General features: G+C 48.2%; 4 protein-coding genes across 10 annotated transcripts in view; all 4 read right to left on the bottom strand.

Moving 5' to 3' along the window:
- Positions 1-2,219, bottom strand: part of atp6ap2 (ATPase H+ transporting accessory protein 2) — a 4,866-nt gene extending 2,647 nt beyond the window's left edge. The window contains exons 1-7 of the mRNA XM_077616924.1: positions 2,052-2,219; positions 1,197-1,327; positions 893-1,021; positions 714-809; positions 394-531; positions 258-311; positions 49-198 (exon numbers count right to left, since the gene is read on the bottom strand). Of these exons, the coding sequence (XP_077473050.1) occupies positions 49-198; positions 258-311; positions 394-531; positions 714-809; positions 893-1,021; positions 1,197-1,327; positions 2,052-2,127 (774 nt within the window). The 5' untranslated portion in view covers positions 2,128-2,219. The remainder of the gene's footprint in view (positions 1-48; positions 199-257; positions 312-393; positions 532-713; positions 810-892; positions 1,022-1,196; positions 1,328-2,051) is intronic.
- A 515-nt stretch (positions 2,220-2,734) lies between these two features.
- Positions 2,735-44,399, bottom strand: bcor (BCL6 corepressor). 4 transcript variants are annotated; one of them, XM_077616917.1, is made up of 15 exons: positions 43,960-44,399; positions 43,728-43,775; positions 28,368-28,449; positions 25,213-28,224; positions 22,688-22,744; positions 21,906-22,095; positions 19,890-20,144; positions 19,324-19,539; positions 16,870-17,183; positions 15,279-15,545; positions 8,710-8,876; positions 7,886-8,031; positions 5,476-5,553; positions 4,469-4,622; positions 2,735-3,813 (listed from the first exon to the last, which is right to left on the bottom strand). In XM_077616917.1, exons 3-15 carry the CDS (start codon positions 28,368-28,370, stop codon positions 3,432-3,434), a joined length of 5,241 nt encoding a protein of 1,746 aa, XP_077473043.1. In that variant the 5' UTR covers positions 28,371-28,449; positions 43,728-43,775; positions 43,960-44,399; the 3' UTR covers positions 2,735-3,431. The 4 variants fall into 4 exon arrangements, with proteins under 4 accessions (XP_077473043.1, XP_077473042.1, XP_077473044.1 ...); XM_077616916.1 differs by lacking the exon at positions 43,960-44,399 and having other exon boundaries at positions 43,728-43,788; XM_077616919.1 differs by lacking the exon at positions 43,960-44,399 and having other exon boundaries at positions 3,663-3,813; positions 4,486-4,622; positions 43,728-43,788.
- A 13,767-nt stretch (positions 44,400-58,166) lies between these two features.
- Positions 58,167-131,902, bottom strand: LOC144086803 (cyclic AMP receptor 4). 4 transcript variants are annotated; one of them, XM_077616928.1, is made up of 13 exons: positions 131,843-131,902; positions 128,318-128,370; positions 127,086-127,140; positions 124,404-124,460; positions 124,247-124,307; positions 118,581-118,668; positions 106,532-106,621; positions 105,979-106,017; positions 97,362-97,440; positions 90,722-90,769; positions 79,451-79,533; positions 65,559-65,706; positions 58,167-58,560 (listed from the first exon to the last, which is right to left on the bottom strand). In XM_077616928.1, the coding sequence occupies exons 4-13, from the start codon at positions 124,455-124,457 to the stop codon at positions 58,393-58,395; spliced, it is 858 nt and encodes a 285-aa protein (XP_077473054.1). In that variant the 5' UTR covers positions 124,458-124,460; positions 127,086-127,140; positions 128,318-128,370; positions 131,843-131,902; the 3' UTR covers positions 58,167-58,392. The 4 variants fall into 4 exon arrangements, with proteins under 4 accessions (XP_077473054.1, XP_077473051.1, XP_077473053.1 ...); XM_077616925.1 differs by lacking the exon at positions 131,843-131,902 and adding an exon at positions 131,261-131,420; XM_077616927.1 differs by lacking the exon at positions 131,843-131,902 and adding an exon at positions 131,085-131,222.
- Positions 131,903-135,635: 3,733 nt separating this feature from the next.
- Positions 135,636-137,371, bottom strand: LOC144087327 (mid1-interacting protein 1-B-like). Its single transcript, XM_077617764.1, has 2 exons — positions 137,245-137,371; positions 135,636-137,151 (listed from the first exon to the last, which is right to left on the bottom strand). The coding sequence occupies exon 2, from the start codon at positions 136,861-136,863 to the stop codon at positions 136,378-136,380; it is 486 nt and encodes a 161-aa protein (XP_077473890.1). The 5' UTR covers positions 136,864-137,151; positions 137,245-137,371; the 3' UTR covers positions 135,636-136,377.
- Between the last annotated feature and the right edge of the window lie 5,279 nt (positions 137,372-142,650).

Below are 142,650 nucleotides of genomic sequence, written 5' to 3'. Positions count from 1 at the left end.
CACACGTCATTCATGTAAAACAAATGACTACATTTCTACAAACTTTACCTTCTGAAGAACCGAGGAGAGCAGGGCGACGGCGTGGCGGTACTGAGGAGAATCCTGTCCGTAGACGCGGCTCAGCTCCTCCAGGCCAGACAACTCCAGCGAATAAAGGTCTGGAGAGTGGTCCTTGGCCAGGTGCCTGTGCCTCTGCAGCTGCAACGTCAAGTCACACGGTCAAGACGGGAACGTTAAGCGACCCTATGACGACTTACCAGAGCGGTGATGTCGTGCAGGACTTGGATCTCGGACAGGAACAGCAAATCAGCCTGCAGACATTATAGGATTGATTGGAGTTCCAAAGATGCACGTGGGTGCCCTCATTAAAGAGTGGCGCCGATGGAAACTGACCTCTGCGTTCCTGCTGAGGGAATTGAGAGGCAGAGTGGCGAGCACGGAGCCATCTTGAGTCAGGCGACCTCGGATCTGCTGTAAGGTCACCGGCAGGTCCTCGAACACGGCGTTGGCCTTGCCCAGCATGTACAGCCTCTAAAGGAATAAGCAAAACTCCCACGTGAACACCGAGTCCAAAATCACAAGTACATTAGATATTATAGTGCCGTGTTTCCAAACCATTTTAACTGCGGCACACTTTTTAAATCGCAAAAATATCAATATGTATTCAAGTATAACGCGCAGTTTTGTACAGTGTTCTCTAAATTTGTTCGTACCTCTTCGCTGGGCGCGAGCTGCAACACAACAGGCGTGTCCTCAGCAAACAGGGAGTGCACCGTCTCCGCCACGCTATCTAAAGTGAACGGCACCGGCTGCGGAGACGCAAGAAAAACCTCATAATGACCGAACAGAGGTCCATTTCTTTTTGTCCTCATCCATATCCAGTCCAACTCACATTCTCTAAGGGGTACGTGGCCACACTCTGAGGAAAAGTAAGGCTGTCAACTCCGCGGACCACCACCAAAACGTTAGCACGGGGACGCTGGAACAGGGGACCCGCTTGCAGGCCAGGCCAAAAAAGATCCTAAAGGCATTAAAGACAACATTATTGAATAAAATGCAACTGTATCATGGATAAAAATATGAAACCTGAAGCATGTCGAAAAAAATGGCAGATTTAAAATCAGTGTAGAAAATTCTTATCCAATCAGGTAAGAGGAAACAAAATAAAAAAGTTGGCTAGAGTAATAATACTAGACCTCTTGAACAGAGAAGCCCATGGTTAGGGCCACCAAGTCAGGGATCTTCTCGCCAGAGATGGGCCACTCTCCTTTCTGGAAGGATACAAAGTCTGGAGCCTGAAGAACAGTCAAAGTGTCCCCACGGACACCTACAAAATGAAGGGAGAGAATGCATTAGAAAAAACAAATAGATCCATATTTTATATGTTACATGTTGAAATAGCCTCTCCACACTGATCCAAGTGCTTAAACTTGACAATCATTGTCATCATCAAACTGACATGTATAAAACAGTCGGACATTTTAAGGAAGGAATGGCGTCTGTTGGTAACTAACATTTTAATAGTTGGAGACGTCAATTTTTCAATGAAAAACGAGTAAAGTTCATTTTCTTTAACATCGCAAGACAGTATTCGTGACATAAAAATGGCGAGGAACTTCCCTGTTCTACGTCCTGTCACGCGACTCCCAACCCTTACAGAAATAACTACCTTCCGTTCTTATCGTTAGTTTATTGTGGCTTATTAGAAGGGGGACGACGGCCATTTTAAATTAGACAAATATTTCAAATTTGAACTCCATGGTAGACATATACGCAGTACGGTAACGTTCATTACTAAACAACCCTTGTTAGCAGGCCGAACGAATAAAATGCACAACATATATATAGCTAAGATACTGACAAAGGAAACGATGCATGAATGACATCAATAAAAATTAAATGAATGAAAACATGAGATGCTAACTCGGTTAGCTGTCACCCGCTCACAGTGACGCCAGTTACACCACGACGGTTATTGTCGATACGAAAATAAGATGTACGCTCAAAATACAATTAAACGATAATATCACCTATTTATTGACAATTCTTACCGGTTGTGTAGATAAAGAGAAGGGCAAACACGACAGAGGAAAGCTCCTCCATCCTCGTCCGAGCAGTCGGCGACATTTTGGCTTCTCTTTGCCTTAGGATGAGATCACGTGATCAACGCGGTCACGCTGCATCACATGGTCACCGGAAGTCAAGGTCGCTGGGTGGTTAGATATCATGTATATGAGAGGAGAAATCTTAAGGCAGATTCGGAAGCTTAAACGCGACATATGAGTCCTTTCTGACATAAAATGGATTATTTTCGCCAGTAAAATAACTCAGGACGGATTCAGAAGACGTGGCTATGATTCGGCTTTGGTGTTTAATTAAAAAAAATCCACACAATCCTTATTCCCCTCCGGCTAGAGAGTGGAAAAAAATGTCTATTTTTGTCCGAGTAGCTAGCTAGGCTGAATGGGTTAGCATTGTTCCATCGAAAATGTGTTGCACAATATACAGTCCCCATATTGGACTTTATGGGGCGCTGTGGGTCCGTGCATGTTGTAAAAGCGAAAGGCAATTGGAAACAATACAAACGTCTTCCCAAAGATGGCAATGTCGGATTGCGGCGTCGCGGGCAATTTGGCTAAACGGTTTAATTTGACATTGACACCCAATTCATTTAGCTCCATTTAGTCCCACCAACGCCGAACTTAACCACATAATTAAAGGAGCGGCGCGCACGTTTCATCTTGCAGTTTATATATTTATTTTTTTTTAAGCAACTTCTTTTTGTAAAATATAAATACAAATTAGGAGATATTTTAATTACAAAGTTAAAACAAAAGAAAATGAACACCCCCCAAAAGTTTGATTTACTGCAGTAGCCTCACTGTTAGATATTTACACGAGCTCTTTGCCAAAAAGGTGAAGATAAGTATTACAATAAAACTTTAAGATACAATCAACGCTGCAGCTTTGCGTGTTAAATTACAGACGGGACAGGAAGCACAATTTGAACATGACAAAATGAAAGGCAAAAAAAAAATACAACCCCCCCCAAAAATTGTACATCATGTGCTCCCCCGTCAACTCAAATCGCACATTCAATTAGCACGCATGCACGTGTGCCGCGTTGACGCGCCGTCAGGTTTCCCGAAACAAAAAAAAGACCAAAAAAAATGTGCGTTGACACGCCGTCAGTTTTATCAGAAAGAAAACTATGTACACACACACGCACGCACGCACGCACGTATATGTACATACATATTTATTTATATTTATTTGTACATATATTAATTTATAAAAAATACGACCGTCAGTTAATGAGAGTCAAGTATATGGCGGCTAAGCTAACGCAGGCCGGGTCAGTCGACCGGCAGGTCCAAAAGTCTCCACGTAGAGTCCGTGGCGCCGTGCGGAAAAAGGAAAAGGAAGGAAGGTCAAGTCAGTGCTTGCTGTGGAGGAGGAAGATGAGGAGGAGGAGGAGGAGGAGGAGGAGGTCTGGCCTGGCCGATCGCCTTGATCCTGTCCTTGAGTTTGTCCCTGGCCTGTTCCCAGCGGTCGTCCAGGCACTCCAGCGTGGAGCCCAGCAAGGCGGCCAGTTCGCCGCTGTCCTCCACCAGGTCCAGAAGTTCCTTGCTGTCCGGCTGGAAGCCCTCCAGCTCCTCCGGGCAGGAGAAGAGTTGCGACAGCGAGGCCTGCCGGTAGAACTCGGCCTCCGACACGGTCACCACCTCCATGTGGGGGAAGGCCTGGCGGAAGCCGCGGGCCGACATGCATAGACGCCGCAGCACGTCGGACAGGAGCAGCCAGTTCCTAGGACTGACCAGAGAAAAGAGCGCGTTAGTCGGGGATGGCCCATCCCGGCTGGCCAGGGCCAGGGCCACGACGGAAGCTTCTGCGTTTTGAAAATATCAAACATTTACTCAAATGTCATTTTGACTTATTGACCTACACTTAAAAAATGCAAACATTCCAATTACTAACCAAAAAAAAGTCATTCAAGCAGGGTCTAAAATCTCAAAATAATCTTAGCTGTAGCTCTTTTAGGCTAGAAAAAGCTGACAAAAAGCATTTTAAGAACCCAAAAAATTAAAAATGAACAAAAAAAGACAAAATACACAGTCTGCCAGAACATGCATAAAAAATAGTCTACTCATTGTGTGTGTGGAATAATTAACACAAACAGAGTGACATCACGACCAATCCAAGTGCTGCGTATAATGATTGACAGGTCAATGGTTGGACGTCTGCATGAACAGTGGCTGAAAAGCTGACCATGCAGAAAGTCACGATTTTAGCATCGTTTTTTTTTGTTTGTTTCTTTTTTCTTTTTTTTCTTCCCATGGTTAAAACGTGCCACCTATTTGAATCATCAGGTCGCAACAAAGTCAAATTTGAATAGTGGCGCGCGTGCCGAATTTGGGGCGAAAAGTGCTGCATTATTCCCAACACTTGGGAATGGCGGGACGCTCACCCGTGCGAGACGGACACCTGGATGTTGTAGCACGGCAGCAGGGGCCGGTCGGAGAACTCAAACTCAAACACCTCCCTCTTGTCGTCCCCGTCGTCTTCGTCGGGTCCCGGCGGGTCGGCCAGGATGTCGTAGGCTCCGCCTTCCTCGGCAGATTCTGAAAGGCGCCACATCCAAGTCAGCCGGAGAACGTCATTTTCCCACAAAAAAAGGGACAACCAAAGAATGCCCTACCCAAGATGGCCGCCAGTTACAAATAAGCTAGTTTTTTATTTTTAGAATAAACACCTTGATTGCCCCTTCCAAGATGGCCGCCCTAAGCCTTTTGCTTGGGGTGATGATTATCTTTTCATTCGTCTAACGCAAGGGTGTCAGACTGGGCCGGACCATTTTAGATATAATATTTAGATATTTTGTTTATAAATGGATTAAAAGAAATGGATTAAAAGCCCTGAATATTCAGTTTTTGAAAGATCTAAAACAATGTTTACTTTAGCTTTTTTAAAATATATTTTTAGATTTTACAAACTGATTTTTGAACTAAAAACACAGAAAAAAATGGATTGAAAAATGACAATTATTGATGTAAAAGGGGGAAAAAAATCAGGAAATTTAATATACATCTATACTCTATTTTAATTTGATCCTAAAAGAGAAAGTCGGCACTCATGATTTACTTTCCCGGGCCACACAAAATGATGCGGCGGGCCAGATTTGGCCCCCGGGCCGCCACTTTCACAACATGTGGTCTAACGAGTTCATCACTAGAAATACATTTCCAATCCATTTGAAGCGGGAGGGCTGGCAGCTAATAAATGTTCCTTCACTGCCAACCCTCCCGCTTCAAATGGACTGGGCGTCTATTGCCGTCCACGGACTTTAGTAAGGCTAATGAAAAATTTTACACTACAAAACATATCGGAAATGGAAGGCTAAAAAGAAAGAAAAAAATGGTACAAAGTGAAAATGGCCTTTCACACGCAGGCAGGTTGGAAAAGATCAGTACTCACCACACACGGCGCTGCCGTAGAATTCCCAATAAAGGCCGGGGTCGCCGTCTGCGCTGCCCTGAAGGTCGGCGAAATAATCTATGGAGAGAAGAGAGGAGCATGTGACTCGCCAGCGGGGGCCCAGAGGGAGGGGTTGGGGAGAACCGGGGGGGGACGCGCAACCAGGCAAACAATTGCCCTTGGAGACAAGAGCGGCGAATGGATAAACGGCAGTAAAAGAGGAGCGCAGGAGAGCGAGAGGACGTGTTAGGGGAGCGCGGCGCGGGAGGGAGAAGAGGGCGGCTGGGGCGGGGGGCTAATGGTCAGGGGCCAGCAGCTTCACCACGGGGGAGGGAGCCACTGTCTCTGCTGGGTTAAAGCTGGCTCAGTTCAGAGCGGGGCTGCCGACGGCTGCCAGGAACAAGAGACACACGCACTTTTTGACGCACGCACACACACGGACAAACACGCGAGCGCACACACGCACGCGCGCACACACGCACGCACGCACGCACGCACGCACGCACGCACGCACGCACGCACGCACGCACGCACGCACGCACACACCCCGGACCGGCGAGAGCAAAGTGTGTTTTCAGCAGGCGTGCGCGCGCACATTCGGCGAATCAGAGCCGGGCTTTGTGCCAGCGCTGAGGCGTGGGGCGTCTGGCGTGTGTTTGGAGGGATTAACGGCCTCCAGATGAGTGGGACCAGGTGGAGGGAGGGAGGGAGGAAGGGGGGAGTGAGGGAGGGAGGGAGGGAGGGAGGAAGGAAGGCAAGAAGGGGGAGGAAGAAAAGAAGGGGGCGGCCATTGCTGGCCCTACCGCGTGGCATCGATTTACACGTCGGCGCTCTTATCAAAGTTCAACGCCGCCTCTTAGCCGCCGCCCCCGCGCGCGGCCGGCGGACGCCGACCCGAGCGAGCGAGCGTTTGACCCAAATTCGCAAAAGCCCCCCAAACGTTTAACCCGCAAACGCTCGGAACTTAACGCTAAACATATGTTCCGTTTTTCCGTCCTTCTGCGCCGGATCAAATGCGGCCCTCGAAAGCCAAAAGGCGGAGAAAAAAAAAAAAGAAGCACGCTTTTCCCCCGCCCGGCTCGCAGGCGAGCCTCTTAAAGCCCTCGGCTTTGGCGTTTTCTCTTCCGCCCCCACAGAGCGGGTTTTAATGAGTCCGAGCTGACGCGAGCCCGTTCTCCCCGTCTCGGGTTACTCGGGAACGGCAGTGGCGGCGACGGCGGCGGCGACGGCCCATGAGGCGTGCTACAAAAGCAAAGTCTTGGGGCCGGAGCCCGTTTTCCTCGCGTCCGCTGAACAAACACGGTCGGCGTTGCTAAGTAACCGGAGCCAGGAGGCAACGGCGTGCGGGCTCGCACTCCCCCGTCTAACAGGTGGTCGAGGGGCCCGCCGGGGGTGAGGGAGTGGGGGAGGGTTGGGTCGGCGCGGCCCGATCGGGAGCAACAGTTTTGCGTGGAGGTCGGTCGGGGCGCTGAAAGGGCCAGGGGGTGGGATGGGCCCGTTTGGGGACCGTTTGGGGCCCGTTTGGGGCCTGTTTGGGAACCGCTTCACCACTGAGAGTTGTGTTTTTTTTGGCTAAGGCAGAGGTGTCCAAACTATTGGCCTGCAGAAAAATATAATCATCACGGGGGATGAAGATATTGGCAAAATGCAATATCCTGATACCGCTGGGTTATTAACTCAATCCCTGTCATTTGGACATTTGAATTGGGAAGGCTGGCATTGAGTGAGCAGAAGAAAAAAAAACGTCATTGACGTCAATGGCAGCCAATGAGTTAACACGTAAGAATGAATTTATTTGAAAATTTTGATATAGCGAATGTTGCCCCGCCCGTAACAGAGCAATTTACTCAACTTTACGTAGATTGCCAACAAGTGGATTGACAGCGCCTCTGCTGGTTGTAGGCAAGTACTGCACGTCATTTACCTCCCTTGTTCTAGTTTTCCCTCGATTATCGCGAATTCACTTTTTTTGCGTTTTTTTCTGCTATTTATTATTTTTTTAAAGTTCATAAAAATGTGAAAATCTCCGCTGAAACTCGTAACGACTTTGCTATTTTTCAATTATCGCGGACATGTCTGGTCTACATTAACCGCAATATTGGATTACTGTAATCGATTATAGCCGCAGTTTAAGGGGGAATCTTTTTTTTCTTCTTCCAAATGATGGCTGCCAGACCTCCCAGTCAAAATGGATTGCCGTCAATAGAAAAAAAACTAGTTTCAATTGGAAATCTGATCTTTTTTGCTTGATTTGGATCTTCCCAGAGTGGAAGGAATTCTGCTCTTCTACTCTTTATTTTTACGAAAGCTGCCCCTGCAGAAATAAAGTTTGGACACCCCTGGACCCAAATCAACTTGGCGACACCGCATGAGTAGAAAAAAAGAGCCCGAAAAGCTTAAAGGAACTTACCGGTGAGGAAGCGCTCCATGATGTCGCTGTGGGTCATTTTCAGAAGACCTCGGCCAGAGTACGTGGCCAGCGTGGGGTCGGCCCCGTAGGACAGCAGAACCCGCACCACGTCCAGGTGGTCGTTCTCCACCGCGTCGTGAATGGGCCTGAAAAAATACATGGACCGTTATTTTAAGCATCCTCTGCGTGCATCTCGAGATTTAAAAAAAAAAGCAATCACGTTTTTTTTCGTCTAGCGGTGAAGTCAGAAACTAGCGTGTCGCTAAATCCGCATTGATGCGGACCTGACGTAGCCGACGGTCAAAATCAGATGAAAAATAGGGACAGTGTTTAATAAAAGCATGCTAGATGTTTTCTGTACTTTTTGGTTGAAAATAAACCACTTTCCATCTAGTAGAGCACCTTATTTTTCTCATTTTAATGGATTTTCCTTTTTGATGTCAATTTCAGTCAAATTCATCGGCAGCGTAGGAACTGAACTCGGTCGTAACTGGACGACTCCGAGCCTGAAAAAGCCAGCCAGCTAAAAAAAAAAAAACTAAAAAAAAACATCTGCTTTGGATGTTTTTCAGTCCGTTTATTTTGCCAGGAACAGAATCTGCTTCAAGTTCTAACCTGCGGAGCCCGCGTGTCGCAACGCCGCTCTCGCCAAAAAAGCCGATCAAACCCGTCGCGCTAAATGAGGCGTGAACGTGGCGCAAAAAAATGCTATAAAAAAAAAAAGCCAACTCCGGAAGGTGAAGAAAATAGCGCCGGTTCTATCCGGTCGGTTTGCATTCCACGTCTCGTCGTTCTACCGCGTCCAAACGGATCGCTCGACGTACCTGGTCCCGTCTTGTGCGCTGCAGTTGATGTCGGCGCCGTAGTCCAGCAGATGTTGGACGATGCCCAGCCAGCCGCGGGCGCAGGCCTCGTGCAGGGCGCAGTAGCCGGCGTAGTCTCGGTGATTCACTTCGCACACTCGGTTCTCCAGGCAGTAGAGCACCACCTCCTGCGGGGAGAGCCCACACCAGCGTTTGAGCGCGGCGTTGGAAAAACAACGGCGGCGGTCCAAAGACGGACGGCTTCCGGCGGATCGGGTTTCCCGCCGAGGCCAAATTAGGAGAAGGGGAAATGAGCGTGTTCCCGCGCCGGCCCCACATAAAACCCACGCGCAAAGGCGGCGGGCGTCACGCCGCAGCTGGCGGCGAAGGAGGCCGGGAGACCGAGCGTGACTCCACGCCGCCTCGCCTGCCAAATTCCGAGGGCGCGCGAGCGTGCGGCGAAATGGAAGCGGAACAAAGACGTTTGACGGAAGCGCTCGGGGGGCCGCAAATCTTTTCTCCGGTCTCGGAGCGGGAGGGCGGGCGGAAAAAATACCAAACGGGGCCGCCGCTAAGAGGAGGAGACGGCGAGGCGGCGAGGGAAGGAACCGGACCGTTTCCTCGCGATAACAACGTGTTCTCGGAGATATCCTAAACCAAGGGGGTCAGACTCGGTTTGGTTCGCGGACCGCCTTAACGTCAACTCGATTTCATGTGGGCCGGACCATTTTAGATATAATATTTAGATTTTTTTTTTTTTTTTATAAATGGATTAAAAGAACTCGATCAAAAGCCCTGAATATTCAGTTTTTTATAGATCTAAAACAATGTTTATTTTAGTTTTTTAAAATATATTTTTAGATTTTACAAAATGATTTTTGAACTAAAAACACAGAAAAAATGGATTAAAAAATGACAATTATTGATTTAAAAGGGGGAAAATCAGGAAATTTAATAAACATCTATACTCTTCATTTTAATTTGATCCTAAAACAGAAAGTCGGCACTCATCATTTACTTTCCCGGCCACACAAAATGATGTGGCGGGCCAGATTTGGCCCCCGGGCCTCCACTTTGACAGGCGTCCTAAACAAATGGCTACCCAGATTTTTTTGGGTGCTTTTTCCCCAAAAGGACCGTTTTAATCAGGTCGGCGTCGCGAAGGTAAACGCCGGCGCTTAGCGGCCGTCGTCCCTCTGACGGCCCGCCGCCGAGACCGACCTCCCTCCTTTCCGTGAACCTCGGGAATGACTGCAAACTTCCATTTCTATGCTAATTCTCGCCCTCCGGCTGCTCCGAGTGTTTATCTCGCTCGCTCCCCATTTTCGCGAAAGGGCGGCCGGAGGAGGAGGAGGAGGAGGAGAGGGGGGTGGGAAGAGGGGGGGGGGGCGAGGGAGGCAGGGAGGCGACGCCCCGACAGATGACAGATTAATGAGTCCGCGGATGAGATCCGCCGGGGCCTTCCGCCGGGCCGCGGCTGACAATAACGAGAGATGAAAGGGTGGGCTTGTCGCGCGCGGGTGGCGCTCCAAAATGCGCGCGCGGGCGATAAGAGCGATTTAGAGGACGATCCGGGTCGGGGGAGGGAGGGAGGGAGGGACGGGAGGAAGGGGGGGGGAGGCAGGATACCGGGAAAAGTGAACAAGTGTGTGCGAGAAAAGAGCGCCGGCGTAAAAAAAAAAAAAGCGTCAAATGGGGGGGCGACACGCCAACTGCTTTCCACCCGCTGCCAGAATTCTGTTTGCCTGCTGGAGAGAGATTCAGGACCCCCCCTCCCGCCTTTTTGGGGGGATTCCGCGCGAGTGCGCGAGGCCGAGCCACGAGCACGGACGGACGGCGTCGACGTGCCGCCGATGAGCGCGTGCGCGGCTCGCGGAGGAGGCGTCGCTGGCGCTAAACCTCCGGAGCCGTGTTTAATATCGCTGGGAGAGAGCGAGCGGCTTAGCGCCAGAGCCTCGGTCGGCCGGCTTCCCGCCAGCCCCGGCCGGCGGCGGCGGCGGCGGCGGCGCACACGCATCTCGGCAGAATAATGAGGCTGGCGCGCACGAGCACGCGGCGCTTCCCGCCGCCTCCCGCCGCCGCCACCGCTTTCCCTCCGTCCTCTAATCTCCCTCTCTAGAATGCTTCCCTGCGCTCGCCCGCAATCAATGCATCACTCAGACATTTAACCCCTTGCAGCGCGGCGCCGCTACGCGCCGCGCATACGAGCAGATGTCGGCGCGTGCGACGCTAGGTTAGCCGGCGCTAGGAGGGATGGGGGAGGGGGGGTGCGTGGCCCGGAAGATTGGATGTTTCCGCTAATAAATTCAAAAAGGGATAATCGCACCGCCTGGGAATGATGCGGAATCGTTTAAAAACAAAAAAAACAACAAAACAAAAAGATATGGCTTCTAATGGCGTTGGCTACCGTTGACGGCGAGACATGTCCAATTTCTTTGGACTGGGAAACATGAACATTTGGGTGTCGTTGAGCTGGCCTACATTGTTTTTTGGTGTTTTACATTGGTTAGCATGATAATTGATGGCATTGAAACTAATAAAGGGCAGAGGTCACGTATTTGGTCCCCTATGTCGGTTTTCGGGATAACTCAAGAAGGCATAAAGGGATCACGATCAAAATTGCGGGATATTTTGATGACACAAATTGGAAAAGGAAACTAAATTTGGAGGAAATTGGGTCAGAAAAGGAATTTCTCAATCGCCTTTTTGCTATTGAACTCAATTTGACGGGAAAATTGCAATGCTTTGAATTTGGCTGCTTAGGCAGGAAGGCTGCTTGAATTAAAAATGTTGCGCCAATAGCTGACTTTTAGACGGGACTTTGGCGCCCTCCAATTCCCGCTTTTGAGGTGGGCGTCGTCCCGTCGCGAGCGTGTGCCGGAAGGCCGGAGCAAAAATATGAAACAGCTCCTCGACGATTGGAGGTCAGGTTAGAGGCCGCAAACGGGCGCGAAAAGTCGGTCGGCCTTGTTATCTCCGCCGGCAAAAAAAAAAAGCCCAAATCAGTGCAATTCCCCAGTTTTCCTGATTATAAATGCGGCGGGTACTTAAAATGCAATTCAGCTTCGCTCGTACGCCGGCTCGAGGAGGGAAAATCAGACGTGATTTATGTGAGGAGAATAAATGACAGATTGCACCTTTATCCCGCCTTTCAATGGGCTGAAGCGAGGGGGCCGGTTGGCGTGGGGACGTGGGGAGGGGGGGCTTTGCCTGGTTGAAGAGAGGGATGAAGACATCCGCAGCATCTCAGCTCATTACCATTTCAAATGCTCCGCCAGCGAGGCGGACGGGGGGGGTGGGGGGGGCCGAGCGAGCGGGCTTTCATGTGCGCCGGCACGGAGCGCCAAACTAAACGAACATGAATATATGCGCCGTGTCGCCCGGGCATCGGCGACGTCGCCGAGCATTCTTAACCCTTTACGGGGCCGCTCGTCGTTTAAGAATTGGTCGCCCGGGCGTCCCATCCGTTTTAGGTGAAAGTCAATGGAAGGTCAATTGGCATCGATCTTAAAGTTTCATGTTTTTGCAAGTTATGTGTTGAACTCATATTGGTTGAGAAATGAGTAAAAAGCCCATGGCTAAATACGCAATATAAATACTACAATTGGATGTCAAATGGGGGCCTCAAAATAGTCCTCAGCGGGCTTTGAATTGGCCCCTCAGCCGTATGTTTGAAACCCTTGTGCTCAATGACTAGAATAGTGAAAAAACTCTAGCTAGTTTGTCATGAGTAGACGTTGAGGCCATCAGAACTGGGAAGGAAGGAGCCGTCCATCCTTCCCAGTTCAACGGGATGGGACGCCAAGCACAGCTATCAAAGGAGGCTAATGAGTTTAAACGGAATTTTAAAATGTATTTACCCCTCCCCCAAACAAGTCAGAAACGGTTAAATCTTGCATGCGCCTATTAGGAATTTGCATGTGCGCTGTGTGCAGGTGTGCGATAGCGCCATAGCGCCATGGCGCCCCCCCCCCCTTCCCCTCATTTATTTTTATAACATCAGTCATTCCGAGCGGCCTGTTGAGAAGAGCGCGGCGGCGTGACTGTACGTGCGCTTATTAGGTCATAACTGGCGTCGCTCGGCGTGTCACGCTCATCAGCAAAAGGCGCCGGCGTTGGCGCACGCGCACGCCGTCTCCCAGGCCCTCCTATCTCGCTGCCTGGGCGCGATAAGCCCGCAGCTCGCGGCGCTAAAACACCAGTCCGGGACGAGCGCCGTGCGTGCGTTGACATCCTCGTACGCCCGTCTGTGTGTGCCCATGTGTGTGTGTGCTGGACTCGCTGTGCATAAATTGGTGTGCGTGTGTGCGTGTGTGTGTGTGTGTACGGGAGCCCCAGGGGTCTGCCCCGGGCTTATCGCACGCAGGCAGTGAGAGACGCGCTTCCTGAGAGAAAGAAAGGGAGGGGAAGGCGGGGGTGTTGTTTGCGCAGCGGCCAGTGCCTTGTTTGTGTAGTCTCAGGTTTTCTCCTCCCCCCTCTCGGCACGCAGGAAGGGGGGGCGGGGGAGTGAGGGGGGGGTGAGTGGAAAGAAGAAGGGAAAAAAAAGAAGAAGAAGAAGCGGGAGGGGAATAAAACGTTTGAGAGAGACGCATAAATCACAGGGCCGAGCCAGCTTCTCTCCCGCACGGCTGACTGCTCCCGTTCGCCGAGCGAGAAGGAAAGGAAGGAAGGAAGGAAGGAAGGAAGGAAGGAAAGAAGAAGACGAGCCGCCGTCACCGCCGCCCAAGCCCAAGCCCAAACCTTCGCCGCCGCTAACCGCAGTCACCGCGGCACATTAGAGGGCCATTAGAAGGCGATTATCCTCCCGGCGCTTACCTCTCATTCACACTCTCCTCCGCCGCCTCCGCCGCCGCCACCGCCCGCCGCCCGCTCTGACGCACGCGCGCCTAATCATCATAAATGCGCGTCGGAGTCGGTGCGTGTCCATAAAGCGAGCGCTTAATGAGCGACGCGCACACCTACTTAGGGTCGGGCCACGACGCCTCTGCCGGTCGTTAAAGAGATTACACGCGCCGCCAGAGTGCGGCGCCGGCCGAGGAGGAGGCGGGCCGTCGTCGGGCCGCGCCGATCGATAAATCCATTTGGAAAATCTGTCCGGGGGACGGCGGGGGAGGAGAGGCCAAAGGGCCGGATGGATTTAATTAAAAGGATCCGTTCGCGTCCAGCGCCACCTAGCGAGAGAATTAGTTTGCGAGCGGACGATGGAAAAGTACGGACGGAGTTTGCTACGTTACGTCAAAAAAGTGGAAAAGGCTGCACGGTAGACAGAGTCGTTTGACTTAAAAGTTGACAAAAATTGTCACCGAAAATTGAAATTGATCTCTGCGAAAATGGGGTGCAGTACTTAGCTAGAACCAGCAGGGGCGCACTCATCGCCAATTCAAAGATCGGGTTTTAGCATGGATTTATTGATCTACTGCCGTCAATGGTAGTGAAACATGATCAAAAGAATCGCAAACCAAGCTCCATTTATAGCAAGACTCTGAAATTTGACATTGTTTTTTTTTGAACATCGAAGCTATTTTTTAGGTGACTAGCTACATCTAGTGTTAAAAGTAAGAATTGCGACAGGACGTAGACCTAATTTCAGCTTCTTGCGCCGCCCGCGCTCAACGAAATTGTCATCATTGGCAGCGGGCCGATAAAAACTTTGGATTAGATTTTTTTTGCCCGTCGGGGCCGTCGCGAAATCTGCCGGCGAAGCCGATCGAGGGCGCCTCGGCGCTAAACGGCGCCCGGCGCCGAGCTCTTAGGTGGGAAAAGCGGTCTATCTAAAAGCTTTGCGAGCGGCGGGAGATTCTTGTCTTGCGCTGTGCTGCGGGGCGACTGCCAGAAATCGGCGCCGTGGGGGAGAAAAGATGTCTGGATGCGCCAAAGAAAGAAAAAAAAATGAAAGGAAGAACGAAAGGAGAGCGAACGAACGAACGAACGAGCGAGCGAGCGAGGCGGGCATCTCCACGCTTCTCCGTGTGATGATTCCGCCGATGCCTTCCGCGTGTGTGTGTGTGTGCGTGTCACACTTCGCCACACGGAAAATTAATGAGATGTGAGAGCGGAGCGAGGCGAGAGGAGGGGAGGGTTGGGGGGAGGAGGGGGAGGGCGCGAGGGGCATGAGGCGGCGGCGGTGGGTGGTTTAGCGTGCGTGTGCGCTCGCGGGGTGCCAACGACAATCTGAGTCACAAAGAGAGGAAGAGAAAGAGCGCCGAGAGGAAAGAAGGGGGAGGGAGGGGGGAGCGAGGGGGGGAGAGAGGGGGGAGGCAACGAGCGGAAACCCGAGAGAGAAAACGGGACGAGGTTTAAGAAGAAAGCCTGCACGCCGCTGAAATAGATGGAAGATAAATAGAGGGATGACGACAGGAAGTGGCGAGGACCACGGACGGCGAGGAAAGCGACCATTTTCTAAATAGGCGTGGAGACGCCCGCGTAGCAGACGGACGGACGGAGGGACGGACGGGGGAGGGAACAAAGCGGCTCCACAAAATCTGCTCAATTCAAGCGGGGAGGAAGTCAAGACGGGAAACCCGCTGTAAAATGCGTAGCCCGGGGAAACACAAGCCCCGCCCCCCCAAAAAACGTAACCAGCTCCTCACCTCGTAGCCCAGACGCGCCGCTCGCTGGAGGAGCGTCTCGCCGGCGTTCTTGTTGACGATCAGCCGCCGCGCTTCGGGCGGGATGGGCCGCACGGCCGGGGCCTCGGGCGTCCCGTGCGCCCCGCCGACCTCCGGCGGGAGGCCGCCCGCGTGCGGCGGGGGCGGGCGCGGAGCGACGGCGGCGGGAGAGTGAGGCTCCGCCGGAGAGCGGGGGTAACCATCGGGAGAGGCGGACCGCTTCCTCTTGGCCTCTCGCCGCTCGCTCGCCTGCGTGGAGAGAGAGAGAAAGGAGCGGCGTTAACGGCGTGGAGGACGCACGCGTGCAAAACGGGCCGCGGCCGGGTTTTAACGCGCAACAGCTGTGTTGTTTTTATATCGGGAGGGCCAGCGAATGGGTCGCACGCGGCGGCGCCTCTGGCGGGCACGCCGCTTTTTCTCCAAGCGCTAAAGCGGAGCCGTCCAAACTTTTTTTTTTTTTAAAAAGCAGGCGAAACGGTTGAAAAAAAGAACAGACTTATTTTGAAGTGGCGACATTGACAAAAGGAGGCGCTCGATCCGTTTTGACCGGGAGATCCGGCAGGGCGCATTTCGCCTTACAGCGAATGTGGTCCAAATGGACGCGTGGGCGCGAGAAGACAATTATGCCTTATTATAGCGCCATTAGACGTGAACGCCAACTTTTTCTTCCTCCAGAAAATAAACCACGCATGAAAGGGCCCGACGTGAAATCCTTCCAGATGCTTTCGTTTTGATTTTAAAGGGAAAGCGGTTGGCCGACGTCCACGGAACGCCAGTCGAACGGGATTGGACGTCAATGGCGATGACATGGGCCTGGGCCAATGAGGGAACGGCTAAAAGAAAGAACATTATCTCAAAGTATGAGGACATTTCTATTTAGTGAAAAGTGAAACTATCCAGCAAATGGTGATGTTAGTTTGTGCAAAACAAAATGCTGAAATTCTACACTTTACGGTTTAAGGTTGTCAGTAAGTAGCTGAAGGCTAGCGCTAAAGCTAATTAGCGCAAGAGATTGTAGGCTGAACTCAAGCTTCTCGTGCGGCCCGCCTCCGCTCACGAACGGCAAGCGAAAGAGGCGTGCGTGCGTGCGTGCGAGCGAGCGATCGCGCGTGCGTGGCGCCTCTCGGTGGAATTCCGTGTCGAAGCAGCTGTCAGGCTGAGGAGGAGCAGGGGAAGAGCGCGGTGTGGGCGGAAAACAACTCGCCTTTTTTTTTCTTCTTTTCCCCCCGCAATTTTCCCCGCGCTGCTCTTTTTTCCCCTCCCCCCCGCGCTTTTGAAGTTCACGCGCTCGACCGCGGCTGCCACATTCCTCGCCGCGCGAGGGAGGGAGGCGACGACGCGAGCGGGCTCCCGGCGTTCCGAGCCGCCGTATAATTGCTCCGGGGTTTTGTTGTTATGTCAGGAATGCTCACCGACGCGCACGTCGACGCGCCGCAACGGGGCGGACGAGACGCGCTCCGCAATTAAGCGCCGAGACGAGCTCCCGACGGGAGGCAGCGCCGGCTTCCCGACGTCCTAAACGCCCCGTCTCCCTCCCCCCCCCCGCGGCGTCGGCGGCGGCGACGGCGCTCACCTCGTCGTCAACGTCGGCGTCGTCGGCGGCCATTTCCGTATCCGGCCCGGGGCTGTCGGGCTCGTCCTCTTTTCTCCTCTCGCGTTCCCGCGGGCCCGTGTGCTTGGTCTTGCACGGCCGCTTGCCCTTGGGCTTGTCCGCGTCGCTATGACGACGCAGCTTGAGGGGAGGGGCGCCCCCCGGCGAGGGATCCGCGCCCGGGGAGGGGGGACCGCGCCGAGGCTCCTTGGGGCCACGGTCACCTGAGAAGGGGCCCGCCGGATGCGCTCTGTCCTTCACTTGGACGCCGGGGTGAAGGGGAGGTGCGGCGACTCCTGTGGGAGAGCGAGAGGAGGGGGTGAGTGGGTGAGTGGGGGGTCGGGGTGGGGGGGTTTCAGTGCGAAGCCGTGGAAAGGCGGCAAGGCCATCTCTCACCCTCCTCTCTTGGTTTATTAATGAGCGCGGAGAGCTGTCTGCGAGCAGCGTACGCCTGCTCCATCAGGAAGAAAATATTGCCCCCCCCCCCCCTCCCACGCCACGTTACGACGCGGCCCCCCCGATCCCATAGAGACACACGCGCGCGCACTGCAGCAAGGATGATCTCGGACGTGCGCAAATACGCCGCTTACCTAGCCAGAAGAAGAAAAAAAAAGCGGCGGGTCCTGGAAAAGCACAAGGTCAAAACGCTATTTAAGAGCTTAATGGAAAACGCCGTTCCTCTGGAGGACGCTCGCCAAGCATTCCGCCCGCGCCAGACGAAGGGAACGCCGCTCGCTCGACGATTGGCTGGCGGTCAATGGCGATTGTGTGAGCTTGCTATTTTTTTGAGGGATAGACACGTTCTTTTTAAATTCTACGGCGAGTCTCGCCACGTCCTGATTGGACTCCTTGACAGTAAACTAAACAAGGGTGACGTGAGCGCGGCGCTTTGATGGGCGGGGCAAATCCCGCAACATTTGCTAGGAACAAATTGAGAGAGGTCTCGTAAAAAAAAAAGACAATTGAAAAAAAAAATTAAAACAGTATTCACTATGTGCCTATTGTGTTTCATTTGATCATAAAACATAAAAGTCGACCCACATAATTTACTTTCCCGGGCCAAATCTGGCCCCCGGGCCGCCACTTTGACACCAATATTCTTTAGGAGTTTTTTTGAGACGAGTTCTAAGACGTTCCTTCTTGAAAGAAAGAAAAAAAGCACTTTGCGACCCCCCTCGTCTTGTGTGTAACGTCACGTGAGCGTGAAGTTTAACGCCGCCCTTTTGTGGCCAAAGCAATTATCGCTAATGCATTTATTGATCGGATTGTGGGATTCGGTGTCACGGCGTGAAAGCGCACGCATTTACTACAATAACCTGCGAGTGGACCTAATGATCTCGGCGCGAAAGAGGCTTCCAAAAGCCACGCGCTGTGGGCATTTGGCTGTAAAAAAAGGGGTACTCCACCTCCCACGTCCGCCATTTAATCTCTAATGCTAGTGCTAATGCTAACGCTAATGCTTTATGGCTATTCTAAGTTCAGCCAAAAGAAAAGAAGCAATGTTTTCTCAATTCCTGACCACATCAAGGCTTTTAATTTATATATATATATATATATATATATATATATATATATATATATATATATATATATATATATATATATATATATATATGTATGTATATATGTATATATGTATATATATATATATATATATATATATATGTATATATATATGTATATATGTGTATATATATATATATATATATATATGTGTATATATATATATATATATATATATATATATATATATATATATATATATATTTGGCGGCCATTTTGACCGGGAGGGCTGGCAGCGATTGACGCGCTAACCGAGCGGAGTGGGAGAGAGAAAAAAAAATCGTTGCCGGGCTGTTGCCAAGGTGACGTTATCTGAAAAGGTGAAAGCGGGGAAGGAAAAAAAAAAAATAACGAAAAGAAATCGGCGGCCAATCAAGGTCTGCGCTTTCTGCGGGCAACAGAAAAGCCAAATGTATTCACTTTCTTTCATCTGCGCCACGCTCTTTTATTCACTACGGCGGTCTTCTCCGCTTCGGTCTGGGCGCGCGTGGTTTGAATACGCCCGAAAAGACGCGCTGGCTCGCCCTTTTTTTTTTTCCGTGACCGATCTCGAAGGGAAAAAAATAAAAAGATCAGACATTAGTCACACTACACCTGCCCACGCATCTCCGCCAGCCACTTCCCTCGTGCGCTTTTTCACGGCTGTCGCAGAGCGCCAACGGGTGGAAAAAAAAATACGAAACTTGATTCGCCAAGGGGGCGGGGGATACATTTGAAATTCTCGGATCGGCTGTCTCTCCCCCCCCGGCCGGCGGAAGGAAGTATCCTCTCCTCTCTACCTCATTTCCTGCGCCCGCTTCCCAAAAAAAGGCTCCTGGGAAATCCCCCGCGAGAAAGCCAAAGCCGAAGATAGATTTGCGTGGCGCCACTCACCGTTGAGCGGCCTTTCGCAGCCCCACTTCCTGTCGGCGTCGGGCCCGGGCGCCAGCGAGCGGGGCCACGCCGGCTCCTGCTTGATGTGGGGGCGCTCGGGGGAGACGCCGCCTTGGGCGGGCTTGCTGAGCCGCAGACCCTTCAGTTCGATGCGGACTTTCAGCTTGCGCACTTCCTCGTCGTCGTCCTCGTCGCCGCTGCTTTGCTCGTGCTCGTCTGGGAATAAAAAAATGGAGGGGAAGTTTAGCCCGAAGCCACGTTTGGGGAAAAAAATGGCATTAAAAAAATTGTTGACATTTTAAGTCATGTAAGAAATCGCTTCAGGTTGAGTTCTGTGTTTTCCGGGTTGTCCCTAAATGCACCGCGTGGCTGACTGGAGGGAGGGAGGAAGATGGCTTTTAGTCATCGTGTTTCCTGCTTTTGGTTGCAAATAAACCGGCAGAAACGCCATCTTATTCAAGTTTTGACGGACATTTCCGACTTAGAAATGCGGGTAGGGACAGAACTGGTAACTCGACGCCATTTTGTTTCATGGAGGTGAAAATGGAATTAAAAAGGCCGCTCACCCGCAGACATTCTGCCTCTTTTCTGCGGGTGGAACGTCCTCTCTTCTTCCTCCAGCTCAGAGTCCTGCTCCATCTTCAGGGCACGCAGGCGCTTCCCGCCGCCGCCGACGCCAAAGTCGGGCGCCAGGGCCTCCTCGGCGGACGGCGGCGGCGGCGCCGCCTCCGAGTCCGAGCGGCCCGACTCCCTCTGGGCCCCGCACCTCTGTAGCACCGTCACGCGGTTGTTGTTGGGGTACGCCAGCAGGACACCTGCGCCTGGACGGAGAACCAACGGCGAGTCAGCCAGGGACGCCCGCGAGAAACACTAGAGACGCTAGTTACGGAGCGGGCGGCTTTTATTTCGCTTTAAAGACGGGCCGTAAAAGTTTGATGGGGTAAAGACTTTTTGCTCCGACGTGGTGTCGGTCGGTCGGTCGGTCGGCGGCGCTTCCGCGGAGGCCAAACGGAAGAGCTGGGGCCCCCCGCCCGCTCTCCCCCTTTGCGCGTCCTCCCCGGCGGCATGACCGCGCCACGCCCTTCTCACATAGAGCGTGACTCCCCCCCCTCCCCCCTCGGCTCCCAGATTCCCTCTCCGTGCCATAATTAGGCTCACACGTCAGCCGCGGCCTCGCTCCAACACGCAGCTGGGCTCCTCGCCAAGCTAACTAACCGCCTCCCCCCTTCCGTCCCCCCCCCCTCTGTTGCGCTCCCCTATCCGCTTTCACCCCCTCCACACGCGGCTTTCACTCCCGCCCGCCCGCACAATCTCTCTCTCTCTCTCCCCCCTTTCCTCCCTTCCTCCCTCTCGATCGTATCCCCGCGCGCAGATAAGCACAAAAGGCTTCTTGAAAATAAAACTCCCCCCAACGCGTCCCCCCCCTCTGACTCGCCGGCGCTTGTGCAATAACGTCTGCGCCGACAGAGGAAGAGCGCGTCTTTTTTTAGCGTGACCCGGTCTCGCTCGCCACAGCGTTTGCGGCATGTGCACGCCAGCGCGCTTATTGTTTGGACGTGACTCCCAGAGTCCTCGTTTATAGCGCGACGATAAATCAGGGGCGTTGGAACGCCGACCCGCCGCCTGGCTTTTATTGGATCGCGGCAAAGCGTGAAAATACCCGCCGATACGCCGCACGCACAAGAAGCTGGAGTCGGGCCTATATGGGGCGTCAGCTTTAACGGTAAACGGAGCGACAAAACAAGAGAAAAAAGTTTAAAAGGAATACCCCAAAAAATCTGTTTTCATAAATTGAGCGCTAATGGAAACGCCTGGTCTGCAGTTTGTTTCGGTAGATACCGTATTTTTCGGACTATAAGCCAGAGAATACATTATGAGAGGGGGAAAAAATAGAAGTTGTATTGGAGTATATGTAAGTTATCATTAATCTGAGAGTAAGGAAGTTAAAATAAGCACCTGTTAATGTAAGAGTAACAGTTTTCTGAGTAACCATAGCCTATTTTTTTTTTTTTAAGTTGCCGTTCCAGCCATGTGCGACTTATAGTCCGGAAAATACCGTTTATAGTACAGTGCTACCTCCACATACGAGCAGCTCTACCTTCGAGATGCTTGAGATACGAGGAAAATTGAGCAAATAATTCGACTCTCTCTCCCCTGCGCGAAATCCGTCTAATTTTAGTTCTATTAAACACATTTTATCACTATTAAACCACTAGTTATGTGTTACTTTGTTAATAGATGACGAATTAGAAGAAATAATGCATGTTTTCCAATCCAATATCCTGTTTTTGGTGTTTTTTCAGAGGGCTGGAACAAATTAATTTGTTTATAGTTCATTTCAATGGGAAACGTTCGTTCGAGTTACGAGAATATTGACATACGAGCTCATTCCCGGAACGAATTAAGCTCGTATGTAGAGGTACCACTGTATATAAATATCCTTGAAATGCATACTTGTTTACCCATTTGCCCATCCAAAAACAAGTCGGCCATTTTTTCATGAAAGCGGCCCCCCCGGTGAAAAAGTCTGCACACCCCTAATGTATAAAGCATAAAATGTGCGTGCGTGTGCGCGCTCTCACCCTCTCTGTCTCCCTGCCGGGCGGCGTATTGGCCGTACTCCAACGCTCGCTCTCTGCGTTGGCCGTCCGCCAGCTCCCGTCCCGCTGTCGGGGCAGACGTGCAGACGTTGTTGCCGCCGCCGCCTCCTCCTCCTCCGCCGAGGCCCTCCTTCTCCTTCAGTTCCAGCTCCGAAAACCGCATCATGGCCCGCTGCGCACCCACACACACACAATCGACAAAGAAAAAAAAATGCAAAGAAATCCCATGAAAACCACTCGTGGTCCGACCGAGCCCGCGCGCAATTCTCCCAATTTAAGCCTCAAACTGGCCTCGACGGCGACAAAGGCACAAAAAAAGATAAATAAATAAATGTGCGTTAGGGGAAAAAAAAGTGATCGCGTTTTTGGGTGGAAAAAAAAAAACATCAAAGAAAACGCCAGGAAATTTAACCGACAAACAAGATGAAAAAACAGGAGGGAGATGGGGTGGGGGGTTTGGGGTCTTAGGGGGGGGCAAGCATCAAGAAAGACGGGTTAGACTACTGCAGCCGCTGTGAGTCCATGCGCGTTGGGCCTTAAAATCCCGGCATATTCTCCTTTTCCTGGAATACAAACACGGCTAGGAAACATACATCTAAGCCCCGAGGCGGACGGGAAGGGGGGGGGGGGGGGGGGAAGTGAGGCGGGGTGGGGAGGGGGTAAGGTAAGGGGTGCGAAAGAAAAAAAAGGAAAAGTGTGCAGCGATACAACAAGAAGACAGAGGCCGTCGGAGGCGGATGTGATAAGAAATGTAAAGAACTGACCTCCCAGTTAGCTGCAGGTTGACTTATATTACTCCCCTCTCGTGATATGACTTCCATCTAAGCAATTAGAATGGGGGGGGTGGGCTCAATATAACCGTCCATCATTTATTTCACTCTCCCGTTTAATGTCAAACTCTCGCCGGCGATTTTCTTCACACACATTCACAAGGCACTCCCGTAAAAATGACAATTCCAAAACAAGAAAATGGAAAAACTAAGCAAAAAAAAGAGTGGCCACAAAACTATCAAATGCTTTCTGAACGTGTTGTTAAAGTCAAACCAAAAGAGGTGGTGTTGCTTTATGGGCAAAATGGGCAACAACAACAACAACCAAAAAAAAGAAAAAGGAAAATGTGACAGTAACTAGGCATTAGCCTTTGGTTCCCCGCTAAACAAATTCAATTATCACGCATTCAGAAATGGAGCGTTTGATAGCTTTGTGCCACAGCTGCGCATTGACAAGCATAACACCCAAAGAAAAAAAAATGGCGTTCACGAGGATGCCTTCGATCACACGCACAGACATTCGGGACACATTAACCAATCTGCCTCTGCGCCAGTGGATAACAAAGCGTAGGGTTTGTTGCCTTTTTTTATTATTCGGAATGTTGGCGCTCGGATGCCAAGCGCGTGATGAAGCGGGGAGCTCAAACGCGCGGACGTGAGTGGCAAATGTCACGTGTGGGAGGGCCGGCAAAAACGTTTGATCCGGATTGCGCTACAAATTGACGCTGCGGGCGGAGGCGAACGCCGGAAGCCACGGACGACGGAAAACGGGGGCGACGGGAGCGCCGTGATTGCCGCCAAGCGTTCCTGCCGGGAGGGTGCCAATTAGTCGCTTCGGCGTGGGATCCACGTGTCGCGCGATTTTGACGCCATTTTGACCTTGCGTCCAATTATTAGAGCCGTCTTTTTAAATAGCGTCGTGAATTTAACATGTTTGTTTTGCGCGTGATGCGACATAAACCATTTTTGGGGGGGAAGCCAATAGATGAAATGACCCTAAAATGGCCGCTTCGAACCAAAATGGCTTCCAGTGTTTTCGTGGTTTCTACTCGTGATCGAAACGCGAATGGGTGAAAGGCAAATTACGGAGTTTTTAAACGCGGGAAAGCCCCTAAAAGGGTGAAAGAGGACTCCCGGGGGGGGTTTTATTTTTAAAAAAAGTGGGGGCTCGCGACCCCTGGTGTGATTTATGCGGCTGTAATTTGAACAAGAGAAAGAAGGAGCGAGTGAGGAATGGAGGGGGTCTTTTTAGCCAAAAGAGGCAGAAGAAAATGATGACCTTGGACAGCAATCAGGCAGGAAGGGCAGGGCGGCACAGCGGCTTGGCGGGGAGCAACTACGGGCGAAGGGGGTGGGCCGGGGGGGGGTCGCAGACAGCCAGGAAAGCCCGGCGAGGGCAGCTGCTTCTTTCTAAACACGCACGACAAGCCCTTCGCCGCCCCTCACCCCGAGGTTAAGCGTGGCCGGCGGCGACGCGGCGCCGAGCCCGAACGGGGTGGGGTGGGGGCTAGAGACGCGACGGCGTCGCCGGGCCGAACACGCGTCGGATCCCCGGGGCGCCGACGCAAAGACGAACCGGAGAATAACCTTTGGCGAAGGCGCGTTTGCTAATCGACACGCAGACGCGGCGGGCCCGGTTAACCTTTGACCGCCGTTGCTGATAGGAGGCCGGCCTCGCGCACGCCGACGGAGGTGGCGATAAACTCAAAAGGAGGGGCAAGGTCAAGCTCGCCGCCAAGACGGTAGCATGACAGCGAGGGGATTAGTCTTGGCGCGCTGGCGGAAAAGGGCTTTGCTAGTCACGGGCAAAAATCATTTCCGAAGGGACTTTGGGGCATTTTTTTTAAAGAGTTTATTCTCAAATTTTGAGCCCTCGGGGTACGATTCCCTCCACCTACAATGTTTGGACGCCCGCGCCTCGTCCGCCATTAAGTCCCCCGCGCTGTAGTTTCTGCTTAGCTAGCGCACAGTAATCGAGAATGTTAGCGCCCATATTCTTTTTTTGCGTTTTGGTCCAAAAGAAGAAAGCTGGATTTTTTTATCCGGGTCCAAAAGATAAGCCATGGAAACGACCCGACGTCGCCGACGGCCAAAGTCAAACGACGCGACCTAAATATAGGGACGGAAATGTGGTGAATCGGGTTGCCATGTCGATGTGGCGAGTTTTTCATTTTCAATGAGTTGTCTTTGGTGCTTTCGATTGCAAATAAACCAGTGAAAACCCACGTCGGACGAATGGGCAGCACCCGCACGCCCTTGTCTATTACTCACCGTAAACTGGAGTGTTTTAACATGAACCAAATGTTATTTCTTTCGATTTTGGTGTCGCATCATTTTGTAAGAACCGAGAAAGTAAATCACGAGTGGCGTCTTTCTGTTTTAGGATCAAATTCAAATGAAGATTACAGATGTATATTATGTTTCCTGATTTAGGGGTCGGACCCAAGATTGGAGTCGCACGCATCGGCAGGACTGGTCACAGACATCGACAAATAGAGACAAATGTGAATGGTCCTTACCTGAAGAGCTCTCTGCTCACGGCTCAGCTTGCTGGAGTCGGCGTACAGCTCCGTGGTGACGCATTTGAAGCGGTCGCCGACGAAGCCCGAAGAGTTGGCGATTCTCTTGGCCAGGCCGGAGCGCCGGGCGCCCTTGGGGTTCTGGCCGTCCTCGTCGTCCTCGTCCTCTCCCTGGGACTCTCCCAGGTCCACCAGGAAGTCTTCCATCTCGCCGTCCCGGCACGTGGCGGCGTCCCGGACGGATTCCTTGGCGGCCAAATGAGCGGCCCCGCCATCGCGTTCCCTCTTGTCCTTGCCGGAGCTACGCTCGCCGGAGGTGCGGGCGCACCGCAAAGTGCTCTGGTCGTCGTCGGCGAGGTCCGGGCTGGGGCAGGGTTCCTCCGAGGAGTCTTCCGCCCCTCGGCGCGTCACCGAATCGTTGGGGAAGGCGCCGGGGACGGCTCCGGGGCAGACCGGGTCCTGAACCGCCTTGGGCTTGCCGTAGGGGGTCTCCTGCTGTCCGTCCGCCGGGTGGACCTTCTGCGGGTAGGGGTGCGGGAGATGATGGAATTTTGCCTCGTACTCCGCCCTGGTTTTGTTTTGGTTGCTAGGGTAACGTTCGTTTTGGTCAAAAGCTGAGGGTTCCCCGCAGGGGGGCTTGTGGACCGCAGCGGCAGACTCGGCGTCCGTGTCCGAGTGGACCAGGTCGATGCATTCGATCTTTTCTCGCAGAGCGGCGGACGGAGACGTGGTTTTGGAGCGAGCGGCGCTTGGCGCTCCCGCTTCTTTGTCCGCTTTATTCAGCGGGTGGGCGTCTCGCGACTCCTTGGCGGCGTTCTTCTCTCGTTCTTCGAACGGGCCCCTGGACTTGTCGTGTCCCCGCGTCTTGAGGCCGCCGTCGCCCCGTTCCGAGAGCTTCTCGGAGGGGGGCTGCATCAACGGGTGGGACATCTCCTGCGAATTGTAAGCTAGGTATTCCCCTCCGGAACCCGGGGCCAGGTTGTGGTAGGGGAGAGGCGGCTTGGTGGCCAGGTGCGTGGGGTAAAGGCTGTTGCTGCCCAGCAACATGGGGTGAGGGTAGACCGGACCTTTCCCCGCCATGGGCAGGGGGTGAAGTGCCATGCTGTCGGGGATGGGGTAGTGCAGATAGCGGTTGGCGTAGGCCAAGCTGTGGCTCAGGTAGGCGTCGCTCTGGGGGAGGTAAAGGGGGCCGGCGGCCGGGTGGCCGTTCTCCAACAGGGGCCTCTTGTACGACGGGGCGTCGGCGACGCCCTCCGCCCTCTTGGCGTTCTGGCCCGACTTGTCGGCCGCCTCTCGGTGGTGGTCCGGGGGCAGGGGGCTGTGTTTGGACCAGTCCCCGTTGGATTTGGGGGAAAGGCCCCGGCCGGGCGCGAAAGAGGGGTCCGAAGAAGAGAGCGAGTTGGCCTCGCTGATCCTCGGGCAGGACGAGCTGCGCGGCTGAGGGAGCACCCGCTCCAGGTTTTTGTGTTTGATCACCGAGGGGGAGGGACCTTTGGCCTGCGAGGATCCCGGATCGCCGGGAGGTCGGGGAGACGGGGACAAGCCCGGGGCGTGCTGACTTTGGGAAGGGGACTGGCTGGGGACCACCCAGGAGGAGTGTAAAGTGCTGATCATCTCCGGTCTCTCCGAGACCTTCGAAGAAGTGCTGCTTACCGCGGAGTGGGGGTGCGGATGCGGGTGAGGGTGCGAGTGCGGGTGGGGGGAGGGGGACAGGGAAAGGTTGTCTTTCAGGAGCTCTCCGCTCCCCGGGATTCCGTAACGCGCCCCCGGGGCCATGGCGTCCATCTTGATGGGGAAACCGTTGGGGAGTCCGAACTCCAGCATCCTCCCGGACAAGTCCAGCGGCTTCTCGGCCGATTCTTTGGTTGCTTGGGGCGGGTGACCCGACTTGGAGGGCGAGCGGCTCGGCCTCCTCTCGCCGCCCGGCGGCCCCTCCCTCGGCCGCGGCCGGGCCGGGGAGGGCTGCTCCGGCGCCCCGCCGCCGACGCCCAACAGGTGAGAAATGGGCTGCGTGGCCGAGGACGAGGAGACGGGCACCTGGCCCATTCGGGCCACCGGCCTTTGGACGTCCAACGAATTGTCCGCCAGGGCCTGGGAGAGGCGAGCCGAGGCGTGAGGCGACGAGTCGCTGGGCAGACCGCTGCTCCCGCAGGCGCCGGCGCCCGCGGTACAAACGCCGCCCGTCCTGGAGGGAGGTCTGCTGGGCCGGCCCCCCCTGTTGGGCGACCTCTCCCGGTCGATGGCGGACGGGTGATGCTGAGGAAGAGGGGAAGGCTGGTGAAGCTGCTGCACAAAGGACGGGGCCACGCCCAGGCCCTTGTCCTGGCAGTGCACCAGCGACGTGGCCGCCACCGACACCGGCGGCATCCTCATTTGGGGGGCCACCAGCGGGGAGGACATGGCGGGGGGCGGGTACGTGGGCATGTAGTAGAGGCGCTCGGCCGCCGACGTCACCGCCACGGGGTTGACGGCTCCGCCTTGGGGTCCGCAGAGCGAGGGGTAGGCCAGGTGCTGGGGAAGGTACGGGTTGGGTTGGTTGAGTAAAGAAGCTTTGTACATGTTCAGGGCGTACTTGGACGAGTCCATGAAGGGGTACATGCTAGCCTCCGGGTACGGGTTGAGCCACGGCAGGCGAAGGTAGCCGCCGGCGCCGCTCGCCAACGCCATCTCGGGGACCTTCTCCGCCCCGGGCGCCAGCCGTCGTTCCAGGCTCAAAGTCTCGGCTCCGGGGATCAGCACGGGTTTGTGGAGATTATGTGGAATGCCCTTGTAGAGGCCCAGGTAGCCGTTAGCCGCTTTGCGACTGTCCAGGGGGCCGTCGGGCTTGTAGACCAGCTCGGGGAGACCGTCCCGGTTGTAGCCCAAGGGGAGGACTCCCGCCTCCCGGCTCTTCTCCGCCTGCAGCGTTCGGATTCCGGGGTAGACCACGCCGCCGTGGAGGCGGAGTCCGTCGTGGATCAGGGCGCCTCGGTCCAGCCCCATCGCCGCCAGTGGCGTCAGTCTAGCATCCACCTTTGGCCCAAAAAGAAAAGAAAAGAGGAAGAAAAGGGAAAAACGGGCGTCAGAAAAGAGGATCTCTCGACGCTCGGGAAGAAAATGGCGCTCGCTCCTCGATGGTGAAAAGGAGTGGAAAGTAGAAACTGGGAAAGACTTACCATGTTTTGTGTGATGTGGTTCCCTCGTCTTAGTTCCAGATTGCTTTGAGTCGCAGCATTGACATCACGAACACAAGCGGCCCTGTGGAGATGAGACGCAATTTAGCACAGAGTGTCTCGCTTGGCCACAAAAACTCTCTTGTACTCCAAAATTGGAGAAACAGATCTGCTTGCAGAATTTCCAAAGTCGCCATTAGACTTTGTTTTTGTCTTTTGGACCAATCTCTAGTGGAATTTCACGTAAAACAAACAACTTTTGCCCCACCTTACAAAAGGCAATCACATAACAACCTCATGTTACAAATTTTTAACCTAATACATACCTGTCAACCTCTGCCGATAACTGCCCTTATAAATGATTATGATTCCCCTTACAAACCCCCCAAAAAACCTTACAAACACCGTACGACTCGTACGAGTCGTACGGTGTTTGTAAGGTTTTTGGGGGGTTTGGAAGGGGAATCATAATCATTTATAAGGGCAGTTATCGGCAGAGGTTGACAGGTATGCATAATATAACTTACGTCAGCAAAAGTCTGAAAACCCGCATAACCTCTGCTTCACCAAACGTGAAAATAAACCAGCAAATGACTTAAATCTCCGATTTTAATCCCGTCATATAATAACATACGGCTTTGTTACCAATTTAATCCTCACATTTTGACCATTCAAGTTTGGCTTTTGCTGACCGGATGTCCAGCCCTTCCATTTTGTCCGAGAACCCGCAAAAAAACAACACGCAACATAAAAAATCTCGCCACAGCCATAGCGATCCTCCCAAACTTTCTCTAACGAGCGCAGCTGCACGGCTCCTCCCCTCCCCGATCCGTCGGGAACGCTTAGCCGCCGCCCCAAACCCACCCCTAGCCGCTGACCCCCATCTTGACCACCCCCGTGGGAGAGGCGCACATTGCGGAAGCGCCGCTGGTTTTCGCCGGCCTCGCTGACCCTCGCTCCGGGCCGCCTCGGCCCAGATTATACATCAGAGACGGCTTCCGCGCTGGGAACGTTTACCGCCCGTCGACGGCGCGGCGCGGTGCACACGTGGAAAAAGCAGAGGCGCGAACGGAACGACCGACGAAAGACGGAAGAAATTGAATTCGGAGCTTGGGCGCGGGCGGAATTTGATTGCTTGTGAAATGACCTTTTTAGCTATTATTAATTGTCTGTTAAATTGATTGGCCGCTATTATTCATTTCGATGGTTAAGGAAATTCTAATTGGCCCATAATTTTGAAATCATGAGCCGCCGATCCGTTTTAACCGAGGGCGTCGTTGAGTTTAAGGTTGGATTTTTCGAGGGGAGGGGGCTTTTTAATAGATTTTTATTTTTAGTGGATGTTTTTGCAAAAAAAAAAATGCCAACGTAGCAGTCTCTAGAACCAAAAAAAGATTTTTTTAAACTGACAAAGGTCCATTTTTGATTAAATTAAAAGTATCTTATACATTTCTAATAGGTTTCAATGCTAATTATATTTAGTTTGCTAGCGTTAGCTTGGGAATGACAACTCAATAAATGTCCATCTTGAAAATAAATCAACAACCAAATTATAAATGTGACCTAGTGTGTTATGGTCGTCAGCCAATGGCAGGCGGGGCTCAATGAGACGAACAACCAATCACGTTCACACCCAAGGACAATTGTCAACTAGCCTACCACGCATGCTTTTAGCGCAATGGAGGAAACCGGAGTATCCTTAAAAAACCCACAACATGAAACTGCACCCAGAAATGCTGAAAGTCCACCTGGGATCGAACCCTCGAACGTAGGACTGCGAGGCGGATTTTCTAACCACTTCACCAATGCGCCGTCTCGACTGCTTAAATAATAAAAAAAAACATTTTATCCTTAGAAAAACTACAACATGAAAACTGCACCAGAAATGTTGAAAGTCCACCTGGGATCGAACCCTCGAACGTAGGACTGCGAGGCGGATTTTCTAACCACTTCACCAGCGCGCCGTCTCGACCGCTTAAATAATAATAAAAAACATTTCAAAACCCCATTTATCATCTGAAAAGGATCACGCGATCGGATTCAGGACGTGCCTAATTTGGACCTTCCCTCTCTTGGGGGCAAAATGCTCAAGTCGACACAAAATAAAACGTCTTTCCGTTTGGAGAACGGGGCTTGGTGCTCGTTGGCGTTTACGTAGGCGGCGTCTCCTTATGAGGACTTTTTTTCTATTTTTTTTTCTGCACGGCGCCCCTAATAAGGGGAGCCGGCGTAGGAAGGAGGCGAGCGAAAGAGCGAGCGAACGAAAAAGCGAGCGAACGAAAAAGCGAGCGAGCGGTGGGGGGAGGGAAGCGCCTTTAAATAGTAAAGAGCCTGGCCGCGCTCAGCAGTGCTGAGAGCAGCAGAGAAAGCGCTCTCCTCTATCATCCCGCAGGAACGCCGGCGAGCCTCGCCGGCACGCCACTTTTATTGCCGTGACCCCAGGCCCATTAATCAGGCTGCCGCGGGGGCCCCTCAGCGCCGCCCCTCCCCACCCAGGCGAGGCGAGGCCAGCCTCCACGACATCCGCATTTGACACAAGCGAAACGGCCAAAAGTGCGTCACTCCCGCTTCCTGTTTCGTAAACGCGCGCGCACGCACGCACGCACACGGCGGTGGCGGTGGCGGCGGCGGTGGCGGCTCATCTGGCATTGAAAAAGCAATCTGTGCTCAATGAGACTGAACAAGATAACAAAAAATAAGCCTCTTATAGGAATGTAGACATTCGCCTTGACAGACAGCGCGCAACTTAAGCGACGCCGGCGACGGCGCCATCACGCTCGGGGAAATGTGCGCGTCGGGGAAATAAAAAGCACAAACTGGCGGCGGGCCGTGCGTCGGATCGCCGAGGATTTCAAACGTGGCCGGAAGCGGCGGGTCGGGGACGGGGGCTCGCGAGCCACATCCGGCTCGAAATTTCATTTGGTGTTTCTAGTTTTTGTAGAACAAAAAGTATTGCCCGTTAAAGTCGATTGTTATTTAATTGAAACCTGTTCAGGATTATTTGGCTTTCTTTGAGGGTTTTGCATACATTTTAAAGATGTTTGATTGGAAGAAAAGACTCGGTAATGTGCAAATTAACCTGAAAAAAAAATCGCGATTAAATTGAGACTGTCATTTTCTTGAAAGTTATTGTCAATTTTTGAGAGGGCAATTTATCAATATTAAACATACGTCATAGCAACAATAGCAAAATATTGGACAACAGGCTAAATAGTCATCTGCTAAAATAACCGTTTTTCAGATAACTATAGCCCCAAAAAATAATAATAATAATAATGTCGGTAGTCAGATCGAAAAACAAATACATAGAAGTCGCCTGCCTAGCCAAACTATAAAAAATGTGCAACTTATAGTCCGTAAATTACGGTATACTCTTTTTACCAAGTGAGAAGGCAAAAATATTTGAGAATTTTCTCAAGCCAACCAATTAAAAATCCCTTTGTTTCCTTTGTCCTCTCTCGCGGCGCAATCTCGCCAGGCGGCTTTTTACGTCTCTAAGACACGGACGCAACGTTCCGACATGGCGGTCGAACAAAACGCCCACAACGGACCTTCCGTTCTTTCCTAAACGGAAAAGCTAAGCCCCGGCGCCAAGGTGCCGTCCTTCCCCCGCCCTCCCGATTGAGGAAGCGACGTCGTACACAACAACAAGCCGTCTAATGCCGTGACACATTGCGTCTAATGAGGAGCGAGCGCCGCGGCGGCGGAGGCGGCGGCAGCGGCGCATCTTTATTAATTGCCTGGCAAACGGCAGAGTGTCGGCTTTGACCCACAAAAGAGCGCCTGGGCTGGGGCCATTTTCTTTTCAATCCAGAAACATGGCAAAAATCGACAGAAAAAAAAATGTCATTAGGAAAAAGCGCTAAACGTGACCGAGCGGCGCCCCGATTACGCCGCCAATCCCTCGTCGCAGCCTCATTGCGCACGGCGGGACGTAACGCCGCTCCATTATCCCTCGTCATTACGGGCCGGAAAACGGGCGCGTCGTGCTTTGCTAACGTTAGCGCAATTAGTAGGCGTTTAGACACCGCTAAACGTTGGCGGCGCTTTGATGATGCTCGGGAGATTATCGTCGTCGTGACGACGCGGAAGAGTCAAGGACGATATTTATTGTTGGGTAGCGCTGTTAGAAAAAAAATAGCAGGTTGGCTTCCACGTTTGGATGCTGATTATCGCCCCCGACTGGATTGGAGGGGAAATGCGAAAGATTACGAGCTAAAAATCGCCTGTTGCAATTACATTTTAATCAAATGACAACACATTTTAGTGCATGAAGAATTGAAAAAATACAATATTTAGGGTTAAAGTGCAACGTAAAAGAACTTTAGCTGGAGAAATAAATGAAATAAAGACAAGTTTGACTCTTTGCCCCGACGGAGCCGGGAATACAACATTCCAGGATTGACACTTGAATGCTTTTGACTACGGAAAGTTGGCATTCAAAGACGTGGTCAAAAAAGGATATTGAAAAGATGCTTTTGTTTGGGAAGACAATCAAGTCACATTCTTCAAAGATGACCTTTAAAGGCGACCTTGCTTGGAATTCCAAATGAATGGCGCTTGAAATTGGCCTTCCATGCAGAGTGTGATTTTATTGCAATCATTTTTTGGGTCCAAAAAAAAAAAAGAATAATTCGCAGCCGCTGTGACTTCTTATTAGGCAATTACCTTGCCTTCACACCCACCCAATCAGAGCAAAGAGTTTAAATGTAAACATGAAATCTTCAAATTCAGCCACAATGTAATGTTCACAATAAAGACTAAGAAAAATAGCATATTTTAGGCTAGCTAGCTCACAATTTGATAGCAACAATTAAAATAATCATGATAAACAATTATAAAACTATTTAAGAAATATAAAATGGATAAAAACATGAAAATGAGGGCCCCCAAAAACACGCTTGCTCCCAATCTACGTCGGCTAGAATCGGCCAAAGCGGATTGGCCGTCAACAAAAGCCCACGAGTGCCCAATAAGAGTTGAATGCGCTTCGTCACGCAAACTTGATGAAATAACCAGCAAGTTTCGGAAAAATAACGCAAGGTCGCCAATAACAACGGACAAAGTGACATCGCCGACTGGCGAGCGTGAGGCGCCGTTTTCCAAAATAGTTTGCTTTTCCTCAACGCCTTGTTGACGTACCGCACGTGTTAAGATTCGGGATGAGGGGGGAGTTTGCGGGGGGGGGGGGGGGGGGGGGGGTGAGCGGCGTGTCCGCGCACGTCCCCGGCAACAAACAACTCCCGACGGCCGTCCAATCCATCACGCGGCCCGGCCGGCAGCAGGCGGGCAGACAGGCAGGCGGGCGGGCTGGAAGAGGAGGGGGTTGAAGCTGGAAGGGGGGTTGTGTGTGTGTGTGTGCGTGGCTGAGGGGGGCCGGGGGGGCTTCGGCGGTCGTGCTGCGTTTATAAAGCAGACCGCAGCAGCGGAGCCCTGACGCGCACCATTAAACAGAAAAACCACCGGGTGTTTTTAGCCCAGTTGTTACGGAGTTGGCTATCGGCCGCTTTTTCAGACGAAGCCCTGCTATATTGGCAATAAATATCAAAATTAGTTTGATCGGAGCGGACGGATGTTCGTTCCGATCAAAGTCGCCGGCCGGCCGGCTGGCTGTGGATGGCCCGATTCGTCCCGCTGATTTCCTGCCTGTGACAGCAGCGACTTGAACTCGCCGTGACCTCCATCACCGGAACAAACAACGGCGCCGCTCATCATTTCCTCCTGGGCGGAGGCCTCCTAATTCCCCGCGTCACCGGCGCGAAGTGGGGCGGGGGGCGGGTGGAGGCGCTAGCGTGCGCCGAGGACAAACAAGTTGGCCCGAGTGCTTTTTACGGCCACTCGGGGGAAATTATTCACCGCCAGCCCGCGGCGCTTCTGACATATCCGCTCGTCCGCAGGTGCGCGGAAGGGGAAACGTGGGCCTGGTGTGCCGAGGCGCCGGCCCCCCCTGCGCCCCCCCCCTACTCACCGCGGCTGATTTTTTTTTTTCGGGCCCTGGAGCCCCGCCAGGCGCGCTGGAGCGAAGAGCCGCGATCAGCTCTGGGGGAAGAAGTGGGGGGGCGCAGTGTGACGCAGGATAATCTCCACAGCGACGGGGGTGGGAGGCTCGGAAGGGAAGGGGGGTCCGCGGGAGGGGGGGGATAAACAGGGATTAAACGGTGTGCGCGCTCACACACAAATCAGAGCCCCGGTCTGGTCGCGTCGCCGCCACGCGAGTGTGTGTGTTACGGGATTTTCCACAGATATCCGCGCGCACGAGCTAGCGCGCCATGCTAAAACGGCGAAAGCAACACAAGGGGGAGAAAGGCACACTTATCGCGCACGCTCCCGTCGACAACATTAACACCTTGGCGCCATAAAAGGACGCCTGGCCGCCTTTAATTGTTATTGATCATCAGGCTGACGTGTGCCAAATGGTCCGATTGATCACCGCCAACCCCCCCAACCCAACCTCCGCCCCCGCACCCCGCCGCTCCGCGCAAAAAGCGCACGATTACCGTATTTAGTAGCAAACGGATGAGCAAAAAACAAAATGGCTGGATTTGGAGAAATTCTGCAAGTATCGGCTAAGGTTTTGACGCTTTTACCAGGTTTTCCGATTTTTACGTATAAAAATCTGAAGCGGAAACTGTTTTTTTCCCGATGTTTCGCATGTTTTTGCACGAGAGTTGAGTCAACGCTTTTCTGGATATCGACTCGCAGAAATGTAAAAAAAAAAAAAGCATTAACGCCAAAGGCTATTAGCATTATTATTAACTTTTTTTTGCTAATCCATTGTTCTGGAAACAAATTATATATTTAGTTTTCATACAAAAATAGCGGAATGTGATTTTCTTAAGCAAAGTATTTCTCGAGGAAGTATTTTTACGAGTCCGAAAATACCGGTAGAGGCAAAACATATCTTGAAAAAAAATGAAATCGTGTCAAAAAGTAAGATCTATACGCAATTAAAAGGGGAAAAAATCCCAAAAGCCCCACGTTGAGAACGCCTTGAACGACCTTGAAAATGACAGAAAAAGCAAATGTCGGCGAACGATGACGCGTTCCTTTCGCGTGGCGAACGTAAAAAATGTGGCAAGAAAAAACTCAAATGGCGTGTCGTCTTCGCCTGCCTTCAAAAATCAAAGAAAAATCCCGGTTGAACACGCCGCGTTCGCTTTCCACTTTCAAAGGCCTTTTTTTTCCTTCTTTTTTTTTTTCTCTGCCGGAAAAGCTGCTCCTTTCGGGCCGTTTGACTCGGGCTGCGCACTTAAAGAGAAAAACAGGAGGCCGGGAGCGAGCGCCATCCAAAAAGGGAGCCGGCGGCGCTGCCGGCCTGTCACGTTATTAGCGAGCGCGCTGTAAACAAGGGGCCCCCGCGTCCTTCGGGCCGCGGCGGCGGTGGCGCGGTTCGGCACCGCCGCCCCCCTCCCTCGCCTCTTTCTCCGCCGTCGACAACAGGCGCATTGTGATTGGGCCGCCCCCCCCCTCCCACGCCGACACCGGGGCCTGGGCGGCGGCCGCTCAACTGCCTCTATTCATCCGGGGCCAAATGGGAACTAAATGGCTCTTTATGTGGCCAAAGAGCCCGATTGTAACGGGGATGCGCTCGGCGAGGGGCGTGCAGCATTTCACCGCCGCTTTCTCCACTTTACTTTCGATGCGCTGCCACCGCCGCCGCTTTCGTGCCGGATGCTCTTAATTAAAACGCGCCATTTAAAAAAAAAAGACTAGCCAGGCACCGCTATCTAGAGCGGGGATGTCAGGGGATCGGAACTCGTTATCGGCATATCGACGCGAGCTGCGAACGCGTAACTCTCGCTGTAGGAGTTGCTTGACGTAGTTCGGCGGTGAAAAACGTGTAGCACGCGGCCCAGAAGCGGTACGGACTTTTGGCGTTCCTTGGTATAGTACGTACAGAATCAAACACTTTTTTTTTTCGACACGGGCAGCGGAAAAAGACCATTTTCAGACTACTGCACTTTGCTCAATTTCTTCCCCGCAGAACTATTTGTTATTTTGCCAATGGATTAACGCCAAACCTTAAAATGTGGGAAGTAAAGTGGAAATACCCCCAATTCAGCAGAATGCAACTATTGAACAGAAAGCAACCTGGGCATTCCCCCCCCAAAAAACACAATAGGAAACGATCCAAAATAGAAAGAAAGTGACCCGTAAGTAGCCTAAAATGAGAAGTGGCACAAAATGACAAAAATAGGACAAATAAGCGACCGAAAAGGCTTCATGACCAAAGTAGATGCAAATTATTCTCATTTTTTAAAGCTGTTTTCTACCATTCTAATCATTCTGTCAAAGGATGAGCTAGCTAGCTAGCTAGCTCATTCTGTCAAAGGATGAGCTAGCTAGCTAGCTAGCTAGCAAGCTCAGCTAGTTTAAGCGAGTTGAACATGTATTGTTTTCATATTGATTCCATTCATGTTTTTCCCCTCTGCACCAGATTTGGTCATTTTTAGCTTTGTACTACTGCGCTAGCTAGCTAGTACAAAGCTAAAAATCATCAAATCTGGTGCAGAGGGGAAAAACATGAATGGGATCAATATGAAAACAAAACAATAGCTAGCTAGCGCAGTACTAGCTAGCTAGTGCAGTACTACAAAGTTAAAAATCATCAAATATTTTTAGCTTTGTAGTACTGCGCTAGCTAGCCTTGTTGAATATTTCCAGACATAGCTAGCTAGCTAGCGCAGTACTACAAAGCTTACAATCATCAAATCTGGTGCAGAGGGGAAAAAAACATGAATGGAATCAATATGAAAACAATACATTTTCAACTCGCTTAAACTAGCTAAACGGGGCTCATCTTTTAGTTCATTATTAACCCAAAAATAGTGAAAGAAGGATTTACGTGAAGCATTTTGGTTTGTTTTGGCCGCATTCCGATCGGGGCGCCGGAGTGAAATCCGGTCCGGGCCTGTTAATGGCGATAGACGCCACTTCCAGTTTTACGAACGGCAACAAGTGGATACACCGGTTTTATTGTGCGTTCAGCCAGCGAGCAGAAGGACGTTTCATTGTTCTGCCTGTCACGACGTGTCGCTGGCCTAATTAAATAATTGTCGGGCCGACGTGAGCCCATATTAAAGCATTCCTAATCCTAACGCGAGGTTCGCACGCCGTGTCTTTTCCCACCGAGGACGCCGCATTTCTGGGGCCAGATACTCGTTTTACGTCGACGCCACCTAACAGGCGTGAAATGATTTCCTCTGAAATAGCGGCGACGCGCTCCCGGCGCGAAGAATCGGCGCCGCGCGGATCAAAGTTGGCCCGGAATTTCTGAAAACAAAAGAAGGCGTCCGTCCGACTGAAGCAAAGCGTAGCGCGCGCTAGAAAAAAAAAAAAAGAGAAAAGAAAAAAAGGCTCGCGCTGTTTAGTCGGCGGGAGCTTTGCACGCCGGCCAAGTCAGGTGGAAATATTCAACGAGGCGATGCACATTCCTGCTGTGCGCCGACGGCGGGCGAGTGGCCAACTCGCCGTTGCGCGCAGGCGGGATTACGTCAGGAATACGGACGCCCCAGGCACTCGCGGCTAAAATTAAAAACTAGGCCCTAGCGCCCATTTGGTCCAATCGGAGGAATGCGAAATGGCGCCGTGAGCGACTTGAAAATGACAAAAACGTGACAAACAAGTGACGGAAAAGAAATTAGTCTCCATTTTATAGCGGTTTTCTAGCACGCTAGTCATTCTGTCAAACAGGACGAGCGAGCTAGCTAGCTAGCGCAGTACTACGAAGCTAAAAATCATCAAATTTGATATTGACGTCACGCTAAGAGGGAAAAAATCAATATGTAATGGTAAAAGACTTGAGATTTGCGTGATAAATGTGTTTTCGTCATCTAAAACGACATTAGCACAGGCACATTTTCATTTTTTGCCGGGTTTACCATTAGCGGCAGGAGCTACAGATGCTGATATTTTGACTTCCGATAAATATCCGATGCCTATATATTAAAAAAATCATGTAACCAGTCACTGGTATAGCTCTTTTTAGGTATTAAAGTTAGCCCTGTTTAAAAATATTAGTTTGTAAAGAGAAGTAGCCCACTCCGCGGACATGCTAGCCTGGGGGGTGATTTACAGCAGCTGAAAAGCCTGATTGTCCTGAAAGCACCATGACCGCATCGCATATCTTGTGACTAAATCCGATTCGCTCTAAGGGACGCGAACCCAAAGTCGTTCAGTTTCCCGCATCCAAACTTTTGCCGACGAAAATACTAAAATGTCATCGTACTATTATTTATCTGTTACGTGAAGCGGGAAGTAGTTCCGGCCGGGGTGGGCCGACTTCAACTTTTCAGCTCGTAAACAAAAATCCGAACGCGGCGCGAGCGATTACGGTACGGCGTCTCGTAAAGCCGCCCACGTAGGCCCGCGGGGAAGAAAAACCGCGTGCGAGCGCAGACCGCAAGAACACGTGCCGTCACGCGAGAGGCCCGCCCGGATCTCGAGGGGCCCGGACCCCGCGGGGAAAGGGGGGAGGAGGAGCGGCCACCGCGGCGGCCGCGGCTTTCTCTGCGGGGAAGCGCTCCGAGCGCTCCGGACCGCGTCGAAACAAAAAGCTTTGTGGAGCGAGGCGAGAAAAGAGCGTGCGAGGGAGGAAGGGAAAGAGGAGGCGGGGGGCCGGGGGGGGGGAGGACAGACGGGGGAGGGCGTCCGCTCTCCCGTTTCATGGCGAGGTCCCGGGAGGCCGGCACGGAGCATAGCTTCAATCAAACCGTGACGTCTCCTCCGGGAGCCGCGCGGCGGCGCCTGGAAAAGCGATCTCTCCTCGGCTTTTGTTCACACGCGGCGGCGGCGAGCCTGTTGTCTTCCATCCAGGCGTGACAACGGAAAAAAGAGCCCGCGTCTCCGACTACAGACATGAAACACAACACCGTCCTTTTCGGATTTTATTAATTTCACCAACCCCCCCTCCCCACGCGGGCCCCCCCCTCCGAAAGCCCCCGCCGCCTTCTTTGCGCGGCGCTGCCAAAGCGCCCGCGTGCTTCTATTGATGTGCTCAATCAGGGGGAGCTATTCCGTGCGCGGCCCTTATTGATTCCAGATTAGAAAAGCGGACAAACAGAAGGTTAATTGCTTTAAAATGGGCGGTGAGCACGCTTGTCGCTAAACGGCGCCGCCTCTTTTGAACGGCGCAAACTATTGTGGGATTTACATAAAAATAAAAACATTCCCAGTGTGCGGGGGGCGCCCCCCCCCTTCGCCGACTTGAAAATACGCTCATTTGAATTAATGTGGAAAGATAAGACTCAGACGCGTGATTGCATTTTTTATAATTAATAGAAGTCGCTGGCGCTAATTGAATTAGCGCATAATGAAGCTACTTTGGCGGCGAGAGGGCGGGCTAGCATCACCTGGAAGGCGCACCTCTCGCCGACGAGGTGCCGCCGAGCGCCGTTTGGGAGGAATTGGGGTGGGGGCGGACTGTAAAACCCGCCCACTTCGATAAAAAACAGCCCGGATGACATGGACGAGATGTTTCCGTTGTGCAACTCGTTCTACGCTTGGATGTGAGAACTACGGAGAAAAATATATCAACTAGGCTAGTCCACGATCTGATCACCATATCGGAAAAAGGGTTTCGACACGTCAATTTCAGAGAATTGGAATGAGGTAAAAACAAGATCGGGTTTTAAAAAAAATGGATTAGTTCGCATTTTTAAGTATTAACTCATTAGCCGCCACTGATGGTGAGAGATGTCCAATCCATTTGGACAGGGAGGGTTAGCAGCGATCGGAATCGGAACATTCTCAAAATGGGGTGACACAAATGGGCTCCCCTAAAAATTGGCGCATTAGAGCGGAATCATTGCTTTTTTGCCGATAGGCATCATGGGAGATTGGATTAAAATTATTGAAGCGTTTGCATTTCAATCAACACAAAAAATCATCATTGACCGCGCATTTATTCATTATTTAACATCCAAAATACGCCTTTTGACAAAAGAAATCACAGTTCGCGTGCAATGTTGGCAATATTTTTCCGGCACCGGTTCGAACTGCATTCTGGGACGAACAATTCTAAATGTCATTTTCAGAACAATTTTGTCAAATTCTTCAGCGAAACCTGCAAACCAGAAATAATGTGCTAAAATGCCAGTTCATTAGCGCCAAAGCTTAGCTTCAAGACGTTTTAACGACTCCAAACCGAATTTTGTCAAAATAATTTGAAATCATTTTTTTGTCCACCCCCCTAACGCATTCCTCGCCGAGCCCGAGTCTTGGAAAACGTCTCCGTCGGGCGGGAACCCGGCCAATCTGGCAACGCCGGAGGAAATGTGAGGTCATGTGACATGACGGCGAGTCAATAGCCGTCCCCCTAGACGCCCGACCCCCCTCGTTCCAACACCTGGAAAAAACATCAGCCCCGGCCCCCGCACTGGCGGCGCAGTGGAAAATGACGGTCGCACTATAAATAAGCGGCGCGCAAAATGCCAAGTATTTGGGTTTGGGTTCGACGACCGAAAAAACATTCCGGGCTCGAGAGCCGCGCGGGTTATTGGAGCGGACGGACGCGATGACATTTGACGGCAGATTATTTTGGTAGCTGCGGATGACCTACGCTCGGATGTATTTTGGACGGCGCCGGCCGGGCCAAACCCGGAAAGCCCAGGGAGACGGCGGCTCGGGTTCGAGTCGGAGTCGCCGGGATCTGGCCGTAAATAAACACGTGGGATCCGCGCGGGCGGACGGATTCGGGAAGCGGACAGGTGCGTAAGCTGGCAAATCCGTTTTGGCGGGTTATTCGCGGCCGATGCGGGAAGCGAGCGCCATCTCAAACAATGCCGTGCTTCCCTCCAGCCTGAAGAGATTAGCGCGGATGCCATTTCAAAATATCGATTTACCGCCAGCACAACTCAGCGCAGGAGCGGCCCGCGTTATCCTCGTCTAGCGACGCCCGCAACCAAAGTGGAGAGGTTAGCACTTTCTCGGAAAACGAAAGGCACTCTCCTTCGTTTTTAGGGTGCTAAAAAGGCATCCCGCGTTCCTTGTTTTGACTTAATTTGGCCCGATTTACCCAAAGTCATCGAGAAAACGACAGTCATTTTAAAGTTGTCCATACACCAATGCCAAGAATTGATATATTGTTAAAAAAAATAGCAGTTAATGAAGGAAGCAACAGGTTGCTAGCCAAACTTTCTACTTGAATGTTGTCTATGTTAGGCTGCCATTGACTCTGGTAGACATTTTGACTGGGAGGGGCCAATGAAGTCCAAGTTAATTGGACGCCTAGTGTCGCTCATGACAGCGATAGACGTCCAATTCGTTTTGGCATTTTAAAAAGAGGTCACCGATTGGCGGCAAACACCCGTTTTTTTTCCACTCGAATGGTTTCTACACGAACTGATTGGCCGCCAGTGACGCCAGCAGACATCTGCTTCATTTAACTCGAACAATTAAACGGCGTAACGGCACTAAAACGTGAGCGTTCAAAGCCACTCCTCCCGGTTAAAACCAACAAGACAATTATCTTTGTCAAAAGCGGACAAATGGTTCACTCATTTCTTCATATCGACAAACATAGCCATGAAATAGCCCGATAGCCTGCGAGTTTGAAATGACACTACACCAGCAAACCCCCAAAGCAACCCACACTTTTACCACAAAATGTTTTTTTTGTTATTCCGCCAACTATATTTTTCTGCAAAAATATATAGATATGCAGTTTACGCTGGTAGGGTGGCGCCTCGCCGGGCCCCCCGAGAGCCCCTCACGTCGCCGCGAATGGAACCTCGTACAGAGAATGGTAGGGGGACGTGACATTTCTGATGACAAAAGAAGCGCTTTTCTAAGAATTGTCGGCAGCCTCGCAGGATCTTTTTCCTCTTGGTTTGGAGCGTTAAAAAAAGGCTTTACGACCTGCCCCCCCATGTCAAGGTTTGCTTTAAGCACATTTAACCTTTTATTCATGTGTCAAAGCCCCCTGACGCCTCCTCCACCTTCTACCCCCTCCGCGCCTCTATCACTTAATCCGCCCCCTCGTAAAAAAGCGGAGGTCCCAACACGAGGCCCCCGGCGCTCCCAAAGCTGCCTCGCCGCAGCAGACGCGTGCATTTACGGCCCTCGCCGGCCCGAAGTGGATTGGCCGCTTACGTGAGGGCGGCGGCGGTGGCGGCGGCGAAGCTTCGGCTCTCACGGCCGCCTCCCTCACTAAGCTCGTTAATGAGCTGGAGCCAGCCAATACGAGGCGCATCGATCGTCCTAAGAGAGCGTCCCCCTAATTAGTGCCCGGGTGGCTCCAGGACAGAAGGCGCGGGGCGACATGACGTGAAGTGGGAATTGGAGGAAGGATCTGGGAGGGGTGGGGGGTTGTTGTTGTTGTTGTTGATTGGACTTCCATCCAACTCTGAAGAACCTTATCGCGGTGGCGGCGCCCGCCTCGCGTGCAAAGCCAAAATAAAAGCTGCCATTAATAATACAACAATGGAAGGGGATGAAAGTGGTTGGAGAGCTGGAGCGCAGATTAGGTGACGAAAATAGAGGTGAGCTGTTTATTTTGGGAGGTATTAAATCCGCACGGGGGGGAACCAAAATGAGGGAGCCCAAAGTCACAAAGAACACTCCGGCGAGACCTTGATCCGGCCGTGTGTTTTGTGTACACAGCGCCGCCAAAGGACGCGCGCGCGCACGCGCACGCTTCCCTAACAGCCTAACAGCTCCGAGGGCTGACGAAAGCCGCCGATCAACGTCCACTGCTGTCCAAACAAAACGCGCACGCGCCCGCGCACGCGCGCACAAACACACGCCGCGGGGATGCCCTCCAACTGAACCTTTTTGGCAGGGCGAGGTTAAGGCTGTCTTCCTTAACCTTGTTTTTTTTTAAGCGGCCGGGGCTCCGTGTGCGCGCACGTGCACGCGCCGCCCCAACCAACCAACCACCACCGCCGCCGCCGCCACCCACGCGCGCACACTCGCACACATTGACGACTCTCGGTCACACGACACGGAGTGTGAAAACGCTGAATTTATCCGCCGCGGCGGAGCCCCTGGGACTCGGGATCGCGTCCGGGCCGGGTAGGGGTCCGTCCGCTTGACGGGAAGGACAGCCGCGGGGTGGAGGGGGGAGGCAGGGAGGGGGGGGAAGGAGGCCAAGCTCACGGTCGGACCGGACCCGAGCCAGTGGCTCGCTCGGGGGTGTTATTTATCAAGCGCATGCCGTCGCCCCGCCGAAAACACACAAAGACCACCCTATGCGCTATTCTTAGAAGTGGCCCGTTCCGCTCCCAGTGTCTCCACAAACTATCACCGAGGCAAGCTTCATCACGAGGTCCCTTAATGGGACTTTTCTTTCGAAACGCGTATACGCCTAGCACAGTACATTGAAAAGCTTTTTAAAAACAAGTAGAAATGTAGCGTTTGACTCACCTGGGTAATTCGGCGTCACTTCCAGCCAACTTGTGCCGTTGTTCTCCTCTGTAGCCAAGTTTCAAAAATAAAGAGAAAAAAGTCAGTGTCAATCCGGTTATCCGTTTGAAATAAACGAAAACTAGAGGAAAGTCATCCTTTGACAAAAGCGGAGTTTTTAACTCGAGTAAAAGAGCCGACTTTGTCCAGTTTAGAATCCAAGCGCGCTGGCTCGAAGTGTCCGCGAACGCACCGCTCGCTTCGGCGAGGAGACACAGGTGGCGACGTCCGGGAGAAATTAACTCAGCTCGGCCGAAACTCGCCGCGGCGTCGTCGGCGTCGGCGGCGGCGGCAGTAGCGCCATGTTAGCTTCGAGCGGAGCACGCCGTCCTACTCGGCTCTCGTCCCCGTCACTCCATGGCGGGCCGTCGGAGCCCGGACGTCCCTCGCCTCCGGTCGTCTCAAATGGCCCGACTGGGCACGAGCTAGTCAGAGTCGAGGCTGCCTGAGTGGCTCCTTGTCCGGCGATAGTTCCGCCTCGCGTTCGGAGCGGTTCCCCTTCTTCGGCACGCCGCCGAGAAACAACAAAAAAGCAGCCGACAAAAGACGGCCGAATAAGCAAAAGAAAGAAGAAAAAACGTTCGTAGGTGTAAAACCGGGAGCCTCCCGGTCGGACGGAACCTACGCGGAGTCCTACGTACGTACGTACGTGCGTGCCTGCGTGCGTGCGAGCGAGGAGTGCCGCGCGGAGTGCTGGGTGAACGCTGTCGAGACCGAGCGACTCGCTCCACTCCCACTCGCGCAGACTCTACCCAGAAGGCCAGTCGGGAGACCGCAATTAGCATAAGCCTCCGAGCCCGTGCGCGCACGCGCACACATCAGAGAGATGCTGACGCACACACCGGACACACACACACGCAGGCACACACGCACGCACACACACGCAAACAGTCGCTCGCACACACGCGAGCTCCGCGGAAACTGGAAAACAGCAATAGGCGAGGCATTTAGCGGCGCAACATGAAAGTTGCCGTCATTAGCACGCGGAGCCAAGTCGGATCTCGTCAAAAAAAAGGGAGCGCGCCTACAAAACGACACTTTTTGGGGCTTTTACAGTCTTGTGGGGCTTTTTTGCGGTTTTGTTTTCACACGATACAACGCGACTTGTTTTATTAAAAAAGAAGCTCAAGCGTGCTCGTTTCAGTTCAATGGAAAATTTGGACTAGGAATACGTCGAGTCGTGAATTTTACTCGTAAGTCGAGGCGACGTTGTTTTGAAGAGGTTTAATGTGGAGCCGTTGGCTGCCATTGACGGCAATAGACGTCCGATCCATTTTGACTGGGAGGGACAGCAGCGATCCCTTACAGCCAGCCTCTTCCAGGTCAAAAAATGATTGGACGTCTATTGCCGTCAATGGCAAGGAGTACACAAACAAAATTAAACAGTTTTTACATTATTTAGACTTTGTTTTTAACATTATACAGTGTGACTTCTTTTATTAAAGCTGTTATTTAAAATTAACATTAACCCGATGGCCGTCATTAACAGTACAAAATGGATTGGCGTCCATTGCTGTCCTTGAATGTTTTTAACCCTTTGTGGGGCAAGTACGGCAATTTAAGGGGGTTTAATAGTATATAGGAGGGGACCAAAAGTCACGTGACCACACGTAACGTGTACCGTGAGGTAAACACTGAAAAGGGACGACTAATTAGGCTGGCCTGAAACCTGAGAGACCTCAGGTTCGATTCCCAGTGACTGGCATTGAAGGCACCCGAGGTTGACGTGGATAGAAACAAGAGTATAAGTTACCAAAGTGGGCTTTTTTTGGGTCGTGCTGCTCATCAGACTAATTGGAACGATGGGGGCCTAGTGGTTAAGAATATGGCCTATGACCTCAAAGGCCACGGGTTTGATTACCTGGACTGGGCTCGAGGCTCGCGACTGTACTTTCCAACTGAGGTTCCCTTGTAGCTGTTTGGAAATCACTCCAATGCTAAAGTCTGTCGAAATTGGGCTTTCCTATACAACAACAATCTACTACTTTTTCCTAATAAGCAAAATAATGACTTGCGATATGACTTTTAAGGTCAGCTAGCTTCATGCTAACATATGTCACAAAACACGGAGCATTAGCATTAACATTGCATCATTCTAAACCAGGAACACAAATTGTTTGTGAGTAGGCCCATTCTTAATTAGGAGGATTACTTCTTTTAAAGTGAAAATTTAGATGGACGATATACTTTGGGATGGAATATTAAGTTGTGTTATAGAAGCTAATGTCAAAAAAACGAAAAATGCTGAGAACTTAACATTTTTGCAAAGATGTGCTACACAACAGCTCGGTGAAAAAGGAGTTTAGCATGTCCGCCTCACAGTTCTGAGACCAACGGTTCAAGCCCAAGGTCTGTGGGGAGTGTGGATGTTCGACTCAGCGTGGCTTTTCTCCGGGTACTCCAATTTCCTCCTACGCTGACGGAACTCTCCGTATGGTCAACTGTCATGAATACATACGCGAATTCTCGTTGGTCTCATTGAGCCCTGCGATTGGTCGGCGACTATTCCGCTTTTAGTTAACTGGGATGAACTCCAGCACCCTCGTGAGGATAAGCGGCTTGAAAATGAATGGATTAAAAACGTGAAATGATTCAAACGGAAATAAAACCAATCTAAGTGTCCGTTTTTTTTCCCCAGCCGGCGGATCTGCCGAGCACGAGGCGGTAGAGACGGAAAGGGGGGGATATGTGTGTGTCGCGGGGGAGCGGGGAGGTGTGTGTGTGCGTGGGGGGGAGGTTGGGGGGGGTGACCGCTCAAGGCTGGGGCACATCTGTTAAGGCTCCCATGTCAAGTGAAGGAGGAGGAGGCTGAAGCCTGAGGTGTGTGCGCGTGATGTGTCGGCGGAGCGGAGCGGAGAGAGAGAGACGATGGGTCGCCGAGACAGACGGACAGACAGACAGGCAGAAGGGCAGGCCGTCGGAGTCGGAAAAGACCAACACTCGGCCCCGTAGGAGTTGCAGCGCTCTCGCCAAAGAGAAAAAGGAAGGGAAAAAAAAAGCTCCCATTCAAAGCGTTTTGCTGCGGGGAGTTTGGATTTCTTTTCATGCCAGCGCACGGCGGGAGGAAAGGGGGCGTCGGGGTGAGGCCGCAGGCGGGCGCGCCGTGCCGCGGCTCCTACCAAACGGCTGATTAACCACGCGGCGGCGTCTGACGGACAGGACAGAACAGACGGCGGCCATCGCCGCTTTAGGTGAGGCTGCGAAAAGTCACGGAAAAGGCTGTCATGCGCATGCCGTGCCAGTAGTTGGCGATGTCACTCGAGTGGGGGTCAAAGTCCGCGACATTAAATGAGCACAAGAGTTGTTATGGTTGCCATTTTGAATGACTTATGGGGAGTTGAAGTCCATTTGTTTCGCTTTAATCTCATGTTTGTTTTTGGCCTAAAAGTTGACTTACATGTCATTGGTTTACTCATCAAAATGGCACCTTCAATGGCAGCCAATGACTTAATAGGGGACCTTAAAATGCCCCAAAAAACAACAAGAAGTCACCAAGAAATGCCCCAAAATCAGCAGGAACCGACAACCGAACAAGAAGCATCCAAAAAATTCCCTCAAAATCAATAGAAAATGATCCAAAATTAACATGAAGTGGCCTTCAGGTACCCTAAAATGACAAGGAAGTGACCCAAAATGAACCCATTTCGCTCCAACTGGCTCCAGTTGCTCATCTTTCACTGCTATTCCAATGGATAATATAAAATGAATACATTTTCAAATCCGTTTGTTTGTTTTTCGAGAGGAGAAAACCAAAAACAAACATGTGTGTCCTCACGGAAGAAATGCAAATCAGGCGTGAAAATGACACTTTTTGGCCAAATAAATCCGACGTGGCTCCCAAACACTTCTTTTCTTTCCTCACGTTCGCTCATTAATTGCCGTCACGGGCGGGAAGACGAGTGCGTCATGCGCCGTGACATTTGCAGTCGCGGCGGCTCAGCGCCGCGACTGCACAAACAAGTCGTCGACGGCTTTGCCACGCAGCCGACGAGGCCGCCGTCGCTAAACACCGCGGCGGGATTTTTTTTCGCATTCGGAAACCCCGGAGGCTATTCAAAAAAGGAAAAAAAAACGGCGGTTAGAACGCTGACTTGGCACAGACGGAGTCTCGTTTAACTGCCGTGGCGGAAGGCTCGGATTTTAGCGTCTAGCATTTAGCATCCCGGAAATGTTTTGAATTGAAAACACCCTTTTTTTGACGAATACCAGGCTTCCGTGTTAATATGTCATTTCCTGTTGATTTGGAGGCATTAATGGTCACATACTTCCTGCATATTTAGGGTAATTTCCTGTTGATTTGGAGCCATTAATTGTCACTTTCTGCATATTTAGGGAAATTTCCTGTTGATTTGGAGCCATTAATGGTCACTTCCTGCATATTTTGGGTAATTTCCTGTTGATTTTGGGAAATCCCATAGTCACTCTATACATTTTAGGTAATTTCCTGTTGATTTGAGGACATTCTTGTTGACATTCCTCTGGATTTTGTGGCTTTTACAGGTCAAGCTATCTCGATAGCAGCTCATTTCCGCCCATTCGAAATGAATGTGGATGTTTTGGTCAAATTTCGGTGGAACGATGGCTGCCGGCCTTCTCAGTCAAAACAGATTGGATGTCTATCGTCAACGGTGGCCAAGGAATTAAGAAATACATTTTTAAAACTCGATCTATTTGCCTGAATCCGATCCTCTGTTTGACAAACAAGCAGAAGGATTTTCTAGAAAATAAAAATGTGCTTTGGAAACCGAGTGGTTGCGATGGCCGCCATTTTACGCAAGTAGCGTCAAACGTCGCCATTCGGGAGGCCAGGATTGAAAGTCAGGATTGGAACGACCTTTCCAAAGATAACCCGGCGGAAAGACGAATCCCCCCGCGGGGGAAATCGTAACCACGACGACGACTTTGACACCCCCGCTTTACGAGAAAGTCAAGCGCTGGTCGTCGGAAAAGGTCCGGCGACGAGAGCAAAATGGGAGAAAATTCCAGCGTTCCCGAGAGCGCTTTCATCTTTGGCCCTCCCCGTCCCGCTTTGAGCGGTCGGGGAATACTCAGTGGAAAAGTGGAACGGCCGCGGCTTTCTTCCGCGAAACAGAAAGACGGGGGGGGGGGGAAGAAAAAAAGGCCGGCTTGGCCCAGAGCCGGACCGACAGCTGCGCTTTTTATGACCCCGAGCGACGTCGGCGGTTTTCAAAACGCCCGCACGTGTCTCTTTGAGTCGCGGCGCGGGGAGCAGGAATGCGCTTGAAAGTTCGCCGTCCTTCCGCTGCGGATTCAGGTGCGCCTGCCTGACTAAAAAAAAAAAAAAAAACAACAACGATGAGAGAGCGAGGCGTACGCGGGTCCGAGACGGGGCGCCCTGGGAGGTCGCGGTGATCCCGCCATCTGCTGCCGCGATCAGGCTGGAGCGCCGGCCTGCTTTTGCACAACAACACACACACACCCACACACACACATACACACATACACACATACACACCCCTTTGGTAAATAGACGCGCGGCGTCCTCCAAATGGCACGCACGGCGCGGGCTGACACACATCGGGCGAGGGCGGCCCGCCAACGCGGCGCGGGCTCAGATTGCAGGAAGCTCTTTGCACGCAGGTCGGGCCGCGGCAGCCGGGACTAATCAGCGCCATCCACCTGCAGATTGTTACGGATCGCTTAGCGCCAGTCGCACGGGCGCGAGGCGACGCTCCGCCGACGGAGGGACCGGCGCGGGGGCCCCCGTGGACGTTGCGCCGTCACCGGGCTCATTTGTTTTAATTCATCGCAGCTGTCGCCTCGCCGCTTTAGTCTTACGCCATTACGCCCGCCAGGCGAGGCGAGGCGAGGCGAGGCGGCGCGCGGAACACGCTAGCTTTCTCCTTTCGCAGATCGATAAGGTCGGGCTAGCTAAGGCCAGGGAAAAAACGCAACCGTGTGAGGATATGAGGCATTAAAGCTTTCTTTTTTGTGTGGGGGAGGGGCTTTAACTCAAAAGGATGACATTTTAAAGCGGACCCCCGGGTTACAACATTAAGCCGCTACGGAGTCGGAATCGTGAGGCGAAACGGCGGCGAGGCGGCCAATACAAATGATTGTTATCGTTGAGATTCTCAACATTGTGGGAGGGATTTCGGACATCTTTGTGAAGCCGACCAATAGCGGATTAGCATTTGGTGACGCCGACCAATAGCGGATTAGCATTTGGTGACGCCGACCAATAGCGGATTCGCAGTGAGCGCCGTGTTCGAGTTTTGGAACTATTTTGGCAGGGAAAGAGAAATTCTTGTTTAGGCCGTAAGGAGGAAAAATGTGGTAAAAATATCGTAAAAATGGAGGAAAAGACAAATTTATATATTTATATTCAACTTTGTAACATGAAAATGCTGTAATCCACCATACTCTGAATTGCTTCAATTCTATTTTGAATGGACTTTTAACATCTTACTAGCCTAATGCTAACATATCGCAAACCGTATTAGCATTAGCATCACCGTTCCGCCATTCTCCACCTTCAAAAATGGCAACGATTAGCTCACGCGTAGCCGCAAAACATTCCACCCAAAGAAGACTATCGCACGTAGCAGTGTTTTTCTCGCCGCCGCCTCTTTTTTCTTGATCTTAGCAAAGCGCTGCCCTGCGTGTTGTAAAAAAAAAACAAGGAAAACAAGTGACGCTACTCTAAAAGCCTGCAACTTTGAAGTCAGACTTGGAAAACGGCAAAGCCCTAAATGTTCAAATATGGTTTGAAAGCTGAAGAACGCTGAAACGGGGGCCATTTTCCTTTGTTTTCAAGGCGTTCGCCTTCTTCGCCAAGCGTTGCCTTACGGCTCGGGGAAAAAGGACGCGCGTGAAAACAACAAGCGCGACCGCTTCCTCCTTTTTTTCCCTTTTTTTTTTTTCTTTTCCCAGCAACGCACGAGCACGCCAGCGAGCGAGCCAGGCTCCGCCCCTCCCCCCGCTCTCTTCCCGTGCGGAGCTAACCGGTCGTTCCCCAGGGGCGTAGCACGCTGAGTTAGCGCGGCCTCGCCGGGGATAATTACAGACAGGCTCGGCGGGGCGAGCCCAGCGCCGGAAAGAGAGCGAAGCGAAACGGGACCATCCGTGAGACGCTATTGGTTCGTCGAGGCGAAGGTGGATTGGTACCCATGTTTTGTGTTCGAGGTACTAGCGACTATTTCAATTTCAGCTAGCTTCTTGGAAATGGGAAAACAAGCAAAAAAAGGAAAATCATGCATAATTGTTTTTTTATCGTAATAACCCTCATTTTCTCTCAATGCCGTGATTTGTTTGGTCTCCTGGCAATTGTTTTTTCCTTAATTGTTGTGGGTTTTTTTACATACAAAACAAGGGCGGCCGGTCAATTTACGGATGTAATCTGACGACGTTGGTTTGTTTAATTTTAAAACCATTGGGGGGGAAAAAGACGGGTAAGATTGTTATTTTATGATGAGAATTGGAAGAATCAAGTCAGAGTTCTGAGAATCAATTGAGAATTCTGATTTTCACGGGTTTTCTTTAGTCGCCCTGATGGCGGAATTCAGACTTTATTCTCAGAATTCGGGCTATTAAAATTCTGAGAATAATATGACAAGAATAAAGTGAGAATATTATGAGAAAAAACTTGCAATATGATGAGATTAAAGTTGATCTATTACGTGTCTCTAGGTAATATTATGGGGGGAAATCATGTAATATGAGATTTAAGTCATAATAGAATGAGGAATGTTTCTTGCAATATGTCATTTTATGAGAAGACAAAGTCATTTTACAGGATAATATTAAGGCATAATACTATTATGAGACCAAAGTCCAATTTTGGCTGAGCCGACTTAGTCCATTTTCTCATTCACGCGACTTCAGTTGCCCACTTAACAAAAGAAAATAGGAAACAAATCCAAATATTGGGAGATTTTCGGTGGCAAAATCGTATGTAACATTACGAAATTAGTTGAGCGGAATTCCACACTGTTGTATGATGCCATTGAAATTTTAACGCTACAAACGTTGTTTTGCGACGTGACGTCAACCAAAATTTTGTTATCGGTTTTGACACAAAAAAACGACTCTTGGCATCCAACGAGGAAACGGACGAGCAGAAAGGAAGTCGGCAAAGGTCGTTTTGACGGCCAAAGCCCGGCGCTTCGGACGGCCTGTTGGACGGGACTAGGCCCCGCCCCCATCCCGGGCCAACGAGGCCGACAAGGACGCGTTTCCCGTCTTGTCGTCCCTTCAAAGCGGGCTGGCGCCTGTTGACGAGGGCGAGACAAAAGCCAACCAAAAGCCTTTCCCAGGCAGGAGAGAGAGAGAGAGAGAGAGAGAGAGAAAGAGAGAGAGCGAAGCGAGCGACGTTTCAGCCCTCCCTCCCTTCCCTCTGTCACGTCACCCCCCTCCCCTCCCCTCCCTTCCTACTTCCCCCCGCTCTCCCTCCCCCTTCGCGTCTGTCGGCCTCTGTCGAGTTCCGCTCATAACCTCGCCACCCACCCACCTACCCACCTACCCACCCTCGCTTCGCAGCTTCCCTCCCGCCTCTCCCTGCTTTCCGCTGCTGGCGGGGAACACACATCCACACGCGGCGCACGCACACACACAGACACACAAACGCACACACCCAGACACACACACACACACACGCCTCGGCTCTCTTTAGCGCTCCGCTGCGCACACACACGCACACACATCCCGTCGGACGGGCGCACGCGCACTCGCGCACGAGCCTCTTTGGCGCTGAGCCGTCCACACATACACACACACACATACACACACGCAGAGGCAGGCAGGCAGGCAGGCAGGCGGCGTCAATAAAAAGCCCAGCGATGTGAGGAGGCCGCCGGCGCTTCGCTTCGCGTCGCTCGCTCGCTCGCCCCCCTAAACCTCCCTCCCCCTCCCCTTCTCTCTCCCTCCCTCCCCCCTCTCCCCCGCCACTGCGATTAGCGGAGGCAGGCCGGCTGGGGAGAGGCGCCCCTCCGTTATCTGGGGCGGCGGCGGCGACAGGCGATTTAACTCTTTCCAGGACGGAAGCGAAGCGTTTTTATCGCAAAGGAAGCAGAGAGTGGAATGACGTCAGGCAGCTAAAACGGCGAGGCCTCTTCGGGAGCCGTCGGCTTTTGGGTGACGTCACGTTCGGAAAACCTGTTGCTCGCCCGATCGCCATTTTGCCGGAGGAGCCAGAGCCGAGCCAATCACGTGACTGACAAAGACACGTGATTCTCAAACGGATCGTTGTTGCAAGTGGAGAAATTAGTAATGGTTGACTTTCCATTCATTTGGGGGTCACTTCAATGTCAAGTGGTGTTTCCGTGACAAGGTGTCCAATCCGGTTGAACTGGAAGGGGACAAATTGTACGTTTTAGTTAATTTTATTTATTTTTTGGGTCATGAGGGGGAGATTTTTTTGCAGTTTTGGTGCTGGTTTGACGCAGTTTAGCATGTTTTCCTCACATAGACATTTTTGCAGTTTTACAATATTTAGCTTCACTTTTTTAAGCGTTCAGTTTTTGTGTTTTTTTATACAATTTTGCTTTATTTTTTTTACAGTTTTGCATGTGTTTTTTTGCAGTTTTGCACGTTTTTATTTTTACAGTTTGGCGTTTTTTCTTCTCGTTTTTGCCCTTTTCCGACTTTCCTCCATTTTGCTTTTAGGCTACCTTCTTGTACACTCGTGTTTAAATGCCATGGGTGGCGCGAGAAGATAAATAGACGTCACGTGCCGTCAGTGGCAAAAAAAAAAAAAGAGTAGCGCCTGGAAAATGACAACCGCGTGAGCCAAATTCCTCTCGGTAGTTAATGACGGTCTCCTCCCCGGGCGCGTTTGTTTAACGGCGGCGCGCCTCCCATCGAACGCTTCAATTAGCCGCTGTGACTCCGGGCCGTTTGCCCTTTGCCTCGTCCAATCAGCGACGTGCTGGTCGGACGCCGGTCGCCGGCGACAATGGACAAAAGCCCATTTTCTGGAAATGGCTAGTTTCGGGCTTCCGAGAAAAAAATGTCACGAGGATGACTTTTTTTTTCTGTTCCAAGCATTAAGTGGATGGAAATTTTGGATTAAGAAAGAGTCAAATGGAGGACTGATAAGGAAGAAAAAGATTACAAAATAAGAGTTTGAAAAGGAGCAGGAAAATTTCAGGACTGTATTTTGAGCAAAAACATAACAGGAATATCAAAGAGGTTGATTAATTTAAGTTATATTAGGTAAAAATAAAAAGGATATGTTTTTATTGCAGTTTTCTGTTTGCTTTTTGGTGATTTTCAGTTAAGGATTTCTTTTGACTTTTGAACTGGTTTTAAATGGCTGTTTGACTTTTTTGGGGCCGTTTCCGATCGTAGACGGTTTTTGTGGTTTTGAGGTGTTTCTGGGCCACTTCCTGTAGATTTAGGGGGGATTTTTCAGTCCACTTTATGTTGATATTTTGTCATTGCTTGTAAATGTAGGCGACGATTTGGCCTTTTTTTGGGACGCCAAATTTAGGTGGAACTATACGTTTGTGGCAAAAAACAAATTCGGAATTCTTAGCTGTAAATTAAAGAATCGACAGTTTTTGCCATTCTGGATATTTTTTTGTCGATAAATGTCCAATTCTGCCACAAAAAGAAGAAAATCAGCATTATAGAGTTCGAACGACAATTTGTTTTCATACTAAAATCGTGTCAGAAAGTGGGCGGGAACAAAATAGGAAAGGGCGGCCTTTCCAATGCAAGTGACCAAACTCCGCCCCTTTCAACCTTCGGCTCCTCCCTCCTTTGACGGCTCGCGCGAAAACAGATGTGACAAACGATAGGCCGGCGAGGCGAGCTAATAGCGGGCCGTTGCCGTGGCGCTTAAATTGTATCCAATTACGAAGCGTGCCATGATTCTGGGCGAGGGGGGAGGGGTCTGGAGGGGGGGGGGGGGGGGTGCAAATAGTAATTCTTCCCGCGCGACGGGTAGATTGGCTCATTTCCTCGGCTCCGGCGCTGCGAGCCGGGAAACATGGTGGCGTCCGTAGGCCGCCTTTTTTTTTTTCTTCACCCCGTGATTGGAAAAAAAGGAGGACACGGCCGGCGCGCAATTTTCCTTCATCAAAATCCAGTTAAGCAGATGCGCAGACAAGAGCGGGGCCAGCGGGGTGTGACCCTTAATTAATAGCGGGATTTAACGCCATCATGCCCCTCCCCATTTTTTTCCAGAAGGCAACCAACGTCACTCATTCGACAACTATTGCGATTGGACGTCAAATAAACGTGGCGTGCCGGCCTGACATTCGCTATTCGTGTGAGATATGCCGAAAGTCGGGATTGGAAATGGATTTCAAAATGGACGCCAAAGAGTCAAAATGGAATGCCGCCTTTCTTAGTTTTAGTCAAAGAGCCAAAATGGCCGCCGGTCTTAGTCTTAGTCCGTTTGTACTTGTCAAGCGCAGATGTGCGGCAAGTGACCCCAAACCAACAGGAAGGCTCCAAATCTACAGGGAGGGACCCAGAAATGCCGTAAAGTCAAACGGGGGAAATGACTCAAAATCAAGAAGAAGTGAGCTGCCAAAGTCAAATTCAACTGGAACCGACCCAGAAATGCCCTAAAATCAACTGAAAGTGACCACGTCCTACAATGCACAGGAAGTGACCCGCAAAAGTCTGAAAAAGAACAGGAAATGAGCCCACCCAGCTCATAAACATTGGGAACCTTCTTGAAAGTATCTCCAAAAAAACCCACAAACATGCTCCTCTCATTTCTATTGGAATTTTAGCGCCATTTAATAAAAAATTAAGTTGTAAACCAGGGGTAGGGAACCTATGGCTCGGGAGCCATATGTGGCTCTTTCCATGGGTACATATGGCTCTCCACTAACCTGTGAGGTAAAATCTGGAAATCATTAGTGAGAGAGATGAGTGACTAACAAGAGCGTCTCTATTTTAATTATAATTTTGTTTTTTATTACTCTTCTGCATGCATGATATCATTAATACTGATTTTGTAAGCCACCACATAACAATGTTGTCAAAAGAAATCAGACTTTTTGTACGTTAAAAGTGATGAAATGACCCAAAAAATAAAAATGACACTTTCATATATTTTTACCTTTCAATTCCGATAATGGCTCTCAAGAAATAACATTAGAAAATATTAATTGTTTATGGCTCTCTCTGTCAAAAAGGTTCCCGACCCCTGTTGTAAAGCCTACATCACGCGCATTTCTTACAAAAATGGGATTTTTCCTTTACGGGCGATCTCAGGTGGATACGCAAAAGGTATCTTGAAAAAAATTGGGTGTGAAATGGCCCCCAAAATGCGCATGGGGACATCCCTCATCCAAAAGCCTTCCCACCGTTTTTCACTTGGAAGTAAAAGGCAAGTTGCAGACAAGTGTGTGTGTGTGTGTGTGTGTGTGTGTGTGCGTGCCGGCCTGCCCGTGTGGGGAGATGGCACACGCCCGCACGCACGCACACACACACACACACACACACATGCAGCGCACACACCGTCGCCGGCAAAGTGACGGGAGACGGCCCGCCAAGCCTTTTTAGTCACGATGCGCTGCCCCAGTCGTCATGGTAACGGCAGTCCGACTCGCCATTGGCCCAGCTATATTAAGGCCGGGAAGGGAAGGAAGGGGAGGGAAGGGGAGGGAGGGAGGGATAGGGGGAAGAGGGAGGGAAGGGGGCTCACTCGCGCAAATTCAACGCACGCAACGGCCTGCAAAATGGTGGCTGAAAAAAAGGAAATGGGAAGCAAAATGCGGGTGCTTGAGACGGATGGATGAGACGTGGATTGACGGCAACAAGTTACAAAACGTTGGAAATTAAGGTCCGAAATGGTGGTGGGATTTTTGGGGATTCATTTTGGGGCATTTCTGGGTCAGTTTAGGGATTTTTCAGGTCACTTCTTGTTAGTATCGGGTCATTTTGTCTCAGAGGAAATTATTCGGGTGGGTGGTAGGTGGGGCTTAATGATAGTGTTTTTCCTCCAACTTTGGTAGAATCATATATTTTTGGGGAAAAATGTGTTTTTTTGAGTTTGTCACCAATGTTTCGCAGTTTGTTTTTGTGTGACAAAAGAAAGCCTTAAAATTAATGGCAAAATAAAACGGCAAAAAGAGAAAATTGACATCAAAAATAGACGCCAGCAAAAAAAAACCAAAAATGGCAAACAGCAAAAATTGGGATTTTTTTTCTCCTATTTTTGCAGTTTGGCATTTTAGTTTTTTTTTGGCTGGCATCTATTTTTGACAGTCAGTTTTTCGTCTGTTTCTCTTTTCGTCGTTTTATTTTGCCATTGATTTTGGGGCTTTCTTTAGTCACTTCTTGGGACTTTTTCAAGTGACTTCCTGTTGGCATCGGATCCCTTTTTCACCCTTACAAAATGACCTTTCTATTTTTAGCAAAAACTAGATACACCGTTGATTCATTGGCCCCACCGTCCATCCCAGTCAAAAGGGATTGGACGTGGAAAGACGAGTGAGGCGGTTGTTGGGGAAAATCAAGATGATTTTTGACAGAACGGACAAAAGTGGCAAGTGACTCTTGTTGGATGGTGAAAAGGGGTCGAGTGTGTGTAGTATGTGTGTGTGTGTGGGGGGGGGGGGGGGGGGGTCGTTAGTTTCGTGTCGTCTATGGTCGCCTTTAAATCAAAAGGAACGGACGCTGAATTGAAAGGCTGACGGACGAGCGGCGGCTGTTGCTAGGCAGCGTCTTCGCCGCTTGCCGTCCTTTACCTTTTTTGCTTTGGACGCCGGCAAACGCACAAAAAAAAAGAAAGAAAGAAAGAAAGAAAAGACGCTAAGAAGACGTCGTTTGCGGTTTCGCAAACGCTTGACTTCACAAGCACATAAACGTACGACTGAATTTGCAATGATGGCGGAAATATCGTGTCACAAAGTCATGTGATATTAAAACAATAAGTCAAAAAGCATTTAGAAAAATCTGAAAAGGACTGAACCAGTTTTCCACTTTTATTTTTGTTTAAACGTAAATAGAAAATAAGTGTATTTTGAATTATATTTTCATTCTTTCCTTGAATGAAAAACAAACATTTGTCTATTTTTCTAAGAAAAAAAGAGTTTTAGAAATTCCCCCAAAATTTTGTCCAAAATCAGAAAATTATTTAAACTTTAGGGAAAAAAATGTCACTGAAAATGTTAATTCAACTTGGCTTTATTTTAGAATATTGGCAGTTTTCCCATTTTAATGAAAACGCCAACATTTAAAAGACAAAAAAAAACATTATTAAAAAAAAAAGGTTGAAAACAAGTATTATCGGCAAATTGCTTGAATTTTGGCATTCCGGAACGTAAAGGCCACCCAAAAAAAAAGACTTTGACAGCCACGTTTTAAAAGCCTTCCTTCCTTCCTTTCCTTTTCAGTCCCGAGGTTGGCGTGTTGTGGCGAGGGGGCGTCGGCTTGGCTTGTGCTCCCTCCCTCCCTCACCCCCCTCCCTCCCTCTCTCCCTCCCCACGCGCGCATGCGTCTTTAGGATATTAAATAGTAAAGGATGGGGATTAATAATGGAAGCTGACAGCTCATCTCCGGCTTCTATCCGCCCGACTTTCCCCCCAATCTCGCCTTCCATTCTCTGCCTCCTCGCTTGCTTTCTAATCCAGCACATTTCTCTTTGTCAGGAAGTCGCCATCGTCGTCGTCGTCGCCGCCGCCGCCACCTTTGTCTCTGGCCTTCAGGGCCCTCGGTCTTTCAGGGTCACGTCAGGCGCGTAAAAGAGCGTCCGGTCGTCGTCGTCGTCGTCGTCATCGTCTTGGCTCAGGTCGGCCCGAGTGTAGCGGGCGGCGCCGGCGCCGAACTCGCCGATGCGCGTCTTGTCCCACAGCCGCGAGCTCAGGGCCAGCTGAGACACACACACACAAAGTCCACGGTCACCGGGGGGTGGCGTCGGGGTGGCGATCGGCGGAAGGGATTTGGTGGCTGACATTTGACCAGAATACGAGTATTGTGGACGGATTGACTTTGGATGAAGTGATCAAAATCAAATCAATACGCCAAAGATCATCATCGGCGAAGACGCTTTTCAATTTCATTCCAATTTCTGAAAGGTTTTCCCCCAAAAGTAGTGCAAAAGTGGTTTATACTGGATTTAGGTTCAAAAAAATCTAAGTGGAAAACTGGATGTTGTTTTTAGATTTTAAAAATTGCTTTTACGAGTCGAGACAACTGAAAACCATGTATATTTTGAAAAAAAAAACGTAATTCATTGATTTTTAAAAGAAGCCCAAAACTGAAAAAAAAACACTTAAGGTTTTCAAGTGTCAAATAACTGAAAAAAATATTTAAAAAAATTGGTGTATTGATTTATTCATTTTTAGAAAAGGCAAAAATAGTAAAAAATATTTTAGGGGATTTTAAAAAAAATAGGTGTATTCATTTATTCATTTAAAAAAAAGACAAAAACGGTAAAAAAAAAAATGGGGGGGGATTACAAAATATATTATTAAATGGTTATCTATTTAAAGGGAAAACAGTCCGAATGATGTGCAGCTAGCTCGGTCTCCAATCTCAATTAGAATTTCATCAAAAAAGCCAAAGTGGATGGCCATTGGCCGCCCGCCACTTTGACACCTGCGCTTAAATGCCGGCCGGCTTTCCGCCTCGACGATGGTTTGGCCCCCGAACAAACGAGGAGGGGAGTTCCCCGCTAGCCAAAATGCTACAATTTCTCATTCCTGTCCGTATGCTATGACGTCCTTTTCTTTCCTTTCTCCTTTCATCCGTTTTGGGGGACTCCCGGAGCGCCGTCCTATTATTAGAGGCCGAGCGCAACGAGCGCAACGAGCACGACGGTGCCAAGCCAAGCCCTCTTCAAATCATTCCTTGTTTATGACTCCAGCAAAAAAAGGCTCTTTTAAGCGCTTTCCAATTCGGAGAAGGAAAAAAAATAAAAATAAAAGCCCTTTCTCACGACTGTCAGCTGTGGCTAAAACGATTGAATTTAATCTATGGCAATCCGCCTCACACCATTGCCCCCCCCCCACAAAAAAATCTCCTCTAGTCAGCTATTTATGGAAGCAGAGAAGTGATTTTTTTTTCAAAATAAGGTTGCAAAAAAAATGGTTGATTTTGACAAAAAAAAATTGTTACGAAACAGCGAATAAACTTGGTCACCCGATGCCATAAATGGAGCTATTTTGCTATACTATTTTTTACTGCAATGTTTCTTTCCGTAGCGTCAATTTAAATATAGAAATATGACACAATAAAAACGTTTGCGTCATCATTCTGTTATTTAAAGTCATTAAAAGTGCCATAGCAAGTGGTCATATTGCACGGCTGTTGACGGGGACCAATCCAAATTTCTCGTTCCACTCAAAATGGATTGGACGTCTCACGCGAGTTAATACCGAAAAAATGTAAAGTAATACATTTAAAAAAAGGATCTTTCTGACCTAAAAATGAGAAGATTAGCCCCAGATTTCCAATAGATTCCATTTTTGTAAAGCCAATCATTTCTCTATTAAACAAAAAGTGGAAATCAGTAACATTTCCGACATAAAAACGGCGAAAATTCACTATTTTTTGGACGTTTTGAGCTCACGCTTCAGCTAAAAATGCCTATCTTAAAAAAGACGGTTCATTCCCAGATGTGAATGAGGGTCGAAAATCCATTTAACAAATGAACGCTTTTACTCAAACAAGCCCCCCCCTCAAAAAAAAAAATGTCTGGAAAATATATGAGCAAAAAAGGTCTGAACGGCTTTGGTTTGAAGGAAAGCTTTTGCTGCTCTTTTTTCTTCTTTTCAGCAAATGCAAACGAGCGCAAGCGTTTGAATGATGACGCAATAAAAAACTCCGCTGGCATTTGTTATTGCTCGGGCTCCCGTCTTTAGTGGCCCGGGAGGGGCCTTTTAAATGCCACTGGAAGCGGCGAGCGCGGCGAGCGTGGCGAGTACGCCGAGTGCGCCGAGCGCTGGCTTTTCCGACGTTGCGTCAGCGCGTCCACATGAGTTAGCGGCCGCTAGGTAAACAGCCAAAGCCCTTCTTTGGCTGGCCGGCGAAGGGGCCGAGCTTCACCCGCTTAACGCGGCGGCGCTAATACGCTCTGTGCGGGAAACTGTCCAATCAAAAGGAGCGCCAGGGAACGCTGACTTTTTCACCAATTGGATTTTTTCTCCAGCCGACTTTCGCCGATACCAAGCGGGTGCTGGCAGTTTTGTTCATTTGTTTCGTTTTCTCAACCTCTTATCCTTTACAAAGTTCGTGGGGGTGCTGGAGCCTATCCTGCTAAGGATGGTGGGGGGATAGCAGCCAATCGCAGGGCACGAGGAGACAAAGGACAAGCAATAATAGCTCATTTAGAGTGCGTTTTGGGGATGTGGGAGGAAACCGGAGTACCCGGAAAAATCCCACGCAAGCCCAGGGAAAACAGGCAAGGCCTGAATCCGCCGGGGATCGAACCCTCGACCCCAGAACTGCGAGGCCGACGCGCTAAACACTCAACAGCCATAGTTTTAGTGAAAATAATGCGAGATATCATGTAAAAAGCCAACGATAAATAAATAATATATAAATATATATATTAAAATAAATGTAAATCATTTTCACAACAAAGAGGAAAAAAAAGTCGCACTGGAGTATAAGGCGCATTCTCGGAGGGCCATTTTTATCTGATGGGCAATAAAATGGTTGTTTTTCCCGTGTGCGGTCAATTGGTCGCCGGTCTTTTGGTCGCGGTCTTTTGGTCGCGGTCTTTTGGTCGCCTAGACCGCGACAACGGGCGACCAAAAGACCAGCGACAAAACAAGGTAAAACAACACGGTCTACGCATGAATAAAAGCCAACAATGGCACTGAGCTGACGTGTGAGTGTAGAAGAGTTTGTATGTACATGCGTTGTCCCTTTAAGAACCTACGTCAGTTCAGTCAGGGTCTTAACAAGTTCTCCAACAAAAAACAATAAAAGTCTGGGAAATTTGGAGCTTTTCTTTAGCCTAATAATTAATAGGGCATTAAGTATGACTAAATAGTCATTCGCAGTTTGTATTTAGGGAATTTGAGCAACAATTTAAATGGTCATTATCAATAACGTTCCGGGCAACCAAAAGACCGGCGACCAATCGACCGTGTACCGTTTTTCCAATCCATGCCAACCGGAGTAAACCGGATTTGGCCATTCTTATCTCCCAATTTTTTTTTTTGCCCGGTGTCACGTCATCGTTTTCAACGACGCGTGACAAATGATTTTCATTTGACCATTTCTGGTCTTGGATAATTGATTCCTTTAAAAGATTCCACGCTGGAATGGGCGTGTGAAAACGGCGAAGGCGGGCCTTTGAGGCTTTGGGATAGACGCCATTCCGACGGCGCCACGCTTAGCAGACATCCAGAGCGTCGGTCAGATAAGCCGCCGATTACAAACCGGCTTCTGATCTGGCGCACGTGGCCCACCGACTATTTTGAATTGGCGCGACGTGACCGGAGACAACAAAGGAGGAATTTTCTTCCCTTCCCAGAACGCTCCGACCGCCGCAAACACGTGGCCTACATTTCAAAGGCGGTGGCGGCGGCGGCGGCAGCGGCGGCCCGCTTCTGCAAAATGGCCCCAAAGACCCTCTGGCTAATTGCCGGCGCTAGCTGTCCAATCCCTTTGGACTGGGAGACCTATCAAGAGGCTCAAGAAAGACTTTGCAAATCCGTAAATGAATTATTTGCTACTCAGTTAGTTGTCAATTAATCAGGCGTTATGGTTAAAATTTCATTTCTACCTGAAATTTGAGAAATTTTGCAAATAAACCGTTCCTTCCTCAACCAGATTTTGTCAAAAACGTCCCCTAACAAGGTCAGCGTTATGGAAAATGGATGGAGAATGCGCCCATACAAATGTGACTTTTTGTATTATTTGGGACCCTTGCTTGGATGATTCCAATGTGAAATTAAATAAATCATTTATGGAAGCAAAATGCTCCCGCTGAGGAACGCTCAGCGGGTAATTGGAGGTCGTTCAACAACCCCATCGGTAACAACGCTCTAATTGGCGTTGCCCGGCGTGCCGTTAAAATGTAGCCATCGACAGCGCTAATATACGACGATTTAGTTTCCATCTACTGGTCGTTCTTACCAAAATTTAACGTGTTACGACAACGGACATAGAAAAGAGCGCTTAAAAAGACGTTTGCTTTGTTAAAAGGCGGGGAAAGTAGTCGAGCGAAAGGTCAGCTAAGCTAGTGGGCTAACGTATAAACAGTAACAGCACTCAATACGAAAAGTTTGTATGAGTCAAAAGGTTTGAATCCCCGATTGTTATTATTTTGTATTTTAGTTCGCAGTCATTTAGGCGTTAAAAATTAAACAATTTTGTGTATTTTGCTATAAAAGCGAGCAGCAGTGTATCGTGATTGCAAGCCAAAGACCGATTGGTATGGCTTCAACATTAGCTGTAAGATGAAAACAAAACAAAAAAATGGTACGGTCCGTCTCCAAACTGGAAAAGCCACCGTTCGCCACTTGGAAAGAATGTGAAAGGGGCCGCAAAGGCGTGCGAAGACTCAACGTAGGCAGTAGAGTATGAAGGAGGAGAGCTAGCTAGCTAGCTAGCTAGATAGCTAGCGAGAGAGAGCGAGAGAGAGAGAGAGAGAGAGAGAGAGGGGGAGCCGGCGGGGGTTGCGTGCGATAGGGGGTGTCGAGCCAGCGATGAGGTGTCTGATGAAAGCGCAGATTCGTTTCGCCGAGGAAGGAATGTTTTGACGCCCCCCTTCCCTTCCCTTCCCTTCCCTCTCTCTCTCGCACCTGATGCGAAGGGGGGCCGCCGGGAGTCGCGCGTCAAGATGAATAACAACCGGCTGTTAGTCACGAACGCACACGGAGCCTGTCTGACTGGCAGCGGCGCATCGGGCCATCCGGCAAGGCAGCCGGCGGGCGGGCGGGCTTAACGGGCGCCCGGCCCATTTTCGTCCCCTCGTTCCCTGACGCAAACATCATTTTCCCCGTGATTTAGGAAGCTTCCATTTCCCCGGCCACGCCGAAACATTGACATTTGCGTTGAAGGTCACGCCGCGCGTTCCTCTCTCGTCAAGCGCTTATCGGCGCGGCCGGCGATGGCGTGCGGGTGACGACGCGTGTGCGCGCATGCGTGCGTGGGACAGACTACTTCACCCCGCCTCTGGCGGTTCGATAATAACGCCGGCTCATATCCGCAAATGCTGTCAATGTTTCCAGATTGAGACAAATCAGCGGGGAGGCGAGCGGCTATCGACCGCCGTGTTTATCGAAGTACGGACGACGACCACGACGACGTGCAAATGTCCTCTTTCATAACGCCTCGGCTTAAAAGTGGGACAAAATCAGGCCGGACGTTTTTGGGAGCGGGGAACGGGAAAATTGACGTGGTGGCTTTTGGGGTTGCCACGGCGACAAACGTCTACGGCTTCAAAACGGCATTATTTTTTTATATTAAAGCTTGGCTGTATTGTACTTAGCAATCAAAGTAGCTACATGCTAACAAATAGGCAATAATAAGGGTTCATCCAAAATGAAACCTGGATCTGGACATCTTGTATATTATTATCGCAGCATTATTATTATATTATTCATATTTTTGGACACAAATCATATTATTGTTATATTGGAAGTCAAACCGGAATAAAAGTTAAACTTAAAAAGTGTCATTTATATTCACTTTATGTCAACCACAACAACAAAATGTCAAATACGCAGCAAAATTGTGATTGTCAAGTGCTTTAAACGAGCGCCCAATACAAAGGCAAGCCGTGTTTGAATTCATTTTTTTACTTTTGGAGACCAAAGAAAACATTTCCAAAAGTCAATCGGGGGGCAGATTGAGGCGGACAAAGTTCGCCGGTCACCTAGTTGGGATTAAACGTTGCCCGCCGTTGACGTCGGCCGGTTGGCTAACTGTGACTCACCACTGACCTGCCTTGTGTTTATTTTAGTCTTTTCCAACTGTGCAACAGACGAATCTGCTTGGCCAATCAGAGGCTAGTGGCAGTTTATGTCTCTGGGTGGGTAGGGGGAAACTGGGGGGCCTGGGGGGGCGGGGGTGTAGTTAGGGGTGGGGATGGGGGGTGGATGGACTGTCATGGGCGGTCTGGGGGGCGGAGGGTAGTTAGGGTTTTCTGGATGGGGGGCGGATGGACTGTAGTTAGGGGTGGGGATGGGGGGCGGATGGACTTATGGGGGACTGAGGGGCGGGGGGTAGTTAGGGTTTTGGGGATGGGCGGGAGGATGGACTGTTATGGGGTCGTCTATTTTTCAAACTCAAACAATTATTTCATAGCAGATTAAAGGGAAGCACATTTTTAACATACCATTTTCCCGTTTAACATTAAAGCTAAATAACAAAAAAAGTAGTAGTAACCCGCCAACCTGCCATTACCCGCGGATCCAAAAACGATAAAAACCGAAAAACTGACAAACGGTAGCATAGACGGATCCCAGCAAACCCAAATGTTCCATTCGTCGGTGGGCAACGCAGACCAAACTCTCAGACATGTAGCGAACGTTTCATAAACTGGCAGACTGCCCCAAACAGACCTTAGCAAGATGGCCGACGAGGCCGGTCGTCTAAGCAAGAGAGTCAACGTCCACTTCTAGGTGACTGTGACTTTGAATCTGATCCGACACATTCTGACTAGCTATTTGTCCAACCCCTAGCACAGGGGTCAGCAACTGCGGTCCTCGAAGGCCGTTGGTTGGTTGACCCCTGGCGCCTAGCGAATCAACTTGGCCCTTCTGGAACAGCCGGTTAAACCAGTCGCCGGTCGCGCCCCATTTTGCGTGGGCACCGTTTCAAAGATACGCAGGTTTCCTAGTCGGGCTTTTGGCTTGGTTTCAATTGCTGTACAAGCTAGCGCAACGACACGGGACGGGACGTACGTACCTGCATGCCGGTGGGGGTGAGCAGGCTCCACCAATGGCGATCCAGGCTGAAGACGAAGGCGTTGGCCAAACCGTGGAGAGGAGCGAAAAGGACGTGCAGCAGGGTCAGCCAGAAGGACGGATTTTGCGGGTGGAGGGCGTCGTGAAGCCTGGCAAAACACAATTCCACCATGTTTACTTTCAAAATGGGACTTTGGTTACCATGGCGATTTCATCGGGGAGCGCGCCTGTCGACGCAAGACTTTCAGGCCAGCGTACGGCGGCCGTTTTAGGAATTTCCATTCTTTGGACAACTTATTTGATGATGTAAAGTCCGCCGAGATTCGGTGGAATTCACCTGAAGCCACGAAGGGACATTTTTCTCGCTGAATAAAACATCGTTTGAGGAAAGCGGCAGAGTTCAAAGACGGCCATGTTTTTCACTTTGGTCAACATCGATTTGATTGAGCATTAAGTCGCACTGTCGCCCCCGGGGGTGCTTGACTGAATTGGACAGATTGAATTCAATGAGCCACGGGCCATAGTCATTTTCTTTGTTAAACAAAAAAAACAAAAAGAAACACAAAATGCAGTTTTAATCTCATTTCGCCTTTAGCAAGAAGCCTGATTCTCTCGCTCACTTGCGCCGTTTTATGGTGGTTTTCAACTTGTTTGGTTACATTTCAACTTCCTGTGACCCACTTTCAATTTGGTATTGCAACTCATCGCACGATAAAGACAACGAGTCTCGACTCCTGCTTTCCGTTGAATCATAAGTCCTTGCTTTCATTTTTTTTTTATTGCACAATTTCAAGTTATAGATGTGTGCGAGTCCGGATAATTGATTTCTCAACACTCTTTCACGATTCAATCATTTAATTAGTGTGTAAAAACTGGTGATAGTGGGACTATTAAACCCCAACCAAACGCTCACAATCCAAAAGGAGGCCGCAACCGGGATCGCCATTGGCCGGCGAGCCATTAGCGGCCGGCGCTAATTGCGGAACCGATCGCAAAAGGCCGTCACCGTGCCATTTTCGCCTTCGATGCCAATCGCCGAACGCCATCGCTTAGCGAATCCCGAGCTAACGCGCAGGCTAACATTAGCGCCCGCTGAATTTCGGAAAATATTCCAACGAGGAGGAAGCGAGCGGGAGGCGAAGAGGATGAGAAAAAGAAAAAAAAACGACACGAGCGAGGTTGACAGATCAGCCGGAAGGAAGCGGCGGCGGGAAGGGGACGAGTGAGTGACGGAGCGAGAAAGAAGGCTGAAAACCAGAGGTAATGAGAGCGGAGCTTCGGAGGGGCGGCGGGAGGGGCGGCGAGATGGCGGGGTGGGGGTGGCGTGGGGGAGGGGGGGGAGCAAAACCAGGGAGGGCGAAAAGGAGCGAGGCGAGCTTTATATCAGCGTTTAAGAGCCCATTAGGCAGCGCGAGACGTCTGGGCTGACACATTCTTGGCTGCCGCGCCGACAGCACGCCGCACTTTACAAGGGCGGCGGGAAGCGGAGAGGCGGAAAAGTGGCAGATCGCTCCGTTCTCGCCGGCGCCGAAGCCCCCCGAACCCTTCCCCGTCCTCGTCCCCGTCCCCAATCGGTCCGGGTGGCCTCGGCGGGAACAAATTCCAAGGACGGCGGCTGGCAATTGACCCCGGATTAACCCCGTATTAGTCCTCCTGGCCGGTTAGCGTGTCCCTAATGTTTTTTTTATCGATCCGTTAGCCGGGGAATCAAAGTGGACGGCGCTCCGGGCAATTTTCGAGCCAAAGGGAGCGGTTGACCCGAGCCGTTCCCGGCGGCGGGAACGCAAACGCTCAGTCATGCCAAGAATGAGGACTGTTGTTTTTTTTTTGGTGCTTTAGATGCTATTCGTGTTATTTGCGCTAGCCTTTTTAGCAGTTAGCGGAATAGCAAAAAAACAATACAATTATCCAGGCAGGTACACAGATGAATAAAAGACGGGAATTTGCGTGAGTGCATTTTCCCAAGTGCGTGCAACTGGCCAAACTGGGGCATGAATGAGCCAATCAGGGGAAAGAGGCGGAGCTCCACAGGTGACCAGGAAGCAACTGCCTGGACGTATAAAGCTCAGTTTCGGAAGGTTTTATCCAAAGACACTTAGTCACGAAAAAACGTTTCTTCTGGCAGGAAATGATATTTTTTGCCGTGGATCGGTCGCCTTGTGAAAGTGAGCCAATCGGGGAAGAGAAGACAAATCAGGTTCGTTTAAAAAATGTGGTCAGAAATACACTCAATTCCTTGATTAAAAGAAGAGCAAAGAACAGCACGAAATGCTTTTTGGGAGCAAAAACATGTTTTTCGGACAACCACTACGTCAGACTGGGGCTTCATGGGGATTGGTCGCCGTCAGAAGGCAAGCCAATTGGGGAAAAAGGACAATCTGCTATAGGCAGAATTGAAAGAGGTTTTTGTCGGAAGGACCGTTTCCCACATTTGGCCTGAAATCCATTTTGCTTCCTATTTTGATGGGGTGTGCCGAGAACAGCCGTGGTCCAATCAGAAGCGGGATATTTTGAAATAGGTCGCAATTGGACCTTATCCAGATCACCACGTGTATTCCTCAATTGGCCGTGGTAGGTGAGCGCTTAACCCACCCAAACTAAAACTAATTTGCTTGACGAGCGAGCGGCGGCGGCGACGACGGCGCCTGGGCTTCTTCGGCCACCTGGCGCGACCCGCTTTTGATGAGCGGCGCGCCGCGGAGAAGAAAGCCAAACGCCCCCCGGGAGAAATGTCACGTCTCTTTCTTCCCTCTTGCGCTTTTGCCGCATCTGACTTTTCTCATTTGGGATGGCGACGGCGGCGGGAAAAATAAAACCCGGAGACAAAACCGCAGGTGAACAAGCGCCGAAGATGATTATGTAGATTTCTCCGCAAATCTTCTTCTAATCCCCTCTTATCCTCTTTTGCGGCAGAAGGTTGGAAGGTTTATTTTCTATTAATCTGTCGCCACTTACCTTCCGAATCACGTTCGGAAGGGGGTTGGCGCCGGAAGGGCGGCGGGCGACGGGCGCCAAATGGGCCCGGCGAGGCCCCGTCCGACCCCGGGGCGGCCGCGGCCGGGCCCTCGGGGGACGGGGGGGGTCGCCCGTGTTCCGCTTTCGCTTAACCGCTACGTCTGGAGAGGAGCGGCGCAGCTGCTGCCGGCGTTGGTTTCACTTCCCATTAAAGGTGAAATAAATCAGCGGTCCCGGCGCAACCGCCGCACACGCCGGGAAGGGACGGGCTCAAGCGTGCGCGCACGCGCGCGGGACGTCAGCTGGCGGCAAACGCGCATTCTCCCGACCGCACAGCGGCGGCTATTTCTGGCATCGCGTCCCCGCTAGCCCCCCCCCTCCCCTCTCCCGCCGCCGCCGCCGCAAAGAAACGCGATCGGCGTCCGGGAAACGAGAGCTGGCGGCGAGCAATCATCTCCCCGCCGCGCGCACGCAAACCGGCGCGGCGCCGGGCAACGCGCGCCATGGCAACGGAACAGCCGCAATTAGAGGCGTAGAGCCTTTTCCCCTCCATCCAGGGAGAGCCAAATGAAAGGAAGAAAGAGCGGCGGAGACGAGTGGCGGGGAACGGCGTTGCGCGGGGAGGGGGGACGGCGAGGGGGTGGGGGGACGGGGAGGGGGGGACGGAAGGAGACCGCCAGAGAGGTGAGAACGTGCCAGAGCGAGGCCGCCGAGGGGGAACGAGGGCCCTCCAGGGAGAGGCGGCGTCGAGCGCCCCCCCCCCCCCCCCGCGGGAGGCGAGGGGGAGCCGGCGAAGAGCGAGCGAAGAGTCGGACCGCCAGAACAGCCAGGCGGGGAGGGAGGAGCCATATCAAAAAAGACAGATTGCGAGACACGAGCGAGACAAACCGGGAGATTACGGGCGGAACGCGATAGAGCGAGCGAGCGATGGAGGGGGGGGAGGAGGGAGGAGAGAGGGGGGAGGGAAGGAAGGAAGGAGGGAGAAAAGCGTGCGCTCCCGTGAGCGCGGCGGCGCTAATGAAAGATGAATGAGGCAGGCAGGCAGGCAGGCAGGCAGCGCTGGGAAGCAAGCGTGTCTGCGGGCCACGACTGACTGACGCCTGCGCAAATGTGTGTCAAAACCCGCGCTCCAGCTGGCAGGTGTCGCGCGTCCGAGAGCCGGCCGGGAAAGTCAAACCGACGACGCGCCCGAGGCTGCCCGTCCGTCACTTCGGGCTCCTTTTAAATTCCGCGCAAGGACGACTTGAAGCCGTCTTGACACAAACGACCGATCCCACATAGCTAGGAACAAGTTAGCATACAATTAGCTTAGGGTGCATGTTTTTGGGGGCGCTGGAGGAAACCGGAGTACCCGGAGAAAACCCACGAAAGCCTGAGGAGAACATGCTAACTCCACATCATACATGTCAACCTCTGCCGATAACTGCCCTTATAAATGATTATGATTCCCCTTACAAACCCCCCAAAAACCTTACAAACACCGTACGACTCGTACGAGTCGTACGGTGTTTGTAAGGTTTTTGGGGGGTTTGTAAGGGGAATCATAATCATTTATAAGGGCAGTTATCGGCAGAGGTTGACAAGTATGCCACATAGTGAGGAACGACCTGGGATCGAACCGTAAAACTCTAACCGTAGACGCGCTAACGACTTTGACGTAAAAGATTGAAAGAAAATCCTATTTTTTTTAGGCCCGCGAGCCATACTTTGGCTAGCTAGCCTAGCGCTTAGCCATGAATGAGAAGGCGCTGTCTGGCGCAAAAGCCTTCTTTCCTTCCTTCCTTCCCTTCCGGAGAGTGAAACGCGGCCAAAACAGTCAACCTGACCTTGATTCCACTTCCTTTTTGGCCGACTGGCTTCTCTCTTTTTATAGTTTTTTTTCTTCTCTCCCTCTTTGACTCCAGACGAGTCGCACGGTTCAAAATGCCAAAAAGAGGCCGGCGTTGTGCGCAATGTTGCTTTTAAGAGAAGCAACCCTTGAAAGGAAAGGGACTTTTTTTGTGTGCTTTTTTTTTTACGCTTCAACCTAAGTCAACTCTTGACTGGGCGCTGAGGTCAGTTTGTGTGTGTGTGTGTGTGTGTGTGTGTGTGCTTTTGGGATTTCCCCGACTGCCTTCAAACATCGATTCATTTAATGCTATTTACCCCAGATAGAGCGAGGCGTACTACAAAGGATAAAGTCGTCTTTGGACGCCATCCCAAGTTTTTAATTGCGCCGTAACGGTGCGCGGAATTTCCGACCACGCCGTTCCGAAATAAATACTGTATTTTACAGCCTTTAAGTCACATTTTTGTCATAGTTTGGCTGGGCTAATACTCCAGTGGGATTTTTTTCTCTTTCTCTCTCTGGCTGTTGTTTTAAAAAAAAAAGTTTTTCCTGAAAAACGGTTACGTTAACAGATGCCTGTTGTTCTCCATGTTGCTATTGTTACTTTAAAATATGATTCATAGCTATTTTTTTTATCTTTTCAAGGCGTATTCTTGGGCTGGTGTGACTTATAGTCCGCAAAATACGGTACCCAAAAATAGCGGAGTACATTCCTGTCAAGATAAATGGAGGAACAAAGCTGTCAAAATTAATATAAGTGGAAATAAGGATTCTAAATACAGAAATGAGTACTGCTAAATTACTAATCTTTAATTACGAGCAGTTGGACATCATAAATAAACATTTTCCTATGTCTTGGATAGTGAAATATTTGCCAGTTAATGTTTTGAGTGCGTTTCAGTGTACATATTGCTCCTTTAAATCATAAATGTTAAAAAAAAAAAATACTCAGGAAATCCTATCAGGTTTAAAACATCTGTAGGTTTTGATTTTAAGAATAGTGGGAGACAATATTGCTACTAAAATGCGCCTTTTGCTACAAAGGTTAAGCAAATTAAACTTGGCATGTATATTTTTATTGATTGAATATCTGTTTGAGACGCTCCTCGTAGGAATAGGAATGTATACTCTTAAAATATGTAAATCATGATCTCAAAGTGCGTCTAAATACAAAAATAAAAGCGCCAGGACTTCCTTGGCGTTGGTCGTAGCGTGTCGAGTAGCCGTGGCGGCGTAACCGGAGATCGAGAGCCCCGCGAGCATTCGTCTCCCGTCGCGACGCTCCGCCATCCATCCCCATTTAGCGAAAGCGAGCGGGCCCGCGGGGATTTGAGGGGGGCCGGAGGGGGGGGGCAGCGGCGAGGGGGGGCGGCGGCTCGGGCAAAACGTCCCTCGATCTAAACCTCTCAAATTATGGCCCTGAAGAAGAGTGAAATCGAACGGAAACAAAGCGTTGGGAAAAGACCGCAGGAGAGAGAAAAGGCAAAGATACGTGGCGTTCCCACCAAAGATAAACGGACGCGCAAACGGCTAAATGCAGACGGCGGTCCGACAGACCCTCACGTCGACGGTCGTCAAAGTCAAACAACTTCTGGTTAGCGTGAGATCAAAAATAGGAAAAGTAAGGTAACGATCCAGGTTAAGCGGATGCTTAATGGTTCTATATTGACGTGTGGAGTGATGTGTTTTCGAGGCTGTCCCTGAACGCATCGCGTTTCTGACTGGAGGGAGGGGCGCAGGCGTTGGCTATTTTGGTTTTCCTGAGTTGTCCACATAAATCATTGGAAGGACTCACTCTTTGTACAACATATTTTTGGGAAATTTTGATGTCGTTGACTTTTTAAATATCATTACATTTTTGTTCCATTTTGACTAACAGTGAAATCCAACTGAATATAAGGACGGGAATGCAACGAATCAGGTTGCGCGTACACTTCAGATGACGATGTCGATGCGTCGAGTGCTGTGTTTTCCGAGCTTTCCCTGAACGCACCTTTAGGACAAACTTTAGCTTTTGTTTTGTCTTGTCACGATGCAAATAAATCACGGGAAAAAATGCAAATGCATGATTTCAATGTAATTTTTATATTGGAACGGAACTCCGGGACTCCCCGTCGATGAAAACTCGGCGACAGAGGGCCATAAATTAATACGTTCCTATACGGACGGCGAAGGGCGTAAAGATGGTATACGGGGCGAAGGCGAAGGCGCTGGCTGTTTGCAAGCGGCTACAAGATGGCCTCTGTCACACGCTGGTGGCCACTTTTTGTGTGGATGGAATGCAAGCACACGCACGTACAGAGTCCGCTATAGACGCCCCCGTCGCCTCCCCCATCGCCTCCCCCCCCCATCACCACCTCCCCACCGCGCTTTCAGGCACGTCTTTAAATATTCATCACTCTGGCTGCTCTGAGAGCGCCGTAAACGCTGCCTCACACTCCGGGGAATCGCTAAAGCCCACTCTATCATCTGCTCTACCCCCCCTCCCTCGCTCGCTCGCCCCCCCCTCTCTCTCTCTCTCTCATTTTTTTTTTCTTTTGCTCTTTCACTCTCACCCGCATCCAATATGGAGGCGCGACGTGCCGAGGCGAGGGCCAAGCTCACGTGTGCAAACGCTCCAAAAACCAAGGCCGCAAACTGACTCGGCGGGGGAGGGGAGTGGGATTTGGGTGACCCAGTGCCCTGTCTTTCAAAGTCCCCCAGCTGGATCAAGAGAGGCGCCCTTGAAGGCAAGGGGTGTCCAGACTTTTGTCTTTTTCCGAGGGCCACTTTCAGAAATGCTCCAAATCGCGTCTTTTGTAGAGGACGGAATCGGGTAAAAAATATTGAGTTTTTATAATATAAAATGTATTTATTTATTTTTTGTTATTAAAATTAGTTAATTAATTTATTAAATTTAATTCAAGTTTGTGTATTTAATTATTTAGTTATTTATTCATGAATTATTTTGCTTTCAAAGACAATTTCCCACTTTGCCTAACTAGCGCAACGCTACCTGACCTTGGCTCAAGCGAATGAGTTAAGCTAATGCTAACTTTTGAATAGCATCGTTCCCTTGTAGCTAGACCCGCCCCTTTCACGTAACGAGATGACATTTTGGCAAATTGGAAAGCGTGCCGATCGGCTTTTAGCGTTCCTCGAAAGCAAACCGAGATGAGCCAGAGTAAACCATTTGTCAAAAAGCCAGCTAGCGTGGGGGAAAAATAAAAAGCTTCTCCGATCTGATTTTTTTTGCGTTTTTGTTCTTCGTGTGTACACAGCCTGTTCTTGTTCGCAAAGGGCGAGGCAGGTGTTCTAGTTGCCTGTTAGCGATTAAGGTTGCGCTCCCTTCAGCGGGGCTTGACCGACCGAGCGACCGATGGATCGGTGCTGGCGGTGGTGAGGGGGGGGCAACGGGGGGACGGGGGCGTGGGTGGAGTGAGTTTCCCAGCGCCCGCGTCACCTTGAGTTCCCCTTCTAGCCTCGGGACGGATCCGGCGCCCTCCTCGCCGTCCCTGGACGTACGCCAAGGGTGTCAAATTCATTTTTTGTCGCGGTCCACGTCGCAGCGCCGCTCTCGTTGGTTCGCAAGGTCAACTAGGCTTCGTCCAATCTTCGACTGACGGCTTTTCCGATCATTTAAACACATTAAAATGCCTCCAAATCCTGTCAAAAGGACTTTTTTCTCTTGTCATTTTGAGCTACTTACACTTTAAGTCAGATTTTAACACTCTAATTGTATTTATTTATTCAGGTTGAAAAATACAAGTAAACATTTTCCATTGGATTTTTTTTGTCAACACTTTAGGTATATTAAAATGATTTTTTGGGGGGACTCATCCACATAAGGGTCGCAGGGGGTGCTGGTGCTGTTTTTTTGGAATTTGCTTTGTTCGTCTTGTTTCATTCTACTGTTACTTTAACGATGCTTTTTAATCTAATCCAATTTCTGTATCTTTGGCATTTTCGGCTGTAAAGTGACCTTCAAAATAAAATGGATTCTTATTTGAATTTGATCATAAAAACAGGAAGTGGACACACGTGATTAAGGACAATTTTTGGTCCACCCTGGCGTGTCTTTTAGGAGAGGACTTTTGTCCACCAGGGTTAGGGCTAGAAATCCCCCAAACGACGCCCCCCTTGCCCCCCTTCACCTTCATCCCCCTCGCCGCACTTCGGGGGAGATCTGATTTCCCCGCTCCAGGCGAGCGGAGAGAACAAGACGGCGCGTACGTGCGCGTGCGCGGGGGTGAGCGAGCAAGCGAGCGAGCGAGCGGGCGGGCGGGCGTTCGTTCAGACCTTCCCCATCTCCGCTCGACGCTTTGAAAAACGAGGAAGGAAATCTCAGAGCAGCAGTTATTATTCATCCCTCAAAGAGAACGCCGCGGCGGAGGGGGGAGTGGAGGGGGGAGGAGGGGAGCAAGGAGGGAGGAAGAAAGGAAGAGAGGCTAACAGGAGGGAAGGTGGGGGAGGGGGGACGCTGCCGGTCGGGATACATTAACGCTTATCGCGCTGGATTTTGCATCCCAGGATGGGCTCTCTCTCTCTCTCTCTTTTGCTCTCTCCCAGTCCCTCCCCCCTCTCTCCCTTCCTCCCTCTCTCCCTCCCTCCCTTTTCTCTCTTTGTCTCTTTCCGCCCGCAGTTCCCCGCTTCGCAAGCTCGCCGCTTTCCGCCTCCCGGGGTAACTGGCGCGCGTTTCATTTTCGACACCTTACGCACGCCGCCTCGTTTTGTCGCGCGACGACGTCTCGCCAAATGCGCTTTTTGTCTTCAGGTGGACTTTTCTCTCCTAAAATTGGGTCAAAAAAGTCTTAACCTTGTCATCCAATGACTTTTCTCCTCCCTTGACTCTCCTAACGTTACAACAAAATGAGTTTTGTGTCGGTAGCTCGTGTAAAGTTTCGAGCCCGGACAAATTCCGCTTGGCGCAACAAAAACGGTATTTTTTTTTACAATATTGATCCAAGACTGTAAATATTCTTTCATTTATTTTCCGTAGCACCTATCTTGACAGGGGGTACTGGAGCTTATCCCAGCTAAATAGGGAACACCCAGAATTGGTGGCCAGCCAATCGCAGGGCACGATGAGACAAACAACAAACCAGAGCTAGTAAAACTTAAGCATACAATTAGCATTCTTGATTTTAGGACGTGGGGGGGAAACCAGAGTAGAGAACCCACGCAAACTCAGGGAGAACATGTAAACCCCACACGGGAAGGTCTGAATCCACCGGTGATCAAACCAGGAAGTGATGTACAATAATGACCAGACTACTGTCATAAACCCACCCAGCGTAATCCTAGCCTTTGATAAGTTTCAACTATGCAGAGGCAAACCACCTATTTATCGCACAATTTCAAGACTTTTGGGTCGCTGTCAGTCTTGATCTTTTTTAATACCCTTTGACAAGATTCTATCATTTAATTAGAGTGTAAAAACTTTAATATTGCAACACGTAAGTTTCATTTTTCACAAAATACGCGTACAATGAGAGCGACTAGTGCAGCGTTCTACAGCAGGGGAGCCCCAAAAGGGGGGGTTTGCTACTGCGGTGTCAATGCAAATGGCCTTTTTAGTTGTCGTTTCTTTGGAGCACGTTGGTTTAAAAATGATTTCTTTTTTATTTGGGGTGGCCCTCGGTAGCGAACGCTTAGCTTGCCTCTCCGCCAGCCTTTGCCTCCGGGGACGACGGCAATTGCTTTGGGCGGAAAGGGCCACGCACGGTAAGCCTGGGGTGTTAGACTTCACACGATGCGCCTGTCAACGTCCCACCCGTTGCGCTAGCGCACAAAAAGTGAGCAAATTAGCAGGTCGTCTTCCTAAGTGACCCCTCCGACGGGAAAAAGCCATTCGGGTTATCGTACCTCGTGCGCAATATTGTCAACACCGTACTTAGCTTTTGCCTGCACGCGCTTAAGAAATAAATTGACTTTAAAAAATATGAATGTAAAATGTTTGTGTAAAAGTGCCTGATTAAAAATGCGTTAATCGGCCATGTTTGGGTTTTTCGACGTACTCGCCATTAAATCTGCCGCACTATCGTTTCTGCTTAGCTACTGCGTCGTGTTTGTCTGCGTTTGGAAGCCAGGAGTATCTTCTTTTTTTTCGCATTATGGCCCCAAAAGAAGAAAATTGGGTGTTGTAAGTTCAGCCAAAGAATGGCAATTACTATGGAAATGAAGCTTAAGATCGTTAAAAAAAAACGGAAAAGGGGGAGAGATGCCTATGCACATTATTAAAGAGATGCTGGGTTCAGACCCAAGTTAAATTGTCGCGCAAAAACGGCTGGCTGGGCGCCAAAGGCGCTTTTGTGTTGACACAGACCTTACGTCGCTGACGGTCAAAGTCAAACGGCTTCCGTTTCACGTGACTTAAAAAGAAGGAAAGTATTGTCACCAATCAGGTGGCGCGTATGCTTAACGGTTCAACGTGATTTCGTGTTTCCCCGGCCGTCCCTAAACGCACCACGTGTTATTTTGGATTCAATCGTTCTGTATTTGACTTTTTTTTTGAGTATTTTCACGTCAACTTTAACGACTTTGGAGCGGAACTCGCTGGCGACTCCCTGGATTAGCGTATACGAGATGCATTCAGGTACTTTGGTGCCAGTCGGGCTTTCTACCCGAGCGCCGGAAAACTCCCCGGCCAATCGAAAAGCGTAAATAGCGTGATACTTCCCCTCCCGGACCGACGGTTGGCGTACCTCCAACGGAGAGGGGCTTTTTGTTATTTTTGTACCTTTCCACAAAGGGAAGCCAATAAAAAAACAAAAAAAAACTTAAAAAGCGCACCCTGTCAACGCCAACCAAAGCGCTACGCTCGGCGGAAACGGGGGGCTTTGGTGAGCCAAGGCGGCGACGGCGACGGCGACGGCGGCTCGTCCGGGAGGAGCGCCGGCTCGTCAAACGGCGACGTGCCGCCGGAATCGTCGGCGCGAGGCTTCCGAGAGAGGGCTTATTTATGCAAACAGGCGTACGGGCGCGCACAGTAGGAATCGAGACAAGCCTTGTAAACAAACACACACCCACACTAAAAAGCACACAGGGGAGGCGATGTGAGAAGCAGACTGTGAAAACTGGAGTCGGCGTGCCCGGGCAGCACACACACACACACACACACACACACACACACACACACACACATACACACACATGCACACACACACAAACACACACGCAAACGCAAACGCCGCGAGAGAGAAAGGAAGGAAGGAAAAGTAGGAGCGCTTTCCCATTTCAATTCGCAACAGCTGGTGTCGAATTAACACATTTACCAGCGTGCATTTGGAACAGATTAAAATTGCTTGTGTAGCGTGTGACTGTCTGCGCGTGCGTTTTTTTTATTTTTATGTGTGGCAGCAGATGAGGGCCAAAACAAGAGCGCGTTTGTGTGTGTGTGTGTGTGGGGGGGGGGAGCGCCTGCGTATTAACGGGACGGATCAGGCCGGGAGAAATGGCAGCGGGGTGGTGCGTGAAAAGGGGGTGAGGGGGAATGGGGGGCGCGAGAGCCACGGTGGCGGCGGCGGCGGCGCTCTTGCCGACAGCTTTAGCTGCTGCCCTGGGCCGTCTCTCTAAGCCCTGTTTAGGAGGCTTTGGAGCTCAGATAGAAATAATCCCCCACTCAGACACACACACACACACACGCACGCACACACACACATACGCACACACACGCCGGAGATAGAAAAGCGTCACGCACGCGCCAACCCAGACAAACAAGTGCGCACGCAGGCACGGCAACGAGCGGCGACGGCGCCTCGACACGAAAGCCAGCGGCGACGTTGGCCGCCGCCTACGCTCGCCGGCGGGGAGGGAAGGCAAAGGGAAGGGAAAAATTCATCCGCGTACGCCGAGGCTCGTTTCCGGCGCCACGGCGCCGTGACAAACACTTTGCGCGCTACGGCTTGAAGGCGGAGGGGAGGGGAGGGAGGGAGGATATGAGCTAGGGGGGAGACGGGTGGGGGAGTAAATAGGAGGGGGGGAGAGGAGGCTAACAAATTAATAGGAGCTGGGGATATATAGAGCGGTGGGAGGAGGCGGAAGACGACGACGACGAGAGAGCAATTCATTCCCGTTTTATCCCCCGTGCGCTCTCGGGAGAAAAAGGCAGAGAGCGGCGCGTGTTTGCTCAAGACGGGCGGAGAGAGAACGGAGGGGAAGGAAAAGGGAGGGGGAGGCGGGGGAGGCAGGGGAGGGGAAGAGAAGGGAAGAGGAGGGGCCGCCCGGGCGCCTTTTGTGCCGCCGAGGAGACGGAAAATCGCAAATTAGGCGCACCAGCGCCGACAAAAGGCGCTCGCCGCCGAAGGGAACCCGACGCCGAGAGACAGCCGCGACGCCTTGGAACTTGGCGTCCAATCCTATTTGACTTGGGGGGGTTGGCAGCCACCCCAATTTTGGGACATAGCCCAGTCACTTCCTGCACATTTTGGGTCACTTCCTGCATATTTGTAGTCACTTCCATTCACATTTTAAACCGTTTTTTAAAATACTTGATGGCGTTCCTTGGGAAAAACGATGCGCCTGATTTCGGATTCTTAAAAAGGACCATCGTCGTCAACGGAGGCGAGGAGGGGGCGGAGTCTTCTCCGTCGGTCGAGGAAGAAACGGACAGAGAGGTTAAGGAGGGGGAGGGGAAGGAGAGGACGCGCATGGGGGAGGGCCTTTGAGAGACGTTGACCCCGTAATTGACCTGCGTCTCGGCCGACATCGCCGCGGCGACGAGCGCAGCCGCCGCGGCTAATCACTTAGTAACCCCGACCTGTCAATCACGCCGCCGGCTCCGCGTGAAAAGAGGCCGGGGGACGGGGGGTTGGGGGGGGGGGAGCTTTTCGCCGGCAAAAGACGGCGAGGGGGCGGACGGCGAGAAGTAATAACCGGGCCGAGGTTATCATTTACTGGAGCGCACGACGCCGCCCCCCCTGCGGCCCCCCCGCGCGAACCCTCGCCTGACAAAGCCCCGGCTTTGAGAAAGCCAATAAAATGCGGCGCGCACGCGCGTAATCTCGCCGGGCTAAGAGGCGCTGATAAGTGAGAGCGAGAGGCGGAGAAAAAGAGCGGTGCGAGCGAGCGAGCGACGCCAAAACGCAAATACGACAAGAGCGAGCGTGGCGCTGGCTGGCTGGCTGGCTTACCTGTTGATGAGCGGGAAGATTGACACCAGCAGGTAAACAGACGGATACCACTTGAGAGGCTTGATCTCCTCAGCCAGGGAAACCTGGAGGGTGGAGAAAAAGAAGAAAAAAAATTAAGAAATCTGCCTCTCGCAAGGTGATTTCGCTCCCGACGCCAAGCGGCTCCAATCAAATTCCAATGGATCGGAAGCACGGCGCCGTCGGCCAATACAGTGGTACCTCGACCTACGATCAGCTAGTGGTACGAAAATTTCGATCGAATAATTCGCCAGCGATACGATCAAAATTTCGAGATGCGACCAAGCCAGGTGGCCATGACATGAGAGGCTGGTAGCACACTGTCTTTTTTGCCGCATCTCTTTCGTGTGTAACAACTATATCTAGGAGCACTGAACGATTTATTCAGACGAGTTCCGACCAGGAAACGCACAACGCGCATGCGCGGGCAAAAAGAGGGCTTTCTGGGTAATGAAGTATACTCGTGCACACAACACCGATAGCCAATTTTAGTTATATTAAACACATTTTATTACTATTAAACCACTAGCTATGTGTTACTTTGTTAATATCCTGTTTTTGGTGTTTTTTTCAGCGTGTGCGGTCGATTGGGCGCCGGTCTTTTGGTCGCGGTCTTTTGGTCGCGGTCTTTTGGTCGCCCGGACTGCAACAACGGGCGACCAAAAGACCGGCGACCAATCGACCAGCGACCAATCGACCGTGCAGCTAGCCAGAGGGTTGGAACGAATTAATTTGTTTTTAGTTCATTTTAATGGGAAATGTCCGCTCAAGTTACGAAAAGCTCGACATACGATCTCAGTCCCGGAACGGATTAAGATTGTATGTCGAGGCGTGGCGCCTAGTCCAAACAAAGAGAAAGAAGCAGGAATGCAAATTCCCCCGACACGAACCCAATGGTGCACAACGCAAATAGTCGCATAAACAAATGCAGGAGTGCAAACAAGAACGTCCCTCGAAATGAACAGGGAATGATCCAAAATTTGACGTCTAAGTACCCTAAAATGGAAGCGACAAAAAAATTGACACAAAATGGCGTCCAAATTCAGAGTTTACGTTATGAGTCGCCTCAAAGGAGGATGCAACACGAATCCTATCCCAGCATGCTTGGTTGCCACAGTCATTTCACATCATTTTTTGGCGTAATTTAACATCCCCAAATGGGGTTGAAACCTGAAAATGAAGATTTAGGTTGACACCCGCGTAAAAACGGAAAAAAATCCTGCTCTTGGTACGTTCCTACGAGTTTATGTGCAGCCAAAAGAAAATTGCCTCTTGGTTTTTACACGAGACGGAGCGGCAAAAAAGGCCCAAGGCTCGGCGGTCCCATTTTGCGGGTCCTCCGCCGACATGGAAGAGCGCAGCCCCCGAATTGGGGCACGGCTTTAGTTTCCGACGCCACGGCGCGGATTTTCCCAGACTGCCGGCGCGCGTGTGCGTGCGAAAGATGGCGACATTGAATGGCGGCATTGCAATTGACCCACAAATTCGGTGGTTTGAAAACTGGGACGGCAGCCCTTGTTAAGGGAATAACGCAAAGTCTGGATTAGTGAGTGACGTTCAAATCTTTTGCTCTCGCCGCAAAACAAAAGTCGTCCTTTCCGCCGCCAAAGTGAACGACGCATTTTTTGGATTTTTTCCGTGAAGTCTGCCGCCATTTGCCCTTGGCTTTTTCCCACGTAAAGATCGCAAAAGAGTTTTCGCCGACGGAACTCGGTGGTTCCCGACGCGGCTCGATTTGCGAAGCGTTTGCGAAAATCCGAGCGCGGCCGCGATGTTTGGACACCCTTCATCTACTTTTCCGCGGGTTCTCCCTCGCCGAGATCCCGCGCGAAAGCCGCACCCGAGGAATGCGAGAGGAGGGACGGCAGAAAGCTGAGATTGGCCTGTGAAGTTTAACACCCAACGATCACTTCTTTCTCCCCGTGCGGCGGCTTCGCCCCTTTCCCGCGTTTCCGTCCGTCCGTCCCGTGGCCAATATTGACTCGCTCCAAGCCAACCCGCTCATTTTCCGACTTTGCTTGGACTGTATGTTTCGGACTAGGTCGCACCCGGGTAGAAGTTACGCTAGCCAATGGATGGGGAAAAAAATCTGTGGTTTATTTACTGGTGTATTTGGGGTGGGGGGACTGCATTTTTTTTTAATTACAAATATTTTACGTTAAAGCAGGGGTCTCAAACCCAGTTTGGTTGGCGGGCCACATTCATGGTGACCAGATCTCATGTGGGCCGGACCATTTTAGATATAATATTTAGATTTTTTTTATATAAATGGATTAAAAGAACTGGATTAAAAGCCCTGATTATTCAGTTTTTTATAGATCTAAAACAATGTTTATTTTAGCTTTTTATATATATTTTTTTAGATTTTACAAAATGATTTTTGAACTAAAAACTGAAAAAATGGATTAAAAAATGACAATTATTGATTTAAAAGGGGGGAAATCAGGAAATTTAATATACATCTATACTCGTCATTTTAATTTGATCATAAAAGAGAAAGTCGGCACTCATGATTGACTTTCCTGGGCCACACAAAATGATGCGGCGGGCCAGATTTGTCCCCCGGGCCGCCACTTTGACACGTGCGTTAAAGTATGAGTCAAATAGGGAAGAAGAGAAAGGCTAAGCTACAGTTAGCATAACGTTTGGGTAGAACTCTAGGCTAAAAAGAACACAATAATCTGTTGGCGGTCAGAGTGAAACAAATTAAAGACACAAAAAAATGGGGGGCCACTCGGTGGGGAAATCCGAAAAATCCTCTTTTGACGGACGGACAACGAGCGAGAAAGGTTTGCTCCCTCCCTCTCTGTCTGTCGGAAAGTCTTTGAAAGGCGATCCGGCGCGATCCGGAGCGACCCGGGCGGGCACGGAAGGAAAGCCATTGTTTGCTCTTTTCCAAACACAAACACACAAAGGACGTCAGCGGCGGCGTTGACGGGAGCCGCCGTGCGCCGCCGAGCGCCGCCGCGCGCCCGGGCCAACAACAAAGGCCAATTAAAATCTCATAAAATATTAACGCGCCGATAATATGCAATATCCACAGCGTTATGGGGAGAAGCGGCGCCTCCAATTAAAGCCGATTGGAAGGGGACGACTGGAATATCTGGCGGACGGGCCGGGGACGGCGCGGGGTGGGGTGGGGAGGGGGTGGGGAGGCTTTTGGCGGGCGGGCGGGCGGGCGGCAGGCGGTGGCGGAGGGCTTTTACAAGCTGTTATCTAATTCCCGGGAGAGGAGGACTCGCTGGCGCGTCCGGAAAGAGGCTGAGAAGCGAGGCCCCCGGATCGATTTTCTGCGCTCTGCTCGTCAAAGCCTCCCCCCTCCCTCCTCTTCCCCGCAGGCTGAGGCGCAGCAGTCCAGCCGGAGCGAAGCCTCCCTCCCTCCCTCCCTTCCTCCTAACCTCCCTACCTCCCTCCCTTACCTCCCCCCCTACCTCCCTCATTCTTCCTGCTTACACTCGCAAACACGCAGGCGGTGTCAGGAGGCAGGCCCGCCAGCTCTGGCCTCTACCCCTACACGCTGGAAATTAATTAGTCACTCGAAAGACCCCCAGGGAAAGGGGGGCGGGAGGGGGTTCGGCGGCGGCGTGACGCCGACCCGCCGAGAAATTCGGGTAAAAATCGCAACCATCCCCGCAGTGGCGTTTTATCTCCGCATTTTTTGTTCGCTTTCTACGTCGGCGGTGACCTAACCCCAATTTCCACGGGGGTCCCATTTCTCTGTTAAAAAGGGGGGTTTCACTTTTTGGAGGGTTCAATCATCTTACCGGTTTTTGGAAGGATTCACATGGGTTGGGCCGGTGAGGTGTTCAGAAATACCTAGCTAGCTCCTCCTCTTTCCCCGAGCTCCTCCTACACTCCGACACGTTCCGTGCCGATCCCCGCACCCTTGGCCCGTCGAAACAAGTTGCCGTTTGCTACCGTTTAGCTAACATTTAGCGCTCCGACAATAGATAAACAAACAGGCAAAAGGTGCGCGGCAACATTTTAAACCATCATTTTTTGCCAATCAGTTTAAGCGTCAAATTGCGACATGAATGTGTTTTTGAAAAATACCAAATGCCCAAAACATAAAATACATGTAGGTAAAAAACACAAATTAGCGGAATACATTAAAACAGAAATAGAATGCTAGGCTTTTCAATAGTATATTTGCTAATTATATTACGGGCGACGAAAATAGAAAATAAAAGTAGCCAACGTCTGCCCCAGCCAGAAACGTGATGCGTTCAGGGGCTGCTCACAATACAAAGTACACATCAACAGCGCAACCTAAAGCTTAAACGCGACCCAATTCAGTACCAAACTGTCCTTATTTTTAGCTCACGTGCACCGGACGTCGTTTGACTTTGATTCGTGACCGCAAAACTGCATTTGGCGACGAGTTAGGCGTTTTTTTGTGCGATGCTTTAAGTTATGTCTGGTCGCAGCGAGTCACTATTTCTCCTTCGTCCCCTTCGCCGATCTTTTTACGACGTCAAGGCTGGTTTCCGTGGTAATGACTATTTTTGGGCTGGAATTAAAAGAGCCACCTTTCTTCTCCAGGGCCATAAAATGACAAAAAAAATGGGAGGTAAAAAAGAGCAAGATGCTCGCCAACGAGGATTAGCATGAGTCGCTAGCTAAGCAGAAACGGTGGATTTAATGGCGGACGTGGCCAAGTCGAAATGCCGTCGTTTTCTAGACATCCCGTGTGCGTTTTTGCCGCCGCCGCCGCTGAAATTTAGGCCCATTAGCGTCGCGCTTTGACATCATCGGCGAGCTCGCTCAGGCGGGAACGTCTCATCGTCCGAGCGAAAGGGCAAGCGGCGAGGCTGACGGATCCGACTTGATAGAGGACATTGCGGGAATGTCAGCGCCGCCGAGAATCCCCGGGACGGGGAGGCGGGGCTTGGGGGGCCACCGCAAACGGCTCTTAAAAAGACAGCGCGGCCAGAAGGGCCGGATCAAATTTTAGGCGAGGCGCCGTTACAAGCGTTTGAGGAATTCCACCGCGCTTTCGGAACGGAGGGGGCGGCGGCAACGGCGGAGGAGTGCGGCGAAAGGAGCCCGCCGTTTTTAATCACTCCGTCGCACGTCTGAAGAAGCGGAGCTGAACCAAAGAGCAATTACGGGCGGCGTGCGCGGCGGTCCCGACATTAATGACACACGCTAGACTGCCGACGGGAAACGGGCGGCCCATCTGTTTGGCCATGACGTGACATCGGGACGCCTCGCATTTGTCACGGAAAAACGTTTTTGAAAAGGTGAACGCGGCAGACTGGCGGAAGGGCTTCGACGGGGGAAAGATTGGCGGCCAATCCGTTGGCGCGGGCGGCGAGAAACGGAACGGCGATGTTTTGGCGCCCTTGACGGGAAAGGAAGTGGGAGGGACTTGTGCCCAATGAGTCGAAAAACAAACCAAAACTGCAACTACGTGCCAAAATGATAGGTGGCGCTACAAATAGGGCTGAAACCAAATGAACAGAAAGAAATACAGAATTAGAAGAAATAAAACATTTTTTCCAATCCAATATCCTGTTTTTGGTGTTTTTTCAGAGGGTTGGAACGAATTCATTTGTTTTTAGTTCATTTCAATGGGAAACGTCCGCTCGAGTTACGAAAAGCTCGACATACGATCTCAGTCCCCGAATGGATTAAGATTCGTATGTCGAGGTACTACTGTACTGTATTTTGTCAAATATTAGCCGCCTTTGCGTATAAGCCGTACTATTAAGATTGCCTTTAAATGGTTGGATTTGACTATTTCTCTCGTATAAGCTGATATACTGATTCCCAATGTTCACCTCCATATTCATGGTTTTAATAGGGAGTACAAATAAGTGACTTTGAAGGGAAAATCTTTAAAAAAATCATTGCATGTGGTATTTCTGAGATATATGTATAAATCGATTGCTGGATTGTACATTCCTAAAGGATGTTTCCTACACATAGACAAATTCAAAAAGGAAGTCAGGTGAGCAGTACAACCAGGAAGTGTGTTCGTAACGGTCTAGTTTGTCATCTCCAGATAAGATGGCGGCGCCCTGAGCGAGCAATGGCAGGGACAAGTACGTTTTATGCAAGATACGGTTGTTTTTTTTCTTGAATTTCATTCAAATACATCAAAATAAATTTTGTTTAGCATTTTATCTGATTATCTTTTCTCTATTTTGAAACAAATGACCGTATCGGCCGCATTGTAATGCGTTAAGGCGTTTCGTGCGTTACGGCAATACTAGTAAAAACTATAATTACATTTCGACTAAAATCATGTGAAATGATTCAACAGATGTCTCTTTTAGAAGAGGAAACATTTTCATATTTCTTTCTGCTGAAATTGATAAACCTCGACATGAGTTGGGGTCCAAAAATGATGACATTTTTTCTTTCCCCGGCAAACAAAATACCATATTTTGCTGTAGTCTTGTCAACAGAGTAGCAATTAAATCCCTACATCCACATCTGGACATAAACTTTGTATTTATTTTTTATTTTTTTCCCCTCGCTAGTCCCGGCTAATTCTATTAATGTACCATTGTTGTAATTGAATGGAAAAAATGTGGAAGCTGGCGGCAATCTGGGCCAAAGTTTTGCAGACGCCGCCTCTCATTTTGTCTGCGCGCCTGTTTTCGCAGCTGCGCTCTCCAAGGTCGACGTTCAATGTCAAACGTGTCCGACGACGGGGACAAAAGGGACTCTGGCGGGCGGGCGGGAAAACAACAACCGCGGCGAGAAAATGGAAATTGGCCAAGCGCGGAAACAATCAAAGCACACAGCTGAGCGAGCACTAACGCTGATTATATACTAGCCGCGGGGCCCGTGCCCGGAAAAGATGCGCCTCGTCAAAAGCAAAAACCGCCGGCTCGCCGGTCGGACCCCACGTCAACGCGCCTGGCTAATGACCGCGTATTAGCGGCGTGCTCCAAAAAATCCCCCAGAAAAAAATGGGACCCATGGGCGTCCTTTTCAAAGAATGGGAATGGTGTGGAAAAGATTGGGGTTTAAAACTGGATTTTGGTGTATTAATGTAAGTATTGGACGTCCAATCCATTTGACTGGGAGGGTTGGCAGCCATGGCAAATATTTCACCGAGTTTTGGACGATGATATAACATTCCTTGACGATTCCATTAGATTTAGTTACTATGAAATAATAATGATAAACATGAATTATAATCGCAATCAACTAAAAAAAATGCCAATCGGTTTTAATATGGATGACCATTTTGTGGACAAAACATGAGATTTTCTTAATTAAACAAAGAAGTGGCAATTCATTCTGCATTTTGATTGGCCTAAAGCAAGGGTGTCAGACTCGGGTTGGTTCGCGGGCCGCTTTAACGTCAACTTGATTTCACGTGGGCCGGACCATTTTAGATATAATATTTATATATATTTTTTTTATAAATGGATTAAAAGAACTGGATTAAAAGCCCTGAATATTCAGTTTTTTTATAGATCTAAAACAATGTTTATTTTAGCTTTTTATATATATTTTTAGATTTTACCAAATGATTTTTGAACTAAAAACCCAGAAAAAAAAAGATAAAAAAATTACAATTATTGATTTAAAAGGGGGAAAATGAGGAAATTTAATATACATCTATACTCTTCATTTTAAATTGATCCTAAAACAGAAAGTCGGCACTCATGATTGACTTTCCCGGGCCGCACAAAATGATGCGGCAGGCCAGATTTGGCCCCCGGGCCGCCACTTTGACACATGTGGCCTAAAGTCAATTGGGCTTAACAGCATATTGATTCATATCGATGAATTGCTTGAATCGAGAGCCAGCACATGGCAGATGTGGTCTACAAGATTAGTATTATTATTAGTGCTGACTGGGGAGGGGGGGTGCCAATGGCCCCCCGGGGCCACCCTGGCGGATACGCCCACGATCGGATCCAATCTCGCGTCCAAATCGGACGCTAACGACGCTACAAATGAGCCGTAAGGGGCTCTCGTTTACGTGCAGTTTTTGCGCATACGAAAGGCAAGGCCAAAAAAAGTTTACGGGGGGAAAATATTTTTTTTTAAATAAAAAAAGCGAGGCAGCCTCGGGGCACGGCGTTCAGGGGCGGTGACACGCTTCCATTTGCTTGGCCGCTCCAGGCAAAGTCGACGCGGATCACGGGGCAAACTCTCGGGGAAGATAACGAGGACGCCACACACACACACCGGCAAGGACGCTTGTTTGCTGGGACGGCTTTTCCGCCACCCGACGGCGGCGAGCGCGCACGAGCGGGTGTGACTTAAATGCTCAATAGCGAACGAGCCGCTCGAAGCGGACGCACGCGTGATGGACGGCCCGGATACGGGGCGGTCCTGGTTAATTTGGCGCCCCGGGGCGGACAGCCCCTCTAACACACACACAATGTACAAACACGAGAATATATTATTTACGTTTATCAAATGCACGCTTAAATACAAACAGTGGTCTTCATTCCTCTCCCGTATTTTCCGGACTATAAGTCGCACTTTTTTTATCGTGTGCCAGGATTTGAGAGTATACGGCTTTTAGTGTTTTTTAGGCTATGCTTATCCCAAAAAAAATGTTAATATGTTACATGAACAGGTGTCTATTTAGGTCTGTTGCGGTCTATTTTACTTTTTAATGTACAATGTCTGTTCTTTGTTTTTGGTAAATGAAATAGCTGAAAAGGCAACTTTTACTACAGTGCGACTAGTATTTTTTGCCTTTTATTGTGAATTCTTTGGCTAGTATGACTTATTTACAGTAATGTATTAGCAAAAAAAATGTTTTTTGACCCGATAGAAGAGTAAAAATGTGCCAACGCACAAGAAGATTTAAATAACAAAATAGTTAACATAATTAACCTCATTCGAATTTGACGCAGATGTTTTAGATGATTAGATTCAACCTAAAAATGGACTTTTCTAGCCTTCCCTGATGCATAATCAACTATATTTTAAGAAATGTGTTACAGTGAGAAAAAAAACGGTATTGCCCCATTTTATTTCAATTTCCAAACGCTAGTGGGGTGGCAATACCCCCAGTTTACGCCCCTAAATTGACGCGCAAATGAGGCATAAGATTCTAGACGACTGCTAATATAGTTGGAAAAAAACTGGGGAGTGATTTACTGCGCCCCCAAATAGATTGCGCCTTGGGCAGTTGCCCACATTGCCCATAGCCAAAACCGGCCGTGTCCCAGATAATGGCTAACGGGAAGGCGGATGAGGACGACGGCCCCAATGGCTTCCCGTCGTTGGACGGGCGAGCGAGCGAGCGGACGAGCGGGCGGGCGAAGCACGCCACGGGCCCGCCGCCGTCTTGGCGAGCGCGATCGGCGAGGCGGTTGTTGTTGTTGTTTTAAAGCGTCGCGGCGCGTGCATAAATTCTCATCAATATTCATGCGCATGAACCTGGCGCGCTGGTTTATTCATGCCGGCTCGCTCGTACAAAAGTGACAGAGGAGGAAGGAAAGAGCGAGGGGGGAAGGGAAAGAAATGAGAAAGCCCACCGTAGGAGGGGTTGGGTTAGCTTGCGTACGTGTGTGCGCTTCAGTGTGTGTGCGCTTCAGTGTGTGTGTGTGAGCGCGTGTTTGCCAAAGAGGGGGAGGTGGCGCTTTGAGAGACAAAAAAACACCGCCGACTTATTTGCACTCTACCCGGGCGTGTGCGTCGTTGACACGCATTGACACACATGCGGAGGGTTACGCCAGTTCAGCCTGTAGTAATTACAACTGCCACTTAGGGGCAGCATTTACATAACCTTAACCCTAACCTGCCCTGCCCTGCCCTGCCCCACGCCACGGAATGCGAGGAGGGGGGGCCGGCCGGGCCGGGCTAGCGAGAATGACGGGTGACGTCAACGGGGCCCGATTTTGCCAAGAGACGAGGTGCGCTAATTAGTCGACGGAGTAGGCGCTAATTTAATCCGTAGCGGGATTATTCGCCAGGTCTTTGAAAATCTGCGTTTTTTTGACGTCGGGTGGAATGGGGGAAAAGCGGAGTCGGTCGACGCGCTCAAATTTTGGTTTGGAATTCTGGACGGGAAAATACGCTTGTCGGGAGGTGTCTTTGATATTAATTTTTGGTGCATGCAGATTAACGTTGAGATCATGCGATTGGAAATCAATGCTTTTAAGAGGATCGGAATTAAAATAGCGGGGAGCCATTTTCGATCGGGCTTTAAAAATGTATTGATTGACTTTAATTTTCACGTATGAACACGGCCACGCTTCCCGGCTGCAAGAGATTTACGTACAGGCGACAAAATAATCCGTAATCTGTTGGTTTTTATAGGTTTTCTTTAAAACAAAATAGTGAAATTCTACAAATTTCAGATTGTAACCTCTGAACTGGACAATGTTTAAGTAATGGAATGGAGTTTGAAGTCAAGCTTCTTGTGCAGGCCATATGCCATAATTCTTTCATCATTTGGGGCCAATAAAAGTTCTGCAGCGGGACCAACATTGGCCCGCCGGCCCTCAGTTGGACACCAAACGTTTTTTTTTTTTTAAACTGACTTTTTGGGTGCCATCGATACAGAATGGCAACGTGCAAAAATTAGGAAAAAGGCCTGCTTTTACAAGCATTAAAAAAATGGAGCCGTGTTAAAACTCCTGGAGGGCAAAAAAAATATTCCGGGTGGACTCCGCCCCTCCATTTTGTGTTGGTGAATAAATGTGGGAAATGGCGACTTTTACATGCACTGTGAAATGCGGTTAGAGCGCCGATACGAGCTCACCGGTTGAAAAAAAGGCTGGCAATTCTTTCCGCCGGTCCGTGGCCGCGCCGTTTATGTCAAATAGCGGCGGCACGGAAAACGGACAAAGGTTGCCTTTTACGGGCGCCGGCCGGAAAGCTTGTCGAGAGCCAATCCTTTCCGTGTGGCTGCCAAATGGCGAGGGGTGTCCAAACTGAGGCCCGGGGGCCGGCCTACGAGGCTTTGTACGAATGACAACGTCTCTAAATGATCTATCGAGCATCAGAAAAGCTGGCAATTTATTCACGGATAAATGAAAAAAGTGAAAAATATATGAAAGGACTTTGCCCCGCCCCCTCGCCATCCCACTTTGCCATTTGAGTGAGGTCAAAAGACGCCCCCGACACCCTCCGATTCAAACGCAGTCCACATTTACGAAGCGTACGTGCAAAAGCGCCGGCTCTATTGGGCCGGTCGAGAGGTCAAATGGCTCCCCGCTGTTTTTTTGAAACCGGCACGGCGTGACCGCGGGAGTTAATCCGGCGCGCGCTCCGTTTGGCACGTTCGCCGAGGCGGCGGCGGTCAAACGGGTCGTTCGTTACCTTTCGTCGCTCTCGCTCCGGGTTGAACGTTCCCAGCCACGACTGCATCTGTGGGGGGAGGACACAAAATGGAGGAGAGCGTTCAGTTTAAACGCTCCGCCGTAAAAACGGAGCGAGCCGTGAAGGCGGATTCAATTCCGGCGCGCCATTACGTCTCGGCGCCCTCGAGAAAAGCCACGCGGGTGTCAAAATAAATCGGAAAATGCCAGTGTTCTCTAGTATACGACGTTAGAATAGATCTCGATTTCGTGGATGGAAGTTTAGTGTGTGGGGCTCGCAGTTCCGGGGTCGAGGGTTCGAACCCGGGTCGATCATTCGTGTGGAGCAAGGGTGTCAGACTCGGTGTTTTAACGTCAACTTGATTTCACGTGGGCCGGACCATTTTAGATAATATTTAGATTTTTTTAATACATGGATTAAAAGAACTGGATTAAAAGCCCTAAATATTCAGTTTTTTATACATCTAAAACAATGTTTATTTGAGGTTTTTTTTAAATATTTTTAGATTTTACAAAATGATTTTTGAACTAAAAACACAGAAAAAATGGATTAAAAAAATGACAATTATTGATTTAAAAGGGGGAAAATCAGGAAATGTAATATACATCTATACTCTTCATTTTAATTTGATCCTAAAACAGAAAGTCGGCACTCATCATTTACTTTCCCGGGCCACACAAAATGATGCGGCGGGCCAGATTTGGCCCCCGGGCCGCCACTTTAACACATGCGGTGTGGAGAGTTTGCATGTGGCTGTGTCGATTTTATCCGGGTACTCCGGTATCTTGCCACATTCCAAAAAAACATGCATGCTAAGCTAATTGACAACTCTAAATTGCCCCTAGCTCTGATTGGTTGTTCTTTGTGGGCTCGTGTCCTGCGATTGGCTGGCCACTGTATACATGGGAAGTTAATTTTGATATAAAACAATGTTTAAACCAGATCAACATGCACTTTTCAGTGATAAATGGACGCTTTTCTCCTTTTTAGTGAGGCAAATTGGGTAAAATCTTGTGTATCGAGATAGCTTTGTTTGAATTGTAGGAGGGGAAGGAAAAAAAAAAAAGACATTTGAATGGGCTTTTTCGGGACTCGGAATCGGCGGATCCTGGAAACGGGGTGTCTCGCACTCCCGCGCCAAACTATGTGGCGGAGAGACGCTTTTAGCGCGGACGGAAAATTCTCCGTCCGACTCTGGCGCTATAAAGGGGCCGGCGTGGAGGCCAAATCCCGCGCTCGTTAAAGCCTTCGCGAAGAGGACGACGGATGGACGGGAGGGAGGGAGGGAGGGAGGGAGGGAGGGAGGGAGCGCTTCCCAGCCCGCCGGCATCCAAACGGGAAATGATCGGCATCCGCGCTCGCGACGTGACGCCGGGAAAAGGGGAATCTTTGAAGACGTATTAAAGGCAGCCGGCGAGGGGGGGGTGAGGGGGGCTAGGGGGGGCGGAGCAAAAAAATTGGAGCAAACGCGGCAGACGGCTTCCTCCGGAGAGAATGTGGGAATACTTTTCCTTTTGTCTCCTCTCTGGGGGGAAAGGCAGGGAAATGTCAACACGCGCACGTGCGCGTGCGTCCCACCGACACACGAGGGGGATTTGTAACGCTAGGACGGAGTTGGGGAGGAGGGGGCTGCTCGTCACAAGTTTTACGTAACGCCGGGCTTCAGAGGCCAGCCTTGAAAAAAAAAGCGCAGGAAGTTCCGTCGGGCTATTTATTAACGGCGCGTCGCCATGGTTTCTCGCCACCTCCGCCGCCGTCGTGGCGGCAAAGGCGAGCGCGACCGGCGCGTGCTGGCGAGGCGGCCCCCCTCGCTCCCCCCTCCCGGCGCCGTCCGAGCCGCTATCCGTCAGAATCAACAAACGCCGCCCGCCTGACCTTTGCCGCAATTTCTCTTAAGCGACGCCGCGGAGAGGCGAGCGCTCGGGAAGATTAAGTGTCGAGATGTGATGGAGGGACGGCGCGGGCACGGACAAATCACGTCCGTAAACAATGGGAGCGCACCGTAGGACCACCCTGTCGGACCCCATAATGGCTCCCCTGGCTGATTCCGGCCCACGTTTTCACGTGCGGGGACGACTCAAGTGGGAGTCGTATTAAAAGTAGCACACGTGGCGGCTTTTGCGTTCCCGAAGAATAGTGGCGAAAAAGAGGGAATGCATGCATAACAGGCCAAAAGGGTGTCAAATTCAAGGCCCGGGGGCTGCATATGGCCCACGGCACGTTTTTGTGCGGCCCGCAGGACTCCGACTAAGTCGCCACGCCGTGAGCGAACGTTTCGTCGACGGACTCTTCGTCGACCGGACATTTCATTGACGGACACTTCGTCGACCGGACATTTCGCCGCCGGCGTTTCGTCGCCAGCGTTTCGTCGCCGGACATATCGTCGACGGAAATTCGGAAGGTTAGTTGTTAGAATTAGGGTTAGGGGATAGTGGTTAAGGTTGGTAGTTAAGGTTAGGTCCGTCAACGAAATGTCCGTCGACGAAGCGTCCGTTCGACGAACTGTCCGTTGACGAAATGTCCGGGTACCCGCCACGCAAAGGAGAAAATCTTCAAGGGTAAATAGCCTATTCTGTTGTTTTGATGGCCACATAGTTTATGTGAATTGGAAATCTATCATTGTCAATTGCGAGCAAATGTGTTCATTTTGCGTCACTTTTTTTGCCACTTGCATTTTAGGGTGCCTAATAGGTCAAATTTGGGATCATTTATATTCATTTTCAGGGGCTTTGCTTCTTATTGGTTTGTCCGTTTCTGCTGATCTGGGGGCATTTCCAGGTTTCTTGGTTTATGGAGCATTTTAAGGTTCCTTATTCACTCATTGACTGCCATTGAAGGCGCCGTTTTGACGGGCGGCGGCCAAAGAACGAATTGGACATGGAGCAAAGTGCACTTGTGCATGCAATTGATCACAGGACTCACAAACATCTGGTTTTGCAAAAAAAAATGGAAAAATGTAATTCTGCACATACGGTATGGACGAGCTACAAAGCGGGCCACTTCCGGCTCGCAGACCATACGTCGGACAACCCCGACGAGTGGCTAGTCACCGTTTTATATACGTATACAGCGGCAGAGATTTTGCAGCAAGCTAACGAAGTGGCGTTAAAAACAATCCTTCCTTATGACCACGTGGCAGGCAAAAAAAAAGAGAGAGAGAGAGAGAGAAGCGATCACCTGTCTCGCCCTCTCGTATCTCTAAGCCTTCATTTTTTGCTCTCCCGTCTCGCTTCACCTGTCTCGCTCGCCCTTCACTCCGCCGTTTTGCATCCTCTATCACATTTATGAAGAGCTGCGCCTTTATCTCCCCCTCCGCTGCAGGCTGTCTCACTTGAAAGAATCTCCCAAAGCTTTGAAAGCCGGGGAAGGTAGGTGGCGCCTGCGAGCGGGGGAGGGAGGGAGGCGGGCGGGGGGAGGGAGGGGAGGAAGGGGGGGAGAAGAGGCGGCGACGGCGCGGGCTGGACCGAGACGTTTTCGCAAAGCGAGATTGCGGGAGATAATTAGCGCGTAGCTCATTAGTCTTCCCCGTCCGCGTCGACGCCGCGGCTTTAAAGAAATAAACACCGAAGGGCTGCGTGCGGCGCCGCAGCCAAATTCGACGTAATTTACGATTCCTCCGCGTTGCGCGGCCACGTCCAGACTAAAAGCCTTTTGAGATTCGCTTTTTTTCCCCGTTCATTTATCTCGTTTGACCTCTAACGTGGCGCGGCCGCTCATCCCTCCGTTTTCGGTAGCGCCCGGCGGGCGCGTCCGTACTTGCGTTCGTTGGGTACGCGTGGCGCTAATGATGTGCGCTAACATCGTTAGCGCGTGCCGCGGACGTACGGGCGAACCGTCGTTAGTCATGTTGCGAGATGACTTTTATCGTTGGTAAATTGGCGAGCTTTTGATGGTTGCTATTTTTTTTCGCTAAGATTGTTTAATTGCTTTATGAAACAGACGTAAGCTAACGGCGTCAGTGGCTAATGGCGTTCGGGCTTTTTGCTAGCAGAGCATTTAGGATTCGTGTCGTGGCAATTTGCGAAGGCGACGTCGTTGGCTCGTTGAGTTAGCATCTTAGCAGCTAGTTTGCGGCTAGGCGATCGTTTTATTTCTTTACATTCCATCTTTTCTTTCGTGTTTGTAGCGCCAGGAATATGAATCTACGGACAGATTTCATTTGTCGGTTGGGAACACTTTCAAGAAGACACAAGTGCAACGGCAATTCTCCAGCGTGTGCCTAACTTCAACGTGATTGGCCATCTCCCGCTCGGATAACCGTCAATCAAAGGTCTGCGCAGACGGACAACAGTTCAACGGAAATAAAGTATTGCAGCATATTTTTATTTGGTTTTTAGTCCCAGGTTTATCTCTGCTCGCGGGCATTTCTAATCGATACGCCGTGAAAGAGTTTGTCGGACGATTTGACAACTTTTTATCAGGCCGCTCATCCTTTTTCTATTTTTGGTCCGCCTTCTTTACAATCGACATAAAGCCGCCTCGGCAAACAAATGCGTGACGACTGCGGGTTTTAAGACGAGGCTGAAAAAAAATACCAGTTCCAAAAGTCTGGCGAGGTTTTGGGGAATTAGTCCTGCATCTCAAGCCCCTCACAATTATAAATGTGTAAAAATATCCGTTTATTAACCAGATAATGACATAATTATCTGTACCACGGACATTTTCTGACCCCTAATTCGGTTTTCCACGTAACAAAGTTATTATTTTGCTCTCTAACGACGACACTATCAAATCATGTCAAAAAATGAAAAGGTAATTTTACATGTAGTAATTTGTAGCACCTTTACTGATGTATTTTTTTGCTTTTGGGGACAACGAAGTCAGGAAATATTACGGTCGCAAAAACACAAAGTCACGTTGCCCCCGGCAACACATTTGGAAGAAAAAAAAAAAGGGAACTTTGTTGAAAATCCGCGGCAATTGAGCTTAGCGTAAAGCCTTGAAAAGGTTCAAAATGGGCCAAAATCCCATTTGATTGAATGGGCCGCCTGCGATTTCCCCCCACAAAGAGCCGGCGATGGCCGCTTAGAGCTCCCTTGCAATTCCCGCTAAAGAGAAATCCTAAAACCTTCTGGACCCGAGCGCGCCACTGGGCTCCGTGCCGTCATATTGCGGGAATGTCAGCCATGTGAACCTTGCGGAATGCCGCCTACGGGCTTTTCCGCCGCGCCCTGGCGCTGGAAAGGAAGGCGGCCTCCGAGCGAGACGCATCGATCCATTCAAAGCGCCTGCTTGGTCCGCCGCGCAATCGTTTTTTTTCTCTTTTTTTTTTTATAAATAAAACGTTGGAGGAGCCCGTATGTGAACAAAAGGCTGAAAGACGGGAACGTGGCTTGTTCGCTGGATATTGTGCGCTAAAGAGGGAAGAAAATCAAAGGCATTTCAAAAGACTCGCCGCTGCCAATCATCTACCGTTCGATGCGTGCTTTGGCGTCTTGTTTCGTGGAAACTTCAGTCACACGCCACCCAATATTCGCATTAAACGCCAGCCAAGAGCGACAGAAGTTTCAAATCCTGACCTAATGTTCTTCGCTCAGTCAAAAACGAGACTTACGGCTCAAACTATTCACGATAGGAACTTGGTCGGACATTTAAAGTGCGGCCCGGGGGTCGGAAGTGGCCCGCTATGGGGTCCGATCTGGCCCGTGGGGTTGTTCTGCCTTGTAGCTCAGTACATAAAGAATTAAAAGCTTTCATTTTTAGCGACAACGGCGCCGCAAAACCAGAAGTTTGTGAGTTGTGTGAGCACAATGACACTTTGCTCCATTTGCTAATGGTTCATTCGTCAAAATGGCGCCTTCCATGACAGCCAATGAGTCCATAGAGCCTTAAAATGCCCCAAAAAAGACATGAATTCACTTGGATATGCCCAAAAATCAACAGGAACCAACAAACGAACCAGAAACAACCCGGGAAGTCCCTGAAAATCAATAGGAAATAATCCAAATTTTATTGGAAGTGACCTGAAACTACCCTAAAATGATGCTCATAAAAATGATAGATGTCCAATTCCCTTCAACTGGTGGCAGATGCTCATGTTTTGGCGCCATGGATGGCGCTAGATGACATTTTGCAATTCGTAAAGTTAACTTTTTAAGCCGACAATAAACTGGTCCGACCAACGTCACCATCTCGTTAACATTAATGCGGTCCGCCAACCGAACAACTCCTTTAAGAATATTACAATTAACATTAATATCAAACAAAAATGTTGTTTCGATCGCTTCTTACACGCGCCGAGAAAATTCACAATGAGGAGAATGAACCTTGTCGATAAGCATTTTACAAGCTAAAATGGAAATGTAAAAAAAAAATGGATTTTAAAAATAAAAGCCAGGGTAAAGAAAGGTTCATTGGCGAGTGCTGGCGAGACGGCAAACTTGGACGGACACAAAAAAAAAAGAAAAGGAAAAAAGCCCGCGGGCAGGTCAGACGAACCTGTCGGATGAGCCGACCGAGGCAAATGATTCCAAATGTCAGTTATTTATAGGCGGACGTCCGCTCGGCTAAGTGCCGGCGTTTGCCTGGGCTCGCTCGCTCGCTCGGGCGCGCTTCCGCCGCGCGGCCTCGTCATTCCACGCGCTTCGGAAAGGTCAGCGAGTACGCGGGCGTACGCGGCCCGACCAGCGCCGCCACTTACCCGCTTATTTGCCACGCAGATGATTCTGGCGTAGCAACAGCTCATCAGCAGGATGAGGGTGAACAGAGGCACGTACCATCTGCCGGGAGAAAAAAAGGGAAATGTGAACGGAGAAAAGCCACGAACAGCAAGGGTGTCCTAACTTTTTTTTCTTTTTCATCAAAAGGCTGCTTTCAAAAATATCAAACGAAACCAAGGCCAAATTGAAAACGTTCCACTTTTAATTGGAGAAGAGAGTATTGGAAGGATGAGGTTTTTAAGTGTTAGCTCATTGGTTGCCATTGACGACGGTAGATGTCCAATTTATTTTGACTGGGTAAAGGGCCAACTTTTATTTGTAAACAGAAGATCGCTGCCAGCCCTCCGTCAAATAGGATTGGACGTCTATGCCGTCAATGCCAGACTTCCTAGTTGGAATAGTGTGAATGTTAGGGTCACGAAATAATTGTAAAGATAATCATTTTGGCGATAAAATCAAATGAAAAATGAATGAGTTGTTACCCCTGGATTACATGGGATGAATGAAAAATTCGACATATATATATATATATATATATATATATATATATATATATACTTAAACACAATAATGAAACAAACTTTCCAGAACAAAGAAAAAAATGTCCAGTGACTGCAAAAAAAATAACATTAAAAAAAAAATCAAGTAAATTAGCACCAAGATAGCTCAATTCGTCATACTAGATTATATTTATGTAAGTTTAATCATTGTAAAACATAATTGGAAATCATGGAAAGGTTTAAGTGACGATCTCCCTCTAGTGGTAAAGCTGAGAATCACAATAAAATGTAGGTTGTACTCGAGCATCTTGTGCGGACCATATTCAATCCTAATTTCCCAATTTGCAACGGGCCGTGGTTTGAACACACCCACTTTCATTCCAAACGTATAAAAGCTCATTTAACCTGCGAGTGCTCTCCGGTTATACTAACGAGCATTTGTCGGATCGTTACCTCCTATTTTTTTCCCCCCTCACAACAATTGGCCCTGAGGACCAAAAAAAAAAAGGGAAAATAGTTGCCCACCAATAGCGTGTAGATCAGAACATATATTTTTCTTGAGTTCTGGAGTACTCTCAACCGAGTATTTTCCGCTTTTACGGCGCCGAGAAACATTCTTGATTAATCTGCGCTTTCCATTCAACAGTCAAGGTCAAAATAAGCGCCTTTCAAGACGCTCTAAGCTCCGCCCATTTGAGGTAAATCACACTCGATTGTTGCTTTTGAAACGGCGAAGTCCAAATTTATTCGGAACCTTGGCCAAGTTTGAGGCAAAATTACTATTCATACCTTTTCAAAGTTGCAAAAGCCCGACAAGGCGCAGTATTTTGATATTAATGAAATATGATGGCATTTGCATAAGAATTCCTTGACAATCTCAAACCATTTTTGGGGAGCAGACGAAATAGGAAAATGAGGTTTTTCGCTTTTCTTTTCATCTGTACGCACAAAAATGAAATGAAAATTGAATTTTTTTTTTAAAACCAAATTCCAATCCGGTTTGATTCCATTTCGCCATCTGACAGATTTTCCCGGGTCGCCATTTGTGGTGAAGTAGTCATCTGGAGCGCTTTCCAAACTAAAAAAAAAATATCATTAGCATTGAATTTCGAAGACTTTGGAGTACCAGACTGACTGACCACTCACACGCCACTTATCCGTCATTCACGTGGATGCTTAATTAAGGTCGCCTACACCGCTTGTTGTGTTTTTTCGTTTTTTTCTGTCCTTTTTTTTTAGGCAGGCGAAACCCGACGTGCAGAAAGACAAAGGCGACAATCAAAGGGAGGAAAGACCGTGTCGGCTATTTCTGACCGGATGAAAGGAAGCGAAGGGGGAGGAGAGGGAAGGGCGACGGTGGCGGCAACGACGGCGGCGGCTTTGTCGGAATGGCAGCTTTGCGTTACGCAAGCTCTCGGGAGGCGGCGCGAGCTCGGAGGTGTTTCAACCTCTCGCTGTAATCACAAAACGGGGCCTTTGTCTCTTTGCTTTGATAGGCAGCTTCGCGGACGCCGCTCGTCTGCCCTGCCAAAAAAATACAAAATACAGCCCACGGCGCCGGCTGAACATTTTCAGCGGATGACGAGTGACGCTATAAACTAGGCCTGTCGCGATAACACTTTTTAGCGGGCGATATATTGTCTCGTGAATTATTGCCTGGATCGGATAATATTCTAAAAATAAAAATAAACGCCTATGTTATGGCAACATAGAAGGAATATTTTCGAATAGGCGAGAAAGCCAACGGATGTTTGGTTCTCGGCCAATTAGAGCCTAATGATATGCACGTTAGCTAAATTTATTTATTGCTAATCACATTTTTCATAATGGGTGTTATTTGAAAGCGCTCTTAATTTGGAATTTGACGTGTGGGACATGGCATGCTTTATTTTGAAATGTTGACGCTAAGCCACTCACAAATGTGGATTTGTCTTTTATTTTTAGATTATTTTATTTTTATTATTTATTTGATTACAATTGCTGTAAACCGGCAAGTTATTAAGTTGAAAGCGTCACATTTTAACCATGAAGATTGCATTTTGTAGAAAGTATTGCTTCAATACAAGGTTAAAATGGTTAGCGGTTCACCATTAGCCTGTAGCAATGCTAACGCCATAAAATGTTTAATTAATATAGATGTATTTTTATATTTGTTCGAATGTTATCGCTACCCTTCATTCCGAAAGAAAACTGAGTCTCATATCCGATCAATCGGCAAAGTTTTTAATAAGCAGGCGATAAATCGCAGGCGGGAAAATTGCCGACCTCTATTTTGATTTATCGTGAGATTAATTGACGGATGGCGTACTGCGACAGGGTTACTATAAACGTTTACGGTGAATTCCTCGAAGTCGCTGTTCAATGCGCCGGAACGTCCGCGCCCGAATGCGGCTCGCCGACCTTGAGCGGGAACCTTTTGCGGCCGGGAATAAAGAAGGGCCCGCCGTTAAACTGTCGCCGTGGTGAAAGTGGCCCAAAACGCCGCCGCTGTTTTGTCTGGGACGTTTTTACGTTCTGACGGACGTTGCGCGAGTGGGCGTAAAAAGTCTGCGCCGGGATGGAATGTCTTTTGCCAACGTTCTTGCTAAGCGTGGAAGTGACCAAAACCAGAAAAGGATGGCGTTCTAAAGAAGGGTTGTCCAAACAGCGGCGCGGGGGCCAAGCGGGGCCCGCTGGCCGCATTTACTGGCCCACAGAAAATCGGGAAAATATCATGAAATATGAGTCGCCCAATGGTGGAGCGGTTAACTCGACTAACTTTGGGTAATGAATGAAAAATGAAATATGGCATGGGACAAGAAGCTTACATTCACCCTACATTTGCTAGCACTTCTCTACTTTAACACTAGATGGAGCTAGAGATCATTAGCTTCGGAGTCACATATTGAAATCAGAGGAAACTGCAGAATTGTTGTATTTTCTAACGTCGGAGAAAAAGTACGGTAAAAACGTGGACAAAAACATCAACAAAAAGGTAAACACCGTCTGTGTTTTCGGCGTTCAAAATAAAAAACTGACATTCGAACAAACTTGGCATCGACGGAGGGCCTCCGAATAGTCGGCGGCGCTATTTTCGCAGCGGGGGACGCCGTGGCTTCGTGTGCGTTCCCTCTAGTCGGCTTGGAAACATCAATAAACAAAGAAGAGCCTCTTTTGAAAAGCCGCTTGTGTACGGGCGTGCACGCGGGTTCAATAATGCCACGGGACAATGATGAAAGCGTTTCAAGGGTGGAGGTGGGGGGGCCACGGGGGGGGGGGGGGGCGTCATGGGACCTACGCCAGCGTCACCTCGTGTGATTTAATAACCCGCTCTCCGGAATAAACAGCGTCCAATTACGGTGGCGCGCGTCCCATTAATGACGGAGGGACGGGGTGGGCGGATGGCGGGGAGCGCCATGGGAGGGGGTGGCATTTTTAACGCTACCGAGCGAAGGGAGGCGAGGGGTGGGGGGGGCGGCGAGGAGGAGAGAATGACGGGCGGCGGCTACAAAGTGCTCTAATTAGCATGATAATGATCTGCCATTAGAGCGCCGCTCTACAGCTGCGCCGTACCCGGAGTCGGAGCGAGCCGGGAAGGAAAAGAAGAAGCACGTGGCGAGCGGGCTGGGGGTGGATGGGGGGCGGGAAGAAAGGGTATGGTGGTGGTGGGGGTGGAGGGTCGGGGTGGGGGGGCGGAATATCGGGGCGACCGGAGGATGGCGGGTCGGGGAAAGAAAGCAGAGAAATTAGAAAGCGGCGCTAGGTGATTAAAAATAGAGCGAGCACGGCGTAAAGGGGCTGACGGGAGATGAATGTCTAAAAAAAGACGGATAACGCAGAGGAGAGTTGGCGGGAAGGACTACGGCGAGCAAGCGGAGGGGGAGGGGGAGGGGGAGGAAAAAGAGAGAGAGAGAGAGAGAAAAAGAGAGAAAAAGAGAGAGAGAGGCGCTTGAAAGTTGGAGAAAGATCTTCAGAGGCACGCGTGCAGATTGAATCCCTCCGCCTCCACCGCCGCCTGGCGCTGGCGTCCGCCCCGCCAGGCCCCGCCCCTCCCCCTTACCCCGTCCCTCCCTCTGAAGTGAAGGACGCGGTGCGGATGAAAGGAGCCTTAATGGAAGCGCTCAGCGGAAGATGAGAGTGCAGCAGGGACCCGTCGTTCCTGGTTAGCGTTCCACCGAGGCGACTCAACTTTGACCCGCCGCGCCGCCGGAGATGGCGATCTAACCTGTTCAAGCGCTCGCGCAAACTAAGGCCGCGCGGGTTAGCTTTCTTTGGTCCCGACTCAAAGACAATGGACCCTTTCTTTGTTTCTGGAAGGAAATTTTTCATGTCGCCTATCTGGTAAACATCGATTTTTTTTTACACGATTTCCACGTTAGCCGACATACTGCTAAGCACAGACCGTGATGCTAACCACACAACATTTCCCATGAAGCCTCTGGCTGCAGAATCCTCTTACGCCAGCCCAAAAGGCGCACAACTTTTTCCGTTTAGTCCCAACCAAACGGGTCAGGTGTGAATACACCCTTAGGTGCCAACCCATTCTGAAACCACACAGCATTTTTGCACACGACAGGCTTCCGTAGCTAGAGGCATGATGGGAAATGTTGTTTGGTGAGCATCGTTCGGTGATTAGCGGTACGTGGGCTAATACGACCATGAGACGGGATGTCTACTTGGAATTTGGGTAGGCACCCACGTAAAAACCATGCAGAAAAATAGACGTATAAATGCCGATACAATTAAACGGAGGACAAAAGAGAAAATTTCGGTGATTTTTGGTTCCATTTTTAACCATACGACTCAGCCATTAACTGAATAATATTTGCAAGTAGCTTATTCCTGGGACCCTTGTAACGTGAAAAAGAATCGCATATTTGGGTCCAGACCAATGAAGGCTAACTATTCTTTCCTGGGTTTAATACGGCCTAAGAGACGAAAAACTGAAGAAGCAAAAAAAAATGTTGAAAAATCTCTCAAGTATAAGCCGTAGGTCATGCTTTAAAAAAATTGTTCCTGGAATTAAAGCTTCTCTAAAAATGTTTCCCGGAAAAAAATCTTCAAGACGAATAACATGGATGGAATCAATCAAGTCCCTTTCAGACCTACGAAGACATCCGCTAATGTCGCGGTATTTCTACCCGCTTTGCGTAAGCGCAATTTGCCGGTTGGGCTGACACGGACATTAGCCGGAACATTAGCGTCTCGCGACCCGGTCGGTCGCCAGTCCGCCACATTAGCGGCTCGCGGCTACGTCTGAATGCGGCAGGTGCGTGTAGCGCTACGTACGCGCTTCCAGACGTAATACGCCGGAAAATCGGCGGGTGACGCGACCGTGACGGGAACGCGGCGTGCGACTTTTTGTGGGAAGAGACGACAGAGATTAGCCACGGAATCTTCGCCACATTTTGCGTTAAGATGTCAAAATGAGCAGAAATGACGATCGGATGCTGGGAAATCAAACGCTGGCCGACCTGCAGCGGGAATGCAAATTGACGACGAGGAAGCGATTGGTAGTCGAGCGGTGTTTTTTTGAGCGGAGCGCCGGATTGTTTTCATCTGTTCATTTTTTGCCATTTTCCGTGTTCAAGCCTTCCTTTAAATGGTGAATAAACGTACACGTTGAACGCTAACACACGCCTGGATTTCCCATTTTATGAACAGTGGCATCTATAAATATGCTCGCTTAGTTACGATGACCGTAAAGCTATTCCGTTCAATTGAAAAGGGGGGACAGTAGGATCGTAAAAGTGATTAGCGCGTGACTTCAGTATTTTAGGGTGACTAATCAGTCAGTTGCTATTCCAAAACTAGTTGTATACTTTTGGTATGACAACATGGCATTGGAATCCATATCGGGAGTGCAAATAAGGTGTCAATAGATTCAATTATGCCTATCATAAGATGTTACTTAAAATAAGGAAAACAAAAATACAATCTGGTTACAGCCCCAAGTAAAAATCTAGATTTGTAATGAATTCCACGCTATATTTACGGCAAGTCCAATCCATTTTGACTGGAAGGGACGATTGAACCAATTTCCATGGCGCCTTCCCATTCACTCCAATCTTTCAGTGCCATCGACTGGTCGCAAATGTTCATCTTTTAATTCGATCATTCCCGCACAACCCGAAGCCCACCCCCAAAAAATAGCCGCTAATTCACGCACCAGAAGGTTTAACATTGACGCCCCCCTGGGTCAAGAACGGCGACTCGGCCCCGACCCTTGGAAATCGGGCGCCTCGTTGGCGGCGAGCGCGACCCGTCACCGCGGCGTGCCGGGACGGGCGCTGATGAAGATACACGGCCGGGAACGAGGGGCCATCCGTTTCTCTTAGGCTCATCTCCCATCCTAGCCGCCGCCTCCCACCCTCCCTAACTCCCTCCCTCCCTCCCCCTCCGTCTGAGTTATGCCTGCTCTCTCCCCCTCACGCTTTCCATCTTTCTAATTTTCACCTTTAATGCGGCAACCTTTCGCCCGGCCGGCCAGCCGCCGGCGGCGGCGGCGGCCCGGCGCGCATTTTAACGCGGGTGCTTCCTCCTTGACGGGCGCTGCCTTGGCCTCTAATCTCTCATCTGGTTTGATGTAATTAGAGCTAATGATGATTCCCTGATCCTCTGAGCGCCTCGTCCCCCTGGGCCACAACAGCGAGGAAAACTAGAAAGAGCCGGGGAGCGCACAAGCGCTGATAAAAGAGACACGGGCTCGTTTAGCGCCGCTGATAGCGTGTCGCGGGCGGGCGTGCGCGTCAATGCGTGTGTGCGTGTGCCCTGTCTACGTGTGTGTGAGTGCGCCTTGCTACGTGGCGGCATTGTGTGCGCTTATTTGTTTAGAAAGATTGATTCCCTGCTGATGCCGCGAGCGGCAACGCAATTACCTTGCCTCGCAGCGGAGCCCTGTCGTGTGTGTGTGTGTGTGTGCGTGGGCGCGTGCGCGTGTAAGCGTCGGAGGTTGATTGGCGGCGCGCGCACGGACTTAGGGCCGGCTGCGAAAAGCGTCAAGCGAGAATAATCCTTCACAGCCTTCCCGAGCGCTTAAAGGGCAGCCCGACTAAAATGACACGCTGCTTCTCTGGGCTTTATTTCAATGTTTTTCTGGCTTTAAGTCGCGCCAGCTCGAGAATGCGCAATGAGCGGGGAAACCGCCGCATACCAGTCGGACGCTCGCCATAGGTCGGGATGGATGGGCGCTATTTTGAGATGTTATCAGAAATAAAGGCTAAAATAATGGTAAAATGGAGAATAGAAGGAAACAATATTTGCGATAAAAAACTAAACATATAGGTATTTATGTACACAACACACATACACATGTATGTTTATGTACATATTCATATACATGTACATGTATATATTCATATACATGTACATGTTCATATATGTACATGTATATGTACATGTACGTATATGTACATGTACGTGTACGTATATGTACGTGTACGTATATGTACATGTACGTATATGTACATGTACGTATATGTACATGTACGTATATGTACATGTACGTATATGTACATATGTACATGTATGTATACGTATATGTACAGGTACATATATATACACATGTACATGTACATATACGTACATGTACATATACGTACATGTACATATACGTACATATACATACATATGTATATAGTTATGTATATATGTAGCCATGTGATTTCTTTGTGCCCCTTCCAGTCAAAATGGCAGTCAATGAGTTCATACTAAAAATGCGTTTAAAAAAAAAAAATCAATCTTTCTTGCCTATTGCGATCCTCTGTGTAACATCCAAAAGTGGACGCATTTCATGTCGGCATTTGCAGCTTTCGATTTTTCTGAAAGCGGCCCTCAGAGTAAAATGTTTGGAAACCCCTAGCGCGAGCCAAACGGTGCATTTCCAGTCCCGTGGTAAAATGGAATGCGGGGAGTGGAAAAAGAGCAAAAACGCAAGTCAGAAGAAAAATAAATAAATAAATAAAACATAAAAAAAATACCAAGACTTTTTAGCCTCACGCTGAGGGGAGAGGAAAATAACCCCCGGGCTCCCCTCAGTACGCAAGCCTTTACATTTTCCCGCTGAGACCCTCCACCCCTACGGTAAGCTTTGATGGCGGCGCCGAAAGGGTCTACTTACATCCCAAATCTCCAGGCTACGTGATCGTCTGTGATCCAGCTGGAGGAAGAGAGATGGAGAGAGTTAGAGAGAGAGAGGGGGGGGGGTTACGGCGGAACGAGAACGAGAGCGGAAGGGAGGCTCGTGACTGCGGATGGCGTGGGGGGGACGGCGAGGGAGGGGAGGGGGCCAAAACGCTGCGCAGCTGTAGCTATTAATAAGCCAAGAGTGGAAAAAGAGCGCGGCGAGCCTGGAAATGAAGGCTCCGTCCCAATTTTCATTTGGCGTCCGGCTCTCTTCGGGCCCCGCCGTCGCGTGCTCTTTTCCCTCGGCCCCTTAACGACTCTCCAAACAAACAATGATGGCTCTCGGGCTCGCCCGAGGACCGGGCGTTTCCAAATGTTTAAAGATGAGCTGATAATTGGCCATTTTTATCCAAAGGAGGAGGGAGGGAGGATGGGAGGGAGGGAATGGAGGAGGGGGGGGACGCTTAGGAGGGGAGAAGGAGCCCGGCGAGAGCCAGAAGGAGGTCAAAGCAACGTGGCGGCGAGATGACGGGCGTTTTGAGACTCACCACCAAGCTCCCGCCGGGCCGTAGTGACCTTTGAGAAGCGGCAAGGAGGACATGAGCAAGGGCGCCCCCCACGCCATCGCATGGTAAAACCTGATTTGGAAGAAAAAAACACACACAAACAAAAACATAAGCGTTTTATTGCCAGAAATGTTCTTTCCAGGCGGCGGAAAAGTTGATTAGCAAAGCAATTGCTCATCTTTTCCATCAATTGTTTTCATTGACGACAGCATGTCGTCTCCATAATAGTCTGCTAAATTCAACTGTTTCCAAAACTGAGATTGATGCTTTCAAATAGGTTGGAAAAATTGTCAAAATTAAATAAAAAAAAATCATGCTACACATATTATTGCATGTAATTAGCTGGATTGGAAAAATAATTTTTGGGACAAAAAAAATCTACTTCATCCATTATGTTTTAATTGCCTATTAACAGCAGGATTAAGGAAAAAAATTAAACCCAAAAAATATAACATGCTTGCCTGAATTATGTTTTAATTGCATGTTATTAGCAAGAGTAGGAAGGAAAATTCCAACAATTTACAAAAACAAAAAATATAACATGCTGATTGATTTTAAAAAACATAAACCCATATTAGCTCACCATTTTCAAAAGATCTTTGTTTTTAAAAAAATCTATATACATTTCAAGACTGAAATTCTGCAGTTAACGTTCCAGCCAATAAGATTCATTCAATTTCAACACTCAACGGCTAAAAATTTCGACGCTATTAAGACCGTAGAGACAGACACTAGTGACTAAGGACAACGAGGTAGAATTTTCTAATCAAAAAAGAAGGCCACAAGAACGTTTGACACATTAATCCATCATGGCCGTTGGTGCGGGATCACGTGAAAACTATAATCTGGAAGCAATCTGGGAAAAGATGTGAATATGTCACGCACGTGGAAAAGCCAGCGTGTTCCTTTCCGTATCTTCACTCTGCGAAACGCTTGTTGAAAAGTGATTGTTTTCTGGCTCCTGCCTTGTGCGGAACTAAGACTCAAATGGCGTTTACCGTATTTTCTCGCATATGAGCCCTTAAAATTGTTGAATTTCACAATTTCTCTCGTATAAAACGCCCCCTGATTCACAATCTTTGATGAATCGAAAGGATCGTCTGCTGGATTGCACACGTGTTGCCTGCATGAAGACCACATGTGTCAAAGTGGCGGCCCAGGGGCCAAAACTGGCCCGCCGCATCATTTTTTGTGGCCAGGGAAAGTAAATCATGAGTGCCGACTTTCTGTTTTAGGATCAAATTAAAATGAAGAGTATAGATGTATATTAAAGTTCCTGATTTTCCCCCTTTTAAATCAATAATTGTCATTTTTAATACATTTTTCTGTGTTTTTAGTTCAAAAATCATTTTGTAATGTCTAAAAATATATACAAAAAGCTAAAATAAACAGTTTTAGATCTATAAAAAAGTGATTATTCAGGGCTCTTAATCCAGTTTTTTTTTTTTAATCTAAATATTATATCTAAAATTGTCCAGCCCACGTGAAATCAAGTTGACGTTAAAGCGGCCCGTGAACCAACCCGAGTCTGACACCCTTGATGTAGACAAATTCAAAAAGGAAGTCAGGTGAGCAGTACAACCAGGAAGTGTGTCCGTAACGGTCTGGTTTGTCATCCCTAGGTAAGATAGCGGCGCCCTGGGCGAGCAATGGCAGGCACAAGTAAGTGAGTTTTTTCATGTTTTATGCAAGATATGTTTTTTTTTTCAATTTCATTCATAGACGTTAAAATAATATTTTTAAAGCGTTTTATCTGTTTATCTTTTCTCTATTTTGAAATGAATGACGCATTGTCTTGCGTAATGGCGTTTCTTGTCACACTGCAGTTTGGAGCATGACAAGTCTAATTTATGCGCATATAAGCCGTAGCCTTGATTCATTCAGTCATCATATTTTTAGCGACAAATACGGTAAATGTTTGTTTTTGTTTTTTTAAATAAACTATAGTAACCCCCATTTGAAAAGAAAGGCTGCTTTATTAGATGGGACGTCTCCCGCCGAAGCACAAACAGGAGTTCCCGTCTCCCTTAGCAGGTGTTGGCGTAATTAAATTTGAGAGCTCAGCTGGATAAATGATATGGGAAGAATCCTAGCAAGGCAAGAATCTACTCAATGTTTCGGGGTTTTTTTGTGCATTAATCAGCTTAGCTTTCACGGCAACATTTGAAGAAAGCTGAAGGGGCTAAAACTGCTTATGTTTGAAGGGGGGGGTTGGTTTGGGTACACGGTCGGTTGGTCGCCGGTCTTTTGGTCGCCGGTCTTTTGGTCGCCTGGAAGGTTATTGATAATTACCATTTAAATCGTTGCTCAAATTCCCTAAATACAAACTGTGAATGACTATTTAGTCATACTTAATGCCCTGGTAATTATTAGGCTAAAGAAAAGCTCCAAATTTCCCGGACTTTTATTGTTTTTTGTTGGAGAACTTGTTAAGACCCTGACTGACGTCGCTTCTTAAAGGGACAACGCATGTACATACAAACTCTTCTACACTCACACGTCGGCTCAGTGAAACTGCTCATAGCCATTGTTGGCTTTTATTGATGCGTAGATCGTGTTGTTTTACCTTGTTTTGTCGCCGGTCTTTTGGTCACCCGTTGTCGCGGTCCGGGCGACCAAAAAACGGCGACCAAAAGACCTTGAACAATCGACCGCACACGCTGAAAAAAACACCCAAAACAGGATATTAACAAAGTAACACATAACTAGTGGTTTAATAGTAATAAAATGTGTGTAATATAACTAAAATTGGGCGGTGTTGTGTGCACGAGTATACTTCATTACCCAGAAAGCCCTCTTTTTGCCCGCGCATGCGCGTTGTGCGTTTCCTGGTCAAAACTCGTCTGAATAAATCGTTCAGTGCTCGTAGATATAGTAGTTATACACGAAAGAGATGCGGCAAAAAAAGACAGTGTGCTACAATGATAAACAGCCTCTCATGGCCACCTGGCTTGGTCGCATCTCAAAATTTTGCCGGTCTTTTGATCACCCGCTGTCGCGGTCGGGGCGACCAAAAGACCGCACGCGGTTGGTTTGAGTCTAAAAATAAAAATAAAAAATGAAAGAAAAGAACCGCCATATGTGCATGTGTCAGATGTGACAATCTGGTAGTGTCTTTTGGGTTTGTCCATCAATACTTTCAAGAGCCGGTCAATAGAGTGAAAGTCCCACCCTGACAGCTTCCGAGCGTGGTCAATGGAGCAGACGCGAGCGACGGGGACGAGACGCCATCGCCATCCCGTGCCATCCCTGCGGTCCTAATCAACACGCGCGCACTAACGCGCTCTTTTTCCATTTCACTGCATTTGCCGCCTCTGCAGCCGTCTGATGGACACCAGCGCGAATATGTGGGAGGCGATGGCGTAAAAAAAAAAAAAAGTGCCGGCTGGTGGTTTAAATAGACGGGGCGGCGAGTGTGGGTGAGGGACGCACGTATTGGCAGCCGGCGAAGGAGCGCGGCCGGCGTCGGAGATAAAGATCGGAAAATCGGACAAAAGGACAAAAGGGATGGGGAAACGACGAGACGGCGTTCTAACAAGCGCTTTGTTTTTGTTGGTCTGCTTTGTTGAAAGTTTGGCCAAAGTCAGATTTAATTATCAATAGCCTCGGTCGGCAAAACGGTTAGCGGAGCCACGACTGCAGATCTGGACTTTTGGCAGCAAAGTTGGGATATTTTTTCTCTCCTCGATTTAGGGAATTGTGTCGGCGTCTGGTGGGAGGAAATACGGATGACGCCATAATGGCCGTGACGACTAGAAGTGCGTGAAAAGAGCGAAGAGGAGGCAGGAAAAGTATTTTGGCCCTGGGGAGATGACTTTGAAAGGGAAATCTTGTTATTTGTTTGTTTGTTTTTGATTTTTTTTTTGAAAGAGGAGTCCTAGAACCTTTTCTGACACACCTTTTATAAAATGCCGGCGGGACGGCAACAACGGCTTTTAGCACGAGGCGGGAGACGCTAGTGTCTAATGTTAAACTTCACACCCCTGTCTTGGCATTGAAAAATATTCGGACCAGAACGACTTCAAGGCGTGCCGGGAAAAAATGTTAGAAAATGTTAACTTAATGTATGGGTAAACTGAGCTTTGATATTGGCCACAGATGAAGTAAAATTGGCAAATTATTATAAATTGGCATATTATTATAAATTAGAAATGGACAGGATTCCAAGAGTTAAATAATCGTATATAAAATGGGGGAAAAAATGCAAGTCACAATTGGATATTTAATCGACACCATAAAAGTGTTGTTCCTACATTACGGTAATTCAGCTATTGCGGCAGGGCTTGGAAATTATTCATCGCTATTAAGCAGGCATTACTGTAATTGCTTTTCGTTTGGCTAAGCTAGCAGCTTTCTTTTTAAGGAAGGTAATGTGAAAAAATGGAGGGAGAAAAAGCAAATGTAGTCACAAAGTGTCAAATACTGGTTAAGCAGAAACTAGGGTCTCGTCTAAAGTCGTAAAAATCAGAAGAATAAAGTATCGCAACATTTTCTTGCTTATTTTACGTAAATACGTGAACTGGAGTAAACGTATGGGCGGCTCGGTGGATGAGTGGTTAGCGCGTCGGCCTTACAGTGGGGGACCTGGGTTCAAATCCAGGTTAGCATGTTCTTCTTGGGCCTGCGTGGGTTTTCTCCGGGTACTTCGGTTCCCTCCCACATTCCAAAGACATGCATGGTAGGCTGATTGGACAATCTAAATTGCGAATGGTGTTTTGTCTCTTTGTGCCCTGCGATTGGCCACCAATTAAGGGTGTCCCCCGCCTCTGGCCCAAAGTCAGCTGGGATAGGCTCCAGCACCCCCCCCCCCCCCCACGACCCTAGAGGGGATAAAGCGATGAGTAAGTATCAACACAAAATGAATTATGGCATAATATTCGGAGATTGAAATCGGGAAATGACAGGATTAAAAGGGATTCTATGACTTTGACATCACGCGAACGGGAAGCCGTACGCGGACTTGGACTTTTGGGCCACTTAAACGTCGGCGTGAAGACAAAACGGCATTTGGCGGCGGGCCGCCTGGCGAGCGACTCGGCGCCGATTCAGCGGGAAGCAAACGAGGAGGTACGCCTGGGCGCTCGCCGGCAGCGGGAGAAATACAAATGGTAAAATGAGCGCTGCCGTTCCCCGGTGTGACGCCTGCCGGAGGAAAGGGAGGTGAGGCGAGGCGAGGCGAGGCGAGGAAGCGGGGAGGGAGGGAGGGAGGGAGGGCGCCTTGTCAGGAAATCAATGTCGAGAGCTCGCCGACACACCGGCCGCGGCGTGCGCACACGCCGCTCGCTGGCTGGCTCGCAGCGCGGCGAGAGGGAGCTGACGAGGTCCAGAGCGCGGCGCAACATGGGCTTAATGAGGCACAGCAGGGCCGCGCCGCGTTCCGTATTACACGCGTGCGCGTGCGTAGACACTGGCGGCCTAGGACCCCTCCCCCCCCGGCTCCGGCTCCGTCACCCAGCCATCCGGCACCCTCCGCCTCCTCCTGCTGACATCTCTCTGCCCTCAGCCTGAATCCGCCCTTCAAACCCGCATTAGCATAGATGCGCACACACACACACACATACACACACACACTCTCTCTCTCTCTCTCTCTCGCTCTTTCTCTCTCTCTTTCTCTCTCTCTTTCTCTCTCTCTTTCTCTCTCTCTTTCTCTCTCTCTTTCTCTCTCTCTTTCTCTCTCTCTTTCTCTCTCTCTTTCTCTCTCACTCGCTCACTCTCTTGCATGCACTTCAATCAGTCTTGGCTCATCCCGCCTCAGCTCCTCTGGCAATTTGTTCATTCATAAACCATCACAATGAGCTATCGTTGTGTGTGTGTGTGTGTGTGTGTGTGTGTGTGTGTGTGTGTGTGTGTGTGTGTGTGTGTGTGGAAGGGGGGGCTAGGTTGTGGGGGCTGAAGGGTAATTGTGCATGCGTGCAAAGGCACATCCGCGCCCGACTAAACACACACAGCTTACGTATGCGCAGTCAATTCGCGAAAAGCCCCTCGACGCTTGCCGCTAACGCACGAACCGATTAGCGGAGCCCCGTTCGTTTTTTTTTTTTTTTTGGTTGTTGTTGTTTTGTTTTTTTTCCATTCTTCACCACACGCACGCACACATGAAAACAAAAGGGAAAGGCATGCTAAACGCCCACCCGCCCCTCACTTTTGTCCTTAGCCCATTTTGGGTTGCCTGGAAAATCCAGGAATTTTCCAGCGTTTTCCTGTGTCGTGCTCCCTACCGGATGAAACGCACAAAAGGACGAGTGTCGACTTGATACTTTTCAGACAATTATGAAGGGGTGCGGATAGACGATTTCGTCATATTGGGGGGTTTTGGATCAAAAATGAGTTGGCCGATGTGACGGAGTGGGCCGCAACTTGTTTCGATTTAACACTTTCGGGGATTGTGAGCAGCTATAACTTGAACCCTTAATAGGGCAAATGCCTTTTTGGTCTTTAAAGTACTTTAATATCGACAATTATTATGATATAAATCGTAATTTTTCCAAAAATATTGTTAGAAATAATTTCTGTAAATGCAATGCAATGTTAAATTAAATTCAAACAGATATACAGTAATCCCTCGAATATCGCGGTTAATGTAGACCAGACATTATTCGCGATAATCGAAAAATCGCAAAGCTATTCTAACTTTTTTTTTCAGTGCTGAGTCCTAGTGGCAAAAGTGGTTTCCGCTTATGAGTTTCAGCGTGGATTTTCCGTTTTTATGAACTTATATATATTTTTTAAAATAATTAATAGCAGAGAAAAATCGCGAAGAAGTGAATTTGCGATAATCGAGGAAAGACTGTACGTATAGTCCAATTACAGGAAAACACTGTAAAATGATTTTAAAAAAAAATGTATTTAACTCATTGCATGCTGGCTGCAAATGCTTATCTTTAATCAAAGATTATATCCATCACTATATTATTTGCATTTTCATTCATTTCAATGCTAAAAAAACGATACACCAATCAGAAGTAGCTTACAGAGCAAACTTTTACTTCAGTAAAAAATATCCTTAAATGCGCAATGCCTGCTCTAAAAAAATGATTTAAATTGCTGAAGTAGAACATGACTCATGTTAACGGCGCGGGCAGTAAAATGGCTCCTTTAGTCGTCAATTGTTTTATATTTTCCATAAATTTGAAATCTACAGACACCTGAAGTGAATATCCGTCGCCGTTGTTTTTGTTTTGGGTTTTTTTTGTGGCTCTTTGGAGATGGGTGGGTCCCGCCTCCGTTTTTGAAAGGCGAAATTGCGGGATTGACTTTGTCGCCGTGACTCCGAGTCAGCGCCATTTATACAAAACAGCAAATTGTCTACTTTAACAGGCGGTCGTCTCTTTCGCGCAGCAAAATTAGCACATCACAGCTTCGACTCTGGCACTGATCTGCCGGTGCTTTTTATCCCCTGTGAAGCGGGATATCATATTGTGGTAAGCGCGCGAGCTATCACGCAGCGAGCGTCTGGCGCGGCGTACATTGACGATTGCTTTCATTCCAACGGGGGCACCGGGAATGGGGGCAATAGGTGGAAGGAAGGCTTTCTCAGTTCTGGCGCCTTTTAAAAAAAGACCCGGCGATAAATAATTCCACGACGACACGGAATACATTTTGCCTTTCTAGGAGACGTTCTGTGTCGACGAGTTAGGGCGCTGGCGTCAAAACTGGCGGCCCGCGGGCCACCAGAGGAAATCATCGAGGGTTTTTTGTTGTTGTTTTTTAAGAAAAAAACATTTAAAATACTTAACATTTTTAAATTGAAAAAAAAAAGTATGTTATTTTTTTCATTAAAGGCACTTTTTAACAAACCAGAACAGAGAACTAAATAAATGAAACTGAATAATTCGGATTTTGCTAGGTAAACGTGGCCAGAGGATTATCGCAATATTTCTATATTTACTGGAAGAAAAAAAAAGTACATTTATATCGACTTATTTCCGAAAATCTTACAGGATCGTTGATCAACATGCCCAGCTTTTGCGCGGTTATTTAAGCTGATTGCAAAGCACAGCTACTGCGTGCTGCTAACTAAAGGACGGGAGTGGAATTGCAGCCACCTATTGTTTATTTTCACCAAAAACACACATCTCCGACTGATTTTGAATCAATACTTTTTGCCACACACGAGTAAATATGCAGAACATCCTCCAATTCCTGAACGCGCCACATCCATTAAAAGCTGAATCTACCGCTGCTTCGTCTTCTACAGAAGCACAGAAAAATAAAAATAGTGGCGAAACAATGCAAACTCCCACTCACCCCCAACAACAACAACAACAACAACGCAAGCCAAAACTGCCCAAATGCCAGCAATTATTATCGGCGTGAAAGGGGTTCTTGATAAGGATCGGTAGCGAGCCCATTCCGGACCCCCAAGCAGGCATCATCTCCGCGCACCATAAACCTGTCTGTTCTTGAGTTATACCGCCATTATATCCTCCGGCTTATTGCTAATCAATGCAGGGGAACTCCCAGGGGAGGGCCGCCCGGCCGGCCCGGACCCGACCCCGCCTACGCCGCCCCCCCACCACCACCACCACCCCTTCACACGCACGCAAACACCTCATCGTAGGACAAGCGCGCACACACCCCTAAGCACACCCACTAAAAAGCGGCGAGAACAATCGACTGGGTTTGGGCGGGCGGGCTTGGGCTTGGGCTTGGGCGAACGGAGCGGCTGCTAATTTGTTAAAGCTGCTTGTTCTTCCACCCACGGCGCGCATTCATTTTTTAAAACGTCCTAGGTGCGGGCGCACGCGCGCTGGCAAATAAATTCACACTCGCCGGGCGTAATGCGCTCAGGGGAGTTTGAGCGACAGGGACGGCGAGCGGCAAAGCGTGAAGATGTGCGCGCACACACGCGGCCACACAAGCTCGCACTTAGCGCCTGACACTCACTCCCTTTTCAATTAGAGTGGCGGCTGGCTGGAACGGAAAAGGAGGGAGGGACGGGAGATGGCTGTCAGGGCGCTGCAGGGAAACACATGCTCTGGCAGGCCCCACCATCACACACACACACACACACATGGACGCGCACACACACACACACACACACACACATGCACGCACACACACACACACACACGCAAGTCCCGGGCCGTCGCAAAATAAGACGCATAAGTCTCTTTTCTTTTACGCCCGAACGCCAGTCGACCCGCTATTCCGCCTCGCTTGTTTATGCGGAACTTATCAACGCCAGCAATATGGCGCCCCAGCGGGTGAATTTGAATAGCGCCTTCGCATCAGCGTTTTTAATGAGCCGCTCCGCCGTTCAAGGCTGTCCCAATTACACAGACATCAGTGCCGGGCGCCGTTCTTACGTCGGCGGCCCCGCTTTGCGGGGGAGCTGCGAGGCGGAAAAAAAGCAACGCGGCTTTTCCGGCCCGAGCTGGAAAAATACGGCGGCGCCGGGCGAAAAAGACGACCTTGGTAGAGGTCGGATCGCGACGTGCCAGCGGGGCCGGGTGTTCCTTCGTTGGGTTTCGGCGACGATCGTTCCTGTCGCCATTTTGGGCCTAAACTGGTCACCAGTCATTCGGAGAGAAATACAACCATTGGCACTCACAATGACAACACCTCCGAGTAGGAATCGATCCCGCGCTAAAGTCGACGCACTGCACATTCGGGTATCGCTCATTTTTGTGCCGGACTACGTTATAGTTTCAGCCCATAAACCATAATTGATCAACTAATGAAATGGCAGGCTTTTCCCCAACTCCGTAGATCAGGGTGTCAGACTCAGTTTGGTTCGCGGGCCGCTTTAACGTCAACTCAATTTCAAGTGTTAATAGCCCTGAATATTCAGTTTTTATAGATCTAAAACTATGTTTATTTTAGCTTTTTAAAATATATTTTTAAATTTTGCAAAATGATTTTTGAACTAAAAACACAGAAAAAATGGATTCAAAACTGACAATTATTGATTTAAAAGGGGGGGAAATCAGGAAATTTAATATAAATCTATACTCTTCATTTTAATTTGATCCTAAAACAAAGTCAGCACTCATGATTTACTTTCCCGGGCCACTCAAAATGATGCAGCGGGCCAGATTTGGCCCCCGGGCCGCCACTTTGACACTTGCCGTAGATCATTTATACACATTAAAATTGGTCCTTTTTGAGCCTTGTAATAGCAAATATTATTCTTTAGATAATGATTCTTTGAATAAAAAATGGGTCAAATTAATTTAAATATTGAAATTTACCTATTAAATATTTATTTTGTGCTTTCATTCAAAAGGAAAAACAGTAAATATTCATGAACTATTTACATTGAAATACAAAAAGGGCAAATGGCTAAGCCCAGTTATAATTATTTTACACATTTTTAGATTTAAAAAAAAATAGTAGTTCGGGCAATGAGATAAATGACGCTGTAGGACTTTAAAAAAAAAAATAAAGAGTTGATAAAAATCAGATATAAATATAATTGACAAATTAGCTATGCAGGGAGATTAGCCAACTTTTTGGAGCAAATTTTCGCAGTGATTTTCACGTTATCTCTCTCATGGGCCTCGGGGGTCTAAATATTATTGTCGTGTGGCCATACTGCTGCGACCGAGGGTCCGTACGAAGCCGGGTCAGTAGACGCTAGTGATCTCATTTGGCCAAATGGCGTGGGCCGCGTAACTGCACACTCTGGACACATCGATGTCCCGTGTTGGCGAGTTGAGTCTGAAAGGGACAGCCGAATAAATCCCGGCTCTAACGTTACGCCAATTTACAGGGAAGCTAGTGTGAAAGCGGCTTACAGAATGATATAAGACGTTTGGATTAGGTGGACGGGGCTCTACCATTAGCATTCCGGGGGAGGTAAAATGATTCGCCACAACTCCGTTAAAGGCGCAAAAAAAATTCTTATCATTTTTTTTTAGGGTTTGGGCGGAAATCACTTTGCCGTCTTCCCATAAATAAACAACGATTAAAACGGCATTCCAAAAAAAGTGGGGCAACTTGAGGCGATGGAGCGAATGTGCAGAGCTAATACCGCCAACTTGGGATGTCCCCGTTCCGATGGCGAGATTGGAAATCCGAGAGGTGGAAAAAGAGAAAAAGGCCCCAACCAAAGTCAACTACGTACGTAGCGTTTTTGCAAAAGCGCAAAGAATCGCACACAATGGAAAAGTACTCGCTGGCGTCGAGTAGTAAACAATGAATTCCTACCTTATCGTTAGTAAGATAGCTAGAGGAAAGTACATTTTGTTTCCAAAAAGAGGACAGACGCTTCCGTGCGTAAGCTTGCAAGATGCAAGCATGCAATATGTATGCATGTATATATAAACAAGTGGAAAAATATTTAGAATTCCTATCTACACTACTGAAACAAAGAGAAAATGTCCAACAACAGCAATAAACAGAAAAATCACAACCAATGTATACCACATTGGATGGCCAAATCTAGTTATTCATTTTTAGTTGTAGATGAAAAATCAAACTATTTCAATGTAATCTGTTGGTAACCTTATTTGGATTAGATATACATGTACATCTATGTGTACATTTATATATGTATGTATGTGTGTGTATATTTATATATGTATGTATGTATATGTATGTATGTATGTATGTGTGTATATATATGTATGTATGTGTGTGTATATTTATATATGTATGTATGTATATGTATGTATGTATGTGTGTATGTATATATATATATATATATATGTGTATGTATGTGTGTATATATATTTCAGAAAGACGCTTATTTATTTATTTATTGTTTAACTTGCTTATTACCCATCTATTTATGTCTAAAATGTCTTTTGCTGTGTCTGTATTCTCACCCTCTTGCTACTGTGACAATGAAAATTCCAGAATACGGATGAACAAAGTTATCCAATCCCAATTTTTTTTAAATTAATTTGTGATTATTATTTTTTGCTTGGTTGAAACCATTGCTGTACTAATAACCCTTTTTATGGTTGTAAAGTTTGGTAGCTTAGTTCACATTGTGGGACAAAAACAGATATTTGGCTGTGCTTTTTTCTTCTTCTCCGTAATCAATTTCCAAGGTATTGGTTCAAGATGGGTGGTTTGGACTCACATTTCATACTTGTTGGTGCTCATCTCTCTCACCAGGTTGACGTAAATGTTGATAGTGATGAGGCAAACCCAGACCAAGGCACTCCAGTCTGCAGGGCGGGGGGGGAAGGCGGGCGTTAAAAAAAAAAACAAGGTCAGAATGCAACGTGGCTTCCAACCGCGCACGCTCATATGTATATGTGACATTTTTTGATGAATGGAAGCCCATTCGCTAGTAATATGAAGGAAACCTGTGGCTTATAGTGATGTATGAGCGGGGGGAGCTCGGCGAGAGATAATGATGAACTATGAAAAAGCCCAGCCAGATAACGGCGGCGTGGGCGCGCGGGGGCGGAGAAAGCGGCGAGGGGGAGGGGGGCCTTGCAGATAGACGACGGTTGGATTCCAACATGGTGGAATGTAAAGAGGCTGACACAAAAGGGAAAATGTGAAACAAAGCGCCGGCGTCCCTTGTTCTACTTGGGTTTCAGCCTTCCTCTTTCGCCGTGCGTGCGTGCGTGTCCTTGTGTGCGTGCGCGTGCGCGTTTTTCTTGACAGGACGGGCAAGGCCGCTCGTCACAATGATGAATTCCCAGAGCTGCGTGCTCAGCTTACTCGCTTTCGCACAACACGACCACGCACACCAAAAAAAGCGAGCGGCGTGCGGCGACTAAGAAAATAGGCCGGCCACTCGGCCGTCTTTCGCAATAAATCAGCGTCTGCGGGACGAGTGATATGCGACTTACGCAACCGGAACGTGACCGGATCGGAGCAATAATTCCCGGGTGGGCAACCTATGGCCGGTGGGCCATAAATGACTGGCCCGGCGTGCTGCGGGTCCTCGCTTTTATGATGTTCCCAACGCGCCGGACTTTAGAGGTCATCAATGTGCAATGATTGCATTTGGTCTGCAGCGTAGAAAATGTGGCAAATTTTAAATTATATATATTTTTTCTGTAGTATTCTGACTTTGCAATCTAACGTCTTATCTTTTAAATGATCACTTTCTTGACAATCAGACTTGGCTCGCTATATTTTTTTTCAATTTTAAATTGGGACATTGACTTTCCTTCTGACATGTCAATTTGTTTTTTATTTTGAATTGTGTTATACATTAATACCTCCATCTACGAGAAGCTCGACCTACGAGATGCTCGAGATACGATGAAAATTTCGATCAAATAATTCCCCTTGATACGAGAAAAATATCCAGATGCGAGAATGCCAGGTGGCCATGACATGAGAGGCTGTTTATCATTGTAGCGCACTCTTTTTTTGCCGCATCTCTTTCGTGTATAACAGATATCTACGAGCACTGAATGGTTTCTTTCGCCTACACATGGAACGCACACAGAAAACGCACAACGAGCATGCGGGGGGCAAAAAGAGGGCTTTCTGGGTAATGAAGTATACTCGTGCACACAACACCAATAGGCAATGGCACCCTTTCTCAGAATAAAACGTCATTACCCACAATCAATACGTGGGTAGGGTAGCTATTCCTTCCTTAGCCTGTTAGCTCCCGCGATCGCTCATTCAAGACTACTTCTGGTTGGCAAGTGGTCGTGCGTTATCCTATTGTGAGGACATTTGTGTGCATCATTTTCGGAATATTTTGAAGGGAATACAACAGCAAACAGCCCATCGATAGCGAATGTGAGGGTGGAGGCGTGGCAAACCGCTAACCCGGAAAACGAAGGTAACAAAAGATTAAAACAAAATTAGAATTCAGTTTTGTGTAAAGTTACATTAAACGTATGTTTGAGTGTGTCTGTATATATTAATACAAGTTAATTTAAATTTGTTTGTTCCGTTACGAGTGCGTTATCGTGGAAAAATGCGACCCCCCCCTCTCTCTCTGTCCCTCTCTGTACCCTCCGTGAAATCCGCCCAATTTTAATATACTATTAAACACATTTTATTACTATTAAACCACTAGTTATGTGTTACTTTGTTAATAGATGGCGAATTAGAAGAAATGAATTTTTTTTTCCAATCCAATATCCTGTTTTTGGTGTTTTTTCAGATGGTTGGAACGAATTAATTTGTTTTTAGTTCATTTCAATGGGAAACGTTCGCTTGAGTTACGAAAAGCTCGACATACGAGCTCAGTCCCGGAACGGATTAAGATCGTATGTCGAGGTACCACTGTACAAGTTATATATTTGCCTAGCCTTAACTCATTCACTTCCATTGACAAATCCATTTGAACTGGGTACACTGGCAAACTGTAAAAAAACATTTTTTAACTAAAACCCCCATTTTTTTTACCCAATTCCGCACCTGTGCTCAACAAAAGAAAGCAGAACGATTTCAAACCGGCCCTTTTCTAAAAGCGGCCTTCGGATTTAAAAAAAATAATAAGTTTGGACACCCCTGGTATAGGATATAAAACCACAGAGGAACGTTATAAAACGCCCCACAAAACATTTAACCCACAAATCCTCGTATAATATAAATCTTATTTTTTTCCCCCTAAATTCACAACGAGCCTCCGATGACTTTATGAAAACGGAACGAGCCCCGCTAGGAAAAAGCTTCCCCCGCCCCTTGTTTTTAAAGCGCACCTGCCCCGTCTCCCGACACATTTCATAACATTTTATTGGCGTGAATTTAAAAGCGGCGCTACTCCGCACTGCTCCCACCCGTCTCGACGCAACACAGAACAAAGTGCCTGTTCGGGTTTATGTACAGCCGTTTGTCCCTTGCGTGAGGATGCTCGTGATAAAGCGAGCTGACACGCGGCAACCCCGCGGCACTAACTCACTGCCCATTACGCCGTGGCCGCCTCGCCGTGCGCCTTTGCCTGTGAGAGCCATAAAAAAATAAAAAAAATAAAAAAAGAGCAGCGTCCAAGGGGCGTATTAGCGCCGAGCCCTAACTAAGAATCCGGATGCTAATCGGCGGGGCTAAAGTGGCCGTATAATTGCCGTCAGAATGGCTCGCTATGGCGGAAAAACAAGGGGCTCGCGCGGGCAAATTGCGCTGGAAATGGCTTCCCGAATCGCGCCGTTGGAAAGCTGTGATTTGTTTTTATTCCGGGGAAGGGTTTGATACGCTCGGCGAAAGGAAAGATGTACAGAAAAATAATGTTTTGCTCTAAAGCAGGGATGTCAGACTCGGGTTGGTTCGCGGGCCGCTTTAACGTCAACTTGATTTCACGTGGGCCGGACCATTTTAGATATAATATTTAGATTTTTTTGAATAAATGGATTAACAGAACTGGATTAAAAGCCCTGAATATTCCGTTTTTTATAGATCTAAAACAATGTTTATTTTAGCTTTTTTTATATATATTTTTAGATTTTACAAAATGATTTTTGAACTAAAAACAGAAAAAATGGATTAAAAAATTACAATGATTGATTTAAAAGGGGGAAAATCAGGAAATTTAATATACATCTATACTCTTCATTTGAATTTGATCCTAAAACAGAAAGTCAGCACTCATGATTTACTTTCCCGGGCCACACTAAATGATGCGCCGGGCCAGATTTGGCCCCCAGGCCGCCATTTTGACACATGTGCTCCAAGGTGTACAAAGTGGCGACCGGGGATGGAACCTGACCGCCAAATCACTTTGTGCGGTCCGAGAAAGTAAATCTTTGTGTTTTATGCTAATATTCAAATGAAGTCCATATCTACAGAGTCTTTAGTTTTAAATAATAGGTGATAATTGAAATAGTTGTCCTATAAAGGCTTAATATTTTTTTAAAAGACAATTATGGGGGAAAATAAGGAACAATTTTCAATAAAAAAAAAAGGTTCAGTTATTTTGAAAACATTTCTAAACACTTTTAAAAGAATCATTCAAAAATAAATAAAAACGAATATTTTCTGTCTTTTTTTAAGAGCCCTGAATGAGAACGTTTTTGGTTTATGCACAAAAACTACTCCTTCATGTGAACAAAGTACTTTGTTTGAACTAGTTTATACATTACGACCAAATACTTTGTGTGCACCAAGAATTGATTTCACGTGCACGAAATCATTACAGCGAACTAACAAACTAGATTTGATATTGTACGGGCGACGAGGGTAAACACAACGAGCGCGCTTTGTTGTTTACAGTTACAATTAAACTTGGCTGCAAATAACTAGTAACCATCAAACCTTTCAAATAAGGATGAAAAAATGGACGAAAATATAATGCCAAACAAATTCACCAAAAATGAGATTGACTTCTCTGTTTTATGATGCTAAAAACATGCAAATATGTAAATGTGAGCGGCTAATGAATTAACTTCAGCCCATTTCCTAAGAGATGTTTGGTTTGTTTGTCTGTTTCAAAGTCCTCGCACGGCGCCAGGTTGAGATACGCTGGGCAATTTGATTGTAAAAACCCAAAAGACAGCGAGCGGACTTGCCAGAGTGATGTCAACACTTGCGGTGGCAAGTTCCTTTGCTCGTGGGAACTTTTCCCACTTTGCTCACACTATATTGCAATTTGCAATGTTTTGCTTCCAGATTTGTGGGGGAAGGCCCTTTTCTGTTCCAGGAAGATTTGATAGGCTGTCGTGTAACCGTTGCAGAAAATCCCACAGATATGCGCGCCAGCCGTAAGAGTTAGCAGACATTTTTGAACCTTTCCTGCGCGGATGATTTTTTTTCTTTCCCTAAATGTTTTGATGCCACTTTTTTTAAAGGGCAGGGGTCTCAAACTTGTGGACCCGGGGTCAATTCATGTGCATGGTACAATATTTTGCAAGCTCTGTTGGACCCCCAACTGTAGTATTAGTAATGCCCGCAAAAATGCAGAAAAAAATGCAAATAAATGAATTAATTGAAGGATATTTGGGGCGGGGGGTATTTAAATAGTGATAAATAAGTATTAAAAAAACTTATAAAACAATTATTGATAGAATAATTTAAAAAAATATATACAAACCAACCGTAGTATCAGTAATGCCCGCACAAATCCAGAAAAAAATGCAAATAAATGAATTAATTGAAGGATATTTGGGGCGGGGGGTATTTAAATCGTGATAAATAAAACGTATAAAACAATTATTAATAGAATAATTTAAAAAAAATATATCAAACTTCTATAAATGGTTACAATGAATAAAAAAGGCAAATTAAAATCTATTTTAATCCTGCCTTATGTTTGATCAATTTCTTGTGACCGCACTCTTTGGCTGCCATTGACGGCAATAAATGCTCAATTCATTTTAACTGCAAGCTTAAATGCATTTCAGTCAAATTGTGTTTTTAATATTAATTTTCCTCTTTTAGAAAGTACCCCCCAAAATACTCGGTCTTAACTAATGTCCACTAAATGCAGCAGTGTCCTTGAAAGGGTTAACGCTCTCATTAGTAAACAATGGACACCACCGCCTTCTTTTTTCAAATTTTCTTATTCCGATTTTCTCATCCAATCAGCTTTTAGCCAGCTCCAATCCGTCCCGGCCTTTGGAATTAGTAATGCTGCCAATGTAATACAAACTATATTAGTAATGGAACGTTTTCTTCAAGCGATGGGATTTTGGAATTTGTCCTCGTAGGGCACTCGAGGACATCAGCTTTTTTTTTTTGCCGTGCTCTGATTGGTCACTCGGAGGAAAAAAGTGTTGCAGCCAAATTCCACAGGCTAAACGCACCTACCGCAAATTGGCCACCTTCAATTCAATGGATTTTGGATTATCATTTAATGGAATGGAAGTGTTGCTTCCTGGAACTTTATCTTACCAAAGTATGTTAGCCACCAGGCTTGGAAGTCGCAGAGGGATCCCTCGGGATGGGATTCACCCTGTGGACGGCAGAAAAGAAAAAAAAACATTAAAGGACACAATAGCGGGAGCTTGAAAACAACAGTGCCATTTCCATAAAAAGAAGAAAAACTGACCATGATGTATGCTAAACTGTCAAAGGCGGCGGCGACAGTCAAGCTGAGAATCATTTTCTGTGAAAAAAAAACAAAACAATGAGTCACACGCCCACTTGCGTCACGACTCAAGCCGTCAACGCCGTTTTCCGAAAGCTAATTGCGACACAAGACTCGCAATTAAGAGTTTGTATTGCCTCATATCAATTCACAATTTGTTTCCGTTACAACACTTGAATATGGTTATTGGCTTTTTCTTGTCTATCTATTTGGAATAACTCAAAAACAAACACTTATTTGATTTACATTAAAAAATGGCAGGTCAAAACATTATATATTTCACGTATATACTGGCATCGGGCCATAAGACAAAAATAACTTATTCATGTGCGGTAGAATACTTTTCCCGGGGCATTACTGTCCACTTATTGAATACATACATAATACATAGATATTACATACATATTTAGTCAAATTTGATATGCGACCTGAGCTGGTGGCAGACTGCTGCTAACTAGTGGTCGCAAGTGGAAGTGAATCCTAGCTTTGTTTATGTCGATTCAGATGGATTTTTAAATCGATGCGAGAATCGTCCAATGGAAAAATCGCGATATACGCACAAAACGTTTTTTTTAATACGGGTCGGAACTTGGCGGAATTTGGCGAGGGACAAAAGGGCGGCAGGGAAAATTGATGACCGTACGACGACAGCAAAACAAGAAACGCGGTCATCCCGAGCCACGACGGAAGAGACTCTCCTCCTCATTTCCCCTCCGCTGCACGCCGAACTCATTTAGTTGCGTGATTGCAATAATCGACAGCTTTAAGCAGCCTTCGCACGCACGGCTGGCGGGAGCCCGGCCGGCGCTGAGCGAGGCGCGCAAATAAACACAATCTTTCATCAATACACGTCCAACGGCGACCTTCGCCAAGGCTGCAGGATGGAGGTGGGAGGAGGAAACGAGCTCAGCGGGGCCAGAGAGCACTAAAGACTATTGACTGACGGATAACCTTTGCAAGGAGATGGAGGTGGGGGAGGAAAAGGAGGAGGCGGAGGTGGAGGCGGAGGCGGCGGTGGCGGTGGCGATACGCCGCGACCCAGTCCGGAGGTAAGAGGATCCATCCTGAGCGTCGTGTTAAGCTGTCATTTTACCTCAGATTACCAGGATGACTTTGGAGAGCGGCTCAACCTGAAAACCCGGGCCACGCACTTCACGTAGAAAACGCTCGCACTGCACAAAATTAGCCGCACGGACTATAATTGACCTGGAAGGACTTTGGCTAACGTGACGCGTTCATACAGATAAACAGCTTCCTTTTTTAGCGTGGCTGTTCAAACTAAAGATGGCGTTTTTTATTGGAACGGAGCGAATGGCGAAATTAGCTTTGAAAATGGCCTCAAATCAGGGAAAAATAGGTGTTTTGGTCTCGCAACTCCATCAGCGCTGTTGACGTTGATAGAAAAGAAATCCATTTGAAATGGGAAGGCTGCCATTGAGTTATCACCTTTCATTGCTATTGACGACAAAGGATGTCCAATCCGATTTGAACTGCCGGGATCGAACATTTGCTTGCCAAACCTCTCAGTCAAAATGGATGGGATGTTCATTGTCATCAATGGAAGCCAACGAGTTTGCCCAAAAATATAACAATATAAAAATATGACCTCACAAGGCCCCAATATTTCCAAAGGCTTTGTTCACCCATCACTAGCATTCTGACAAGAATATTTTGGTTGATTTACAACTCTGTACGCTCGTCCACGTAAAAGTTAATGAATGAAATCAGGAGCTGCAATTTACCGGTTAATTCAGTTAGCGTCTGCTCACCGCAAAAACAAAAAAAGCCACATCTGGTTCGCGAGCAAACCTTTGTGACTTCCTGTCTATTGTTTTACTCCGTTGCATCAATATGCAACCTTTTTTTTAAAATATAAACTCCATTCCTTTGAGGCGTCCGTGCTGTTTGAGCCAAGGAATGGAAATTAGGATTTTTAAAATTCTAATTCAGTGATTAAAAAGTAAGATAAGTGCAAAACTCGCCATTAAAGAAAATCTAAATTATTGGATCGTACCAAGTCTGTTGTAACACTCTTCTTGTATTCTTACAGTATGGCTGTCTTATAGCGCCCCCTTAGTGGCCATGGTGAGAAAAGGTAGCACAATGCCAATGGACATAAAATCACAGTGCAAATGATTTTTTTCCTTAACTGTATGAATCACCTTAAAATAAAATCTCTGCTTTTTGATCACTGTTTTTTATCCTTCATTTAAAAACAAGTCACCAAAAACCTTGACTTCTTTTACAGATCCAATTAATACCAAATCAATTCATTATAATAGGCAAAGACGAGTGACCGTTCTCCGCTTTTCGCGGCGAACGGTCGCCGAACGGATGAAAGCGTCCGTGCGCCGTTGTACCGCGGAAACAATTGATACAATTTAGCGTACACGCAGAGATGGGAAACGTTGCTCCGAGGAGAAAGCGAGGGATGGGGGCGGTGGAGGGAGGGAGTGGAGGGGGGCGGGGGGCTACAGGTCGTTATCGCGGAACAACCACCAGTCAATTAACCCCACGCGTGTGATTAATCTCCTCATTTAACCGGGCTCAATCACGCCCAAGGATTTGTCAAGACTAATTGAGCACATCTGCTGTGGCAACCACGCCAAACACAAACGTAAATAAGAAGAAAGGCCACTTCACCTGCGCCAAAGAGTGGTAGCGGCGAAGCAGCCAGATCACAAAGAGGACAAATAAGCTGTGGAGAGAAGGAGAGAAATGTAAAAAAAAATACAAATAAATAAAACATACTTTATCAATGCACCGCAGTAAAAAAAAAAACACGTTACATGCATCATGGCAACATGCAAACAATGCTTCAATTGCGATGAAAAAACACTCCCCATATAAAAGATGGAGTAGCTGTAATTTAAATTCCATCAAATGCTGAACAGTTCAAGTCTTTTGTGTGTATTATGTTTTTTTTCTGACATGGTTTTATTACAATAGGTTTGCGGCTCCCATTTAACATCTGATTGTAGTGCAGTATTACCTCGATTATGGCGGTTCGTAGTTTCCAAGAACTGCCTCAATAGAATATCTGTGATGTAGGGACAGTGTTTTGATGGTGTCTATTTAATGTTATTTGGACTTGTATTTAACCCCCCCCCCCAAAGGTAGACACTGCCTTCTAGTGGCGAGTGAAGTAATCTCCAATTATGACTTGCCTTTTTGCCCCATTTTATGTTTGTATTATTGTTCCTAGACTATAACATTTTTATATATATTTGGCGATGTGTTGAATCTGCGATAATGATGTATTACTGTACAGTCATACCTCTACTTACAAATGCCTCTAGGTACGAAATTTTTAGGTTATGAATTTTTTTTATGCAAATGAGTAACTCGAGATACGAAAAAGATCCAAGTTACTGAATCCCCCAAAATGTAAATGCATTTCCTTATCCGTTATTTGAAAATATTGCCGCGGTAAAGGGTTTAGTTGGTAGTTGTGTGAGGACCGGGGAACGAATTACAGAATTTACATATAAAGTGCACTTCTACTTACCAAAATTTTAAGTAACGAAAAAATTTCTGGACCCAATTAATTTTGTAAGTTGATGTATGAGTGTATTAGTTTTTCCCAAAGGTATTTTACAACGGGCAAGCGGGCCGTAGTTTGAACGCCACTGCCCTTAATGTACCAGTACGGACCTTGTTTTGCTTTGGCAACCAAAAATCATTGGGAAAATTAATCATGGCCAGTGGTGAAATTATTCAAAAATGGAGTATTTTTTTTCCTCCGAAAAATGGCGAGCTTTGATTTTTATCTGTTGGCCTTCTCCGCGGCAACGACTTCCGCTGTAACCACCAAACTAAATAAAGGTCACCGAGAGGAATCACCGAGAGGTAATTTAAAGTAAAGTAATACTCACCATCCCACCAATGAGAACGTTCCCGTGGCTCTTTTCACTGTTAATATCACCGCCTGGAAATGAGAAGCAATTAGTTATTATGAGGCTCTTACTATAAATAAAGTGTGCAAGCTTGCGCTGTAAGTGATCGTAAGCTCCGAGGTTGCAAATGAGCGCCTTGTTTCTTCATAGCAATAACCCAAGAATGTACAACGAAAAAACCCAAAGCGGCTTTACCGTAACGACTAGCGAGCTATTGCTAAGCAACTTTGGCTTCTGACTCGAGAAAGCATTTAAAAACGTTAGAAAACGGAAAAAAATTGTTTGGAAGCAAACAATTTTAAAGCTTTTAATTATTTGACACCCCTGTTTTAAAATATAGATTGATTCTAAGCTATGGATAATAGCCTATTTGTTCATAATAAAATGCAGGAAGGTTCCGATAGTAGACAGCTGGTCGCGATATGACCAGTTGTGGAGGTTCCTTGTTAACGACAAGCGGATGCGAGTAGAATAAATGTCATTCCATTCAAACGGAGCATTTAACATGAACATTTACATGCTTAGGTGACCTATTTCGCGTGTAATAAAACTCAAGAGGGCCGTGACACGCTATGGGCCTGCAATCGATCTGACCAATTAAAGCAGGACAACCAGGAAATGCGCAATTAAATACATTATTGCTTTCACGCGCATTGACAACAAAGGAGGGATGAAAAATATCTTTATGATCCCATTTGGCTTTACACCACGAAAAATGGAAAAGTCAGTGATGGCATCTGCCTGAACTGATGCGATCTATCGATAAAATTATTTGGTTGGAACTACAAGAAAATGTCTGATAATCATCATTTTATCATATCGAGGCGGAATATCTTTGTGCCACATTTACATAGTTAGATGACCTATTTTGGAGCGGATGTGTTTTTTTTTCTTTTGCTAACTGTTTTAATTGTCGTTCTTGTTGCAATTTGCATTTGTGATATTTTTTTTCTTTTTGGTTCTATTGGCAAAATAACTACCGTATTTTCCGGACTATAAGTGGCACTTTTTTTCCCCCACTCTGACCATTGACAGCCTGTTAGGTTTTTTTTTTTGGCTATAGTTTCTAAAAAAACATATTCAGCATGTTTTTCTCCATTTCCCTATTCTGACTTTAACATACGTTTGTTCTTGATTTCTACTCAAATAAAAATTGCCCCACCAAACAATGCGATATATACCTTTTTCCTTGCTTCATTGTGTATTATTTGGCTGGAAAGACTCATACTCGGCTGCGACTTATAGTCCGGAAAATACGACACAGTTGGTTTTAGCATGTTTTATATGATGAATCATAGTTAAATTATTTAATTGTGGCCTTTCTATTGTTTTTTTTTTTCAGAACACAGCTCTTGCGGGAAAAAATGCGGCCACGCCTCTTCGGTTCGGTTAACAAGCTTACGTGGCCTGTTTTGACAGACGATTAGAAAGCTCTCGAAACCGATCCGACAACAACTGAGACAGACAAGTATGTTCAACATGCAAGCGCGGGAATGACAAGAATGAAAAATGCGCTCGCTCGGCCGGAAATGAAAGACGGCGGGTGACAGCGTTGCATTTTGAAAGCGTCGATATCTGCACGATCGCCACAATGACGTTGCGGTTTTGGCCTCTAGCACACGGGCGCTATCGTTCTATCAATACCGAGGCTAGAAGACAACCTTTGTCCCACGACGAATATAGTTCCACACTAAAAATGAGCATAGCAATCGGACGTGTAAGATTGGGTGTTTTAAAGGTACTTATTTATTTGTAAGCATTAGCTCATTGGCTGCCATTGACGGGGATCGATGTCTAAACCCTTTAACAGACTGGTTAAGCTACGTGAGGTCATAAGAAATGTATAAAACAAAACAAAAGAAAAAAATGAATACATTCCCAGAGCATATTGGACAAGAGGCTTTTTGAATTTGTGTCTTCTTTTCATTGTATTATAATTTGTAGTATTTCAATCTTTTTTTTAATCACACAGCTTTTTATTTAGTTTCTAGTTGTTATCATTTAAATAATAGATTTTTTTTAAATGGATCCGTCATTTTTCATTCATTCATTCATTTTCCCAACCACTTTTCGTCACAAGGGAACCACAAAATAGTTTAATATTATGATATTGTTATCAAATAATATTATTTCTCATTGCCTGCAAGAGATCATCTTTATCTTTGATAGTACTTTAAAAAAAATGAGTAAAGATTAAGTTAGTTAGCCCAACTGAAATATGAAAACATTTTATCTTTGTAATAAAATGGTGGATAGACATTGGTGCATTGCAAAAAACGTGCAACGGAATGTAGGCTGAACTCAAGCGTCTTGTGTAGACATTAATAAATAATATTTTACTCACTTGATGTTGGCCAATAAAAACCTATTTCTGAGACTCCTGGTCTACCTGAGGCCACCAAATTATGAAACGCGACTGTTTCCTTGTTTTGTAAGAGACATCCGATAAAAATGTCAAAGGATTTAAGGAGATAGCAACCAGTTTTACCGGTTGATTGACTAGGTTTGAACTTGGGCCACAATCTGCATGATTCACCATCATATACGCGATCAGATCAGGTCTTCTAGCAACAAAGCTAACTGTGGATCAATAGTGTACTGGATCTGTGCACTTTAAACCAGCTATAATAGGAACTTCTTAGTCATAATGCTCAACGTGGGGCTGACTTGTCTCGCCCACTTTAAGACTAGCTAAGGAATTATTAGATCATCCTACTTATTTTGCCAAAACAAACGAGATTCTTACCGCAAGCTAGCTAGAGCTGAAGCGTAGGACGGGAAAACGTGTCGTACATGTGACGTGCAGTAATACGATCATCATTATTGATGGCAGCTGGGTTCATTCTGCGACTTGATGGCTAATGTGGCTATTGCTAACGAGCTAAGTGTCCGGGATTGGAGCGAGCCACACGGGCTACTTACGCATCGGTAGTCCTCTGAATTTGTGTTAAAAAATACGCAGCGGGAATCGTTAACTGATGGCTTTATATTCGGCTCCATTTCGTCTCGCTTCGGTTTGATCAAAAATATCAGCTTTGATTTGTTGTGTTTTGATGCTATGCATCACGTTTCCTGGTCTACGGCAAACGCGAAAGGTCAAATAAGATCAAAACATAGCGATTTATGTTAGTAAGTATGTATTCAAATGTCAAATCAGGGTTTCTCAGTGCTATATGAGCTCATTTATTTTTACTAGTTTGTTTTACTCATAGAATTATTGTCTATTTCCTAATTATTTTTCTATTATTATTCAAAATACATGCAGGCTACACAAATGATGTCATAAAGGGGCCGCAAAATATACGTTTGCGACCTCTGACCTTTTCATGTGAATGTAATAAAAATGTTGAAGTTACGAGAATCCTAATTCGTGCATGAAAGTCTTCATGCTGTCACCCTGCACGTGCTTGAAAACAATTGCATCGGTCCAGAAGCACGCAAACATGTTTCCAAATTCCACTGTGAAGTACTTTTTACCAAAAATGACGTGATGCATTCACGTACCAGCAAGTTTTTCTGGCATCCCAACCGGCGCCTTCTTTACATGCCGATGCTTGTTAGACGAGGCAACTCTCATTGGCAGTCAAAGGCAGCCACATGCCTGACCTTTTTTTATCGGAAGCGGTGGCCTCTGCGTGCTCAAAACATTGTGAATCACCCAACAGAATGAAATGTCACGCACAAGGTGTGTCTTCTCAAAATGGCGGAGGCGCCCGTGTCCAAACTACAGCCCATTGGACACTTGTACACAGTTGTCAGTGGCCCACAGAAGGTTCTAAAATTAGCATTGAATATAATTAAATATGATGAATTAAATGGTGAATGGACATTTTCTGAAGTTTGTTTCAGGGGTGTTTATTCCTTTATTCCTTTTTACAGTTTATGATATACTACAACTATTTTACTGCTATCAAGAAGTATAAATTATTTATCCGTTTATGCACCTTTATACAGGGTGTGTCTAATAGATGTAAATATGCCGAATTATAGCAAAAATGCAAATCTTTCGAGGCAGATAACAGAAGGACACAACATTTTATTGCGATTAATCGCATGCTGTGTATAGTTAACTTCCGAGTATTTTTAAAATTTCTAAAAATAAATACAATTTAAAAAATACACCCCCAAAAAATAATTGTACAATTTAAAATATCCTTAGACCTCTATTTCCTTAATATTCACTGCCATAGACATAAGGCTGACATTAACAGCGATAGACGTCCAATTCAATTTACTTGAAGGTTTAGCAGCAATTTAACAAATGCCTTGTCTTGTCTTTCCTATGATTGCTCAACTGGCATTTTCAAATGAATTTCTTCCTTTTTTATGCACCTTGATTCATGGTCGCATAAACCAAAACCTTTTCAGAATGCATGTATAGTACCTTTTCCACCCATTGAATTTGGGCGTTGAACATTTCTCCGAATTGTGTCCCGAGCACACCTTTGATTCCCCGTGGAGGTACTTGCTGAGCTTTAGTTTGAACTCAGATTAGAAACGGTGCGACCTTTGAGGCCGCTGCTTCCAATTTGGGCCTGACAAGCCTCATTTAAATCCCCCCCCCAAAAAAGCCAGTAGGTATCTAAAAAGCTGTCTCCAATGAAAAGCTTCCAGGGATTAGCGTGAGACAAAGGCGATGCGCACAACGGAACTCACAAAAGGATCTGACACAGATTGAAAGAAACCAATTAAGCAAGTACAACGAGACTAATGGCACACAACAAAGACACAGATTGGGAGAACACGACGGATGGCAGGCACTCGATTGGACCGGAGACGAGAAGGCCAACGAGGCGGCTTCCGCTGATGAGAAAAAGCTTCAAATAAATGGCGGGACCCGGGGGAGTGATCACAGTAGCCCCAAATTCCTCTCCGCTCGCAGTACTGCTACTTCACAATTGCACGACTCCAGGGAAAGTCAAAAGCAAATTGAACGCGCCACATATCCTATTCCTATAAACCATCCAATGCCATCGACGGCACCGGACGTCCGATCCAATGGCGAATCGACACAGCTCAAATGAGTTAACAAGCAAGTAACCTGAAAACGTCCCATAACATAAAGTAAGGGTGTCAAACTCGGGTTGGTTCGCGGGCTGCAATAACGTCAACTCGATTTTATGTGGGCCGGACCATTTTAGATATAATACTTAGATTGTTTTAAATAAATGGATTAAAAGAACTGGATTAAAAGCCCTGCATATTCAGTTTTTTTATAGATCTAAAACAATGTTTATTTTAGCTTTTTTTAAAATATATTTTTAGATTTTACAAAATGATTTTTGAACTAAAAACAGAAAAAAATGCATTAAAAAAATACAATTATTGATTTAAAAGGGGGAAAATCAGAAAATTTAATATACATCTATACTCTTCATTTTAATTTGATCCTAAATCAGAAAGTCGGCACTCATGATTTACTTTCCCGGGCCACACAAAATGATGTGGTGGGCCAGATTTGGCCCCAGGCCACCACTTTGACACCTGTGACCCACAAGTACCCTAAAATAAACGAGAACTTGTCACAAAATGAACTCATTGCCTGCTATTTATGACAATAAACATTCATTCGTTCATTATCCATACTACTTATCCTCACAAGGGTCGCGGGGGTGCTGGAGCCTATCCCAGCCAACTATGGACACCCCGAATTGGTGGCCAGCCAATCGCAGGGCAGAAGAAGGCGAGAAATTTACAGTGTTCTACCAGCCTAGCCTGCATGTTTTTGGAATGTGGGAGGAACGCCATGTACCTAGAGAAAACCCACGCATCCGGTTCCTGAGGAGAAACCGCAAATGCTCACCTTGCGGTGCCAATGACGGCATCCTATCCATTGAAGGTTAAAAATAAATTATAAATGAGGATTAATTGTTCAATTGCTGCCAACCGAAATGAATTGGACGCCTAGCGCCGTCAATGGAAGCCATTTAGTGACCCGAAAATGTCCCAAAATTGAATTAGAATCCTCCCCTTGCATTTCTGAATTTGCATTTTCTTGTTATTGAAAGGTTTCCACTTTGTTCTGTTAACATTCCAAAACATGGCGACATGTTCGAATGCACTCGTCCGGTTGGGCACGCTTTTCATGGCTATAATTAGGACATGAAAATGAGTGAGGTAATGAACCACAGTCATTCCTGGCTGTCAGCGTGTTAACAATGAGCACGATATTAAAAAAAAGTAATAATTGCGACACTAAAAAGAGGAGAGAAACGGAACGACAAAGTGGCTAACCACGCGGATAAGACGTCGCTGAATGGCTGTCGTTTCAAGTGATTAATAATTCAAAGCGACGCAGCGCTCCCCAAAACAAAAACATGTTTTTATTTTGTCTGTTTAGTCTGGTGCCGAACTGGAATGCGGCCTCCCAAAAGGCTTCTCCACTGCTTTTTGATTTGCTCTGAACACATTTTCCCACAGGAAATGAAGCGTAATAACTCCAAATTGTTAGTTTCTGCTTCACTCTTACTGTGTGAAACGTTTAACTGCAACGGCTGCCTGTTAAATAACATTTTACGAACAATCCTAAGCGTCATTTAAAATAAAACAATAGAAGTGTCGGCAGTCAAGCGTAAAAGCACACAAAAATCTGTAACAGATGGAAAAAAATGTAAAAATATTTGGGATTAGCAGCCACTGAGGGATAAAGACGTGCTCTTAAAATTGCATGTAAAATATACTTGATTATTTTCTGTTGTTGTGAAAAAGTGAAAACGATGTTATTTTATATGTAGAAAAAAATGTAGACTCAAATCTATCTTTTTGTTATCTCATTCAAAATTAGCATCCCTTTTTACAGCAATGCTAGTTATGACATCACAACCAGAATGTAGCTACGCTTTCAAGGGCCACGTCAGCTAGCTAGCTAGCTAGCTAGCGCATGTTGATGGAAACGGTCCCACGGCATGAAGAGAATAGCACACTTATAGCAAGATTGCTAACATTCTGGGTGTGACATCTTTTTGGAATTTTTCTTGTGGGCGGGGCAAAATGTCCTGCAAAAATGACACTAGTAATTATCATGACATTTCATTATTTGCTGTCAATTTGATGGATAGTTTTGTGTCCAAACTATTGTTTGCTAACATATAAAAGTCACACGCTGGTATTTGAGAGCACCTTTAGCTAAGATTCCATTAAAAAATGCTGATTGGCATGCAAAAATCCTAAATTAAGGGTCGGCGTTAAAAATTTGGCGCTGAAAAAATTTAGCCTGAATAAGAGCTATAGCCGATTGAGCGTTTTCAAAATATTTCAATGCTAAACTCCACGAAAATGAAGTGCCACAAGCAGAATAAGTTGATACAAAAGTTTATTTTCCACATATAAAAAGGCGAATAGAAAAAAAGTGCAAAGAAATGCATCTTTCAGGCACAGTCAGATTCGGGACAACACATTCATGGCGATCTCGTGGAATTCGTCATAGTTCTCGGAGAAGAACGTTCAGCTGATTCCAGTTCTTTGACCCAAAGAGAGACATGCAAAATCACTGACAGTTGAAGCAACAGTCTCCTTCGCTTTCATTTAAAAAATAAAATAAAAAAACACACAAGCAGAGGTGGCGCGCTCGTAGGCACACGTGAAATATTTTCAAATGGGCAATTCATACCGCACGTCCTCTGCTTGTTTGAAAGAAACATTCACACGCGCACATGCCCTGAGGTAATAAATTAGACGTTAAATAAGTTTTAAATAGGCTGTAACCGCCGTTGCGAGCAAAAAACTCCACGCCCGTGAGTGCAAAAGGAATCGGGGGAGTCGCTTTGGATACATTCGTAAGGAGCCCATCAGTCACTGTAACAAGTCGGGAGGCTGCCATCTTTCACTTCCTTTTTCAGCCCCTTTTTAAAGTTAAAATGCATCAGTACGGCCGAGTTTTTAGGCGCCGCGAGTTGGAACCCTCAGAGGAAATCCCCACAAAACAGTGAAACCAAATGCTCGCCATATTAAGACGACACATTCGTGGGTGATAACATCGGTGGCCCTCAAAGGACCCAAAATGGCCCCCGAGGATGGAACGTGTCTGTTTGTTTGTTTGTTTAGAGTCCGATGGACTGATTGTAGCGGCTGGTGAGGGAGTTGGCCTGCGTGGTGAGCTTGCCCAGAACCCCTTGCAGCCCGGCCAGGTGGTACTGGAACTGCTTCTGGAGGTCCTCGTGCTCCTCGTAGTCGTCGTCTTCGGACGAGACGGAATCGGGCGAGGAGGCGAAGGAGGATGACGAGCCGGTGGAGCCGGTGGAGGCGTTGGAGTTGAGGCGAGTCAGCCTGGGCGGCGTCTCCTTGACGACGGGGGAGACCTTCAGCCCCCACTCGATGTCCCTCCGAATGGACTTGAGCAGTTGGTAATAGCTGAACATGTCGGTGTCACCCTCGCAAAGCTCGGCGTCGTCGCCCAGTGGAACATCCCGCAGCAGGCTGGGCACCATGACCGTCCGGTCCATGTTGTTGACGGCCCCCAGGAAGCGGTTCATGGCGTTGAATAGAGAATTCTTCTTAGCGGGGGTCTGGGAGATTGACTGCATCATCTTCCTAGCTCGTTTCTACTTCCGAAGAGGAAGCGGCGCTGATTTCCGGGTGGAGAGTCCGACGCTAGTGCGTTGTTAGGCGGGCTAATGAGGTTGTTCGGTGGCCTGCTCTTTGGTTGCTTGCTTGCTTCTTCTTCTTTTACGTTTGCCTTTTTTTCTCCGCACCGCACTTTAAATAGAGACGTTAAACGGCTCGACCTGTTTGTCCGGTTCGTCCAACGTAATAAGATCCCGGTGACCGCAAATAGCACCCGGAGTGTACAAATCACGCGGGGAGGGGCTCCCAAACTGTGGACAAAAAGTACCGCTAGGTAAAAGAAACAGCCACTAAAATAGCTACATCTTTTTTTTATTTTTTACATAGCTTCTAAAGTTACCTACCTTGAAATGTCCCGAGCCTACCTGCGTTCAATCTATAATTGCATCAACTCAGCCAGCCCACATTCTCGAAGCGTGACGCAAGCACGCGAGATGAGCAAAATGAGCTCATGAATATTCATGAGCTGAGGCATCAGGCCACCTGCCTTGGAAATAAAAGCCGGCCAATCACACGCCGCGTCCAATAGGAAGGCGGGATACACAGGCGGAGGGCCAATGAGGAGGCGGCGTTGAGGACGCTCCCGAAGCAAAACAAACAGCATGTGTGTTCACTTTCTACATGGGGATTTAGAAACTTCTTTTTGTGACGCCGAAACAATCATTTCGGGGACAAAAAGCTTTTCGAAAATAGGCTGATGCGTGAGTCAACGCCGTAGTGAAAGGAATTGAAGTTAAAAAAAAAAAAACTGTAAAAAGAAGAATTGATTTTTTCTTTCAATTCCCAAACGTATTTTTGCATCATTTGCAGTGATGACTCGACTGTATCGACTCCCTCAAATTCCAGAAATAGCTATTTAACAAAAGGGTGGGGAATGGTGATGTAAGAAATTGCGCTGGCATTTATGTTCGGCTCAAATATATGTGCAGTTTAAAGAAGTATCAATAACTCAAAAAAAATATTTAAAAAATATCCTAAATTTAACTATTTGCTGACCACTATTTTGCTAATCTACATGGGGTGCCTTATATGTATTCCAAAAACACAAACAATAAATGCAAATACTAAAATAAGTACAGCAACATTCCACGAAGAGCCCTTCTTAGCACATGAATAGGATTTCATTCCATTTCACAATGCAACCTGAAAGTTGTAGTATCACTTGGGGGTTGACTGCGCCCAATCATTGTTGGGCAACTTACGGTCTGCGGTCCTGCGTCCTCTGAGAAAAAGACGGTCTTCACTGTGACTCACTTCCGTCGCATTAACAAAAATATTGGCAGTACTTTCACCTATTTGTGGAACATCTTGAATTTCAAGTGGCGAATGGGCCGCATGCTTTAGCTCTGATTCATAACTTCATTCCAATTCATTCCATTCTATGAATAACACAACAACCACCTTGTTAAAAGTAAACATAGTTTTTAAAAAAAGTGGGACTCTTTTCTATACGCACCTCTGTAAACATTTTAAAAAATTAAAAAAATTAAAAAAACACTGCAATGTGCATGCCAGGCCAATAGTTGGCGCTGTAACTTATTTTATCTCAAACTATCGCCTGATTAGCACTTGTCAAACAATATTTGGGGGTTTTATGGCTTCGTTAACATTGAATTTCAATAAGTCAAATAATCTCTGATTCTGAAAATGGTTGTCGATCCATTAGTCGCTAATCTTTCGATTTATCGTGGCAGCCCTGTAAAAAAAAACGAAATAGATGGGGGACAAAAAGCTATATGATGAGGAACAAAATGATGATTTGAAACGTATTCATGTATTATGTAAGTGTTAATATGTGTGTGTTAATTTTCAAACTGATATGTCATTTTAAAAATGGCAACCTCACGTAAAACTACCACTACAGTCCAAAACAAACATTATTAGTTGGACACCCCTGGTACAGAAAGACTGTTGGGAAGAAACAAACAACAATTTAATCAAACAAATATTAAAAAGGAGCCGGGATAGTGCTTAGGCAAGCAGAACGGACTCGCTGGCCCTGAGCTGCTTGTTTGCGCTCCCCGGGGGCGCTTGACCAGAAGTGGTCCGCAATTAGCGATAACGCAATGTCCGCGGTGTCTGAAATCTGAGCGGCTGTTTTTCATATGGCGGAGAGGGTGGTCCGCTTGTGAATGAAGTGGAAAATAGCGGCGGCTGTTACGTAAAGGCGTTGCGGCGCAGAGGTCACGACCGGAGCGGCGAGCCGCGGCGGTCGATGCGACGATCCCTCAGCGCGGCGTTCCCAGATACCGCCGAGTGAATCAGCTCGGCAAAATTGTCGTCGAGCAAGAAAAGGGAGGTGGAAGAAAAAAAAACGAAAAAAAAAACTGGCCGGTTGAGTTTTTCCCTCCCGGCATAGAAGTGTACTCTCAGCGCTTCTCGCTTATCTAAAAAGTGGCGACCTATTTTCTTGTGAGTCAGTGAGTTCAAGACATTTTACCAGCATATTTTTACTAAGAATGTTCCAACAGATTAATGGCCGTTTATCATTTATTTTTCTACCTATGCTTGAGCAAACTACTACAACATATAGGTACTCTGAATACGATAGATATAGACCAGGGATAAAGTGACTAAAGTTAACATGAATATGAATATGGCAGCCATGATATAAATGCCATCCAAATAGTTTTGTCGTGAGCTGTCACTAAAGTCTAATTAAACTCCGGTGAGAACATGTCTACACGCCCCATGTAAAAATACCGTCAAATGTTTAGCAAATTTCCATTCATGTCTTCTGGATGGGTGGGATTGGTTCGGTGAACACAAATATATCTACGGGCAGTTCCCAATTGGTGTCCAAACGACGGGCCGTGGGCTAACTGCGGCCCCAAAATCCGTTTTTTTTGGGGCCCACAGCAAATGATTTACGATGCGAGGATGTATTTTATGATCATATATGACACATGAAAATGGAGGGATTTCAAGTCGAACTCACATCCTTTGTAGCATCGTTTAAGAATCCCACCCAACGATTTTCAAGGATCAGAAGCAGGTCAATTCAAAACAAAAATATTAATTCATTATTATCTCAAGTATTAACTCCTTGATTTTGAATAAAACAAAAAAATAAAATCAACATTTTTTTGCCCCAGTAAAAATACATACACATTAGTGCTGTACCTTATGACGCTATACTGTACTATACTATATACATGATCATATTTAACAAATGGAAGTATTTCAAGTTGGCCCACACATTCTTTGATTTTTTGGGGGGGAGAGGATCCCTGGGAGAAAAAGTTTACACACCCCTGGTCTCTACATTTCTGCCATTGGATGCCTTCATCACACCACAGACAGGACGTTTGGACAAGATGTGACCTTGTGAGGCTGATTTATTAACAATTTAGTGACAAGTCATCAAACTTTGCTGGCATACTCCACCCACGCGCAATGATAGCATCGTCTATACGTCTAGTAAACGGCGTTCCAATTTGGTAGCAATCATAAAAAAAACTCTGAGACAAGATGGTTTCCCAAGGACCCCCGATAAATGGGGAAAAAGGACTCGGCTTCAAAATAGAATGACTTTTTCGTAAGGTTGACGTATCCACCAGATTTTTGGGTTGCCAAGGAAACGAGTTTGGAGTTTTCAAAGATTTGAGGATGCTACCCAGCCAATTTGTATACAAGCTTACCCGCTTTCTTGCCAATCGATCGTCGATTAGCACGTCTGGAGATGACGACCACGACCAGTTGGAGGCGGCGACTCTTCAATTCCTTTCCTGTGCAATAGAAAATTGTAAATATGAGCTTTGTTGAAAAAAATGCGACTTATAGTCCAGAAAATACAGCAATAACTGCAAAGTAGCAATTTCTAGGACTGGAGATGCGCGCCCCTGCCCCCCCATCAATGGTGCTGTCAATCAAAGCCCCGCCTCACCGACGTCCGCCCCCTCCCCCGGGCATTAGCGCTCGTCACGGGGGCGACGGCCTTTACCAGGCTTTCTCGCCGTTACGGCAGGTGTCATCATCCTCATCCCGGAGGCGGGCAGACGACGTCTGGCGAGCCAATTAGCGGCGACGACGAGAGCAAAAACATCACTTCGGACGCCGCTAAACGACGTCTAATGGCGGCGTTAAGTAGTCGAGATGTCATCTCCGCGACAACGGCTTTCTCCAGCTGCCACGCACGCTTCAGACGAGCGCAAATAAACGAGACTTACGAGGCTATTTTTTGTTTTGCGTAAAGGGTAAGTTGGGTAATGCCCCGTGAAATTCGGCAGGGGGCGCCGTGTTACGAAGAAACTTCAATACACCGTGACCTTGAGTTAGGAGTTGGATTTGTGCGGTGAGTGTGCTTGTAACTCAAAACTTTTGTATTTAGAGGCACATTGATACATTATTCTGATTGATAGATAGAATTTGCAAAAATATTATAGTCATATATAAGTGTATTTACGTATCAAAGGTATCCGGAAAAGCAGTGTATAATAACCTCATACAATTGAAATATTATTTAGGAATATAGCCATATTTTACTCACCAAAAATCCTTTTTAACTTTACACAATATCTATCCTCCTTTCTTTCCTCCAGTTTACTGGCCATAAAAGGGTGAACTAATAATATACATTTAAAACAGAGACATATTGTGGCCCATATGACACAAAAACTAATTGATTCTTTTGTTTGGTTTTAAATAACAGGTGATAACTGATAGTTGTCCCAAAAAGGCTTAATATTAAAAAAAACTAGGCCCTGGTTCTATACCACATCCGAATGTAAAAGATAACAAAAACTAACGTTGTCAACAAAAAAAAGACTGCGGCAGCCCACAAAAAAAAAAATCGAAAAAAGGCAAATTAACGCGAGGAAATGGTTTTATCGTCGGCTCACTAATTAGGCAGCAGCCGGGATTGTTTTTCACGTAGGCGCGATCGGAAAGGAACATTTGTCTGATGCTAAAGCCGCCGCTGATTAGGAGTGTCCGCTGCGCGGACGAGACATTAAAAGACGGACTAATAGCGCTTCCCCGGTGGATGTCTCCCTCTGGCCTTTATCGGGCGGGGAGGGGAGGAAAGGCGGGGGCCGGGGCCTGGGGGCCGGGAAGGGGAGTGGTGGTGTTGGGGGTGTGGGTTGGGGGGGGGACGAGGACGAGGCGGAAGCCAGCGGCACTCACGCTCCATTAGCGGACCCACTGCCGCGCCGCTCCGCCGGTAATTTGTGTAACGAGGTTGCAGCGAACCCGAGCAGCCCGGGCTTCGCCGAGTAATAGCCTCTCCTTCCCATCATCTCGCCGCTTTGCCGACCTTATTACGGATGCAGGCCGCGCGGCGTCGTCTCTCTCTCTCCTTCGCTCTCTCTCTCACTCGGTCCTTACGTTTTCTCCCGAAGCCACAGCGCCTTCAAGCGGAGGACTGCGGTACTACGCGCGGTTGAAGGAGAACAACGAAACGCTTCAAGCCTCCAAATGCCAAAGTGCTTTTTTTAGCCTTGCAAATGAAAGGCATTTTCTTTTGCAACGAAGACCTTTATAGGGGCAAGTGACTATTTTGGGTCAGTTGAGGAAAATGTAAGAACGAGGGAATATTTTATTTGTTAGATAAGTGTTAATTAAGCCTTTCGGGGAATTGACCTTGGAGACACTCACGGACGGTGAGAGACATCCGATCCATTTTAACGCAATTGAATGACCGAAATGGATTGGAAGTCTAACGCCGTCAATGGAAGCCAAAGATTTGAGGTCACGAGAGATATAAACTTCACGCAGAAAGGTCGAAAGCCACTGGGGGTCAAACCCACAAC

Source organism: Stigmatopora argus, chromosome 13, assembly GCF_051989625.1.
Source record: "Stigmatopora argus isolate UIUO_Sarg chromosome 13, RoL_Sarg_1.0, whole genome shotgun sequence".
Lineage (NCBI taxonomy): Eukaryota > Metazoa > Chordata > Actinopteri > Syngnathiformes > Syngnathidae > Stigmatopora > Stigmatopora argus.
This window is presented reverse-complemented; position numbering and strand designations above follow the sequence as displayed.

Excerpts from the sequence above, each read along its gene's own strand:
- LOC144086803 (XM_077616925.1), bottom strand. The coding sequence starts at position 131,338 with ATGGAGCCGAATATAAAGCCATCAGTTAACGATTCCCGCTGCGTATTT. Across the intron at positions 128,371-131,260 it reads ATTCAGAGGACTACCGATGC|GCGGTGATATTAACAGTGAA; the intron begins GTAAGTAGCCCG and ends TCTCATTTCCAG. Across the intron at positions 118,669-124,246 it reads CTGGTGGCTAACATACTTTG|ACTGGAGTGCCTTGGTCTGG; the intron begins GTAAGATAAAGT and ends CCCGCCCTGCAG.
- bcor (XM_077616917.1), bottom strand. Across the intron at positions 20,145-21,905 it reads CCGGCAGGGAGACAGAGAGG|GCGCAGGTGTCCTGCTGGCG; the intron begins GTGAGAGCGCGC and ends TTCTCCGTCCAG. Across the intron at positions 8,032-8,709 it reads AGCGCACAAGACGGGACCAG|GCCCATTCACGACGCGGTGG; the intron begins GTACGTCGAGCG and ends GTATTTTTTCAG.
- LOC144087327 (XM_077617764.1), bottom strand. The coding sequence starts at position 136,863 with ATGATGCAGTCAATCTCCCAGACCCCCGCTAAGAAGAATTCTCTATTC.